A 122031-nucleotide genomic window follows, 5' to 3' on the forward strand; every position below is an offset into this window, starting at 1 on the left:
ATTTGGTAGAGCTGATCCCCACCTGCAGGGGTACATGAGAAAGAAAAATTAAGCCAAATAACAATAATTACTTTTCTCCTTCCCATGGGTGTTGTAAGGATTAGCTCATGTTTAGCAAAACCCCCTGTAAGTGCTAAGCATTATTAATGTCTTGGATTGCTCCAGAAGCAAATGTGGCTTTCCAGGGAGTGATGGGTTTTTTCCCTTCACTGGTGTGGAGATGCAGCAAAGTCATCATAGCCCAAGGTGAGCAACATCCTATTTCTGTTAGGCTCAGGGTGTGAGGCAATGCCTGCAGGACAAAAGCAGCCCTCACCTTGCTTTCCATCAGTGCTGGAGGGGTGAAGCTCATCCCTTCTTGCATCAATGCACAACCAACAGGGCTCTGGAGGAACAGTCACCTCATGGAGGGTCTCAGAGTGCCCTAATAAGGGCTAATCTCTCCAGACATGCAGTGAAGTGGAGCTGAGCCAGGGGTTCTACTAGGAGCAGCAGGGTACACAGCTGCAATATTGCCTGAGGTGCACATGGGAGCTGGGGCCGGGTCACAGCTACGGCATGGCTTGGGGTACAGGTTTGGGTGTCCTGACTTGAGCAGGGGTACATGGGGTGTGTGTGTCAATTTATACCCCTGGGTGCCCTCAGCATCCTGACAAACAGCATCTCTGAGCACCAGGAGTACTTAAACTCCTGCAAAGTGTGGAAAACCAATGCACATCACCTAATGCTGGAAAGCCTGCAGGAGATGATTAATTCTCTGTTCCAGGCTCCAGTGCTGGAAGAAGGTCCTGAGTCCTCCCAGGAGAGGAAACCAGCTTGTGGCTGGCTCAGCCCCTGCCCAACCACGACAGCAAATGTCCCTCCTGGGGACCCCCAGCCTTCTGGGAAGAGGTACAGGGGGCTGAGGCTCCTCTGGCACTGGACCCTGCCTCCCTGGCTTTCCAGCCCTGTGGAGACAGGGCTGACTTGCTTCGACCCCTTCTCCCCGTGCTGACTCAGCCATGCCCCCGCGGTGGGTGGCTGCAGCCTGGGGTGGGACAGTGAGAAGGTAAAGGCAGTACGGACTGGCAAGCTTTCAAAGAGGCTAAAAGCTAAATAAATAGCCAGCAGCCTATTTCAGTGGCTGCTATATTTAGCTCAAGGAACATTTATTTATAGGCTTGGCAGCCATTCTGAGTCAATAAAAGCCAAAGAGCTGGAAAAAGGACGTTCCTGGGTTTCTTGTTGCAGTAATGGTTTCTGCCGCTCAAACCACGAGGAGTGAGAGGAGAGGCAGCCTCGGCACTGGGGCAGGGGAAGGAAGCTGTGCTGGGTGCACACCCAGGGGTGCCTTTGCCAGGGGATAGAGTCTCCGCATACTTGTAGCCCCAGCTAAGAGCAGACACCCTGCAGCATCACCTGGGTCCCCTCCAGTCTACTGGCCCAGAGGGAATTCCCCTCTAAAACACAACGGGATTTAGCTGTGCCCGTGGAAGCAGCGACACGAGATGTCAGCCCTGGGAATTCTGCTGCAGCATCTTCCCCAGGGCAGCAGGTTTGGAAAAATGAAGCCAGGAGCAGGTAGACGGGGAGTGAGATGGGAGCAGTACTCATGTTTCTGTATTAAATAATTTTCCCTTTCCATGTCACCCATGGCAACAAGTGGCTGAGAGAGGAGGGCATGCAAACAGCCCCTCTGAAGCTTCTAGTGGGGTCAGCTGTAGAAGAGGCCAAAGCTTCACACTGGACAGTGTAATTTCTACCCCAGCAGCAGATGATTCCAGTAGTTCTAAGAGGCTCTACAAAAGACACTGCTATTGCAGCTGGATGAGAAGAGTGGATTTATGAAAGACCAGGGTATTTAGCCCAGCCTATGGAACACAGCCATGGGGACAGATGTCCCTTCTGCATTTAAGTCAATAAGTGCTGCGGCTTTCTGGAGCCAGAACTGCAGGGAGCCTGCTTGTGCCTTCTCCTCCCTCCAAAGCAAACCTGCTGCTGGGGAGAGCAGAGAAATGCTTACACCAGCTTCTGCTTGAGCACAGCCAAGCCAAAATGGGGCTGCTTGGTCAGTGACCACCCAAACACAGCACAGTTGCTGCCAAGGGGAAGAGGCAACAACTCAGCTGCAGGGGGACCAGGGGATGTTTATAGGGTTAAGCTGTAGTGCACAGCAAGCATGTGGCTATATATGCTGCCTCCATGGCAGGAGGAAGGTGAGAGCAGACGATAGCTGGGAGGCAAAGAAAACCCAACAAGAAACCCCCCAGAACGAGTTTCAATGCAAACACTCCATGCCTTTGTGCTCTTTAGCTGGCAAGCTGTACCATCTTCTACACTTGGATATACCCATCCGGAGCAGGATGTGGCCAGTCCTTTCCACTAGAAAGGGGCTGCTCAGCTGCCTGCCTACTGCTTCAGAGCCACGAGTTACACACAGGACCATCAGAACCCCCTAGAGTGGCTGTTTGCAGTTCATGGGCCCTTGGATGCCCAAGGGATTTACCCCCTTACTTCCTCAGCCATGAGTCTTATTTCTGCTTTGAACTCATCCAGCTGCAGTTTCAAGCTGTTGGTTCCTATACATAGACATGGGTCTGGCTGTGTGTCCAGCTCTCTACTGGCTTCAGCCTCCACTGAGGCAGCCAGAGGTCCATTGCCCTCCCCCAATGCCCCAGAGAGGACCTTCCAGCCCCACCCTGAGAAGGTCTGGCCCTCAAAAACCAAGGCTGACACCAGCTGTTAAAACACCTATTTGGGTATTTATTACAACACGTTGTTCCAAAATACAAAAGAAAGGAAAAGAAAGTAGAGGGTAGAAAAGCACTGCTGTTTACAGCCTCTGGTAATAAATAAATAAGGACGAGGCAGGGACAGGGTGTCTCCTTGGGTCCAATACTGGCACTGGCCAAACAGCGAGGAAGGGAGGGTGGTAGGGCTAGTGGCCAGAGTCTCTTTTCCTTGCTCAGGAGTCCCCAGGTACACCAGGATGGGTGCAGAGCCACCCCGTGCTGTGCTTGCTGAGGAAAGGCCTGATCCTGCAGGGATGGGGTGGAAGGTGAGGAGACTCAGCCCTGGTGTGGTTGGGATCTGCCTGCTCCCTCCTTGTCCATGGCTGCCCAAAAGGCAGGTGAGGTAGGAAGGGTGATGCCAGACCAGGACCCCAGTGGGGGTCTGCCAAGGTCTCCCAAGAGAGGGTTGAGACCTGAGCTATTTGCTCTCCTGCATGGTCTCAGAGAAATCTCGGAAATGAGTTCAGAACAGCGTGATGAGAAGGACCCGAACCACAGTGAAGCAAAGTCATGACAGAGACAAGAGACCATGCCCAGGCCACTGAGAGAAGGGTGGTGTTAAACCCTGCAAATTAAAATAACTCTTCATGGGGCTGGCGCAGTATGGAGAATATTTCGTACCGCAGTGCAGACAGGGTTCCTTTTCCCTTCCCCTAATGTCTCCTTCACCTTACAATCATCTGGGAACATCCAGGCTGTACAAGGATCCCAGGCGATGGGTGTGACAAAGCATCACTGGACTCTGTTCATTTACAACATCCTGATTTATCAGTGTTAGATAAAGGCCGTATCCAGCCCCATTTTGGGAGCCATTCCCAGCCCCTTTCTGAATCCCTCCAGGTGCTAGAGGCTGCTCACGTATCTCCTTGCTCCTCTGCCACCGATCTTGTTCTAACACTGGCCACATGTCCTCCCTAGGCTGTGCTGTCCCCGGGCAGCGGGAGCTCACCTGACATGAGAAGGACACTCAAGCCAAGAAAGCCCAGGGCACCTGGCTAAAATGGAGTGTCCAGTGCATGGGCTCAGCTGTGTGTGGGGAGCTTTGCAAACCAGCTGCTATAGCAGAGCAAGAAGCTCCTGCAGGTGAAGATGCAGCCTGTAGGTGCAGCCAGCTGAAGAAGGTGAGAGGACTATGACCTGGAGAGAGCTGATTCCATGAGCTGGATTCCTGGCCAATGCTTCTTTTGAAGCTGTTACAAAAGCTTTAAGCTTTTGCCATTTAATCCTCCATTCTTGGTGCCAGTGAGCTCCTGCCTTTTACAAACATAAGTAGGCACCTGTAGAGGGGAGAGGAGCAGCAGGAGGGGAAGGGAAGAGTTAAGAAAATTGATCTGCCCAGGGTTTGGGTGTCTTTATACCCTTAGGAAGCAAAACCCTCCAGCTCCTCTGACAAGGGTTTGCCTCCTGGGGTTTGGGACAGCCGGGAGTGCAGCCCCAGCTGGACTGCGGGGAGCAGAGAGAAGGTGTGGTGGGGCCTTGCATTTATTCACAACAGAGAAACAAATAGCAACATACAAAGAGTAAGAAGCAAAAACGTACAGAATCATAACCATAATAATAATCATAATCATAAATACTCAAATCTATCATTCATAGATTGCAATGACAACACTGATAGCTTATTATCATTAGTATTAAGGATGGGAAGGGGAAGAGGACAGCAGGAGAGGGTTCTGGGGAGCATTGTCTCCTAAGGGGCAGATGTGACAGGGATGGACATCCAAAGAAACAAGAAGACAAAGAGAAGGGCCAGGAAGGCAGCAGGTCATGGGGATGCTGCCGCCAAGGCTGGGGGTGAGCCTGCTCCAACCCAAGCCTCTGGCTCGGTCTTGCCAACCTGATTGCTGCCCTCTTGCCAGCTTCACTCACCCCCCTGATAGGTAGGTGGGAAGGATGTGGCTGGAGGGCTCAGACCCAGGGACAGATGGGCTGGAGATAGGTTGTAATGTCCCTGCTAGCATGAAGGAAAGCTGTGATTTGTTCCATCCTTCACCTAGTGGAAAGCTCAGCCACTGCCACTGCTGTGACCACTGGGCACTCAACAGCTTTGCTGGTTCTTCCCTTGCAAGGAGAGACCTTTCCTCTCCTCTGTTCACACTTCTGCCACTGTGGAACCCTACAGATAAATGCACCTTCATCAGATTAGATTGGAAAGGTGAATTTTGGTTCCAGTGAGGCTTTGGATTGGGTTGTCTGGCTTATGAAAGCCCGTAAAAAGACTTGTCTGACAGATGATGGGAAAAGCTACAAGCCAGCACTTCCATCCTCATGATAACTCACAATCTGATTCATGGACAAAATGGTCTGATTGAAAAAAAAAAAAAAATCAGGGCCTGATTTTAAAAAAATATCATTTCAGTTAACTGTAAGCCACTTGGCGACCCTGATGGCTTTGGGTCAGCACTAGCAGTAGACACTTAGGCAGGGCTGCTCCATCAAAGCGTATTTTCTGGATGTAGCCTTAAAGTCTTGTACATAAGAGTGCCTAAACCCCTCAAACATGGCTGAGAAGCATCCAGGGAATGGCATAGTGGAGATGACAGAAGGCAAACCACTTATCTGCCTCTTTGCAGGCATTTAGAGTCTCATGTACAACGTGTGCCCTCTCCTTCCTGATTTACTCCAGCTGCTTTTTTGCATTCATAATGTGCCATGTCAGCTAATGGAATGAGTTTCAGGAGAGCTTGATAATGCCTCAGATCATCTCCCCACCTGACTGTGCCAACCTGATGTCCTCTTTTTATTAAATTCCTTGGGAAGTCACCTAGCCCCCTTTCCATTGCCCAAAGCTACACCTAACCAGCTCCTGCCAGCAACATGCCTGACCTGAGCTCAGTTGATCCATGCTGGCACCAGCCGTGGAGGACTACAGGATGGGCAGGAACTGAGCAATGCAGAGCAGAAATCAGCAGGTGATGATCCCTGGCATGCTTGGGAAGAGGTGCCACTGCTGAGGGCAGCAGGAAGGGAAGGGAGACCAGTAGCACTCCTTGCGCAGGAAGCAGGCAGCACTAACCCTGGGCTCAGGGGGTTTACTGGAGGGAGAATGAAGACTTTTTCCCTTCCTCCTTGGACTTCACATCAAAGCCTCCTTGAGACCCTGCTGCAAGTGCAGCTCTTGAATAGCTGCCTGGCTCACAGGATGGACCCAAGTGCTTATTGGAAACTGAAAAGGGAGCTTACATAATTGTGACATTGTCCTTTCAGAAAAGAGAAACGTTTGGCTTGGCAAGACTGAGCTGGTTCAAGGTGGTTGGTGGAGGCAATGATGGGTGGTGGTGGTGGGCCTTTGAGGGATGGCTGTGAGATCCCTTGCCACATCAAAAGTGATGTGGGAAGAGAAGTAGGTGATCACTGGCTCTCCAGCCAGCCTTGTCCCTCCCCACCACACCTCAGGGAACTGGACAGGAGCACATGGTGGTCCCCAGCATCTCACCAAATGGCCCCGTGGAAAACCAGAAAAACTAAAGCCAGCCTGCAGAAAGTAAGGAGCCTCTGGGGAGGCCTCAGCCATGGACACAGAGGTGGTTGGGGAAGTAACCAGCTGAAGCGAGCAGCCCCTCCTCGCACGATTGCAACTCCTCATGCCTCTGCTTTGTGTTCAGTTTTAAACCTGAGATCATTTGGTTTTGTCACGTGTAGTTTGATTTAAAGATAGAAATGAACAACAAGAGGAGGAACAAGGGAAAGAGAGAAACCATGTGGACCCAGAAAAGAAAAAGAAACAACACTCCAAGGATGACACAGGACAAAGACATGCACGAACAGAGACCCCTGAGGTATTAGCTTTGCAAACTAGTGCGAGACAAGGGAGAAAGCAAAGACAGCCACAGGGAGAGATGTGCTTTGCAGCAGAGGCAGTTCAGTGCCTACAGCTCCAGAAAGCAGTTTCTCACAAGCCTACACTGAAGTTTAGGAGCAAGAGCCTGGCTCCCCACCAGGATGGGTTAAGCAGCTAAACAGCTCTGAAAGTAAGTCAGTTGTGCCCCCTGTGTACTTGCAGAGCTTCAGGTATGGCTGGCTTATCACCTGCTTAAAGGAGGGGAGCCAGCCTGAAGGGGAACAGGGCTGGGAGAGTCTCAGTACCTGCAAAAACACACCCCATGATTTTCTTGGTTGTGAAGGAAAGGATGGGGGAAGCTTCAAAAACCATGGCCCTCAAATGGAAAATGGTGCCCGTAGCTCCCAAGCAAGGTAGTTGAAGCAAGGGGGAAACAAGGGGCTGGGGCAGGCAGGCAAGACGCCCCCCAACAAGAAATCCCAACTGCCATCAGCCCCCCCTGCCTGCCTCCACTGTGGCAGCCTCTGATGCCTTCCCCTTCCTTGCACAGCTGGAGGTGACACCCAACACCTTTCCCTCCACTTCAGGTGACTCCCTCCTCACTATCTCCAGTGAGGATGAACAGCCCAAGGGAGGGGGACATGACTGGGATGGAGTGGCAGCCAGGATGGCAAGGATGGCTGGGGTGGGAGCAATGGCCAGGACAGGGGTAAGGAGAAGCAAACAGAGACCAAGGGGTGAAGAAGAGGCAGCAGCTTCCAGAAGAGTTTTCTGGCCTCAATTTGTGTTGTAAGAAGGTTTTATGGTTTCCTCGTTTGCTTGTTTGTTTCTAGAAAAAGTGCCCAGAAAAGTCTCCTGTCCCCTTGTTGGTCTGCCCAGAGGGAATGGGGGGGAAAATCTTTGTTGTCGACATGAGCTATAGAAGGAGCCACAGGCCTCAGATATTGCTTAGAAACTCGTATTTCAGATTTAAATACCATACACAGTAAAAATAGAGCTGAAAGTACCGCCCCACATTGTCTGCAAATCATTGCCAGAATGAACAGCTTCAATAAATTAAAATCAAAACAAAAAAGTTGAAATATTATTTACGTCTCAATAAAAATTGCCGTAAAACCATTTACCTTTTCCTTTGTGTGTGTTCTCAGGTTGGTTTTCTTTATATTATATATAATATATATTTATATATGTATAGGGCTGCTCCAGTGCAGCATTTTTAGGATACTTAGCCAGAGAAACACGGGGAGCATGCTTAGTGCACCGGGGTGCAGGGAAGGGGCAGATGTGGTCCCCTCCACAGGTGCTGTGCCCCGTCTCTGCAGCCAGAACTGTGACCCCTGCCCCTTCCCGCTCCAATTTTACGCCCAGATTTTGAGCGTGGGTCTCTGAGGGCGGGGAACTGTGTGGATGGAGGGGAAGGACCAGGGTGGGTGCAGGATGGGGACTAAGCATCCGCCGCTATGTTTCCTGACTCTCCAAAGACTCATCCGCCTTTGTTTCGGTTTCAGCGCGTGCGCTCCCGAAAATGCACACGTGGGTATAAATACTACCCCCTCCCCACCCCCACCCCCCCGACCCCGCCGTCCCTGTCCCCTTCCCTCTCTCCCCAGCTTAAATATCCCCCCATCCCGTCCCCATCCCGCATCTCCAGGCGCCCCCGGTGTGTGTCAGGACACCTCGATGATCTCCATGCTGCCCGAAAAGCTGGACTGTTTGCTGATTTTGCCCAGCTCTTCTCGGGCCCTGCCCTCGGACATGGTCTCCTCGAATTCCATCTGGCAGCTCCTCCGCTTGAACTGCTTCTCAGCACCGGCCTCCTCATGCCAGCTGTGCCGCCCGTCCCGCGGCTCAGCCCGCGCCTTGTCCCTCAACCGGATCTCACAGCCACCCGCCACCCCGCCGCAGCCGAAGGGCGGTGGGTACGGACCGGCGGCGGCAAACAGGCTCCCGCCGCTACTGCTGGTGCTGCCAGGGTCCATGCCGAAAAACCAGCCGGCCTCGCTGGTCGGGGTGCTGGGGGACTCCAGGTGCACCCCACCCCAGGCGCTGGTGGCGGTGCTGGGAGCAGGGGCTGGCTGGCTGAGCCGCGGTGGCAGCCCGTCCTCGGCGCCGGGGCTCTTGTGTGCAGCGCAGGCACCGCCAACGTTGAGGCTGAGCCCGTGCGCTGGTGAGCCGGCGCTGTGCCGGTGTTTTCGCCGCTGCCGCACCTTGGCCTCCAGCAGGAGGTCCGGCCCACTCGGCCGATCGGGGCTGTCTGCCCCCGGGGAGAAGGGGCTGAGGCTGCCAGGGCCAGAGGGGCTGTCCAGCTTGCAGAGTTTGGGGGCATCTCCAGGGCCGGGGGGTCCGGGGGGCTCCTGCCGCAGGCCTGGGGAATAGGCAGACTTGATGTCCAGGGAGAAGGAGCGTTTCAGGCGGTTGGTGTCCTGGATGCGCTCAGAGGAGAGGTGCAAGCCATTGAGCCCCTGCTGCAGGGCAGTGGGCGACAGGACCTTCGTGGTCCCGCCTTGCCGCTCAGGGTCACCATGGGGGGACACCGAGCCAGTGCCTCTCGACACCTCCTCGGCCTTCTCTGAGGTAGGTGGTGGGGGATGCCGGCTGCCTTCAGCCGCCTCTGCTGGGTCCTGCTGCACATCTCCCTCACTCCGGTCACCCTTCGACTTCAGGGCCTTTAGGAGCTTCAGGCTCCTCTCATACTCCAGGAGCTGGCCCAGGAAGTTGAAGTTGGGTGAGATGGATGGGCGACGGTCCTTAACGAACCTGCCAAGAGGCACAGACAGCCCCAGTTGGTGTTTGGTCCTTCAGTAGTTCACCCATACTCTCTCAGCCTCTTTGGGAAGAAGAGGCACCATCCAGGACCTTCTAAGCAGACCCTCCAAAGAAAGGGGTCTTGGGGAACCATGGGGCCTCAGGATGCCCCAGGGTACAGCTGGGACTGCCTCTCCCCTCCTTTTTACCTCTCCCAACCATTCCTCATTGCATGCGTTTTATGAAGGGAGGTTTGGTTTGGTTTCACTGGGACTCAGCCAAGGCAAGACACAGTTTCAAGGAGCCCCCACCCTCTCCTCTGGGCTCAGCCTGCTTTCCTTCCCAGGAGTGAAACATAGCAGCATCACACCCTTCTGCCCCCCAGGGAAAACTCACCTGTAAGCGTCATCTGATGACATACCCATGGTCTTCATGATATAGGCAATGGCAATGGTGGCTGAGCGGGAGATCCCAGCCAAGCAGTGCACAATCACCTGGCAGCTGGACACCTTGGCCTTGTCTGGAGCATGGCAGAGGAAGCAGAGAGAAAAGCATTGATGTGATCAGAGATGGTGAGAGTAAAATGAGTCTAGCCTCCCTCCCTAACCCTCAATCTCTTTGTGTGAAAGGACAAGTGTTGCTGGGAGTAAGACCATGGAGGACAGAAGGAGAATCCAAGTTTTGGAGGCTGACAACTGGAATGTCTGCAACCATTGTAACAAAAGCTCACCAATGAACTCAATGGACTTGTCCAGCCAGGGAAGCAGCTTCTCACAGTAGTTGTCATTGACAGGAATGCGCATGAAGTGACTATCACAGATGAAGTCTGGCTTGGGACAGGAGTTGCTGGCATTGAGGACATAGCTTATCCCATTCTGTGTCATCAAGTCCTGGTGGGAAAGAAGCAATCAAATGATTGGCTGAGTGTAGCCAGCACCGAGTGTGGGAGATCTGCCTTGGCGTGTGCTCCCTGTCTTCTCCCATCCCAATACTTTCCCCTGTGGGTCTCCCATTGCTCATTTGACCTAGTTGATGGTAGTATAGCAGAGACTACCTGAGAACTGTCAGTTTAGATGACACAGGTTTGAACCTCAGCAAATCTTTACTTTGGCCCAAGTAAAGATAAGCAAGACCAAAGACACCTGGAAGGGGATCCCAGAGGGGAAATACCAAGAAACCCAGTATGAAAGGAATAGACAAAAACAGGAAAGAAAATCAGTGAAAATTGTGGCTGAAAGTTTTGAAAGTATCAGCTGAGGGAGAAGAGGCATCTCATCAACAGAGCAGGGTGGTTCATTGGGAGCACCCTATATTAACCAATGCCTGCTCACACACTCCTCAGAAATGCATTGGGGGCTCTCATAGATTTGTTAGGTGTTCACAGTTGTATCACCTGTACAACTGGGGGCAGGTTGCTTATAAATAATGGAGGAATATCTGAGCTGCTGGGTCTCAGTCCCTGGTCACTATTCCAGGGAAGACCCAGAATTAAATGGGAGGAGAAAACATGTAGATAGAAGAGTCCTTCCACACCAGAGTGCATGGATCTGCCATGTGGGATCTCTCCTTTGCAACGTGCTGGAGAAAAGACACATCGCCCATCCATGGCCTCCGCACTTGACACTGTTCTGCTGCCTGTGAATAGAGCATCTTCTGGCCACATAGTGGGGATGGCAGAGAACACAGCTCCAAAAGGTGACCAAAACCCTCTGAGGAGGCAGGAAGGGAAGGAAACCATCAATTTCCCTGCCTGACATTGGCTCCTCGGGAGACTGCACTAGGATTTCAGCCCTGGCTTTCCAGCAGCCGATTTCTGCCCATCCCAGCAGACTCTGCAGAGCCCAACCTCGGCTCAGTGGAGCCAGCCCAGCTCCCGGGCTCACATTCTTGGCATTTTTCTCTTTCATTTCCTTTTACTCCGTGTATATAATTTCTCTCTCCCTCCTTTCTGTCTCTAACCCCCCCCCCCCCCCCGAATCCCAGCATCATGGTCTGTCTCCCCTGTTGCCCGCCCTGGGCGAGGACCCCCAGCCGGCTCCCTCCTGCCTGCAGTAGGCAGACGTCCGGCATCATTTTACCTACAATTCCTCTTTCTTCTCGCTGCTATTTTTCCTTTAAACAAAATTCTTTCCCTGGCATGACATCATAGCACAGCCCTTCCAGTACCTTTAAAAGGGCACTGTCCCTCTTTTCTCCTCTCTCCCCACAGCAAAACTTTGCTTGTTTTGGGGCCTTCTGAACAAGCCCTTGCCCATGGCCTGAGCTTGCCCATCCCCACATTGCTGCGGCTGAAGACTTTGACCACTCAATGTAAAATGACTCATCCTGTGACCACTCTCCCCAGTTCTGCTGGGCTCTGCCTATGCAATGCCTGCCTTCAGCCTCCTGGTAGGTTCAGACCGACCATGCATGGTCCTCCCACTAGGGAGGAGAGGAGTCCTTAATGCTCTAACCCCTCTGCAAGGCTGGCTGCCCTCCCAGATGGGACAGGGCAGATGTGTTCCCTCAACAGGGCCATACCTTGTTCAGGACATCTTTCTGTGAGCCCAAGTAGAGATGTGGCAGGATGCGTGTGGGGCCGACATTGGCCACGGGCAAGCATGGCTGGGAGATGCTCATCGGCAGGATGGCAGCTGGCTTCCCCTCACAGAGCCCCGGGAAGCAGGACGAGAAGGTAGCAAAGCCTCCTGTGGAGAAAATAGGGACATTGAGCTTGTAGTAGTGAGGCTGAGACCAAAAGTACCAACCCAAGGCCTGGGCTGGGGACAGAGCAGTGATAACCCTGCAACACTAAGAACAGAGCCCTGAGGAGTAAAAAACCACAAGCCATTGCTAACCTGTGCAGACATGTTGTGATTACTGTGCCACACATGGAGAAAGGAATGGAGACCCAGCTCTGATTTTTCCTGCTGCAGCTGGATATTAATGCACACATGGGGCATCCATCACCCACCCTGCTCTTCACCCACTTAATTCAGACAACTGACAAGAAGCAAAAGTCCTTTTCTTGGATGCCTATTACTCTCAGGACAACCAGAGTTGCCAGGTCAGGGTGACAACAAGCAAGCTCACTGAGGTGCAAAGCTCCCCGGGTTGGGAGGTCAGCTCAAGCCTTGCCACAACGGCTACATTTACACACTGGGGTTTCTGAGAAATGCTCCCTCTGCGCAGCCCCGCCAAGCCCATGACTTCCACCACATCAGACTGGACCAGCACATCAGAACCTGCAGGCCATTGCCTTTTTTCACACTCTGACCTTACTGAATGTGACAGCAAGCAGTGCCTGATTTACTGCACCAAGCTGCCTGGCAGTCATACTCAGCTTGAGTATCTTAAAGCCCAATATTGAGAGAAAACCCTCAGCTGGGGCTGTAGGAGTTGGCATCTGATAGCCAGAACTATTGCCATGATGTCTGGCACTGTCAAAAACACAGTCTAACTGTGGATGAGTCTGCCTGAAAGCCAGTCCCCAGCTCCATTGGAAAGAGCACTGACTTGAGCAGGTCATCAGGTGTTGTCCTGCCTACAACTGTGGGCAGCTTGTGAAGGTGGAAGGCCCTCGGTGCTGTTGTATGTCCTAGGTGGTTGTGTTAAGGCTACTGGTGATCCTGATTTGCTCTCACTCACTGATCCCATTCTCCAGGGTAGAGCTGGGTCTGTCTAGTGGTGGCCCAGCTCCACTCCCAGCTTGATGCAATGGAGAGGACCTTGGGTTGTATCAGCCCAGTCTCCCTTAGGTTTTCCTACTCATATGAGTGAGCAGATGCAGCTTGACATCACCCAAAAAGCAGAGACTTTGGGTCTTTGACTGTCAGAGGGACCAGGATGCCCCTCTGAGATCCTTCTGAAAGTCCAAGTCCCAGCACCATGGGAATTCCTGGCCCATCTCTATTGCTAACAAGACCTTTTAATGAGCTTTTGGTGACAAACTTTCCATTAAGTCTCTCTCCCCTTTGAAAGCAGGGCATCCTTGGCACATTCTCAAGTTACCTTCTCTAGCAACTTGCCAGCATTTCTGCTGATCCTCCTGGAGCACCTTCCTTGCTACTGGTGTGGCATGACTGGTGCTGCAGATAACCCACCCCACATGTTTGGGAGGTGAAGGTAATAGATAAGCCAGAGCAGTGCACAAAATTGTGCTTACACCGCCTGGAAACATTCAAGGTCCTCCATCTCATCAGCTCCCAGTGTCAGCTCCCACTGGCCCAGGAGGAAGGTGTCCTTCAACCAACCTCTTTCCTCCCCTCTCTTATGTTTTCCTGGCTGGCACCTAACACAGCTCTCAGCTTCCAAACCTGCCCAAGCCAGAAGGGGTACAGTTAAAGCACCTTATCGTCTCCAGCACTTCCTTTTCTCTGGCTCCCTCTGAAATGACATCACCTCCCAACTGGGGCATTATATCAGAGCAAAAGCAGGAGGCCCAGCGCAGGTGCAGCACAGCTCCTGTTACTGCTCATCCCTGCGCTGTGTCCCCATTGCCAAGGAGTGCAAATCTCCAGCCACAGCCCTGCGTGGACATGTGTGACCTCCCTGCTTCGTTCCACACTTGAACACATGCTGCTGATGCCTGAGGGGATGCTCAAGCAGAGCTTCCTTCAGCTTCAGCACACAGCGTCTAGTGGGGCACAGATTTAGCCCCTGGATTCATGCAAAACAAAATGGGAATTTTTCTGAAGGAATACCGTGCATTTTGGGGGAGGAGGGTGCATGTGAGCACAGCTCCAGGGATCAGTGCCTACTCTGGTCCCCAGGTCCCCAGCCTCTCCTCTCGTGCTCGCTGTTCCATTCAAGAGCTGCCTGGGGCCGTGTACAGCTTTGTATCACTCTTTAAAAGCCGGGAGCGTGGGATGATCTCATAGCTAGAGCAGGTCAGGGCACGCCACTCTCTCCCTCTTGCTGGCACTTGCCTGACAGCAGATCCTCTCCCAGCCCTGCCCGGGGAAATCCAGGCAGGGGCTGAGTGGGCTATGAAGCGGGGGGGGGGGGGGGGGGGGGGGGGAGATGTTTGCAGAGAGGGGCAGCAGCATCCTCTGCTGCAGTGCCTGTCCCGGCATGCTGCCAGCAACCAGATGATGCCAGCACCTGAAATGATGCACATTGCTCGCCCCACTTATCCCAAGCAAAGCTTCTAGCCTGTGTCTGGAAGCCCAGGCATGCTCCCATCCTGCCTGTCCTCATTTCCCCCGTGCTTGCAGCTGCTGAGGGCAGCCTGGGCTCGGGGGAAACCTTAGAGATGGGTACCCAACACCATCCCAACCTTGAAGCAACACTTACCCCACCCCTTGCCGGCTGCTCTAGCATGCCTTTCATTTTTAGAAAGCAAAGCAGCTCTTCAAAACAATCCCAAAGGCAGTGAATGTCCCTGGCTGGGCTCCTGCTGATGCCTGGGCATTCCCTCCTCTATACCCTGGGCCATGGATCCCAGCTTTTGCTGGGAGAGAGCAGCAGAGCCTGACAGGGTGAGGAGCCACTGCAGCATGGGTCTTCCTCATCTTTTCTCATTTGTTCACAGTGCTGGTGCCAGAAGCACCATTTCTCTTGGCATGTGGGGAATGAAGCCCAGGAAGGATTTGTATCTGATGTTGGTGGGTGCTTGGGGCTCACTGATTTCTTCTTGATGCTTCTGTCAAGCCTGACAACGGCTGCTCCTATGCAGCACAGCCCAGTGCACTGCTCATGGCTCCAGCACTCCTGAGGGCTCTCAAAGCTATCCCCTTGGTAAACCCAGTGCCTTCCTGTCTCTTACAACTACCTGAGGCAGAGGTGGGTCCCAGGAGAGGGGAAAAGTTTGGGCACAGGGAACCAGGCCAGAAGTGGGGGCACCTTCACTGCTCCTGTTGAAGATGTAGGAAGGAAGAGCCAAGAACCAGCATCATGCAGGTCTCTGGGAGGGCTGGGGTGTGAACTCAGCTTTGGGGCGGTTCATTCATCAGTGCCCCCAGAGACATAAAAACCCTTAGTGGTGTGCAGCTCAAGGTGGGGCTGAAGGCAAACACAGCTTTCAGGAGGGACGGAGAGCTGTCACTCCCCCAGAGGAAACCAAGGCACAGGGTGTTACAACTTAGTGCCAGAAGAGTGTAAGAACTGAAACTTTGAAGTACAGAGATGTGGGACACCTCTGCTGCCTTTGCTTTCACCTTCAGGTGGTCTCTGGGTACATCCAGCTCATGTCTGGGACACTAACAATATCTAGGCATCACCCATCACCTGCAAGATGCCCTGTTCCCTTCTCTGCCAAGGAAAGGCAGCAATGATGGTCCAGGGAGGGTGACACAGAAGGTCCTAGCTAGGGACAGGGATGTGGTGTAGCATCATTTTCCTCCTGGTGTTAATCCCCAGCTTTGGGGATTTACAATCCATTGAGCTGCACAGGATGTTAGAGGAGATGCTGCTGGGGATAAAAGGGAGGTGTAGGGCACATTAAACAGGGCTATCCCAGTTACCTGCTGCTGCCTGCATCCCTCCCTGCACCAAGGCCATCTTCCAAGGCTAGAGGCATAAAGTGGAAACAGGGCATAAATTGGAAACAGGAAAATGATGGGGCTTGAAACCCTTCTCAGGTCTTGTTTTGACAGCTGCAGACTGCCCACTCATCTCCAGCCCCATGGACTCGCCTCCTTCAGAGTCCCTTCAAACGACCCAACAGGTCTTGCCTCTATCCTGCACCCTGACAATTGCAAAAAGCTGCGAAAGGGCTGCCCAAGGCACCTTATTCACCTAAACCATTTTTCCAGGAGAGCCATTGAACACCACCAGCCCCATCAGTCTCCTAAATTCCACCCCACTGCAAATACACTGAGCACTTGGGACATGTCTCATTTGCCAGCCTCTCATGTGCATCATGAAGTAAGTCCAACCAAAAGCCCCCCAGCAGGAAACAGTGAAGAAGTGACATGTCACCCCACTGTGCCATCAGTCTGTGGCAACGAGGAACAAGCACAGCTGGAGCTGCAAACCTTCCCTGGGGCAGCAGCCACTGCAGCCCACCTCCTCACCCCCAGCTCTCACACCAGGAGCTGGCAGAGCTGGTAACTGGGGGGGTATTAGAGCAGTTTATAGCCCACCCTCATTGCTCCTATAAATGAGTGTTGAAGAGCAGCAGCTGGAGCTGCTCAGGGACTGATTCCCCATGTAGGTGCTGGAGCTTTTCCCGCAGCACGTGGCCCCACTGGTGGGTTTTGTGCCTGTGCTGGCGCTGGAGACCCTCAGCCTCTCTAAAGCTCCTGGTAGCCCAGGGGGCTGTGCGGGGCTGAGCTCTGCCCAGCTCTCATTAAAATGCCTGTGGTGGCTGAGAGCGGCTGCCAGGGCGGCACGTGGCGAGGGGCAGTGGGGCATGCAAGCAAGCACGCGCCTCGGCTGCCGCAGGAGCAGCCGCCATGCCAGCACGGCTGCCCCACCGCTGTGCCGGTGAGGATGATGCCTGGGTGCCCCCTCCCCAGCACCCCAGCCCCATGGGGACACATCTGTCCCACACCGGTAAACCACCTTGCTGAATTGAGGCACGGCAGGAGATGATGAAAGCCGGGGGGGGCGGGCCGCTGCAAAACCAAAGCCCTCGCCTGCAGTCTGCTCAGCCCTTGGCAAGGCACGGAGCCCGAGCATTCAGCCAAGCATCTCTGCGGCAGGTTGAATTGAAGGAAAGCAAGCGGAGGGGCCAGGCACGCCACACGTCAACCCACAGAGCCGCTGGGAAAACCCCTCTTTGGGAAACGCGGTCTCCCTGGCTCTGGTACTGGGTGGGAGCTAAGCCGGGCGGCGTGATGCAACACTACTCACTGCACCCCGGGAAGATCCGGGCCTTTGCCAGCACTTCCCGCTGCCTGGGACGTTTCTGAGTTTTCCCCGGCCTCCATCTTCGCTGTTCCCCTCTCGGCGCTGCAGCCTCCTTTGCTTTTCCCAGGTCCCGCCTGCGATGCCTTCCTACCTAGCTAGGTGAAACCCCGGTGCTTCGCAGCCTGGCCAACTGGCCCTCTCCTGGCTGATGCTCTTTTACTTCCACTCGTCTCAGCGCACTGGAGAGAGATGGCCGGTGCTCCCCGAGTCCCTGTTCCCTCCCACTCCGCTGCCCAGCCCCTGTGCTCACCCCCAGGCCGGGTTTCACCCTCCCTTCAGTCGGTACAGAATTTCATCACCCCATTGCTGGTTCCTTTGTGTTGTTTTTTTTTTTTTTCCTTCCCCAAGCAGTGGGGATGAGAAAGCCGATTAATCAGCCCTATTACGGATTCATGTGAATTCCCCGTTTTCCCAGTGCTCACCACAAACAGCCTCTGCCCATCTGCTGCTACATCACCCCGCTGCCTCCCAACCTGCACCAGTCCCTCCAAGCCTCTCAGGCAGGTCCCAACCACCCCCACCCCCCCTCCCCCGTCCCGTTCTTCCAAACGAGAGGAAAACGTCCTTAACAAAAAAAAAAAAAAAAAAAAAGGAAAAGAGGCAGAAAGGAAGCCCTCTACCCACAGAACAACGGACACGCTCCCCGAGCTGCTGGGCTTGATTTTCCTCTGGTGACTGTGCCTGCTTTGGACCAGCCTGACTTGTTCTAAGTAAAGAAAAATGTGTCATTTCCAGGAGTGACTTATTACTAATGACACCATCACTGGGTTATGTGCTTCATGCCACAAAAGCCTGTCAAGCACTTTTAGCAGGCTCCCATTTTAAGTGGTGATGGAAGGGAAGTTTCTTGATTCAACCCTTTGGTAATCTAGGTCATTCCAGGCTCGGCATATTTTTAAATTGCTCCAATTAATATCCTCTTCCTCCGTTTGCCCTTCACCCTAACACTGGCGAGTGGAAACGCTGCAAATCCCTTTTCTTAACGAAATCCCCCGAAGATGGGCAGGCAGCAACCGTGCTAATGAAGTGAAATGGCTTCTTCGGGCAGCTGCCTGGCGCGGGCAGCATCGCAGCGCTCTCCCAGGCCATCGCTCCTGGCATCCTGTCCTCGCTGTCCCCCCTACCCGGGGCGCGGACGCCGTCACCCCTCCAAACCGGCACCCGCGGAAATGGAGATGCTGGCGGCAGAGCCTGCCCCGGCTCCCGCAGCCTTCCTCCTCCCCTGCTCCGTCCGCGCCCTCGCCAAGCTTGCTTGGATGGAGAACGGTTCAGGGGACCCCGGAGTGGTCCCTTCAGCTCCCGGCCAGGCAGCCCCTCCGGACCCCGCACCAGGTGGGAAAGCTGCCTAAAGTCCTGCTGCAGATGCCCCTGCCCGCTGCAGGCAGCCTCTCACCTGCCTGAAGGAGCTGCCCCCTCCGTGCAGCTCCTTTCCTGATGCTGCCTTCAGGACCAGGCTAGCTGCCTCCGCAACCGCTCCCGCACACTGCCCGCGGCTGGGAGCTCGGGATCGCTCCCGCTCCGCTCGCCTCATTCTCCCCGCTCTCCTCCATCTCCCCGCTCGCCAGCTGCCTGCGCTCTTTGTATCGCCAGCCATCGCTCTCCGCTCCCCGCCGGCCGCAGCGATCTCCGTCCTCGGGCAAAGCAGGGATCAGGAGGAGCCGCCCCCTCTTCCCCCTCCGTCCCCATCGGAAGGAAAGGAGCCGTCCCGGCTGACAAACCTCTCATGTCCCTGCTCTCCTTCATCCTCCGCACCCTTATTTTCAGCTTCATCTGCCTCTCACGCATGTCTGTCCAGAACTGGTCCTCGGAGGGAGCGATCATTACATCCACGGGCATCCAGGCAGCTGGGCTGCGGGGGCACCTCTTGCCTCAGCAAAACAGCTGGCGGGCAAACAAAATGCAAAAAAATCCCCAAAATGCCCCCTGCGGCAGAGCACCGCCAGCCCCCGGCTCCAGCCTTCAGCCTCAGCAAGCGAAAAACATTAAAGGAACAAAAATAATAAACCCGAGCGGGGTGGGGGGCCCGGCGCACCCCTTTCCCCGGCCGCCCTTCTCCTCTCCTCTCCTCTCCTCTCCCTCCCTGCGTGCGCGGCTCCCGCTCCAGCCGGAATGAGCTCAGCCCGTGAGCAACAGCTCCGCTGAGCCATCCGTCCCTCCGCCGCCGCGCTCGCAAGCGCGCCCGTAGCGCGCTCATAGCTAACGGGTCAGGCATGCGGCCGCATTCCTTACTCAGCACACAGACACGCAGGAGAGCGCCGGGCCTGACATATGCTTCGCTCCCTGCTTAAAGGCGCAACAGTGATTTTTTCGCCCGGCCAAACCCCCCCTCAACGCCCCCCCACCCGGAGAGAGCAGCCGTTGCAGGAGATGGATGGCTGCGGCACGCCGGATTTGGCCCCGCGGAGTTAATTTGGGGACAGGGCCTTGGAGGAAGGAAGTTAATGTCCACACCTCATTTTAGCACCAGCCAGAGCGATGTGCGACCAAATCCCTATAACAAAGGGGGGATGCAGCACCACTCCCCATCCTTGCCCCGTGTCTGGTGCAGGCACCCCACAGCTGCTCCTGGAAGGACCAATGTGCGCCCCTGGGGCATGTTTAATTCTGAACTCCAGTGCTAGGAAGAGCAATGACATGATCTGTTTCCTAAGGGGGAAACCGAGGCACAAAAATTTAAACAACTTCTCCAGGGTTCTCTGCTGTAGGACAGAGCTGGGGACCAGACAGCAGGTCCTTAACCACTAGTTCATCTTTCCTCTTGTGGCCTCCACTGAGAGCATCACCCAGGGGGGTTGCTCATCCTGGAATGGTTTCACACAGCTGGAGGTGAATGAGCCTCAACAGCTGGTGGGGAAAGGTGCTGGCGCTGGGCTGCTCACACCTGCACGGCCATGTCGGGTGTAATTATCTGCCTGCTCCCAGCAGAGCAGGACCATATTCTGAAGGAATGTGCCCTTCGCCAAAGCCTTCTCATGTGCAAACGTCCGGCAAGAGGGGTTATGTAGTAATGGGCTCTCCCAGTCCTGCTGTGGTCTAACCATCAGTGGGGGCTTCTGAAGCAGGTAGGGGCTCTTGGCTTTTCTTCTGTACATTTGTCCTAGGGGAAAGAATTTCTTGTTCCCTCTCTTCCCACCCGTGGGAATACCTTAATATGTCTTCACACAGCTCCTTACGAGTTTATTGGTTTGAGCCAAGGCCTCCAGAAAATCATTCAGGATTATAGTAAGTGCAGGAGCAGGGGGAGGAGGGGGGGCATGTATTGTGCCTTTGAAAATCTGAAGCTTTATGGGCTGAAAAACCCCAGGCTGAGCCATATGTGAGTGACTTCAGTGTTTTTCCTTTGAATGACATCACATGAGATGAGGTCATTGGCATTAACTAAGTGCTCTACCCTCCCCCTCCCCACCCGAATGGAGCCAGCCTCCTAATGAGCCCTGTTGTTGTAACAAATATGGTTTGATTATTATCAGATGTGGGTCAGAGGTTGGACAAAATTCAAAGAGTGCTCCAACTAGGCTGGAAGAGAGAGGAGCAGCCTTCCCCCAAGAGCCATGCTCGGGAAGTGGCTCCCATGGCACCTTCTTAAGGGGGCTGTGGTCCTCAACATCTACAACCTCTGTCCCTGTGAGGAAGGGTGCACGATGCTGGTGGCCAGTGCCAACAGCTTCTGGCAATGGAGGTGCCTCCATCTCCTGCTCCTGTTCCATCGGTGCTCTCTACCCATGCTGGAGGGCAATTTGACTGTGACTCCCTCTGATGGCTGCAGTTGAGGCAGTGTTGGGTTGTGCAAGGGCAGTGGCTGGCCAGCTGCTCTGTGCCAGCCAAGGGGGATGCTGCAGGAAGCACACAGTGAAGGAGGAGGTGTAATCACCAGTCTGCCCTGACCCAGAAGTGCACAAGCATGCATTTGCCTTCCCTCACTGCCCTACGTTGCCCGACTCCCTCAGGCTTCCAAAAGCCCTCAACACAAGTCATTTTGATATTGGCAGGTTCCTTTAGGATGTCCTTGGACTGAGTTTTCAGTTCAGGGCTACTGGGAGCCCCAGCTAGTGAGCTGGGGACAACACCATCAAGCAGCCCTCATGCAGGAGGCTCACACCATGGTGTTTCACATCCCTCTCACCCTCAGCAAAAGGCAACTGAACACAGGTAGTCAGCAATCCCCTTATACACCAGTGTGAGGTCCATGGAGATGCCGCCTGCAGGCATAATTTCCCAGGCAGCATTCTCCTCCCTTCTCTCTCCACATCTTCACCCTTTTGCCAGGACCGAGGCAGGGGTTGGGAGCTGGTGTTGGGGTGAGCTGGCAAGTAAAGAGATGAAAAGCAATGTCCATAGAGTGGAAATACACCCCACACATCAGCTGCTGCCCCTCGGCCCTTTTTCCCATGTGTTCCTCCTGGTTAGGCTGTCTCCCATCTTGCCTCCAGCCCCTGTTTAGGAGACAGAGGTGCATAACCTAGAGAGAGATCCCAGCCTCACTGGCCCCACTTTGCTCTCATTACCACAGCACTCACTGGAGAAACATCTGCTGCAATGGGTTGGAGAGTCTCATGCAACCCACCTGCAGAGCAGGAGCACAAGAAGCCCCTGTTCAGCACCTACGTACCTACATCATGACAGTACCTATAGCCTGACAAGAGCCTAGGGGGGCAGTGGTCTGCAGTTCCTCTCTCCACCCAGTGCCAGAACCTTGCAATAATTGCCAGCGCTGACCTTTTGCAAGCGTGCAGCATAGACCCAGGGAAAGGGGGAGGCAGATGAGTGGAGGCAGGTTTTTCAAAAGGAAGGAAACCATAACTGGGCAGCAGCTCCTGCCCATTGGGATCTCTTACTGGGGAAGTTGCCTTCCTCCTGTTGGCTATCCAGAAATGAGAAACAAAATTATATGGTGGTTTTGTAAGTCTTGGGAACCAGAGCGCTGCTGTTCCCCGAACCCCTTCTCTTCCGTCCCTCCCTGCCTTTGCCCCTTTTGCTCGCCTTTTCTGGGTCCGAAGGTAAAAAACGCAACTGGAGGGGGAGGGGAAGCTCCTTGAGGTAATTATAGAATAGGGAAAACAAGTTGTCTGACGACAGTGTTGCTAAACAGGGAGGTTTAGAGCATAGGTCTGGAATACAATCAGCTCGCACATACATGACCTAGCTTAACCCCTGCCAGAGATGCAGCGGCTGGTCCCACTGGGGCCAAAATCCTCCCAGGCATCTCCTGGTCATGGCAGAGGGTGGGAAGAGGGCACCTTACTCTGACAGCATGCCTCAAGCCATGGAGACGGGGAGCACTCCCTAGGGCCACTGCTGGGCTGGGTGGCCAGGGTTGGATGCCAGCACGCACTGGACGGGGGCTGGAGGGTTAGAAAACACAGTCCTGCCCTGGCCAAAGTGGTCCCAGATGGCTTTGCTGCAGGAAAGAAAGCAAGTGCTCAGTGCCACAGGCCCAGGGATGCTTTGTGTCAGTGGGAAGGAGGTTTGGAGAGTTACCTAATCCTCCAGGACTGTAAAAATCACAAATCTTGGCATTACCATTTGGTGCTTAAAGAAGTGCCTCTCTCATTAGGCTGGCCATAGTGCCCTACCTCCAGCCCTCCAGACAGTCAAAAGGAAAGCAACACCACAGGTAATTCCCCCTGTGCCCCACAACCTGCAGCCTGAGAAAAGCCAGGCATAACCCTCTCCACAGCACTTCTTACCCTTCTGCCCTTCCTGAGCATCATGCAGGATGAAGAGCAACCAGGATCCCCATTCACATTATTTGCACAGCTTGTTCTTCTAAACTCCCAAATCTGGGATAAGCAAGAACTTGAGAGTCTCATGTGAACACTCTGTCCCATCTCCTTCCACCCCTGTGCCTTCCTTACTCATACCCACACTCCTACCAGCCAAGGATGTGTTTGTTTCAGTTCATCATAGTACACTATGGGATGGAGATGTCCATGAGTGGGCAGGGGTTTTTGTGGGAGGTTCAGAGGCAGTAATTAGACTTTAGAGAAAAACTTGCAGGTACATCTGATGGATTCATGCCAGTAAGTCCACAAGTGGTCTTCAACCTCAGCACAATGAGGGTACCTGAATTAGCCCTAACGCTTGATTTATGTGTGCATATTCAGATCTGTGCACCAAGTTCAGGGTCTGCTGGAGGCAGAGGACAAAGTCCACCAGCTCGTGCATCCTACATGTGCTATGTCCCCAGGAGACATACTCACATATGGAAGTTGTCAGGTGAAATCATGATGCTGTCCAGACAGGGAGATGAGGAAGGTGACCATCAAATAACCAGATGCAGTGGCGTCCTACTTCCCCACTCCCATCAGGCAGCTTCTGACTGATGACCAAAGTGTGGGTGCTCAGGGTATTTTCTTTCTTAGGTTTTAGATTATTTTTTTCTTACATCAAGTTTGTAAAGATTCCTTGAGCCTGATTCTGGGTCCTGCTAAGCTTTGAGCTTCAGCATCAGCCAGGACAAGCTTTGCAAATTAATTTGTACTTTTGTTGCCTTTCAGATGCACACAGAGTCTCCAGCCCCTGGGATTCTGACTAAAAGCAAGCCTCCTCTGCTCTGCTCTGCCCTGCCCTGCCTGTGTGCTACTTTTGCACCTACCTAGCTTGGCTTTTTCATATATCTTCTGTTTTCCTCTAAACCAGCTCCAGCCCAACATGTTTCAAGCAGAGCAGGCAGCAAGGGTGATGTGATGCTGGCATGTGGCTTCCCACTGACATGACAAGCAAAAGCATCACTGTATTTTCAATCAAGGATGAGCAAAGTGACATTCATCTGCCCTAATGATTAACCTCTTTTTAGGACTGTCCCTCTGCAAAAAAAAAAAAAAAAGTGCTTTTCCTTTTATTTTTTTTATTAAAATCATTTCTCCCCGAGTCCTCATTTCTAAAATAATTCCAGCCAGTGCTGAACCCACTCATGCTTGGCAGAACAAGTGTCAGCTCCTGCAATGGAAATCCCCTTTCTTTTTTCACTACTTTATTTTGTCTGCTCTCAAGTCACCTCCCTTTGGCAGATTCCCTTGAAATCTCCCAAATCTCAGCCCTCTCCAGATCACCACTGCCATACAATTACAGCTCTCCCTGGCTGGGCTGGATGGCCGGGCTGGAGAGAGCCTGGGTGATGGCCAGCACTGCTGAGGACGATGGCGAGTGGAGGGCTGGGAGGGATTTCTCGCTGATGATATTGTCACATTCTTTCCGAATCCTGGGAGTAAACAGACACTCCAAATTTAGAAAGAACAGGATTGGAAAATTTAAACATTCCTTGAAGAATTGGTACGGGGGGGGGGGGTGATGGGGGGGGGTGGGGGTGGGTACAAGGGGGGTGAATATCATATCACACGTGCTCCCAAGCCAGATGAAAAGCTCATGACTCGAGTTCAGAAAGCAAGTGAGGGGCCTGTTTCAGGTCAGAGAATGATATTGCAATGATAAATCTCCCCTGGCTCATGAAACCACAATGTAAAGAGCCTCTGCTGTGCAAGGAGAATCCCAAACCCAGCAGTCCAGGCTGCTGGTCACACTGCCACCCTGCTGTCCTCTCCAGGGGGCATATGGCTTTGGGCACAGGAGAGGAGAGACCAGCGCTCAGCCCAAGGACACCATGGAGGATGGATGCCTGAGCATCATCTGGGTGAGCATCCCAAGCCCTCAGCTGTCGCTTTTAACTGTTGAATGAGAGTAAAGGAGAATCTCCCCACCCTCCACTGCAGCTGGGCAAATGGAGAGGAGCTGGTGAAACTCAGCACCCAGCAGCTCAGCACCATGCTTTGGCTCTGGCCAGGCTCCAATACAAGAGCTGGCATGCGGGAGCCGTCAGGGAACATTGGAGCCAGACCGCTGCTGTTGCTGCTGCTTCATAAACAGATAATAGCTGTTAATAAAATCCAAGTGGGTGTTTGCAAAGGGGAAGAAGGGGGCAAAAAAGCAAAGCGAAAAAAAAAAAGAAAAAAGGGCAAAAAATAGCAGGGAAAGAAAAAAAAAAAAGAAAGGCAAAAAAGCAAGGGTTTGTGCTGAAGTAAACAAAGGTTAAAGAACAGTCAGGCTCCTGCAGGAATAGCAGAGCTGGGCTGGGAGGGAGGGGGCATTACGTAATGCAGGAAAAATGTTGGCTCCATTCAGTTTTCCACCACTTCATGTGATGTCAGGAAAACCATATAAATCAACAGTCTTTCTGCTCCCACGGATGGAGGGCAGCAAGCAGCACTATTTATACTTACACAATTAAAAAAAAAAAAAGGGGGGAAAAAAGAAGAGAAGCTGATGATTTCCAAGACTGGGAATAATTGACTCAGGTTCCTCCTTCCCAGCCTGCTGGAATCGCTGCTTCTGAGCTGTTAACCCTTGAGGGGTCCCTGCCATTGCTCCTCATGCCTAGCTCTTCTGTCCTCACCCACCAGACTCCATCAGCTGCTTCAAGGGTCTCATGGATGATGGGCTGCAGTTGAGCAGGAATGGCCGAGCAAGGCATTTGCACGAGATGGGGACAGCAAAGACTGGATGTGTGTCACTTTGCCTGGGTTGATGAGAGCTGGGGATCACGGAGCGGCTGCATATGGCTGCCACACCAGACTGGGAACACTCAGGATGGGGTTCCCTGAGGTGCTGACATCCATTTAGGGGCAGGCTGAGATTTCAGGATAGAACCCTGAAATTTCAGCAGCCCTTGCCAAGCTAACTCCCCACTGGGGTCACAAGCCACCTCCAGGGAGGATCCAGGCACTCCTTTTGGGACACAGGATGGGTTGGGGTGGGACAAGGTGACTGAGCCTGGAGTGGGTAGACCAAGGGGTTAAACCCCACCAGGGAGAGGGGTCAGAATCAGGCCCAGCCCAAATATCCTGCCCCAGAGCTCTCAAGTGCTGCAGAGCTGCCTCTGAAACAACACGTCTGCTGCCCACAGCACAGGCAGGAGGAAGCTGTGCCTGTCCGACAGTGTGCCCAGCCTTCCCCAGATGCTCTCTGCAGCCACTTCCAGTCACCATTTCCATGTAAAACGTCGCCGCCATGACCCAGTGTTCTACACTTCGGTTCCCGTTTTTTCAACCCGCTGGTGGTCCATGTTCCACAGCAGGCTGTGGTCCTGCAGCACTTTGACTTAGGGTGGTTTAAGGTTTTGCTCAGCACCCAGCACAGCCACACTCCTGCTTGGGCATCTGGGCTTCTGCAGCCCAGAGGGATGGAAATGGCTGCCCTGAAGACGGAGTATGTATGTGCCCAAGGAAGGTGCAGGTTTGCCTATGGAGGCTTGGTGGTGGTGATGCTGATGGCAAGGAGGTGGCACCCTGCTGATGCTCACCCAGCATGGGGCATGCCATGCATGCTGCTGGGGTGTGCCAGTACTATGGGGGGCCCCCAAGCCTCCCCTTGCTTTTCCAGGGAGCAGAAAGCTTCCAGGCTTTCAGGGCCACCTTACCCAGCTCCATCCCTGCCTCAGGAGGACGCGGGGATGGGGGTTTGCAGCCAGCACACAGTGCTGCCCCTTGCCCAACCCTGGGAAAGTGGCAGCAGGTTGTGGGGTGCTGGGGTCATGCAAAGGCTGTTTCCTGACCTGTCCTGGTGACTAAGCAGATTCCTTTCCAGATGTGACTGAATCCAACTTCTTCTCCTGCAGCATGCACCCAGCCATACCCTTGTTTATGCCACAACAACCTTGGAGCCACAGGCACTGCTGTTGGGCCAGGCCAAGGGCTGCCATAGCAAGCTCATGGTGGCATCTTCCAGTGCAGGTCCCAGCCAAGCACCTGCAGCCTGGGCCATGTTAATCAGCTTTACTGTGATTTCATGTAGTCCCTGCTTGCTTTCAAAACCCTCAAACTGGGAGGTTTATGCCACTATTTCTCTTCTCTGTTCTCCCCATCACAATGCAGCTGCTCCAGTCCAGCAGCACTGACCTGTGCCTTGCACAGGCAGGGTCCCTTGAATGCCACTTGCTTGTGCCACCTTCCCCATCACAACTACCCCTTCCAAGGGTCTGTTACACTGCGGGATTGGCAGGAACAGCAGCTCCCTCCATCCCTGTGATGCCTTGGGAACACGGAGGTCAGTACCCTCCATGTGAGCCCCAAAGCAATACCCAATCACCATAGGATGAGGATGGGCTTGGGGAACAGAGGTGATCCCCATCTCTGCTTTTGGCAGTATCTAGGAGCTTGGCTGAGCTCAGCAGGGCCAAGGGGCAGCACCTGCCCACCCCTCCACAAGCAGCAAGCTCAGAGGTGAGCAGCCAGCCACAAAGATGTCCCAGCCACGGGGAATTAAAAGCAGCTTTAACTCCCCCTTCAGCAGCTCTCTGCCTCTTTCTCCTCCTCTCTGCTGAGTTGGAGTATTTCATTCATCGGTTGCCTGCGTTATGCAGAAGGGCTGTAATTAGGGTAGCATTGTGCCTCCTCCTGCCTGTGTGCTCACGCCTGGAAAGCACCATCTCCAGCAGACCTTGACTCACTCAGTGATGACCCTCTGCCCCTGCTCTCCTTCCTCTTCCCTCTCCCAGCACATCCATGGATTTCCTCTCCAGCCTTCCCTTTAACAGCAGCGAGAGGGAACAGAAGAGCTGAACCAGGTCTGGCTTTTGGCGCTTTGACCAGGGATGAAGCAGTGTAACAATGGCCGAATGAAGGTGTCTGGATCTATGCCGTTGTGACCACCACATAGCCTCTTCCCTCACTGCACCCTGGCTGGTGGGTGCAGTGGTGGGGTGCTAGACAGCGCAAGGAATGAACGCACAGGGAGGACCCAACAATGCCAGTGTGGGTTGGGCCTCCTTGGTCTTCGTGCAGGGCTGCCCTCCACCACCACAGCCACCGGTGGCCAGGGCAGCAGACGTACATGGACACGTGTGACCACAGCTCCGTAACTCCGGACTTAGGGCATGAGTGCCAGGTGGAGTGGTAGCCCAGGGCTCCTACCTGTAAGGATGGAGACGCTGTGGAAACAGCTGTCCAGCTTGCCCAGGAGGATGGAGAGGAAGCTGTCAGCAGCCAAGCCGGTCACGTCCCGTGTGCTCTGGTCATAGACCACCACGTCCTGGTGCTCCTCTGCCTCCACCTGCAGGGGAACAGCGAAAACTGGGAGTCACAGAAATAGGCTGAATGCTGGGGGTGCTGCTGCCCACACAGCCATGGGAAGCAAAGCTGAATTTAGCAGTCATACAAGCAGAAGATCACAGCTCTACACCATCCCCACAAGCTGGCTTTTAATCATCACATGAAGGGTCCAGGCAGGCTGGGACTCTGCTTCACGGCTACAAGCATGTCAGTGCAGTTGCCTGCTAGAGTAGCTCCACTGATGGCAAGAACTGAGCATCCTAACCTGAAATAGTGTCACTCCTCCCCATTGCCCACCTTCAGTTTACCATTACTTAAGTGCATCCCAGAAGTCACTGTGACTTCTTCCACCACCTCCTCCCCACCCAGCCTTTGCCCTCAGATACTCCTCTGTGTCCTGGCTGGTGTCACAAGGACTGGGGGGTGGTTCTGCAGACAGTGGTGCTCCCAGCACAGCCCTCATACTGTGGCTAGAGCAAATGGTGCTCTTCAGGCCTCAGCCTGGAGACACTCTCCAGCACAGTGACACCTCTGTAGGCACTACCCCTCTGAAAGCTCAACCCAAACCTGCAGATCACCCTTGAGGGATGAAGGAGCTTTTCTTTAGCTCAGTGGATGTTCAGGGGATGCTCTTTCTTCCTTTTCTAATGCATGGCAGTGCTTGTACACTGTAGAGATATGCTGGGGAGCGGGAAAGGAGCTCCTGGGCTGCTCTCATGTGACTTTACACACCACAAACAGCACCCAGCCCTACTGCCCGATGCTGCAGTCTCTGGGGTATGTGAGATGGTGGGGTACCCTGAAGGCACGCAGCTGTCTGCAGGCAGGAGTCCTCCCATGCCTGGTGATGGCTACATTGCAGCAAGAGCACTCAAAGTGCAGCCAACCATTCCTACACCTACAGGAAGGTCCATGCATTAAAAGAAGGTAAAAATGCTCACATAGGCATGGCTCAATGCATCTGCTGAATGCGGATGGCATATGCCTGCCTTCTGAGCACCTGCCCTCCCAGCCAGCGGGGTAAGGCACATCCATCACACTGTGGGAGGAGGAGGCAGCAGCAGGCAGGGAAGCAGGGTCTACACACCCAAGCCGATCTCTCCTCCAGCTTGTGTTGGAGCTGCCCAGTGCCCACCCCCTGCTTGGCCCTCTCCAAAATCTCCTTAGGAGACCACTCAAACTAGGAACCACTCACAGGTACCCACCTCCTTTTGCTGTCTCACTGCCATGCCCTGTCTTACCACCACAGCAGATTCACTCGGGATTGCTGTCAGTATTAATGCTGCTTTCACACCCTGCTGCAGGTGCTTCCCTGCTCATAACATGAGCGCCATCCAAATTAAAACTCCAGGGCGCACTGATTTAGCTGAGCTCATCATGTCTCCTCGCTGCAGCAGAAGGACAGTCCTGCATTGGCAGAAATCCCTGCCAGGGCACCATGCGCAGCTCTGCATTAGGAAGGGGGAAGCTCAAAGGAGCCGCGTGTCTCCATCCCAGCACCAGGAACTGGAGAGCAAAACTGGCCCTGCAGGTCAGCAGGAAGATGGGAGGGTTGAAAAGGCAGCAGCAGGATGAGCGGGAAGGGAAAAGGACATGTGAATTTTAAAATAAGACACTGAAAAACTACTGAATCCACCTGGGGGCAAGCCAGCTGAGGATCTACACCAGCATCTCTGCCTCCCCCATCCCTGAAGCAGGACTTTCACAGGAGGGCAACCAAGCACAGCTGGAGGGAAACACAGTAGCTGCTGAGCCAACTCTGAGCTGGAAGACTGCCAGTCCTTAACAGGGCCACTATCCCTTCAAGCCCCCCTAGCACACTGTTAGCATATCCCAAAAATCCAGTCCTCTTCCTGAAGCCTCAGGTTAACAAAAGCATCTCCCCCAAAAGCACAGTGAGCTGGGGACTGAGCGGCGGTAGGGGAGGGACTCATCCTGGCTGCATGGTCCAGACCAGGGTGGCTGCAGGGGAGATAGCAGCTCTGGCCAAGCAGAATTATCCCACAATAGGATTTAGTGTTCCCTCCACATGGGGAGGCTTTGTTTGGGCCATTACTGCAGGGTTGCTGAGCAACGGCAGAGATGTGTGACACGGTTTACATCTTATTAAAGTTATAAGGTTTCACTCAATGTAAATGCCAAACAAGTGCTGGCCTCGCATGGCCTGGCTGCAGAAAATAAATACCCCACTTACTGGGGCGAGAATGCCTGCAAGATGGTCCTGAGGAACTGCCATGGAGCACACAGGCAGCCCACGCTGTTGTCACGGCTCCTTGCCACAAAGAGAAATGAGAGGGAGATATTTAATCAGGTCCCCATGGTCTCTCATTAACTTCACACACTCCTGATATCAGGGGAATGTTCAGCCCCATTTCTGGCCTTAAATATTCAGAGGTTAAAAGCTAAGTGGGGCAGAGGAGGAGGGTAAACCTGAAGAGATGCTCAGGGCCAGATTCCTGATTCTTCCAGGTGTTAACATACGGCAAAAGCACAGCTGACAACAGAGGAGTCCTTCTGAGGAGCAGCACCTTGGTGGTGGGAGCTCTTCCATGGGGGTTCAAGACTGCCCATGTATTGAACTCCCATCACCCATCACTCAAAGACTGCTGAAGTAACCAAGCCCCCAGGAATCACCCTCCAGAAAGGGTTTCTGCATTCAGACAGCAAGTGGCTAGGGCGCAGAATGTCTTTTGGCCCCAAGATGTTGACTAGGCCTTGCAAGCACTTGAATGCCTTTGAAAAGCTGCTAGCCCACCCACTGCTGGATATACCCCACAGCACCTCCCCAGGGACAAGCCTCCTGCCTGCCAGCGTCTCAGCTGGGGGCTATGGCCAGCCTGGAGCCAACAGCCCCAACCAAACACCAGCTGAAACCATTCATTGCCTTTGCGCCAAGCCCAGTGCTCCCTATCACCCTCACCAGCCCTGGCTGGACATGTGGTGCCGGGCACTGGGTGCTTAAACACAGTCCTTGTCCCTGCTCCACCTTTTCCTGGCTGCCAAGCAGGGATCATGATGCTCTTCAGGTGATCTAGGCTAAGATAAGAGCAAGCTATCCTGATTATCCCAATTGCTACCAACATCTCAGTCACATATTGTTTCAAAACACAGTGAATCACCCCACTGAAATAACAGGGCTTCTATCAACATAAAGAGAAGTCAGGCACACGGCTCAAAAATAAGCCCCAGCTTCCCCTCAAGCAAAACAGCTGCTTGCAGACCCATGCTCCTAATGCAAATACATAAATATTCCAATTGCCCAAAGAGACCCTTGTCATGCCTCAAACTGTGACTGTAGCTGCTCTGGAGATAGCTACGTTTCAGGAAGCAAGAGGTCGAGAGGTAGAAAGACTTTCCAGGGGGATCTTGAAGAAGTGAAAATTTCAACATCTCCCTCAAGAAATGCTAGTGAAAAACCCAAGCAGGAATTTCCCATAACCTCTGCCCCTGAAACTGTACTGAGGAGTTGAATTATTCCAGTTGTTACTGGAATTTATTATTGGGAGCATTTATTATTGTTAGTATTGAAAGAAGGGTTCCAAACCAAAACCAGAATATTATGTTGGTACCATCTTTGTGTGGAGGGACGCTATTGCTAATTGGGAAATGAATTGCTGCTGTGGTATTTCCCAGCTAAGGCACCATGGGAAGAAGGGGTTCGGGGAGGGGTGGTTTAGCTATGCCCACAATGGTAGGCATATTTCATTGGAAAAAGAAAGGGATTTTTATTTTCCCTATTTCTTCTTTCCTACCAAACGGCCCTTTCCTTTCCTTGCACCAAAAAAGCCAGGAGCTGCTGTCATCCCACAGCATCGCTTCAAACCGCAGCATCCAGAAGCATCATTAATGGAACCTTTCCTTAATAGCAGTATGGAAAAGAGGGGTGTGAACACTGGGAAAGGCAAATTAGACAAATGCTCTCATCCCCCCTGCCTGCAAGCAGGTGGGAGCAGTGGAGGGGAGAGCTGGGTGGGGTTGTCCAAAAGCTCTCTTTTCTCCGGGCAGATGAGGAGGAGCAAGGCAAGGTGGGGGCTCAGGACTGCCCTTTCCCTGCCCGGGCAGGCCCATGTCGCTGCCAGCAGCCTTTGTCTCGGCAGCCCCGGCTGGCCGGGAGCAGGAAACAGGAGGAGGGCGGGAGGCCCGTCAGAAGGAATAATGGAGCTGGACAATCGCACCACTGATGTCACCCTTCCTGCCATCTGCTCCCAACACCAGCCGTGCCCCCCGCCCCTCCGACTTTGCCCCACCGCCTTCCCTAGCCCTGGTGTGGGGAGCCAGGGGTAGAGCAGGCCAGAGATGGCAGGTGAAGACAGGGTATGATACAGGGTAATGGAGATCTAAACCAGCTTTCAGCATCTCCCTCTGAGGGTCTATGCCCCTCGAGCAGCATACCTTATTGATTACTGGGGGCCCCAAAATACATCTACAACCCAAGTGTCTGAAATCAGAGGCATGGGGGAAAGAGAAAGGTGGAGAGGAGAGTTCATGACATGAAAATACAAACTTGCAGGTGTGTAATGAAAAGCCTTGGGCATCTCAAGCCATGGCCACCACACCTGCTTTATGCCAGATGAGGACATGGCTGTAACCCCTCTGGATCCCACTTCAGCTTTCCAGGGCAAGCGGCTTAACCTCACAGGGGTGTCCTGAGGCTTAATTAATTCCCAGGCTGCATGCACTGGGAGAGCCAGCGTATGAGCAGCAGCAGCAGGGGCAGGTGGCCTCCTGCCTGCGGATGTGCCAGGAGAGATTTCAGCCGTACCAAAAAGAACAGAAAAGGAAAAAGGCAAGAACTAAAGACGGAGGCAACACCTCTCCTCCGCTCCCCCTAGCATCCCTGGTTATAATCACATCCACAGCCGGTACCTGGACCATTATGCAACGATCCAGGAGCAGGAAGGAGGCGATTGCTGCTTCTATGAGGACAGAACAGGGACCACCAGGACAGACCAGTCAACTCCTCTGGGAGCCACTGCTCCTCTGCAGCTCATAGGCTGCAGGGTTGAAGGTGGACAGCATCAGCTGATGTTAACTCTTCCATGCTTTCCCCTTCCCCATTATCCTCCTCTTCTTCCTCCCCTTGCACATTGCCTTTGCTGCTGATGCTGCTCCACGTGACATGACAGCGGCCACTGCAGAGGTGACCCTCGCTGGGAGGAAGGCATCCGTATTGCTCTCCTCCTACCTCACGCAAAACTGATTATTCTGCTTTATTCCCCTGGGGATTTAAGAGCAGCTAAAGCCGTTCAGGAATCAGTCTCTGCAATCCCCTCCAAATCGCCCAGTGCAGAGCATCACCGCAGCAGATTGGTGCGAGCCTGGCCCCCCCGTGCTGCGAGTCCCCTTGATCCCAGCGGGGTGATGTCACTGGCAGCCAATGCGGGCAGCAATGGCTCTGTGGGGCGGCGGGGGGGGGGACACACACCACAGATGGCTCCAGCTGGGCCCAGCATTTGATTAATCGCCTGAATTACCCTCGCTTTGCCATAAAATCGCAAGGCAGGAGGGGGGAATGGTAAAAGCGAACTAGTAGGAGGGTGGGCTATGATAGAAAACCAACCTCCGGCACCCACCGGCACAGGCCTCCAGCAGCATCTCAGTGGAGGGCAGGGCCCAGGCTATGGCACCGCGGGGGCACCCTGGCCAGGGCTCCAGCCCAGCTCTGTGGCTCAGAGCCACCTCTATTATTCAACTAGGAGCTATAGAGAGAGGAGCCTGTGAGAGATAATATGCCATGACACCGGATAAGAGCTTCTGGTGTCACAGGGGAGGAGGATTACATGTCGTGAATGGAGTTAGAGATGACAGAGGGGCGGGGAAGAGTTTTTAGCAGGGGATTAAGTTTACAGCTCCAGGAAGGCTTTGGGGAGTTATTTGCTGGCGTAGGACAGCTCTGAAGGCTGATATACCTGTTAGACTTGCCCAGGAAGGACTCCTGGAGCAGGGAACCACGTCACCGGGGTGGGAGCAATGAGCTGGTCCTGAAGGACAGCCCTGTGGCTGCATGAGCTCACACTCCAACTCCCCAAAGAGTGCCAGAGAGATGCCAGCAGATACTGGTGTCAAGGGATGGAAGAGGATGATGTATATACCAGGCATAGCCAGCGCGTACCATGTACCCAGCCCTTAAGCCAGTCTGCATCCCACCCCCACCCTTCCATTTTCTACTAGGAAGAGGGGTACAAGCATCCACCTGGAAAGGTGAGGAACAGACCCCCTACCTTCATCTTGGAGGCAGGCTGGATGAGTTCTGTGATGGAAACCTTGTCCTGCTGAAGCCTCCTCTTGACGAGCTTGGAGCAGCAGATGTTGACAGAGCTGAGGACGTGCCAGGAGTTGTACTCCACAAAGGAGCGGCTGTCAATGACCAGGGTGCCCTCTGCTCCGTTCCGCAGGAGGCTGGCCAGCTTCTTCGGGTCCATCACCTTGCGTGGGAGCCTGTCCCCAGCCATAACGGGCCTGTCCCCTCTATGGTGAGTTGGGGGCAAGGGGCAGAAGGATGCCAACACCCGTCTCCCTGGGGGAAACGAGCAAGGGGGTAAGGGGTGAGCAGGGCAGCACCTGTCCTGGTCTCCTCACACTGCTAACACCCAGGATGCCAACTCATTGTGCTGAACCTGGAAAGAGAGGAAAGGAGAAGACAACTGGTCAGCTGGGCAGGATGTGACATTCACCTTGGGCCAAATCCCCAAGGGTTTGGCCTTCAGAAGATGCCCTTAGAAGAATGTAAGAGTGCAACAAGCCGCACTTTCTAGGTATGTTCTCAAAGCCTGAGGGCATCTGTGGCTTCAGAGCTGCCCAAGCAAGAGGTTTTCTCTTTGTATTTAACAGCCCTCAGTGGAACTTTCTTCCATGAATTTGTTTAATAGCTTTCTGAAGCCATGTCAACTTTAACAGGCCCAGTGGCCAGTGGCAGGTAGCGGAATGGTTTGCCAGCTATGATGAAGATGTCCTTCACCCGGTTTGCTCCAAATCTGCTAACCCATGGTTTCTCTGGGTGACCCTTACTACTTACACTGGAAGAGGCCCCACATGCCCATTCCCTAATCACCTTCCCCACGGTTCTCACCACATTTAGATCTCGTTTAGGACCCTTTCAGGTCAGAGCATCTACAGAGCCTCCTGCTGCACAGATACCTTTGACCACCTTGGCCAGCCCTGACATGCCATGTTTGAAAGGCAGGCATGAGGCACCTCCACAGGGCAAGACATCTCCTCCTTTCCCTGCTCCCAGCCCAACAGCTCCTTGCACTCAATTTTGTTTTCCTGACCTCTGCCAAGCACAGACCTAATGGTTTCACAGAAGTAGTTTAGCTCAGCTGTAAGGTTTTGCTGCTGCATGGCAATAGCTAGTTCAGGGCCCATCAGACACACCACCAAATCAGGTTTGCTCACTCACATCCATCATTTTACAGTGGATTTCGATCTGCCTTTTAATCAGAGCCTGCTCATGGGTATCTTGCCAGCTTGCCTCCTGGCAAGTCAAGAGAAAATGACTTCTCTCAGAAGCCAAGAAGTTGAGCTGAGCTTCACTCCTGACTTCAAGAAACAGGACAGGCATTAGGGCAGAGGCCGTGGGAAGCTGTACTTGGATCAAGATGGCCCCGAAGTGACTGCCGCTTTCCAGCATCAAACTTGCACATACTTTGAAAGCGGGTTTGTTTACAGGGGTACATATCAGGGCTCCGTTTAGGAGCTGAGGAGGGTCAAGCCTGGTTCTCTCTAAAGTGCCACCAGAAGAACAAGGTTCCTTCATGTCCAACCCATGGGGTCTGCAGGAGAAATAGGCAGGTGGGGGGCATTCAGCTCAGGATGTCTTCTAAGGTTTTAACGGCATACATCATTGTAGTCATGTTTTAATGGCATTAGGTTTTAATGCTGCTGCAGTCATTCAGAAAATAAGCCCTGGCTACTACCAGGCTCCTCTTGTTCCTGCCAGACGGTGTTTTAGAGAGAACCCACAAGCTGTTGTGAGAAGCTTTAATGCATCTGAATTAGAAGGACTATGAATGCCATGTCTGGAAAGGCCATTGTAAAGATTTTCATTGACTTCTGCAGGACCAGGATTTAGCCCATGGACTAAAGGAGGCTTATGCATGCTGATCCCAGTGAACCAGCAGTTCTTGGAAGCTCCCACAGTCAAAGCCCCTGTGGTGTGGGCACCTACTGCAATGATAGCTCAAGACACATGAGAGGAATGGGTCCCTGTCATTTCACTACTGGGTGAAACGACAGGGATCTCAGTCACCAGCCACCAAACCTGACGGACACAGCCAGCTCACAGGAAAGGCATGGAAAGCCACAGAATATGAGGATGGGGTTCCAGCATTTGCTCTGGCTCATGACTCCAGTATTAACAGCCCCAACTTCCCTGGGCTACCAGACCTGCCTCCCAAAGCAGAGGGTATATATCCCAAGCTTCTAGATCTAAGCTCCCAGTATGAGGCCACATTAGGATGTGTAATCCTCCCCTGCCCCTATATTACATGCAGGCTGCCTCTGCCAATGCATTCATTCAAATTGCGGGGGGGGGGGATGGGACGGACGGGACGGGACGGACGACAGGTGCATCTCCTAAAAGCCGCACTAGTGATGGTCCCTCCTGACACAAAGGATTCTGGCAGCCCCCCAGCTCCGTGGCATTGCTGTCCCCAGCCCCACGGCAAGCTTGTATGGCTCTGCGGCTCCTTGCAGTGACTCCAATTAGAGCTGCCCCCCGGCGGGCAGCCGGCGGTCCCCCCGCCACAGGGACCCCGCTCCTCCCGCCTCCCCCGGCACTTCTCCGGGGGGCTTAAAAACTGAAACAGTTCTAATTAGGGGGTCTGAGGGGGAGCGAGGCGGGCTCCCTCTGCGATGTGACACCTCATTACATCGCTACCGCCCTGCCAGAAGACCCCCTGCTGTACCTTGGCTATAGAGCCAGGGCACTCAGAAAGGATGCAGATTAGCCAGCTTTTCCCCTTCCTCTTCCTTTCACACCCCACTCCCCAAATCACTTTCTGCCTCCCTTCCCCATCAGGACACCAGGCTGCAAATTCTTCTCTGCTCTTCCAATTACATCCAAGAAATAAAAAAGGAATGGAGAGTCAATAGACAAAAAGGATGGGGATAATACAACAGCAGAGGGATGAGAGTGAAAGACTGAAGTGGGAGGAAGGAGTGATCCAACACAGGGGGCACACTGAGTACCTCCAGAGATAATGTGGTATCTACTCTCCAGATAACAAGCAAGGGGAAAACTTTGGAGGTCTCAGATACAAATAGACGAGTCTGGGCAAGATAACAGATCCTTGATCACTTAACTGCTCTGAGAGGATTAAGCCAGCAGAAGAGGCCTTCCATGCATGAAGTTCTAATAGATGACCAGGAGTTTGGGTGGAAGAGGTTGGAGAAGACAGACAAAGAGGCTTCCTGGCTTATCTAATAGCCACCCTTCTGCAGAACAACCAGATAAAAGTCTTCTCCTGGTGGTAGACACATGTGATTTATCAACCAGGTCCCACTCCCAGCTCTACCTGAAAGACATGGGGGAAGGCAGAACAAGTCCATTCTGCCTCTCTTTCTGGTGGCCTTTATGGGAGATGGAGATGTCTGAGTGCGGTTGTAGGGAACAGTAACCTTGGCATCAGACCCAAGACACAAGGACTTCTCAAAGAGCATGCCTAGCCAGGTCAAAAGCAGATAAGCCGCTTCTCTGCCAGCAACCACAGGACATTTTGAAGCCAGGCTGAGGGGTGGTGGGTTCATCCCCAGCTAACAGACACCCCAGGTGCAGGCAGAGGCTATGGGACCTTCACAGTACCTTGCAGGCTGTGTGTGAGATGGTCTCTGAGAAGAATGAGCTCTAATGCCTCTATACCTGGGAAGGTTACCAGAGGAGGAAGATGTCTTTCTGCTTCTGCTCAGATGGGTCAAAAGGAAAAGTGAAGGAACAGGCATAGCCATGAAGCACTGCTGACATAAGGGCTCTTCTCACTATAGTGACATGAGACCAGGGGAAAAGGTTAACCTGGAACCTAAATTAGGATTTCAGAAATATAACTGTGTCCCTCTCTTATCAGTTTATTATAAACATCCTAATCTTCTTGAGTGTTCCTGAAGAACATTACCATAATCCTTTAATCCCACCTCTCCCTGGAGTGCCTGTAATGAGAAGATGGGCACGTGGCTTAGCTGAATGGGGACACCCACACAGGAGAGGCCACACTGCAGCCAAGGGACAGAAAGATGGGCATAGCTTAGCACACAGGCTGGGCCAACTGCCTTCTCATTGGGGCTGTGTCCCTGGTGTCACTTTCATGGACATTTATGTCAGGTGAGGCGTGGTGGCCACGTGAGTCACAAGCATGACAGAGATGTGTGTGGCAAGTGATCAACCTGGCTGTGACCCTCTTCTGGTCAGGCCAGGAAAGAGAGCAGGAAAACCTGAAACACACCCAGCCTGAGTCTATTTGTGTGTCATGGCAGACCACGGGAACTCATCCCTGTGCAGGCTCAACACTGGTCAACAAGGTGGAGGCCGCTTCCCTCAATTTCATGTCTTGCACAAGGTCCTCACCTAAGAGATGTGGTATGGCAAAGGTGCAGATCTGGTTTCTCTTGTATCAGAGACACCAACTGGAAGCCCTGCATGTCTGCAGCAACTATAAACCTCACTAACTGGCATGTCTACTCTTTGCACCAAGCTAGTAATTGTATTGAGGAGAATCTCCCCTCACTGCCTTGGGCAGGCCAGCTTTGCTGCAAGGAAGCAGCTCTGACCCCATGAAAATATTTCCATCATGTAAGTGAGACTGGATCTACAGCACACTCCCTGTGGTGATCATCCCAGAAGAATGCTCTCTGATGGCATCTCCACCTTGAGTTTGCCAAGGCATAAGAGAACCACAGAGAAATGCCTGCTCATTTGTCCCCAGTAACTCACAAAAGCAGCCATTCCTGAAGAGCTGCCATCTCTATCTCCACCCAGCAGCACTGAGCTAAGGGAGCTGGCTTTTCCCTCTGCAGCCTTCCTGGGGAAACATCCATGTCCTCTGAAGCCTGCAGCAGGGCTCCTCTATCCATCCATCCATCCATCCATCCATCCATCCATCCATCCATCCATCCATCCATCCATCCAGGTCAGCCTTGCCACAGCCCTAGGCTTACCAGTGAGATGCTGGCAGGACCCCATTGGCCCCCAGCTCTCCAGACAGTTATTAGGATGTAAAACATGGCACTTTTTCCAATCCCTCCACCCTTCTTTTCCTCCCCATCCCCTCATTTTTTTCGAGTGCTTTGGCACTTAGCGAACTCCCCTCGGCAGGCTCATGCTGTTTGAGGGATTCCTAAATCACGGGCCTATTACTAATTATTATTATTTTGCAGCAGCAATCAGGGACGTGGGACTCATTAACAAGTTAGCACCTCTGGTTTCCCTGGAAACCCTCAGCTGCCAGGCAACGGCTGCGCCTCCAGCCCGAGGCGATGCTACTGCAGTGCCTTCAGCTCTCTCCCCAGAAAGATTCTTGGGTTCTCCATGGGCTGACAAACCCAGATTAGCAAATGGGATGGGGCTAGGAAACTCCAGGATGTGTCCTCCTGCTGCACCCCATCTGCTGTGAACTGCAGCCCATCTACTGATCCCCTTCTGCCACTCGCAACATCACAAAATGTGTAGAAGCTTCTCCCTCCCAGAGATAGATGCAGGCTTCCTCCAAGGGCAAGGAATTTGGAGCATTATTGATCCCCCAAAGTGGCAGTGGGACAAAGCTGTCAGGTGCCTGCAATAGCCGCTTTGGAGGTGATGTAACTGTTGCTGATTTTTTAGCAGCTACTCAAGGTTCCTTTAAAAGGCAGCACAAAAGATTTCTCTGCTTGACAATGAGAAAAATGGAGTGTCTTTTTTCTTCTGCTCCATAAAATGAGGCTGGGAAACACCATTAACAACATCCACTAACCCAGACACAAACTCTGCTTGTCCACCTTTCCCCAGTGAATCTAAAGGATGGGAGGAATGACACCTCCCAAGCCACAGCAGTGTGAAGATTTGGGGAGATGGCAATGTGGTAAGCAGCCCAGCTCTAACTCGCCAAGACCCACAGAGGGTTTTCCCATGGCAGATAGAGGACTCCCCCAGCAGCCTCCCCTTCTTCCCACAGCACACCATCAGGAGGCAGCTGCTGCACCTTTGCCAGGGTTTCATGCTCAGCTGCTTGCTGATCTCATGATTTTCCCTTAATTTCTCTTCCCCTCCTCCTTTCTCTGCAGCAGCCTCCTTTCGATTCCCGTAGGCTGGAAGCAGCATGGTGGGGAGCCCTGCAAGGAGCTGCACGCCTGCAAGCAGTGCCCGCTTCCCACCCCGCACCTCCCATTTCCCCTCTGCACCTGCAGCCCTCAGTCCAGAAGATGTTTTCCAACAGAGGACATTGCTGAAGGACCAGGATGTCCTTCAGAAGGGTGTCAGACAGTGCATTCACACCAGACAAGGGATGCAGTGCTGAGGCATGTGGCACAGGGATGGTCACCGTTGGTACATGGCTGCTAGGGGGCTGCTCATGCTCAAGCCACAGACAGGAACACAGGGATGAAAGGAAAGAGGACAGAATGTACCCATCTGCAAGGGAGCCTTTCCCATGCACCCCTTATGCTGCAAGGCAGACCAGGTCTTCTGAAGGCCAGTTGAGCCAAGCAAAGGGTCCCTCATCCCCTCCCACCACCTGATGTTGTGCCAGCAGCTTTGGATGGGCTATGCCTACAAATGCAATTGTCTCCTAGCCTGCTTCCACCAAAGCAACCCAGGTGCATTTAAGGATTTGCATACTGGACATTCACAGAAAACTTTCACTGCAGTCATGGTGGTCAGTCTGGAGATTTGGTCAGGAAAAGCCAATGAGGACAGCAGGGAAGGGAATTTAGCCAGAGTCTTGATGACAAGGCCAGTATCTGCTTGTCTTAGACTTGTGTTTTTAAGATGATTTATACATTTTCCCCTTCAGCATAAACACAAGCTTTCATTTTAAAGCCTACACAAGCTAAGCCCAAAGGTTACCCACAATCAGCCAGCCATTTAATCACTACTACCACACTGAGGATGGAGCTCCCAAGCATCCTGCTTTCTAATACCAATGCTATCCCATTTCTGTCCTCATCCTGTCAAGCCAAGAGCTGGCCAGGCTCTCATCTCAGAGCAAAAACCACCTTCAGCTTTGAGCAGCTTGGCACATATCACAGAGGACACATCACACTGGAGAAGGGAAGTCTAGCCCTACTGATGCTTCAATGGCCCTTGCTGCCCACTGCCTGATCTTCCCATCATTTGCTGCATGACCCCATGAGCCCAGAAGCATATCTTGGGAATCTCCAGTAGCTTGTTTGCCTTTTTGCAACAAGAGCAGACAGAGGCAGCTGAGAAAGGTATGCAGTTAGATACTGCTGTAGGGCTGGTCCCGCTCTCTTGTCCTAGGATACCAGACACCATAAATACCTGCTGGGTATTTACGAAAGGGTCTCCAGAATCTGCACACTCTTTTCTCACAACACCTACATGCTAAATGAAAGAAAGCACAGGATTAAGCTGTGGTTCCTCGAGGCTGCAGATAAATATGCCAGCATTTCACTGCTTAAGGACAATCCTGAGAGACATGAGCTTGTCCATGTCAGTACAGTGCCAGGGACAGTCACAGATGAGGCCAAAGCTGGTGGAGCAAGTACCTAGCAAACACAGTGGCAGTCTGCTGCCACCCACCCAGCACAGTGTCATTAGTGTCCCATATTTAAATGACAAATAGGACCCCTGGCCTCTCTGAAGAACAGCGTTGCTGTGTCCTGGCAGGATTTACACAGTTTTTGATGATAAGTGGCACAAACTAAGGTGCAAGTGAAAATCCCGGCACAGGTTTCCAGTCAGCAGAGGCCAATGCCCACCACGGTTATGCCACCCTGAAACCTCTTGATGAAACTCTGGCCTTCCTTCAGAGACCCAGAATTCAACTCAGATGCAAGGGGCTACATTGACTTTCCATGGGATGAGACACTCCCCAGGGCAGCAAACACATTTTGCAAGGCTCTTCTGACCTGGTTCAAGGCTTGCTGAATTTCCAATACACACACAATAGCCAAATTGCTCACAGGATTGGGATGAATTAGCACTAGTCAGCTCAGGCTTTACCTCTTACCACAGCCCCAGTGAGGATGCACCAACTCCTGGTTTTGGAGGATTACCTTTATCTAGAAAAAACTCACAAGACAAAGCAAAACCCAAGCTGATGTTCCCGTCCCACTCTTTCCTTTTCCCTTGGGGGCTGTGATTCATAACCGGATGGTTTTGTTCTGTTAACCTGAGATCACATGGAGGTCAAACAAAGCATTTTGGAGGTCTTCCTCTGTCCTCACAGTGTCTGGACAAGCAGGTGCCCATTGACCATGTCGAGCTACAGGTTGCTGGTCAGATGCCATAGCTCTTCATGTATGAAATCCTACAGCCTAGCCTCTTTACTGAGAGCATTTTGTAATCTTCTCTCTTAATCCATATTATCATTGCTATTGTTGGTGGGAAGCAAGATGAACTCATTCACAGGGGGAAATGAGCAGCAATATTCCTCTCACCAACTCCAGGCAGACATTGAAGAAGTATGTGTATATAGATATATACACATATATATATTAACCCTAGTTTTAAAAAAAAAAACAGAGAAAATATCATGATATCCATCCAGAGTTTTAACATCCTCCAGCTCATTTCCACACCAGCAGGCCTGATTCATCCCTTCTTCTGATCATGCAACAGAAAGCATTGGGTCATCACACCAAGCCGTGCCCCTTTAGGGTTGCTGGCTGACCCCCAGCTAAGATCAGTTCAGTCCTCCTGACCTTCCTGCCCATCCTGCTATACTCCAGCAGAGCTCATGCTAGTCTTTATATCAGGTACTGCTGAATGAACCTTGCTCAGGTGCCAGACAAAGAGCCTGCCAAGCTCAAAGCAGAAGGGATTGAGAGGACGACACAGAATTACCAGGCATCAGCACTCGGCAAGCAAGCAGAGAACACGCCGATCTATTTTTAATGGCACAATGCAAGTGCTTTACAAAAGGATGTGTCTGGGGAGATTCTGCCCAGTCAGAGATTTGCATTGGGGTATTTTGCAGCAGCAGTCAACTCCTCTTGGTGCACAGGAGGCATTTTGTCCCTTCACCACCCCACAGGATCATTCAGAGCACTCCAGCTCAGTTTCAGCTGGAGGCTCAACCCTCTGGGTCACCTTTCTGTCCTGCTGCATCCTTTTGACTTTCCACCAGAAGAACTGCTCCTGAGGTGGGCAGCCAGTAAGGTGTAAAGGGGAGCTCCAAGCTTGCTTGACTGTCCCCACTGAGCCAGCAGAGCTGGCAGGGACACCCCTGCAAGGTCCACTGACAGCAGCAAAGCAGTTAATATGGTTTTTCAGAGGCTAGCTCACAAGTCAGCAGTGCTGGCACCCTCTGCACCACCCCTCTACTCAACAGCTTCAAGTGCCAAAAGAAGCTCAGGCTGTGCCTGCCCGTTCCCCATGCAGGGCTGCCGGCCAAGGCAGATGAAGATGGCATGAATAACTCCACTCAAGCTACAGTTCAAGGAGGACCGGGCTGCCATCACAAGCTTAGAAACAACGGTTGTTAGAGGCAACGCAAAAACAATCAGATGCTGTAGATACTTCTTGGTTGCTTCTTTTCAACAGCATGCCCCAGAGACTGATGGACCCTCTTTGTCTGCAGCAAATATTGCCTGGCATTACCCAGGAGGGGCTGGATTTCAATGGGAGATGTGTGATTTAAGCAGAAGCAGGTTTCATGTGTGGGAAGGGCTTGACTTGCTTGACAAAAAAAAAACAAACACCCTGCAACCACCTAATAAACAGACTGAAATTTCTACCAGAGCTTCTGCTGCATCAGCTGAATATGCTTTAGACAGCAGTGCTCCTCAAAGGACTAAATCCTTTATTAAAAGGAAGAAAAAAGGTGAGATGAAAAGAGGTGGATGTGGGCACACCACGCACCTATGTTCTGGATGAGTAACTTGGGTCGGCAGAGACAAACCGGGAAGACGCACTGCATCATTAGCAGCGCTGGAGGACACATGCTGTGGAGGGGAGGATGCCAGGGTCATGCTGTCATTGGAATCTCCATACAGGATCAAAGCTGTGGTCCACCTTGTTTCATGTCCCCTCACCACCACTGCCTAATAACAGGTATTTTACAAAAGCCTGGGAGAAGCAGGATGGTGGGTATTCATGGAGTAGTCATGGAATAATTTAGGTTGAATAGGATCTCAGGAGCTCATCTGGTCCAGCCCTCTCTCCCTTAAAGCAGAGCTAATGCCAACACCAGAACAGGTTGCTTTGTCATTCTGGTCACCAAATGACTTGTTGCCAGTCATCAGGAGGCTCAGAAATTATGTTCCCCATAACTCAGCATAAAGAAATGCTGCACAGAGAGCCCCTTTTGCAAAATGATATAGCACCATAAAGCGCTCTAGAGACACTCCTGAAGAACACAAGGTCTCTGCCCCAAGAGACCTGAAGGCTTGGTTTAAAAAAAAAATGATAAAATGAAGGCAGACAAGTCATGCATGCACACATTGGGGTGGGCGAACAGGAACCACGAGGGCTTTCCACACACAGTAAACAACGTGGGAAAATGCGTAAGAGGAGTGGGAAAGAAAGAAGGAATCATGGAAGGATTTCTAGCCCCAGATAGGTTGCTGGGATGCTCTTAATTTAATTCAATGCAAAATGCATCATTTATTTCACCTTCATGCCACACAGTCCCTGCATTTCTGTGCTGTTAGCACTCCCTGCTTGCACTATGAGACTCTTCATGTGCTGGACCAAAGTCCAGTGAGCACCTCCAGGTTCTCCTCCAATCCCATCCTGGCTACTATAGCACCCACCTTCTGAAATACTGATCCTTCCAAGGCATCACACAAACAAGTATGACCTGTCAGTTTTGGAAACTGGAGATCTAAAGAAGCACAAAACCCTACAGAAGCTCTGGGCAAAGGAAAGGAAGAAGCTCCCTTCACACCAAGCTGGATTACCATGTCCAGCTGTGTTTACAAAACCTCAGAGGAAAAGCCAAATAGCAGAGAGGTGGAGCAAGCTATCCTACAGGAGCCATTGGCACTCTATTGGCATAGGCTGCACGGGGCTCTGTCCCCAGTGTCCCATGGTCCCCCATCATGGCTCTCCCTTACTCTCACTCTCCTTGAAGTTTCTGAGAGCCAAAGGAGATTCTCAGACAGCACTGATCCAAAGGATAGGGGTAGAAAGTCTATAAACACCTTTGGTAAGAAGAAGGGATGAGACCGTTTTCCTTTCCATGACCTCATGCTAAAGAGGAGACAGTTCAGCCAGGCCAGAGCTTTGTATGTTCCACCGTGGTCTCAACTGCTGGTCTGCTTCTGTCAGAACATCTCTCCCATGGGGATGTGACACATGACACGGTCTTCCCCTCCATCAGAGGAGCAAGCAAAGCCACTGGGACATCACTAAGGTTCAATACACCACCCACTGTCCCTGTGGGAACCTGCACTGCCACTAATCACACCACAAGCTCTGCCTGGCTTTGAGGGCAGCCCCTGATACCACTAGTGTAGAGTATCTTGCAAGGTCAGTTTTTACCCCCTTACATTCCCCTGGCTGTATCATAATCCTGCACACAAATTACACCCAGGTCTCCTGAGCAAGCCTGAGAAAATCTTGAGCAGAGAGCTTGTTTAGTTTCTTATCTGATGAATGCTCCCAGGCCACTCACCTCCCTTCCCCAAGCTTGTCCATAATTACATCAGGTGCCTCCTTCCCAGTCGGCATCAGGCGGGACAGGTGTATCTTCAGAGAAGAAACGTAAAGCTTGAAAAACAGGTTTTAAAACCCAGAGGGCATGGGGATGCAGAGGAGCCCGTTGGATCTTTCCCCACGGAATGACGGCATTGCTGCTCCAGCTGCAGGAGCTCCTCTGCATAGCAGCAGGGAAAAGAGCAGGGTGAGACCCAGCTACTGTGCTTGGAGGACAGGGAGCACTTGTCTGTTTCTGCAGCCATCTCGCTCTTGTCACTGCCATTAAACCAACAGCAGAGGGCAAAAAGGTCTACAAACTCTGACAGTGCAACCTCCCCACTGTCCTACCAGGCAGGGAGGATGCAGCAGCCTCAAGCTCCTTCTCTTTGTCACCTCCTTCGCTACAAGACTCAGTCTGCTGGAATTGTTTCAATATGATGGCAGCATCCTACAATCCTGCGCCATAAATCAAGACTGCCAAGTGCCGGAGCACCTCTTTTTCCCCCTTCCATTCCTGATAGTGTTAACATGCTTTGCACCTGCCTGTACCCAGGGCTTTGGGAGCTAAGCTGTGCATGGGAGAAACTAACCTCTGATCCCTAAGAACAGCCTCACTTACAGATGGAGAAATACAAAGAGGAAAAGCACCTACATAACACACTTCTTATCTCTTACATAGATTAAAGCAGCTGGTGCAGAGGTAAGAGGTAGGAATGGAGTGGGGACTCACTCATACTGATGCTAAGAGAAGTCATTTCAGAAATCCAGAGCCACAACAGGTTTCCAGTCTTTAGTGAGGTCTTTTTGGGGGGGATGTGGCTGCAGGGGTAAAGCTAGTTTTCTCCCACCTCCCAGGATCCAATTTGGCAGTATGGGACAGGGAGTATGCAACGTCTTACCCAGCCTTTGGGGGTATTTTGGTAGTAATCGTGGCATTGCATTTAATTTTAGATGAATTTAAGGTCTCTAAAGGCAGACATCTCAGTGGCTTTCTCATCAAGGTGTGTGTCACCCAGCAAAAACATGTTCTGCAGACAAAGATGGTGCCATATTTGCAGGGATAATCTCCATGCAGAGCCCCCAGTGAATGTTCCTAAGGACTCTGGCCACTTTGCTCCGCTCTCCCAAGCATAGATGCAGCTAGATTTAAACAGCAGTGCTAGATCTAGGTTTTCCTTCCCTACACCCTGCGTTGACACAAGGCAGGGACAACTGGAAGCCATGGGGGTTATACCTGTTAGGTTAAAAGCCTTTTGGTGTGAGGTGCTGCTGTCTCAGCTTGGAGACCCTTTAGCCCAAGCTCTGTGCTGCTCAAGCATGTTGCTGACGGGCTGAGGGCAGGAATCTCTGCCTACTGCCATTGCAAAGAGGTATTTGGGCATTCATCTGCTGCTCATGCACCCAACTGTCCTCTCTGGTGTCAAGTGTTTGAACAGTCCTACATATCCAGTTCTGCCACCATGGCTGTGACAGGCAAAATTGGGGACAAGACACCTGCAAAGCCCTGGCAGGCATTTTAAATTCCAAAATACCTCTAGCTATGGCCAGGAAGGTTTTCTCGGTGCTGCAGCTTATTTCATTTTGGGAACCGTTACAGGCAAAGCCAAAGTGAGCACAGGAACCCCCAACCAGACCCTGACAAACCCTGACAAACCTCTTCTGCAGAGAGAGTCCTTCAGGCACGGACACCCTCCGACAGCACGAGCAAACCCCATCTGACAGAGGCAAGGCCAAACCCATAAGCACCAATTCCCATGCATCTAATCCTTCCGAAAACAAAGCTCTCCGCAGCCACATTTAGGCGCGTAGGCAGCTGTGCCCCTATCCTTTCGCCTCAACGCAAGAGGATGAGAGAGACAATGCAAGCAAACATTAAACACCGCTCCACGGGCAAGCTGCTTTCAAGGTTAACATGGCCCCTGGACTGCCAGGCGCAATCTTCAGTGCTACCTGTTCAGGGTTTCTTGGGTACCCTGACCATCTCCCGTGAGGGCTCTGCCTTTATACCCCAAATCAGAGGGAGATTGAAACCTCTGTCAACTATTCCCAATGCATTTGTCATCACTAACTGCTTGGGATGGTCTCCTCCACACATGCTGCTGCAGCGCCCAGCTCCCACCAGAGAGCTGCTCATAACTACCACAATACGAAGGATAAATGCATCTGTGCCTAGAAAAATCCAAATATCCTTAACAGAACAGCACTGCACCGCGTCCTTCCTTCTAACGAAACCGCAAATTACTGACCTGTGCACAGAGCTCCCCCAATGCAAGCTGAAGCACTGACATCAGCTTTTGCTGTTGCTCAGGAATTTAATTCTGGGGGAGGAGAAAAGGGAGGGGGGAGCAGGAAGAAGAGGGAACTTATTTATCAATAAGGGAAATAACCAGGAATATTTAAAAACAACCAACACTCAGCACAGAAAACGACATTTATCACTCGTAATAATTGCGAGGGGGGGATCAATCGGTCCATGCACATTAGGAGTGGTGGAGAGGATTATTTTAAACGGGCATCTTAACTCATTAATCGCTAGCAGTGCCTTTGGAGCTTCAGCAGTGAAGTGTTGCATGAAAACCCCCGCTGCTGAACACATGCCGGCTTCGTTTAAACGCCAAGGACACAGGGCGACACTCCAACCTCTTTCATCATCAGAAAAACCACAGCGCTGTTAACACCGACTCCTCAAACACCAGCCCTCAGCCCCCGAGAGAAAACCCCTCAGCCCGCGACCCCTGGCCTGGAAGGACAGCGCGCATTCCCCGCAGTTCCCCAAACCCCCTCCTCACCTGCATCACCGCAGCCAGGCAAGCGCACACCGCGAACGCAGGGTGGGATTTTCAACACCACCACCCCCCGAAAACAAGCGCAGCGCGCCGACATGCGCGGCCGCGGAGAGCCAGCCCCCCCCTTCCCAATCCCCGCGGCGCAGCCCGCTGCAGGGCTGCTCCCTCCCCATCCCCAGCACCCCCCTTCATTTTTTTCCTTGCACCAGAATAATTCCACCCCCCCCTAAAACACCCAAACCCCTCTATCTATATACATTCTATGCACATCTATACGCGTACATGTGTAGGTGTATGTTTTCGCGCTATCCACGGACGCCGGGCGCGATGCCGGCTCCGCTCCGCACATGCGGACGCGCTGCACCGCGCCCCCCCCGCTCCCTGCCCGTCCCCGTCCTCCCCCCTCTCCCCTCCCCGCGATCGCAAGGACATCGATAGGGGCTGCACTGACCCGGCGCGGCGGGCGCGGACGGCCGCGCCGCTCCGCGGGCTGTCCGCTGGCGCGGCGGCTGCCGGCGCCGCAGGGCCCGCATGCCGCGGCGGGCGGGGAAGGGATGGGGAGCGGGGGTGGGGGGGGGGGGTGGGGGGGCCGCTCCGCGCTGCTCCGCGCTGCTCCGCGCCGCTCCGCCGGGAATGGGCCGGCGATGAGGTCATGCCTCGGGAACGGGGGAAGGGAAAAAAAAAGAAGGGGAAAAAAGACAGCGTTGACGTCACCCGCAGCCAATCAGCGCGGGCGGCGCAGGGGCAGGGTGACGTCAGCCCCGCGGGCGCGGAGCGGCGCGCAGGGAGCGGGGATTGCGCATCCCCCCACACCGGCAGTGCGGAGCCCCTCGGGACTCGCTGCTGCTCGCCCCCCGCCGCGGACGGGCTGCGCGGTTGGCTCCCATGCCTGGAGGTTTTGTAGCTGCTGGAGAGTGTCCAGGGGAGGACCACAGAGATGAGCAGTAGTCTGGAGCATCTCTCTCATGAGGAGGGATTGCAGGAGCTGGGCCTGTTTAGTCTAGAGAAGAGGAGACTGAGGGGGGATCGCATTAGTGCATATAAATATCTCAAAGGTGGTTGCCAGGAGGATGATGCCAGGCTCTTCTCAGTGGTTCCCAGTGACAAGGCAAGGTGCAATGGCCATAAACCAAAGAAGTTTCTCCTCAACGTGAAGAACTTCTTTACATTGAGGGTGGCAGAGCACTGGAACAGACTGCCCAAGGAGGTTGTGGATTCTCCCTTTCTGGAGATATTCAAAACCCATCTGGATGTGTTCCTGTGTAACCTGCTCTAGGCGGCCCTGCCTCGGCAGAGTGGTGGGACTAGGTGATCTCCAGAGGTCCCTTCCAACCCTAATGACTGATTCTGGGTGATGCTCTCTTGCAAGGAGACAGATTACTCCACGGAAAGAGTGGCCTGGGCAGCAAAGGTTTTTTTTGGGGGTGACCCTCCTGGCTGCTGAGATTCCCAGGAGACACCTCCAGTGCCACACTGCTCCTGGCAGAAAATGCACTTTTGTGTATTTTTGGTTCATCACTGGTTCCCAGGCTGCCCTTCTAGCCTTCTGCCCCCTGGAGATGCGGGCAGTGCTCAGCTTGGAGCTCTCCCGCAGGCAAGGCCACCCCTCCTGCCTGCAGTTCACCTGCCCTCTCTGCCCACCTAAAACACCCCACTGCTGAGCTCGGGCTGTAGGGTGGCTTCCAGGACTGCATTGCAGGACCCACTCTCTCTGAAGTGCCCAAGCAGGTGAAAGACAGAGGTAAACATCTTGGAGGACTACATGGCAAAGAGTGGCCCAAAGGTTGGGAGCTGGGGAAGCCTGGCCCAAGGGTCAGCTCCTGGCTGGATAGAGTGAGCTCACCTCTATTCCTCTGCAGTGCCACAGAATAGCCAAGCGGCTGGTCTGGCTAATGCAGCAGGGTTTTTCTGTCCTTGGCCCTAGCCTGGCAGCTCCAGTTTAGAGAGGGATTAGGGTTTAGAAGCTTAGGTTTTGCTGGTGCTTAGGAAATCAAGGGAACCTTCCTCCCTGCCGACACAGATGCCGGATGTTTTAAAATTAACTCTCATCTCCCCGGACACGCAGCCAGCAACTTGCTCAAGAAGGGCGTTGAGCTCCCACAGTTACTGGCAGCAAAATCTCTCCCAGAAAGGTCATTTCTCGTGGAGCACCAGAGGTATAAAACCCTGGGATGCTAAAAAATCTCACTCTCCCTACTGCATAAGCAGAAAATCAGCTCACCCAAAGATGTCAGCAGGGAAAACTTTGCAAAATCAGGGCCACTGTACCAAAATGGCATGGATTTTCTACCCAGTTACCATAACTAGTGGCAAGATGTTGGGGTAGCGCAGGCGCTTGCTCCTTTAGCAGCTCTGGAGCACTTGGTCCTGGTGGGAGCAGGAACATTCCCAGCATGGCTGGAATGAAGCTGGAGTCTTTCCTCCGTTCTGCCTTTCCTGCTGGTTTTCCTGCCCAGCTCCCTCCTCACAGCTGTGCGAAGTGCCCCAGCTGGGATAAAACTGAGAAGGACTCCTCTTGCCTCAGCTTAGGGCTGTTTCCTTCCCTGCTCAACACCTTTTCAGGGGTAAAATATTGAAAAAGAAGGGCAAAGGAATGAGTTTCAAAATCCCAAAGCTTCCTCGTAAAAGCTGTTATCTAGGCAGAGAGCCACGAGCTCTTGAAGCCTGCTGAAGGGAGAGGATTTAAACAGTTTCTTTCCAAACCCCAGTTAAAATCAATGTTTCCAACCATGGGCCTGGCATGCTGCTGCCAGATGAGCATCCCAGACTGGCTCTTAGGAAGATTGCTCCCTGGCTGGACGGTGGCATAGTGCAAGGGAGGAGTGTGAGGAAGGAGATGGGAGCAGGATCCTGGGCTGGCTATAGGCAAGGGATGGGGAAGTGGTGAGGAAGAGGCAGAGGATGAGGTGTCTTGAGGGACTGCCAGACACCTGCCTTGGACTGTTCATTCCAGAAACAGGCCAAGCTGAGCTGCCTCTTGAACCTTCATCTCCAGCAACGTCTCCTCAGCCACCCATACAGTTCCCCTGGTGCATCACTCTGTGATGGGGACACAGGAGCGTCAATCCATACAAAATCCCTAATGGCAGCGAACAGGAGGAGATGTTCCATCAGGACTGGGGATCAGTGTGATGCGGTTCTCATGGCTGGCGGTAGCAACTCCAGCCCACGATCCCGGCATCTCTCCCATGCCTGGTGCATCTGCACAAGGACTCACTGCAGCCAAGTGCCTGGTGGGGAGAAACCAAAACAAATGATTCACTGCAGTTAAACTGCTCCCAGGATTGCAGGGGATGGGAGCAGGTGGTGAGGGAGGCTTGCAAAACCTCACCTGCCTCCCAGCGCTGGGAGCTAACCCTATTTAGATCCCAATCCTGCTCAACCTGAAATTCTGGCATCTGGGTGTGGACCTGTGGCTACACGGAAGAGGGCAGCCAGCCTGAGCACGGGCAGAGCGGGGAGGACACGCGCTTGGCTCTGGGTGGCTCGGGCACACTGACTGGGCGAGCAACATCTCTGTTTTCCCCAAGGGAAATTAAGCAGGGACAGCCAGGGTGATGCTGTTACGGTCAGGCAGGCAGAACAAAGCAGCCTCATGCTCTAAGCTCCTATCTACCAGATGTGAATCTATTGTCTCAGCCCCAGGGCCAGCATCCTCCCCCTCCCCATTACAACCATCATGAACCGACCAAAAAATTATGCAGCAAGTGGCTTACTGCTACAGGAAAGTGCTTTATTTCAGGTAAAGCACTTAAAAAATAATTTGCCCTACTCTGTTTTTTCCTTTCCCAGATTTTAGGCACATCCAAAGATGGATTGCATCCCAGCTACATGTTTCAAACGCAAGTTACGCTTGTACACGTAATAGTTCTTTTTAAAACGTTTTCCAGACCCTTAATTGCCGTGGCAGGCCAAGTGCAGAAGAGCACAGTGGAGCCTCCTGCATCCTACAGGGATTAAAATCGGAGCCTAATCATGAAGGAAACTGAAACTAGGAAAAAGGAATTGCTGTCAAACCAACTTTCTTACCCGTCACAAAGGACAAACTTTTTGCTAAACTGCAATTACTTTAAATGGCCAAATAATTTTGATATTTAACCCTGCCTGATGTTCAGATGCAGTTGCTTGAGCTACCAGCTGAGCCAGTCTCCTGTCAGCCTTGAGCTGGCAGCACTGGCTGTGGCACAGGGCACTATATTCTCACTGAAGAGGATGCTGGCACCTTGAAACTGTGCTGATGGCTGATCCCAGCATCGAGACTTGGGCTGACATGGCTCCACTTCCACCAAGTGCAGTTGTTTCTGCCATGCATGTGTCTGTCACCCTTGTAGTAGCATCCTGGAGTGGGGCATGGTGAGGATGGTGTTTACCAGTCTCTATATCACCCTGTTTGTAAAGAAACCTATTGACTATGGTGAACTGTGCATCCCACCGAAGGAAGGGATCACTTCCCTCTTTGGCTCCTGTCCATGCACTCTCTGGGAGGCAGGTTTCCAGCTGTCCCACCCCAATGGCTGGGATGGAGCCCAGCAGATTCCCAGTGAATCCCAGCATGCCACCTTCCCCCTGCAAAGCCCAAAATGATGTCAGTCCATTAGTGAAGAGAGCTGACGTGCTTGAGCAGGCAAAAGGCACTTGCAGCATCATCAGGCAGCTGTGTTTTCCACAGAAGGGGCTGCCCTGGATCTGTCTCCATTTTCTCAACAGAAATACCTGCCTGTGCACAGTGTGGCTCAGCACTCACACAGAGCTGCAGGGCACAGAGCTGCGCGTGCACGTCGCAAAAGCAGCTACCATGCAATTAATTGCAGAAGTAGCAGGCTGGAGGGCTGCGTGCTGTGCCATTCAGCTCAGCACATGCTGCAGAAGCATTCATTCTGGGGCTCTGACTGTGCCATGAAGAGCTCCTGCCAAAGGGAAAAAGGGAAGAAAAAACCCTGTCATACACTGAATAAAATCCCTCTGATTCCCTCTGCCCAGGGCAAGTCTGAAAAAAGCTAGGCAGGAGTATGGAGATGTGCCAGATGTGAGGCATGGCTGCTGAGTACCAACATGATGGGTCAAAGTCAGGGGACGGGAGGGGTGGAGGAGCAGGACCTTTGCACCAGCACGAAGTGATCACGCTGGAGGAGCTGAGGTCAACGGTAGCAGCTAAGCTGCGCAGAGGCTTTGCAGTAACACCCCTCAGGTGCAGGGAGTGTGCCTGCTCCTTCACCCCAGTGCTGAAACAGCATGTCATGTTGGCACATATGCCGGTTTGCCCTGGGCAGTGAGGGTGGGCAAGTGGCTTTGCTGTGCTTAGAAGCCATCTGGGGTCACATTCACTCCTTTGAAGGCAGTGGGAGGGGAACGAGAGAAAGGACAGGGGCAGGGGAAAGGGAGAGACACCAAAGGGTTTTGTTTCAGTGCATCCAAGTCTTCAGAAATAATCACTGCCCAGTGCTCTAGGATGAGGCACGGTCTTTCTTCTCCATATGTGAATTGAGGATGGGAAAACATTATCCTGGGCCAGAAGGCAGCACAGAGTTAGGCTCCATGCAAGGGTCCTTTCAGTCTAGACCCCTTTTCTCTACCCCTGTGCTGTTTTTTGTTAGGCTGCTCACCAGTTGCTAGGATTTTTTTTTGTTTTGTTTTGTTTTGGTTTGGTTTGTGTTTTGCTTCAATCATTTCCACTGATGAGAGCATCTGCTGCCATCTGTGCCTCCCTCTCCTCCCCCTGGCAGGGCTGCGCACTGCCGTGGTTTGCCTGCAGAGCCGGGCTCTCTTCTCTGCCCAACCTGCGGCACGTATCCTGTACAGTCCTGACAGTGTGCAAGGATGGAGAGTAGGGGAGAAGCAGCTCCAGCAGTGCCCTGCTCTTCTCCTGTATCCACTGATTGTATCTGTGCACTGCTGCAATTGCACCACTTGCAGGACCCCCATGGTGCCAAGGTCCCAAGCAAGCCCAAGACCTGGTGTCACTGAGCAAGACTGCAGTTCCTCCTCTGACAACCGATGAGACCGTTTTTGAGGGGAAAATATAGAGGAGAAAGGACTTTGGTAAGGTCACCCAGGACATCAGCACATGGCTGGGAAGAGGCCAAAGCTGCCACTTGCTGGCAGCGTGACTCTGCCTCCTGCTCCACGAAGTGCCTGGGAAGAAGGGTTTTGAGGCTACGTGTTGGATTTTGCTGGTGGCTCACACGGCCCACAGAAGGATAGAGGTTGCCATTTACATCCCTAATTGTTAGTTTGGGTATCCAGGCTGAGTGCTGCTCCAGCCCTGACTCACCGTGCTTTGCCTGCAAGCCCTGCAGCTCACCCATGGCATGGGAACTGGTGAATACTGGTGCTGGGCTGGAAGGTTGTTACCTGAATTAACTCCAGCTCTCCATTACTCTTCCCCTAGACTAGGAAAGCTGCGGGGTTGCATTTACCGACCGAACAGAACCAGCCCACCCCCGCTGGGATTTCGTGCCCTGCTGTCTGAGAACTGGCTCGGCGGCGTCCCTGAGAGCTGCGTGGCAGCGGGTTTGCTCTCAAGCACGCCGACACCCGGCCCGCAGCCACCTCTCCCGGCCAGTGTGGAGGGTAAATGTGTAGCGGCGCCAGGCCCTTGCGTGATGCACGCATACCGGCTGGCATAAGGGGCACGTCCCTGCAGGAGGCTATGGCTGTCAGCTTGCCCCCACCTGCCTCTGGATGGTTTTAGGGTGCCGGAGCCAGCCTCACCCCACGCTGCCTCTTGCCCCGGGTAGGGGCTCGCATCTCCTCTGCGGTCGGGTTTGGTGGGGGGAGAGTGCCTGCTGCTCGGGATGGGCGGGGATGGACCACCGCTCCCGGCAAGGGACCAGAAGCCTTCTGGTGTGCCCAGAGGCCGCGGAGATGGGCTGGCGGCGTGGCGGCGAGCTGCTGGCTGCACTGGAGCAGTGTAAGGGGGCCCTCTGCCTGCCTCCCGCAGCAGGGCAGCTCAAGCGCGGAGCGGGCATCCGACTCCTTCCTTTCCTCCCTAACCTTCTCCGAGGTGCTGGCGCTGCCGTGAAGGAACTCCGAAGCTCTTTCCTCGCTGGACTGAACGAACCCCGCTCCCACCCCATCTCCTTCCCAGGCACGCGTGCCCCTCATCAAGCTCGGTGGCCTTTCACCGCGCCCACCCCGAACATCTTCCTTTACCAGGGGCACAAAACCAGCAGCAGTATTTTAGGCACAATCTCGTAATGTCGACTAAAAGGGAACAATCACTTCCCCCTTCTCCATTTTTCCCATCTACCTAAAGAAAAAGCAAACCGAAATCCTCGTCAAGCTGTCAAGATCAGTTTCCTGAAGGAATACAATTAAATCTCTATATGGCAACGTGACCGTCAGTTCTTCCCCATCAAAAGATGCTTCTCAAGCAGCGTTTGGCTGTTCCTCTCTTCCACCCCCTCCTCTCAGTTTTCCTTCCCGCCGTCGAGTGCAACAGAGGCTGTGGCTTCGCAGCCAAAAAAAGGTGTGATTTGGAGAGCGCTGCGTGACGTGAGTGGCAGAAGTGAAAAGGCAGAGAAGCAACCTTTGAAAGCCTGCCTTCTGCTGCATCGGGTGTCAGCCTTGGCAAAACCTGAGCTTCTGGAACCTTCTTGCAAAATTAAAAAAAAAAAAAAAAGAAAAAAAGAGAAAAGGCAAAAAGCACAAAGCAGTCACAGGACCTGTCAGATTCGGCTGCTGCTTTTCTTTCCATCGTTTCTTCAGAATGAACAAAAGTTCATTTTTCACGTAACAGCAAGGTTGGTGCAATCTGGGATGTACCTGCCTGACAGTATATGGAGATGCAGTTTTGCCATCTTAATTTGGGGTTATCAAACAATGGCAAGACTAAATGAATATTTGGAAATCTATCTTTCCCCCTCCCTTTTCCCCATTTGGGGGTGCTTTCCTACTGCATGATTTTGGAGGGACTCCATTAAAATGAAAGGGAGAGGAGGGGAGAGCACAGGGGCTTTGCTGCTCCTGGCCCAGAGCTGCAGGTGGAGCTGAGGTGAGGGCTGTGGTGAAGCTGAGCAGCTGCCTGGAATCAATCATCCCATCCTCCAGCCAAGGGGTTACTGCATGCTCCTCTGCTACCCTCTTTGTGTCTAAGGCAGGTTTGGGTGGGCCTCTGACCTGCTACAACACAGCAATTTCAACATTCACACCTCCTATAATGTGTGCAACAAATAATAAATGTGATTGTTACTAATAATAGCCCACCCTCTCCATCCCTGATGGTTTATGCATGCAAAAATGATGCAGAGTCAGTTCAGAATTCCCCCTGGTTCATTTACACAGCATCCATTTTCCTTGCAGATAAAGACAGTCCATCGGGGGAAGGGATGATGGTAACTCATTTGTCACACTTGTTAAATGTAGGAAAGGCTGGCTTTGGGGTACTTCCAATTTTGTGTCAGCTCTGCCTTTAGCTGAGCAGACCTGTGCCTGCATGCCAAGCAGGGTGGCTCTCTCCTGTGTGGCACCATCCCTTCCAGATTTCATAGATTCAGAGGGTCTCTGAGAACAAAAGTACTTGCTCATCCTACCAGGCTTGTGTTTGGGCTGCAAAGCTTGAGAGGTACAGTGGGCGTCTGGATGGTAAAGGACATTGAGAACAAGATTTTGGGAACTGCCAGTGTGAGCTCAGTGCAGGTACAGGGAAAAGGTGATGCAACCTCTCCGTGCTCCTCCTAACCCTTGGAGGATTTCGGGGTGACTAGTCTGGATCTTGCCTAAACTAGCACTGTCCCAGCAGGCTTTAATTTGCTCCAATCATCAGGTGTCAGCACAGGGTGGCAAGTCATTTTGGCTGCACCCTCTTTGGAGGCATTGCCATCGAGAGGCCACTTCCTTCCTCTGCTGTGGACAAGGACTGGATACATCCCCTAGAGGTGTTAAGATGGAAAAATGCTGATGGCTATGACCCTTCAGATCTTGTTTCAGGGAAGGGAACAAGAAATAACCAAGAGAAGTTGGGAAGAGTCTTGACCTCCGGATGGGTGATCATAGAGCAGTTCATGGTCGAGATACTTCGCAGAGCACCACGCACTGCACTGACGGAGGACTCTTAAGTGCAAAACAGCCCCCTGATCTGGACTGGTATGGAAATGCCCTCCAGTGAGTGGGGAGTAGGTAGGACTGCAAGTCCTTCTGCCCATAACTTCCCCCATAAATTAAGCCCGGATGGGGTTAAGGTGTAGAGAGCTGGGCAGGAAGGGTGCTTTTAGGGAAGCATCCTTATGGTCTGTCCCCACAGCTTGCTGTGGCAGAGCCCAGACACAACACATTGATTTAACCTCACACCCAGCAGGGCATGAAGTGTCCTATGATGGCCTGTCTGCATTCTGTATCTCTTGCTGCACCTCTGCTTTAGTGGTGGGCACAAAGGTGGGCCCAGTTCTATGGCTGGTCTGCAGCAACTGGTCTCCATTGGCACAAGGTCATCATAGAGCTGGAAAAAGATGAGATAGCTGTTGCTATCAGGAAGGGCTCTGAACTCCTGCCTTGTTTAGCAGCAAATGCGTGGTGCCTCTGAAACATGGCTTTCAGTAAAGACCCTGGGAGGTGCTGCAGTAGCAGCAGCTTCAGGCTGCAGCAATTCATTTCTATCTTCAGCGCTGGTCCTAGCAGGGGAGGGGGACCTGCCTGTTCAACTGCCTTTGACTCCTTGCCATTGATCAACCATTGCAGGAGTCGCTGAGGTCTCTGCTCTTAAATCTGGATCTGCACTGTCCTTCACGGCTGCATGCTGCCCTGACCTGCAGCAGCATCCCTCACTCCTGCTTCAAATCTCTTCCAAGCAGGCACTGGTGACATTAGCATTTTCTCTTGTCAGCCTGTAGGGACCTGGAGCACAGCCCTCCTAAGGAAGAAATTAACTCAGCAGCGCCAGTTAGCAGAGGTATCTTTTATTGACTGTTTACAGAATACTGTAATACAGAATCTGTTTAGGGGACTTAGGTGAGTTCTCCAGAAGGTGCCTTCCTTCTCAGCATTGCCAGGAGATCCTGAGGAGAAGCCTGCTCTGTAACATATTGGGGCTCCCTAGCATGAACTTCCTAGCACCCTCAGCTCTCCAGGGGTTGGGGGTTGTTTGAACATTGGATGAAATCCAAGAGAGGAAAAGGAAAAGAACCCCCCATACATCAGGAGGTGGTGGGGCAGTCTGAACACACCTGATATGTTGTGAGCCAGCCCTGCTGTGGAACCCATCCATCGCTGCACATGCCTCCTGCTTGACAAGACCCCCACTGCTCCCCAGAGCTCAGCTCTCTGCTGCTAGGCATGCGTGGCTCTGGGCTTTGCACACTCTTGTCACATGGCTTGTTGACCATAAAATAAATATTTCTTGGTCTATTTTTCTTCCTGTACATGTGTTAGAGACCCTTTCCTATAGCAGTTCACGTACTGTTTTTGGGAGCAGGAAGGGTACGCTCACCTGGGCTGATAAACTCTTTTCACTTTTATTTATGTATTTATTTGGCTCTTCTCTAATTTTTTGCAATCAAGGTGGAGTATTGTTTTTATTCTTTTGCGCCCTTACTACAAGAAACAACTGCAGACACTTCTGGCATAGAGGCATTTTGGCGGTGGCCACTGCTGTTGGCCTCACTCTAGTAATCAGTGAGGGGGTATCGCAGGAAGATGAAGATAAGGATTATACAGAAAGTGGCAAGGGCTGAGCTGGTGATGTTAAAAAGACGGGCTGTCTTGGCATCTTCAACAGCTCCATTTAAGTCATTGAGGAGTTTCTTGTCCCGGGCCTGAGATACACACACAAAAAGTAATTAAATAAAAGAATTGGAAGACATACAAAAGACAAAGCGTTTCAAACAACACTCACAAAAAATCAATTCATTTGTAGGGCACCTGTATAGCAGATGAGGACTGAGCAGTGCCTCTTTTCATTTGGAAATGTTCAAAATGTTCAAAGCATTCAAGGATAAACACTTTAAAAGTGTTCAAAAACCATGTAGATTATGTGGATGAGGCCCTTAGTAACATGGTTTAGTGGTGCACTTGGCAGTCCTGAGGTAAAGGTTGGACCTGATGATCTTAAAGTTCTTTTCCAACCTTGCTTATTCTATGATTTGAATGCGTGGGGTGTCATAAAACACACCAAGGTGTGGTTTGCATTCCAGCTCTGCTATGGGTTGAGCCTGTGAAGCCAAGGATTGTAACACCTGTGGGCTGGAAATCTCTGGAAGCAGAGAAGACCCATTGCTGTTACCAACCAGGCAAACGAGGTCCCTATGGCCTCTGGGGTGGGGCAGTGTCTTTTGAGCCTGAAGATGCATAAAGGAACTGAGATGCCATCATGCACCCCATGCACATGGGCACTCAAGCATCCTTCCCACCATGTCATAGCTCTCTGGCCCTGCAGCCCCAGAATTCACCTCACCCAGGCCACGAGCAAGAGGGCTGGCTGCAGTTCTGGTGTGCATCCCCATGCCTCTGTCTGCACTGAGGGGCTGAGTGGGTGAGCGCTGGCAGAGTATCCTACTACAGCTCCAGGGCTGTGCACGAGCCTCCAGCATATTAAGCAGTCCTGGGTTAATGAGTTCCTTTTGCAGGTCTGATGCAGCTCGTGCAGCGCCTCTGCCACTGGCAGTTTTCAATCCTGACAGCGCATTCTGCTCTCTTCATTACCCTGAAGGCTGGGACATTCATGGGCTTGCTTTGGGGCAGCTCTGCAGTGGGTAAGGACTGTGCATGCCTGTGTCACTGGCCTGTCCCCACCTCCTCCAGGCAGCCATGGCACCAGCAGGCAGTGGATGGCACAGCTAGGCAGTGATGCCACTAGAAGGCAGCAATGGCATTGCCAGCAGTGGATGGCACTGCAACTCAGCGGATGGCAGAGCTGGGCAGTGCTTGGCATGGCAAGGCAGCAGATGGCACAGCTAGGCAGTGATGCCGCTAGGAGGCAGTGGATAGCACAGCTGGACAGTGGATGGCACTCGCAGGCAGTGATGGCATCAGCAGGCAGCAATAGCATCAGCAGGCAGCAGATGGCACACCCAGGCAACTGATGGCACTGCCCACCAGCAGCACTTCATCTGCTTTTTGCTCAGGCTCCATCTCTTCCTAGTAGATATGTGTCCTTGTCCCCAAATTGCCCCTTCAGCCAGCACTCAGCAGACCCAGGCAGCTGGAGCCACAAGGGTTTTGGACAAAGGGACAGGGAGATTCGACCCCTCTTCCCTTTCCTGTATCCGAGTGGGGTACCCAGGGACCATATGGCATGGCACGGCAGCTCCTGCTATGCTGCCTGCTTTGTGGCCAGAGGGTCAAGGCTGCGGGCCCTGTCCTTTGGTGCACTGCCGGCAGTGCGAGTGCCACCAGAAGCTGCCGACCTAACACTAGATGTCGGTGTCAGGCTGGGAGAACCAGCCCCGCTGTCCTACCTAGAAATACTGAAAGGCTGTTATGGACCAGGAAGCTTTCCAAAAAGACTGTGATGGATTCAGACCACGTCCTAATGACTTTTTCTCTCTCCCTTCTGCAGTGCTTACCCACGGGGCTGTCCTGAAAGCCTTCTGCTTGCTAGGTATTGGGAAGGGCTGATGAACCCCTTCATTTCCACTGAGCCATGCTGGTTCATGGGGCCTCCAAAACCAGATCTCAGACCCTCAGGCAATGTCCTCTCCTCTCACACCAGTGAGGACCTCTGCACAAGCACCCTCTGCTCTTCACTAATCCTGGACTGTGGGTATGGATGCTGCATCTGGCACGAGGCCTGCAGGAGCTGTCACTGGCAGGCACATAGGCAAGAATGAGAGCTCTGTTCTTCTCCTTGTATTAAATCCTGCAGTGCCATGTCCTTGGCCTCTGTTACATCCCGCTCCTGGGAGCCTACAGCTGGAGCCAGGGCCATCCATATAGCTCCATGGCAGGCTTGGCTGTTGCTGCTAGCAGTGGGGATGACCCCTGGGAAGGCAGCAAGCTGTCAGCCTGGGAGCCTGCATGCCTTTCGGTGTCAGCTGTGTGTCCAGGGTGACGCACCTTTGAAATTATCCATTGGTTTAGCATCCTCCCAAAACCCCCGGGGCACAGGAGTGCCAGGCAGCTAGCACATCCTCACCCACTGAGAAGCACAGAGGTCCCTGCAGCCAGAGACCCACAGGCACTGGATTTGGGACAGAAATCCCAGCCGCTTCTCACAGAAGGCTCTTTAAAGCTCTCTCATGTGCTTTCCTCTTCTCGGTGGCTGCCAGAGGCAACTATGCAGAGCAAATGCCTTTTGACCCTTCCTCCACTGTAAGCCACCCTGGAAGAGGTTGCTCTCTGCTGCAGGCAAGCCAGTGTTTGCCATCAAGTGTTTGCCAGGCAGCACAGGTTTCTCCAGCAGAGCAGCATAGCCAGAACACCAAGCTCTGCAGCTCTTCCTGCAGTGAACTGCTTACTTTGCCTTTGCGGGGCCAGTTCCTCTTGGCCTCAGGAGCTCTCCTACTCCTCACCTCCTGCTCCTCCTGACCCCAGGGCACCCTGCCACCCTAATTTCCATGCCCTACCTTCTCCCAGCAGCCTCTTCCACCTGACAGTGGCTCACACTCGTGACATGGGTCTTTCCCATGGCATGCTTCAGCAGCACCTGACCTACCCTTGGCCCCACTCCAGTCCTGCTGCTGATAAGCATCCCTAGCGAGGGGTGCCTGGGGCTGCCCCCTCCCCAGTGCCCCAGTTTTCTTCCCAGTTCCTTTTTTTTGTCCTTCCCATCTCTCCTTTTCCCTCCTGTTTGGGCCCAAATGATGGTTCAGACAGCCACCTTCCACTCCCACCAAAGGGCATCTAGCTGCCTCCTCTCTCTGTGCTACCAGCTGGTTCCACCTACCCCTGCCCAACCCTGCATTACACGGAACTCTGTCTCTATCTCTTGTCTCCGGCAGCCCCCTGTCCATTACCTTTCCTAGCTCTCCTCTGTCTGCTCTGGCCTTGGCCACCAATTCCTTGGTCCCTTTCTTCTCCTCCCTTGCTATTTCCCCATACACATATAGCTTCAGAAGTCACCATCATGCAAATCATGTTATTGTCCATTATCATTTATGTTGCAATGGGGCCTCTAAGCACCAGATAAGTGCCAGGGTCTCTGCAGCACACAAGAGCAACATAAAGGCGTTTCTCCTTCCAAACTACTAGCAACCCCAGCCTCCCACATCTCTCCAGTGCATCCTCTCAAACTCTTGCCTCTCCTTGCACCCCCAGGTGCTTTCAGACGTCTCCCTTTAATGTCCCACTGCAGCATCTGAGCCAGATTCTGGAGGAGGAGCTCTTCTGGAGAGCAGGTAAGTTTTCAATCTCTTTTCCTGCTTTGACCTAAAGGAGGTGCCACTGTCTCTCTCATAGCCCAGGCTCAGCTTTTCCTATATTCATGATTCCGTGGCCACCATTACCATAATGTGCTAGCAGCTGGTGCGCAATCCCAGGGAGCTGCTTCCTTCCACAGGTCTCCAAGGTCACCCCCTTACCCCAGACCCAGGTGTGGTGTTCCTTAGTTACAGACTCTGTTCCCATCATCACTTTGACCCTTCTCACCTTTCCTACAACTACATGGGGGCTTTTGGCCCTGCTTTGCACTGAGATACCTGGTGTAAGGATAATTACATCTGCTGGCTGCGGGGCTTCCCACGCACCCCAAAGCCTTGTGTGGTGGACCCTTTGGCAATTCCACCTTGGGCAGTGCAGAGCTTACCTCTGATCCAGCTTGGCAACTTCTACAGTTCCTTTCCTCTTCTGTGTCTGGCCTTCCATGAAACAGCCTGCTTTTGTGCTTTAATGTGCAAATCTTTCTTCCTTCCTGCACCAGCAATGGCCTTTCCTCCCTCCCTGCTTGCCTGTCATCTCCTGGCTGCTCACCTTGTCCTCCACCATCTCCAGCATGCTGATACCAAAGAATTCTTTCTCTCCTCCCTCTCACCACCATCACCTGTCCTTCCTCCCTTTGGGATTTTGCCTTCAGCTTTCCCTCCAAGCCTTCCCTACTGCCTGCTCCTTCACAGCTCCTTCCTCAGCAGCCACCTCCCCTCTCTCTGCTCTGGGGCTCAACCCCTCTCATTTTTAGGAATAGGGAACTTGTGTGAATAAAAAGTGCTGCCTCAGCTTGCAAGAGAAGACAAATGGTTTGTTGATAACGATCCTAATGAGGCTGTATTTAAGGCAGCCTGGCTTTTAGCATGCAGTCGACAGCTGCTTGTCTGTAAACTGATTTCTGTGCAGAGCTCAGTGTCCCTAACATAAGGAGCTCTGGAAGGCATCCTTGGGTTTATTTGCTCTGTGAATCGGTCAAGAGCTCTCCACCCTGCCTGCGCCCTTGTCATGGCGCTGTCACCCCTGCTTTTCACCCACCTCCATAAGCCATCGCTCCTCCTGAAAAGCAGGCTGAGAGCTTGCCTGAGAGGCCAGGTGCCACAGATTCTCTGCTTCTCAGGGTTAATAAATAGCTATGGATCTGTGCCCGTCTGCTTCCTCTTGAAACAGGGAAGATCAACAAGTGGCAAGAGGGGAAGGCAGACAACCGTGCCCACAGCTGTGTGCTAAGGGCCAGGCAGAGAACAGGCAGGAGAGCTCATGTCTCCTGGGGTGCTATCACACTGCGTATTTCTGTGGCTTTGAGGGCCAGGAAAACTGGAAGCAGCCCTGCAAGCTGCTGGTGGGGCTTAAAAAGCCAGTGGAGCTTCGTGACATCTTTGTCTTCACACAGCTGCAGCAAGGCATCTATACCACTGCTCGTCTCAGATCCCAGCTCCTCTGGCATAATGGATACTGAAAAAGACTGGACCTCGTAACGACTGAAGTGAAATCTCCTGCCACCAAGCACTGATGCATCATTTGTTACTGCTTGGAGCTGGGAAAGAGAGAGGCAGAGAGCTGCCAAATATCAGGCCATGGCATTTACTCCTGATCAAAAGCAACCAAATCCAAAGCATTGCCATTGGAGCAATCATCGCACCTGTATTGGGCTGGGTTTAAGGTAACTTTAGGGTTTCTAACTCCCCTGGTCCTGCTATTTATCTCTTCTCCACCAGCACCAACACACTGTTATGGCTGGTTACATGTCTGTGCTCAGGCTGACCTTGAGAAGCCTGAGATGCCAGAAATCACCCCTGGGGGATATGTGAGTCAGTGTGACTCTGCTGCAGTCCCACAAGCTGCGTCTGCTGAGGACCTGGTTTAACTACGAGTGTAAATGGAGATGCAGTGTGCCATTGCATTCTTACTCAGAGCACTTGGCTGGGATGTCTGTCACACAGAGTACCTGGCTTGGGTGTCACAGTCTCTGACTTCGTGTGTTTCTTTGAATAAGTGCATATAAATTCTTTGACTCTGGGGTGGGTTTTTGGTATTTTTTTAGTAAATGTTGGTCACCATGAAATAGCATTTCCTTGCAGAAGAGATCTAGAAGGCTGCAGCTCGTGCAAAAGGCCAGGCAGACATGGAGGCACTGAAGGATCTAAAACCAATAAAAGTGAGCATGGGGAATGAGACAGCTTTACCGTAACATTCAAGTGTACCGAGGCATACATCTGTCTTCCAGTGTGGGCTTTATGCTGCCGAAACTGGTGGAGGTACTACAGTGTGCTAAGATACTTAATGAAACCTCTCACGGACTTGGGGGACGAAGGATCTACTGTTTTATTAACAGCATGAATCTGGCAAAAGCAGATGACATTTATGGCGGGGTATTGAAAAAGCTATCTCTGATAATGAAATGATTCCTGAGGTTGCTAGATGTTTCAGTTATTTAAAGGAAATGTGAACACCATAACCCAGGAACCTTTTGGTGCCATCAGCACACTGATGGCCCTTCAGCCAGGAACCCTGTGCTAAACCAGTCAAGGACTCTGCAGTCAGACATCCCAGAACAGGCTCAGGGAAGGGAAGAGGCTGCTCCCCTCCTCTCCCTCCCACAGCACCTTACTCGGCCTCTGCAGAGCACAGGCATCTTTGGAAGGCTGCAACTTAAGTATCTGCTGCTCAATTGTCCTTTCATTTAATTACAGAAGAACAAGAAAAGTCTGTTTAAAGGGACATTTGTCCCAGGATGTTTCTTGCTTCTGCTTTCTCCGAAGCTCTGGGAGAAACCTCACTGACTATAGAAGAGATGAAAACAACAGGCTCCTGGAGGAATAACTCCAACATCCAGCCTAGCCAGGATGTTGTGAAGGTTTTTGCAGTAGCTATGAGTGAGGAAGGATCCTGTCTTTCTCAGCATCCCAGTGGTTTTCCCCAGGGCAGATCTGCTGCTTCCCCAGCATCCCTGTTGCTTCCCACCACCCGTCCTGATAGCAGCCCATGAAGGCACCTGCCATCCTTTCAGTCACTTGCTAGCTCTGCCCTGTGCCTCTGTGAGACATTTTGTTTCCATTTCCTCCACTGCCACAGGGTCACAGATACTGGGGAGCTCCAAGACCAGAGCAGGGTTATTTCTACCCGCTCAGCATTACATCTGTTTGGGTACCACCATTATATCCAATCAGCTGCCACCTCTGCAGTCCAAAAGCCAAGGCTGGGTTTTGACAGCCATCTTATATTTTCCTTTCTTGATTTGGAGCAAATTTGACCATTTGCCTTCCCTCACCACTGCTTCTTTTTTCACAGTGGAGTTTATATCCTCTAGACCTTTGCAGCCAGATGCTGAGTTCACACCTCTGCCCTGGCGATCCCAGATTACTTCTGGGCTTTGTTCTTCCTTTGTTCTTCCTTCCACCTCGTGTCAAGGGTAGTGAAGGGTCCAGCCTCTAAAAGCTTTGTAGGTGGTAGGGCCTACTTCATCCTGTCCCCTGGGTATTGGATAAGTTTGGTCCTCAGGCTGTCCTGCCCCCATGCTAGCTGCAACTAAGGGACCACGTCTACCCAGATAATAGATATCTGCTGTAGCTACCGCCATGTCCTGGTGACATAACACTATTTCTTAGCCTGCTGCAACCATGCCTCTTGCACAGGAAAGATACTGACTGTATCTCAAAGGCAAATTCAGATGAGCAAAGACATGAAAAATATGGAGGAAGCCAGTTTCTTCCATAAAGGGCTGGAAGAGTGGGGGGGGTGTTAAGGGATTCTCCCTCCACTTGTGTTAGTCTGTCGCTGCCTGGATTTGCCCCTGGGTCAGTCCTGTTTGTGGTGATGCTCAATCCCAGCATGACTTAAGCTATTAAGGGACTTGCCCAGGCAGCAAGGTCCAGTGAAGCCTGCTACATGGGTGAATGTGTGCTCACCTCCCATCTTGGGGAGGGGGAAACTGAGGCAGACACCATAGTGCCAGTGCTGGGTTTGCCTAGCTCATGGGTCTGCAGACTTGTCCCTGAGCCTTTCTACCAGAAACCGTGATGGGCTCAGGAGCAGCCTCCTTGCAGCACTGGGCACTGGCTGTCCAGCTTGTGGGAGCTGGATGGGGTTAATCGATCTTCTGTGATGAAGCCCGTCTGCGCCCTTGCCTTCCTCTAAATGCTGCCTGCCAAAACAAATCAGCTCGCTCCTGTCGGGGCCACCCAACCGCCCCGGGCTCTCTGCACATCCATTCAGTCAGTTTTGCTTCTGTCAGGCCGGGAAGGGAAGGGCAGCCCTGGCCCTTCTCTCTGTCAGCCACCCAGCCTGTTTGCTGGGTGCCATCCCTACCGGGCTGCTCTGCCCTGCAGCTACCAGGAGTAACCTGTTCCTATTCCCATCATGGGCTGTGCTCCATGCACCGCCATCAACACAGCTCTATTTCCCTCTAGATCTGATGCTCTGTGAAGACCCCCTGCACCCTCTTCCACCTCCTTGGCAACCTGAGGCTTGTTCTGATAATGCTGGCAGGTCTCCAGGGCTTGCTTTGGGATTTATAGGCGTCAGAAGTGGTGGGGGGAAAGGAGCTGGCTGGTGTTTTAGTTAGGAAGAGGGCAAGAATTGAACAGGCAGGATTGCCCTGCACCCTGGCAGCTTCTCCCTTGCTGCAACTTGCCAGGCACCAGCTGATCACTGCCCTCTGCTTCTTACTGCTTCTGCCCAACCGTTTGATGCTGCTGGGTCCTACCCTGATGATCTCTAACTGACAAGGAAGGGACCGAGTTCTGGGATACCTGCGGGAGCAGCACGAGCCAAGCCAGCCCATCGACCTGCTATTGCAGTACAGAGGAAACTCCGAGGGTACCCAAGCAACTCAAAGCACCTCTTCCCCACTCGAAGCAGCATCCCTACCTCCAAAACACACCTCTGCTCTTCCCATCCCCAGCGAATGGGACCTCTCATTTGTGTGGCAAAAATGTGATTTACATCAGGCATGACCACCAAACACTCCCCCGCTCCTCCAGCCACCCATTACCCTGTGCTGCATGCTCAGTACTCACTTTCAGTGAATAGGCCAAGGCGATGAAGCCGAGGCAGCAGAAGTTGAGGTATACAAAGTTGAAGATGGACCAGAGATAGTAGTCGTTCACCTCGGTGGTGTCAGGGTAGATTTCAATGACAGTGGTGGGGTTGGTCATCGTCTTTTTCTCCACCGAGTGCTTGCACGGGACCGCCGGTCGCAGGCTGTCCCCTTTGCAGCTCTTGCTCTCCATGAGATAAACGGCAGAAGAAGGAGACAGGACCGGCGAAGCTTGCCGGAGAGCCGGGGGCTTGGCGATGCAGGCAAAGCAGCCCTGGGGGGGGTCCTGGGGGTGGCGCGGGGTCCAGGCCACCCCTTCGAAAGGGCACGGCGGGCCCAAGGGGGGATCCTGTGTCCTCTCCGTGGTGGCTGCCGCGGAGTCACCGCGCTCTGCCCTGGCAAAGCAAACCCCCTCCGTAAAAAATGGGGTTGAGGGGATGGAGAGGCGCGGGGGAGTGGGGGTGAGGAGAGAAAGAGGGGGTAAGAAATGGAAAACGAAAGACGCAGGGGGAAGGCAGGAGAGAGCGGGACAGGGAGACAGAGGAGAAAGCAGGGAGAGGAGCGAGGGAGTGGGGAGAGGAGGGGCGGAAGGAGCACCGCTGAGTCCGGGGACCACGGAGCCGCCGCCACGGAGCGGAGCTGCCGCGGGCCCCGCGGCGGGGGCTGAGGAGCGGGCAGCATCCCTCCGCCTCTCCTGCGGCCTCCCTCCTCCGCTGCCCGCTGTCCTGCGTGACCCGCGGCCGAGCCATGAGTGAGGAAATAAATAAAAACAACATAACGGAAAGAAATACAAGCAGAAGGAAACACTTGGGAAGAGCCGGGGGGGCTCCGCGGGAGTTGCCGGCTGAAACCGGGCTGCACCCCCAGCAAGCCCTCCGTGTCCGCCTGTCTGTCGGTCGGTCTGTCTGCCGGGGCCTCCGGCTTTCTGTCCCATGTCGGGATAGGAGCGGGTCTCCCGGTGCGGCAGAGCAGCCCGGCCCCTCGCTCTCCCTCCTTCCCTCCCTTCTAGGGGGATTTTTTTTTTTTTTTGAGGGATTTCCCCTCCTTTTTGTTTTTTCCTTTTGGCCGAGTCTCTGCGGGATTCCAGGTGGGATTGCGTTTCCCGAGTCCTTCCACCTGCCAGCAGGTTTCATTCCCGCCACCCCGTCCCCTTATTTTTGAAGGGGAGAATATCGTGCCCGGAGAGGAGGAGAAGGAGGGGTAAGAGGAGATGAAGACAGAGGATGGGGAAGGGGATGTGGGAAGATGTCGTGTGCCCCCCCCCCCCCCCCCCTTCCCGCCAGCTTTGCAAATAGGAAAGACTAGTCCACCTCTGGCTGCTCGTCCGTCCGTCCATCCGTCTCCTCCGAAGGCATCAGGAGGAGCGAGGGATACTCACAAGGAGGGATGCGGGAAGTCGCTGCGTATCCGGCTCAGCACTGCCTCCGGCTCGGCTTCCTCGGCGCTGGAGTTGCGGAAGGAGGGGGGAGGGAGGGCACCCATGGACTAGCGGTGGGCAGTGGGGGTGTTAGGGAATGGGAAGATCAGCCTGCAGCCCCTTTCTTCCCCCCCGAACATGCTCCACGCAGGAGAGCTCCTCCGTGTCTCAGCCCCACCGGGACGTCACCTCCTGCTTGGAGCATCCTGGTAATGCCTTACTGGAGAAGGGCATCTTCTGGGCCCCGGCCGAGCGGCTTCCCTGGTCTTCTGGAGGGGATGCTCTGCCCGACTGTCCCCTGCGTCACTCACAGAGACCTTTGCAGTGGGGACTCGCTGCGTGTTTGTTCCCATAGGCTCGGTGAAAACCTAAAGGAAGAGTGGCACGGGCGTGTGGGGACGATTGGGACTGCGCGACAAGGGGAGGTGACAGCAGCACAGCGGTCGTGGGGGATGAATGGAAAGGGGATAAATCCTGCGTGTGGTGTGATAAATCCTGTCTGCACTGAACAAATCCCAGTGTGGGCAGGGGCGGGAGCACCCTGGAAGCAGGATGCAGGGCATGCGGCTGCTTTAGGGGAGGGAGGTTGGGATGTCATGAAGGATGGACAAGCGCAGGAGGATTTGGCCGTGCCTGGGCTTGGCACAGAATCAGGGAAGTGCTTGCTGCCTCCCTTTGCCAGCTACTCTGGGAGCTGCATGGAAATCCAATTCTGGGGTGCTGTGGTAGCATCCCCCATGGGATGTGATGCTGGAGAGCAGCTGGTGCCACGCAGGGAGAGCTTGCAGGTCATTCAGGAGGATGCAGCTGTGGCACCGGGAGGGTGAGGATGTGAGGACACGCTGTGTCATGCAAGTGGCAGAGCCCGGCCCAGCTCAGGTGGCCTTGAGGCAGCAGCTGGTTCTGCTGTGGCTCTAAGGAAGGGGAGCAGGGGAGTCCCAGAGCACTGGAAGCAGGCTGGGTCAAACAGAAGTTTGTGCAAGCAGTACCTGCAGGGGAAGGGAAATCCTCTGGCATTGCCTTAAGCCTACCCACAAAGTGCTGACCTAAGAAATAAAGATGGTAATTTATTCAGCTGTTCACAGGCAGGTTTGGCTCCTGTGTAGGTGCACACACCCTGTGTTCATCCCCATGGGTTGGTGTGATGCGAGGGGACTTCTTGCACATCCGCAGGATGCCCAGACTGGAGAGGGTCCAGTCTCTACAAAGCCGGTTTAATCCCGCTGTCCTTTAACCAACCTGTGCTGGTTAGAAAAGGACAAATTGCATCTGGTTCAGGATTTATCACTGCTGAAGTGCTGCTGGGTTCTGCCAAAGTAAAGAGGGTTTTATTATCTGCCTGTGACAAGACCCAGGTTTCTCTCCAAGAAGCTTCTAAGAAGCAGAAGCAGTGCTGGGGTGAGAATGATGCTCCTGTGGGATAAAGAGGTTTGCAGGAGAGGCAGAACTGCAGCCACCTGCCACCAGCTTTTCTGAAGGGCTTGGACAATCCCAGGCAACTCGCACCTGTGCAGAGCTGGTTCAGGAGGAGCAACGAAACTCCTTGGATGCAGATTGGTGCCTATCATAGGAGCTGCTGATGAGCCTGCTGTTCATTTGCCTGGGGAAAGTTGTGTAGGTAGGGCTCCTCCTCTTCTTAACATCAGGCAGGGATGGAGAGTGAGCAGAGGAAAAGGTCAAAGAGGGCTTCTGGAGGAGGCAAGAGGAGGCAGCAGGGTGGTGTAGGGGAATGTCAGATCAACAGAGGTGGACACATTCCCTGCTGTGCGGCAGACAAAGTTCAGGGAGGCTGCATGGCTGCTTTTTCTCTTCTCCACGTACCAGGTCAGCCCTATAGTTTGCAGAGTGCTTTTGGGTCTTTGGGTTGGTAATTCATCATCTTTCTTGATGTGAAGTGTGAGCAATGAGAGATTTATTACTGTGTATCACAATAGCATATATACAGCATCACCAGTTCTAAAACCATTCATATGAATCTTCAAAATCAGGCAATAGGCTTAAAAAAAATGGCTCAATGAATAAAACCCCTCAATATTCTGTGTTGTTTTAACACTCCTCCAATTTTCTGGGAGTCCTTCAAGGTCATGCATGCAAGCCCTCAACCATAAGGTTTAGGACCACTTTCCTTTCAAATAAAAGCTGGAGTGACTATGAATAGTCATCTGTATTACTGTGGTGTCAAGGCCCACGTCCCTTTGTGCTAAGCATGAGACAAATAGAACATAAGGGTGTTTCCTGCCCCAAAGCAATTCCCCTGTAATCTTGTTAGAGACATGTGGGCTGTAGCATAACCAAGTGCTGTAAGACCCGTGAGAAAGTCTTCCATATGAAAGCCTGCTCCAGCTCTCTGGGAAACCATTACTAGGACTTGACCCTGCGTTTTTCTGATGGAGAAAGCCCACAGCCTCCTGAATGTTCTTTCCTATACCACCTATAAAATTCCTCAGTGTGTTGCTAAGCCCTATAAGCAGTAAGGTAGCCTGAGGCTTGCAGGGGAAAAACCCATCTCCCCGCTCTCCCTTGATCTCTGTCTCCTGTCCTCTAAGCTTCCAGTCTGCGCTCCACTTCTTTTCCTTCCCAAAGGAACCTAAAAATAAATAAATCCAAGAAAGAGCGGAAAAAGAAAAAAGCCACCAGCACCCAAACCAATGTGCTTAGTCATTCATGGTGAGTAAAAATAGTTTTCCAAATGAACGTACTGCTGAGGCAACCAAATGAGCAAGTCATCTCCATAAGAGAGGGGTCTCATTCTCCCTCTCCCTGGGCAGGTCCTTGTCTAGATGGGCTTTTAGCAAAGTAGAGCTGGTTGGAGAAGGATCAGACCCATGAAGACAGACCTGAGGGTCAGGGCCAGGTGCCCTACTATTCAAGGGGACATGTCATGAAAATCTTCTTTCCATCAGTGGAGACATTTAGCAGAGTGACTTACCGAACTGTCTTGTGCATGGGGTTCTGCAGAGATTGTGCAATAAATGGTGTCAACCTGAGGATCTGCTTGGTAAGATAATGTGGGGCTGTCTGCAGGCTGCTCATGGGGTGGGTTGTGCCTTGCTCCCTGCTGGAAAAGCATGGATGGACAATCCTGGCTCTTGGCTTCTCCAGCTCTTGGCCAAGACCAAGCCTGTGGCTGTTCTCACTGAGACATAAAGTTCAGTACTCATGGCATGATTAAGGGTTTAAGTACAATCCCCCCACATTCCCCCCAGCAGAAACAACACTCTCATATTCCGGTAGATAAATATTTGGCAGTGGATGACTTGTTCTACCCTTGGGCTATTGAGGAACAGTGGGCTGCATGACTGGTTTCCAGGACCCAGCCAGCCCTTTTGGGTTAAGTAATTTCCTTAACCTTGGAGAACAGCTGATTGTGGTATTAAGGCATCCTGGGGGAGCAGAAGCTTGGGACATGCCCGTGTGCATAGATGTAGGCTCAGAAGACTGGATGGGACTTGCCTGCATCTGCCTTGCTTATGCAGATGATGCTTTTTTCAAAGAAGGGATTAGCTCTTATCTTATACCTGGCACATGGGGCCTTCATTCTGCACTGGAGTCTCCAGCTCCCGTACAGCAGCACTAGGGCTAAAAAAATCACACAGCAAGGCAAAAGGGATGGATTTTTCTTACATTTAAAAAAAAATCCAAACCCTGTGTTCCTCATCACCAGGATGGATCCACCATCCACCATCTGGGAGCATGAACTCCACATCCTAGTTGGTTTTAGGCTGGACTTAGAAACTGGAGTCCCACTTTGGCTGTTGCAGGACCACTCTATAGCTCAAGTCAAGTAGGAGCTAGTTTTGGCTGGCCCAGAGGAGCCCCTGTTGGAGGACTAGCCTTCACAATACTCAGCCAGGAGATGTGGCCCCAGGAGAAGGCTGTAGGCTAGGACAGATGCTGGGAGTGCCTGCTGCACCAGTAGCACTGGGTCAGGCTGATAACACTGCTATGTCACCCTGCAGAGGCTGGGTTATGTTTTAATACATTGAAAAAGACAAACCCAACAAGCTCCCAGCACAGTTCCTTAGCAGAGGGAACGGAAGGATGGCCTTCTGAAGCACATACGAGTCTACATGAGTGGGGGACTAGACATACTGGAACATCAGGTTGAGGAGACAGTCTCTGGCCACTGAGGAGGAGTTTGGCATCCCAAGCTGCTTAAGAAAAGACGACTGGCAGAGTTAAGGGGGGAAATACTGTATTTTCTTTTCAATTTTCTACAATGAGACAGTAATTCTGACAGCAAATTAGATTTAAAAAATACAGTCATGTGGTTAGAGTTTGGTTTAAAAATGCAAATAAAAGAACAAGGGGAGGAGGCCCATTCAGGGAAGACTACGATGAACTGCTCCTCCAGCCTATCTGAAGGTATGTCACTCAGGAAATCACTCTGGGCTATGCTCATTCTCCAGGCAGCAGCCTCCTGCCTGCCCTACAACAGACATAGCTCAGCCTTGGGTTACTGTGGAGGCTATGACTCAGACAACATAAGGCATTGCAGTGCACCAGAGCTGCAGCCCAATGGCTTGTTCTGGGGCTGTGCTGCACGTCCTGCTTGGATGTGATGCTGAAGACATTCAAAACCCACTGCCAGCTCCATGTCAGACTTCCCTGCCCCACATTAGGTCTTGATTAGCGGGTACCCAAGAGGCTATCTCTTGTCTCGCCATGCTGAAGAAATCCTGCAGCTGGGAAATGATGCAGCAGGTCTTGGAGGAGCTCTGGGCACTTTAATTGGTGTGGAGCTGGGGCTCTCTGGAGAGGTGCTGAATATCGGCTGATTTTCAAGTACCATTGATGATTTCTTTTTTTGGTAACATGCCACTGTTCTCTAGCCTGTCTGCAACAGATGTCCTTCGGCACCCAGATGCAGGTGAAGATTACAAGCCAACAGAAGCAAGGTTTGGGAGCAGCATTTGTCACATCCAAGGTCGCAGGGGACAATGCATGTGTCCCAGGTGCGCCCAGGCCTGACTGCATTGCTCACTCCAGACCTCTCCAAGGTGTGTGGCACGGTTATACAGCCAAGCTGCAGTGTGTGGGGACAGGGGATCCATAAGCTACATACGCACTGTTCAACCACAGTGCATACGTACCTCAGGACTTCTTCCCCAGTGGTGCCTCTGATGCTTGTGGAGAATTCAATATTGGGGATGATGTACATCCATTTCACCAGGCATAACCTATACACCCACTGTCAAAGACCTTTCCTGGGAACTTCCTTGACCCCACTGGTACTGCTGGCAGGATTATCAGTGAATTCTGGGAAGCCAGGATTTTACTATCACTTTTGGCTAGTCTGGGGTCACAGCCATGGCTGATCTGGTCCCCTTGCCACTCCCAGATTTACCCCTCACCTGCTGCCACTCCCTAACTTCAGGACCTTATCCAACACACTAGGAAAGCTAAATCAGCTACAACCTCTCTGAAGCAGGACTGTGCCTCACTTCATGTGCAACATAGGGTGGACATGAACAGGGCTCTCACCAGCACTAGTAAGGTGGAAAACAGGTTAAAGGCAGTTGGATTTCACAATGGGGTGGCAGGAACAGTGAATGCAAGCCCAGCAGCTGCCACAGCACCCTCCTGCCCAGGAGGCTTGCTGGCTCTGCCAACTGTCTGGTTTTGGGCAGTTCAAAAATGCTGAGAATAATGTTTCCAAAAGGTCCTATGTGGCTGACAAACACCTACAGAGTTTATCCATGTGATTTAGGCTTGTAGATCACTTAACTGCTTTAGGAAACATTATTCTCAGCTCACTGGCTGCAGATGAGGCTGGGGAGATCTGCAGTTTGCAGAAGCTGGCAGAAGTTCACCAAACTAGAGAGAACCTTTGTCAAGTGACTTTGCTCAGCAGAAAGCCAGGCCTTTGTGGCTATGAATTCAAGTGACCTCTATTAGATCCTATCTTGACCCCCTTTATATTTGTACTCCCTAAAGATTCCCACTGGCTGGAGCTCCCCTTCAAATTCCTGTCCTGCAAGGTCAGGCATGGGGACGTCACATCTCCAGCTCTCTCACTACTGTCATCACTACACAAAAGCACACAGCCAGAGCCCTTGGGCATGGTACCACAATCCCCCATTGCTCCAGCACGGGACACGTTCTTTTAGGACCAAGCCAGTACAAACCCATTGAGAAATGACCTTGCTGTCGCTGCCTGAATCTGTCATGGAGGCGTGATGAAGCCATCCACTCCCCCACTTCAACAGTGGTAAAGCACAAAGTAGTAAATCACTTGCCAGCAGCCTGCCCTGTCCCTCTCCCCCAGCTCAGAAGCCCAAACCCAAGAGCAGCTGCACAGCCTCTCTGCAGGAACAGAGGTGTCAGGGGCTGGCTCCAGCCAGCTGCCCCCCAGGAAGGAGACCAGGGCTGGGAGACATGAGAGGGCCTTGTTCAGCTCTGAGAATCAGTCTTAAAAACAGATACTGAAAGACCTAGCAGTAAAGCAAGGGGCTACTCCAGCTGGAGTCATCAACTAGAGACCTCCCAGCACCACCTACTCAACAGAGGGGAAAACATAGCCAGCAGGACACTAATGACTATTTTCCATGTAATTTTAAACCTAGTTCAATTTCTTTTTTTTTTTCTTTCCACTCCCTGGATTTCTAATCCTGGTAATCTTTCTCCATGGCTCCTGTGCATGTGTGGAAGTGTGTGTGTGGCAGAGGCAGTGGGAGGCGGGTCAGGCGTTTAGGCACATTTGGCAAAGCCAACAGAGTCATTATCACGGTCAAATACAGTGTAGTAGGGACCGATGAAGACATCTCCCAGGATCCAGAGTGGGCCCCCAGGGGGTGGGACGTCCAGGCCTGAAAAGCCGCTCAGGCAGATGGTCTCTCCTTGTACAGAAACCTAGACAGAAGGTTGAAAGCTTCAGTCTCCCTTGGTCCTCCATTTCCCTTGCCCTCGCAGTCTTAGCAGTAACACCTGACAACGCTGGCTGTGCTTCAGCCTCTCCCAGCTTGAGATAGAGTGCTTGTTGTGAAAGTAACTCCCAAACCACTGTTCTCTTGGCTCCAAACCCAGCTCCCCCTCCCACAGTGCTTATTGCAGCAAAGCATCAGATAAACCTGCATGTGCCCATAAACTTCCCAGCCTATGCAATGCTGAATTAGAGCCATCACTGAAATTCTGCACAAGTTGATTCTGATGGCTTAAATGCCAGGCTGGTGGCCTCTGCTACGATAAGCTTCATGGCACCAGAATCCAACAAGAAAGAGCAAAATATTTATAGAAAGTGATGCAACAGTTTGCCTACCCTCCCTCTCCCATCCTCCCATCCCTCATGAGCATCACGCAGGGATCTCATTCCTGCAGGACTTTGGTGAGGTTGCCTGGCTCCATCAGCAGTGCCACCACCCCAACATTTCAGACTTTTTCCACAAGTCGCTGCTCTTGTGTTTTAGATTTCATGGTTGATGATTGAGTGGAGGCAAAAGTTAGGCCTTAGAGGAGAAGCACAGGGCTGGAAAAAGCTGCCTGGACATACCTTGAAGACATACTGCTCTCCAGTGAGCTGGTAGGGCTTCCCTCCTAGCGTTAGTGTGATGACAGGCAGAGATGACACTTTATCACAGGGAATCACATACTGAAATAGTAACAGTAAAGGCTTTAGATGGCAGCTCCCACACCCTCAGGAAAGGTCTTCCTCAGACACAATCACATCTTTGCTGTAGGTTTCCCCCAAAACCAGCTCATCATGCAGAAGAGGCTTGAGATGGGGTAAGCAGGCTGCTCCCTGCCCAGGGCTGCAAGCTGAGGGGTCAGAAGGTTTTAGGGACAGAGATGGAGCCAAAGGTTCAGCTTTTGGCTCTGCTGAGCACCAGGGCTTAGCATCCGATGCGGCAAGGCTGGGGGTCTTGCCACAGAAGGCAGAGACACGGCTCAATACAGCCTAGAGACATAGACAGGGTGTGATAAACAGACAAAGCCAGTTTAATTAACACTGGCAAATCTTGCAGGTCTAACTTGCTGCAGCATGAAGCAACACTGCAGAAAAGACCTACAAGTGCTCATGGCTCTGTGATTTGGGAAGGGTTTTGGAGAACAGAATCTTTCCTAGAGGCACCCTGAATCCCTGTTTCAAGGAGGAGAGATGACCTTGTGAGATTAGCTGCGATGGTTAAAAACTTGGCAGGGAAGGGTTGTCATTTGCATTAAATAAAGTGCCTTTGGACTCACATTAACAGAAATCCTTCACCTCAGCTGCAACTTAGACCCATTGTCCCCTGCCTGCCAGGGATGGGTGGCAGAGGTGACCCAAAGCCTTCCAAAGTTCATGGAACCTGGCACTCTGACAGCATGGGCAGGAAGGTGAACACTACATGGGCTCAAAAGACAGAGGGGTTCCTGCTATGCCAGGGGCTTTTGTATGAGCACAGGCTGGGAACGGCAAGCAGAGGGAGTAGAAGACCAGGGTCTGTAGAAGGATCTGGGTGCAAAGCAGTGTGGATGACATAATGACCATGGACTCCCACTTTCCCAGCCTGACCTCACCTGGCCTTTGATGAGTGGTTTTGCACCAATGGCTGTCTGCAGCTCCTTCACTTCCTTAGTGGGGCCAGTGATGAGTGAAGTTCCTGTGTCCACGATGGCCTCGCAGCCCCCTTTGCACAGGGTCAGCCCATTGGCAACATCCACCCTGGGGAGAGGTGCCCAGACAGAAGACAACTGTTAAGAGTCATCCCAAAAAAGGCTGTGGGAAGCAGAAGGCAAAGAGTTGAAGATGATTGAATCTAGGCAGTATGTAGGCATGGAGTGGAGGGCTGCCACAGATGCCCAGGAAGGACAGATGCTCAGAAATACTGATGCAGCACCAACTTAGTGCACAGAACCCCTAGCTTCCCCCTGCCTGCTCCCAACTGAGCAGGTGCCTTAAGGTGTTACTGCACTTCTGCAGAGAGCCTGGACTGCTGCCTCTGTATCCTGCCTGCCACCTCCGCTCCAGAGCGAGCATCACAGATAATGGGCACATGAGTGAGCTCAGGGCAATGCATTAGGGAATTGTATTACCTGTGCTACTGCAAAAAGCAAAGGGTTAAAGGGGTGGTGTGACAGCTGAGTGGGTCACAGGCAAGGGAAGGGTTCCTGTATGTCAAAGAGGCAAGACAGGAGCTACTTGGCTTCCTCTCCTGCATCGTGTTTCGCAGCAGTGCAGATGGATAAAACCTTCCAGCCAAATGTCTGCCAGGCTTTGCCAACGAGGCAGGGCTGGGGGAAGATGAGAACTCAAACCCCGTGCTGGGGTGGGATGCAGTCCCTGGGAGAAAGACACACTCTGATCACAGGCTGCTTTTAAGTTCCTATCACGTGAGAGAGCTCAGAATAGACCGTGGGGCTGCTGGCCAGCAGATCAGCCCGCTCTCCTCCCCTCTGCCTCCAACAATGCACACTGATTGCCGCGCCATGCCCTTCAGTCAAGGGCTGGCTTCCTGAGGCCTCATCCTGCTTCTCCAGAGCGTGCAAGTGAGCCTATAGATCAGGCCTTGCTGAAAGCTAAGGAAAACTGGGATTTAATCCGTGGGGCTCATCCTGACTGCAAGGATGACATGCCAGTGTTTTATTCCTGCTTTGCAAGGATGCAGCAGGCATTTTCAAGGGTCAAAGATCAACAAGAGGGAAAGATTTTGCAGAACATCTCCTGGTGTTTTCTGCCTCTTCTCCCCTTCCAGCAACAGCTTTAGGGTGGGATTTTAATCTGTTTTTTGGTGTGGATGTGTTTCAGGGATAGAGATGATTCCTTTTTGGGGAGGGCCTCAGCCCAACCCCAAGTGTGAGCTTTCTGCACATGTCCTCACGCATGTAGCCAGGTGGAGGAGGGACTTACGCATCCATGTGGACCTGCCAGTAAGCCTTGCGTGTGACATTGACCCAGCTGAAGTCGCCACTGTAATACTTGGGGTCGGTGCCCCCCAGGAGCAGCTCGCCACCAGGCTGAGCAGCAGGATCTCTGAAAAATAAAACAACCAAACCTGTGAACATGAGGGTCAGGGTGGGAACAACCCCCTCTGCATGCCCCCAGACTACATGCCCAGGTGCTTAGTGGCGAAGCACAGTGTTAGCAGCATTGGAGACAGATGATTTACATTGCATTATTATACGTCAATATAAGGACGGATACTGTGAGATAGGCTGGGGTGAGGAAATGGGATTTTTTTTACCCAAAGCATCCTGCAGCTTTTTGCCTAATGCTTTCTCACAGACACCTGCAGAAACTTGCTGTAGAGAAGTAGGACAGAGAAGGGGAATGGCAAATGGGAACTGAGCACTGACACAAGGGACCCCTCAAATAATCAGCTTGTAACAAGCACCCGTGCCAGGGCTGGACATGGCTGATACAGCATTAGGTTATCTTCACTCAACTCCGTGCCAGCCAGGAGCCTCAGAAATGAATCCTCAAGGTTACTGTCAGATAAAAGCTCACTGCCAAGCAGATGGGAAGAAATATGGTGATGGGGGAGGGCTGGCTTTGAACAGGTCAGAGCAGCCTCTCTGCTGTCCCTGCTCCTGGTGTGCTACTTTTTGGGCTGAAGTACTTCAGAGCCCCCCTGTGGTGCCAGGAGGGTTATGTGGTGTCCTGGGGGAGCAGCAGTGGGCGGGAAGGCACTGGGAGGCACAAAGGATGATCTCCCTGTAGGTGAGAGAGTGTTAGCCCCATCATTAGTGATGACTGGTGTGGGGCATGCTTGCCTGGGAGGTGACACTGCGGTGGCCATGTGTGTCATGGATTTTGACAACAGACTGGGGCTAACGGGGACTGCACTAGCAGCATGCAATCTCTTGATCACAACCCTGCTTATTTTCATTTCCCTTTCCTCTGAAAACAGCCCCTGTCTCTTCATCAGTTAAGAGATCCAGTAGCAGATCTACCCAGCTTTTTATCAGTAAACTTCTACTTCCCTTTTTGTTTCAAAGCAGACAGCAGAAGAGATTTTGGCCTGACTGCTCTAGCATGGAGACCTTACTGGAATCTCCCCTGTGGTGCTGGCCAGGGTGTGAATTGGCACATGGCAAGAGGTGCTACCAGGAGACACAGAAAAATGCCCATCTTGGCTTGCCCTCGAAATGATAGGTCTGCCACCAAACCAAACACTACCTGTTTAGGTAGAAAGAGAAGATGTTTTTCTCAATCAGCTTCTGTTCCATGATGTTATCGAAGAAAGGGGTGACCTTGTCCACAGAGATCCTTGGGAATGCCATGCCCAGGATTCCGTCAAACTTGGCTGCAATGAATGTGATGCCTGGCTGTTTCACAGCTTCTCCAAAGATCTGGTTCTTGATTTTCAAGTTGCCAAGCTGAGGGGAGATAGGGAAGGAAGGGAAAAGCAGATTATAAAGAAAACTGACTCGGGGGACCAGGGCGGAAATGGGATCTCACTGAACGCAGGCTATAGTGTGTCCCTCAATGCACTGCCACACTCCTGCCTGCTTTTACCCTTCCATTTGTAGGCAGCTGCAGAAATCAGATACCCTGGTGGCACTCTCCTTGCGGGGAGAGGTGGGAGGGGTGTGGAGGGCAGGACACAGGCCACTCTGGCTGCACAATGGCACCTTCTGCATTCCTGCAAAGCCCAGCATACCCCCTAAGGACTGGAGCCTCCCTCTCCTCTGCCTGCTTCACTCAGCCCTTTCAGCCTTTAGCTGGGTTCAGGCACTAGCCATGCCATCTTTCAGCTCCTCCTCTTTGCACAGAGGGACCTATATCATTTTGTCCCCCCTACATCCTCTTGTGCTGTGCCTTTAATCCTCAACATTTTCAAAGTCATCTCTGCGCCCTACCTCCTCGGGTGTTGCACCCATTCCCAGCTGGGAGTGCAAATCCTTCTCATCTCTGCCAACAACCCCTGTGATCTCCCCTACATAAGAAACATCCCCAGGATATTGCTGCATCTCCCAGAAGAGCCACCAGCCTGCAGAGACCTCCTATAGGAGGGGAGAAGACCCAGCTGGGAAAGCAAGGTTGAGCCGAGAGCACTAAAATAGCAAGTGGAGTACTGTGGATGCAAAGGTCACCTCTCTTGCCAGCCATGAGAGGGACTGGTGTTCCATGCTGAAAGCTGAAATGCCTCAGAAGGGCAGATCCCCAGAAAGGAGATCGCAGAAAGCAGGATAGCTGGGCTGACAGGGAGCAGGAGCTGGGTCCTGGCTATAGCAGTTCAGAAGGTTTCTGAGCTTCTGGCTGACCACAGGCAGTGTTATCATCTGCACAATTTCAGTCTCCCAGCCTGCAGCTAGCAGCACTGTAGCGAACAGGGCTGGATTGAAAAGCTGGTGTCTCCTACCTGATGGCAGATAATGATCACTGTAAATTACTAATATCCCCCCAGGGTTAGACAGTGCAAGGCTGGGATGCTGGCTTTAATGGTATCTGGAGGCTTGTGCTAGGAAAAGATGATCGAGCCTTGCAAAAGCTAAAAGCCACAGAGCAGGATGTGGGGTAAAACAGCTTAGAGCAATGTATCTGCTCAACACTGTGCATGTGGCAAGTACCCCACTTGTATGCCACAGGTTTACAAAAGCCACAACTCCACCATGCAGCACCACTGGTCCTGCTGCAGCTCAGGAAGTCCAATAAAGCTTCCACTTAAAAAAATTAAAGTGCAATGGACTGATAAAACTGAGCACCAGGTTTGTCTGAGTATTACCCTGGTTGCACATCCCAAGAGGAAGGCAGGTACCTGCCCAGTGGTTGGGGTGCCACTCTGCAGATGCCACCACTGCAGACTCTGCCCACGCTTGGACCTCAGCAGGACCAAACCCCAAGAGCACCTCTAGCAGAGTGCTAGTGCAAGCAGACAGATCCTTTGTGTTTGCCCCTCACTAGACAAAGAGCAAACAAAAATCATGACCAGTGGATGGCTGTGTAGCGGCCACTCCTCTGCTCTCTGCAGGCAGGAGTCAGCACGCTGCAGTTCACCTGGCCTCCTTGTTAGCACTCTCAGCCAAGCAGGCAAGCACTGGATGGTAAAAGCAGACTAAAGGCGAGAGCCTCCACGGCACAGTTTGGTAGCAGGGCTTGAGGGTCCCCTCTGCAGAGGCACAGGGGAGAGGTGAAGAGGGCCACTTCCTGTCGGGTGTATCTGCACTGCAGCCCTGGAAGAGACCTTGGCCCCATGGCCAGTGACCTTTCCTCTACTGACCTTGAAGGACATCCCAAGATCAGGCTGTGCTAAAGGGAAGAGATACTCTAGCAGCAGAGGGCTGGTTGAACCTGCTGGTCTTTGAAGAATGAGCAGCAGCAGGGAGCGTAGTGCTGCAGGGCATCATTCCTCTACAGAAGGAGAAAGGATGCTTGAGCTTGTCACCCTCTCCAAAAAAATTTCAGGGCTGAGGGACTCTGGACCACCTGGCAAACAGCATCTTTTGGTCAGATGTCACTGCTACCACAGGCTGCTGTGGCTGCTTCCACTCTTTGGGATGGCTGGAGCCAAGAGGGTCACCCTGAAGGCTGTTTCAATGTCTGTATTTCCAGACTACAACCAACTGGGAGGTTGCCTATAGGATAATGTACAGCAGAGGAAACATCCTGGTGTCCAAGCTGAAGGTCCCTGATCCTCTGAGTCATCCCTGCTCTGTGTCCTGCACAGGCTCCATGCAAGAGGTTTCTCTTGCTTCTGCCCAGGCAGAAACCAAATGCTACAAGCTGTGCTGGCTACCAAGAGCCATCCCTGCTTCCTGAACAAGCTCAGGCACAAACTCCTTTCTCTGAGCCATGGGGAAGTGGAGAGCCAGCTAGCAAGCAGGCATTAGGGTGATAATTACAAACAAACAAAAAAAAAGCTGTGATTTTCCTTCTGACTCACTTTCAGCCCCTGCATTAAGCCAGAAAGTGCCTAAACCAGCCCACACTTTCACAGCACAATCAAGTTCACTGTTTGAGTTGCTGTCCTGCTCCATTACTGGGATGAATACAGATGCCTCCACCTGCTCTGCATTTTGCCTACCTAATGTAAGAGAATCCATTAATGCTACATACATGGTGCCTTCATGCAGTGAGAGCTGTGGGAAGGCTCAGTTGGGTGGCCTTTTTGCGGTGGGGTGTTTATAAGCAAGCTGAGGGACGCAGGAAATAAATGGCATGAAACAAACCTGAAAATCCAAAGCTTCATAGGCTGCAGAAGGCAAAACCAGAGGTGCAAAGCTGCTGGGGGAGACCTGTTGCTCTCCCCCACAGCCTTGTCTGCACCCATTTTCAGGGTATACTAAGCCCATCAAAACTCCTCTCCCCCAAAACAGGGTCCCGCACCCAGAATGAGCTGCCGGCCTCTTTGCAGTGCAGAGGCAATGGCTGGTGCTTCCAGGCTAGCCTGAAATTTTCATGCTATAAGGACAGGCAGAAGAGTGCTCCTTGCGTGAGCCACCCAATTTGGGCTCCTCTTGGATATTTTTCTTCTGATCCCAATATAATTGATAATCCAGTACTTTTCAGCTGAACCTAACACAGAAAACCACAAATCCCTAGATTTATGCGCTTATTCAAAACTTTTGCTTTGTTTCCCTGCCACAAAGCAAACACATGCTCTTATCCCTGCCAGGAGACCAAGTGATCTGGGAGCACATGTCACTGATGCTTGGCAGCTGGCAAGCTCTCATGAGCAACTGTACCTGTGAAGCAGTCATGAAAGGTGCCTGCCCTTCGCAGGAAACTCAGCCTTTGCTTGCTGAATAGGAAGCGATGAGAAGCAACCACCAGCAACATGACTACCCCAAAGCTGCATCCTGAATGCTGCTGGTGACCCATCCTCCAAGGTATTACACAGCCTTTGCAAACATAAGCACCAGTTCTGGACATGAGACCAGGATGGGATTGAAAAGAGCCCATTTGTGGCCAGTGTTTCGGCAGCTGCCTGAGTGGATGCCCACTACCGCATTGATATTGGCCAAGAACAAGCTGTGCGCCACCAGCCACCTGTGGTGGTGCTGGTGTGCATTTGGGCTGGGAAATTTCCAGGGTAAGGAGGAAGAGGGTTGGAGAGATGGCCAGAGACAGTGTTTGCAGGCAACAATGCATGTGGTCCACACTCTGCTGACCTGCTGATTAATACCTTCCCCCTTCTCTGCTTGCTTTAGTCATTGTCACTTCCTCAGTCATCATCACCACCTTGTTTGCATCACGACCTCTCTTCAAAGCGCTTGGAAACACTGTGCTAAAGCACACTCTATATGAGTAGGACACTCAAGAAGGGAGGCCCATTTAAATCAAACAGCTTCTAGTGGTCTTACAAAAGTAGGATTGGGCAGCTCAGGGCAAAGGCAGTTGTTACTCACCGTGACAGTGTCCTGGCTGAGGAACCCAGAGAGGCTCCCTGTCCCATAGTGGATGGCAAACTCGGTGCCGTTCTCCACATAGGTGCTGGATTTAGAGGCATCGTACTTGTGGTGCAGCACTGCAACCAGGGAGGAGAACACGGGGACATAAAACGTTAGTGCTCCTTGATACCTAGGGTTTGCCAACACCTAACCCCACACCACCCAGCTGATCTGGACAGACACTCAATGATGTGAAGACAGGACTGAACCCAGCATTTGCCAAGGCCAGATTCCTTAACAAAGCGTTTCCAACGTCTGGGGAATTACGTGAGCAGATCCAATTTGGCTGTTAAATCGGATTTTGCCACTGGGTATTAAAAGCCTAGAGACTACATGGCTGGTGTTTCAGGGTGTGTTAAGACAGCAGAGCAAAATGCATCCCCCTGTGCCATAGAGAACCAGAATGGCTTTAAACATAGCCTGCTCTGGGCATGAACATTTTCACTTGTGGATTTCTATGTTTCTTTTACTAAGACTGGCTGGATTTTTTTTTATATGGTCATTGTTTTTTGCACAGAGAGGCCTCAAAATATTTTTTTTATTTGCAAAGGAAAAGGACTTTCCCTCAATGTAGGCTGCTTTCCCCTTGGAAAGGTTGGGAACTGTAAGATACCCCTGTTTTTACAGCTAGGTAGATTCCTCCTCCACAGATTCCTCCTGAGTCAGGAGTTGGGCAGTGGTGTGTAGCAAGCTTGGCCAGCCCAGCTCCATGGCTGCTTGCTGAGTGGGGCAGACAGCAGATGGGGACAGACCAGCTGAGCCCTGCAGAAACCAACACGCTATACAGGGACTTCCATGGCTGGGCTGTCTGGATGCCAGCCTGGCAGGAGGCTGGGCTCATTGCATACTTGTGATTGCATACCCTTTGATCCCAGCACCTCCTGCGCCACTGCCTTGAGAAACCCGCCCCCTGCTACAGATCAGGAACATCCAAGAGAGACCAAGTCTGGACCTCACCACCCTACCAATGTCCTAAATCTCATTCACATATGCAAAAAGAAGGTCTGCCTTCTCTCTGGGCAACACAGGACCATACAAGAAGCCCAAATTTCCTCCTACTCCCAATGAGCACTTTGGGCCACCTCCCATGGTTGCATTTGTTGGCTCCACAGGTTTCTCTGCTCTGCTTAAGCAGCACAGCCAGTACTTTTAAATGGCATTTTGCCATCACTGGGTTTGACACCTTTGGCTGTGGAAGTGTATTACATAGGAATGCCACGAGCAAAAAACCTTGTAGTCCCCAAGACATTCTCATCTCACTGTGCCTACCTGGCTCTCATTAATTATAAAACCATAAACATGCACGCACATGCTCCTTGCAGTAACAGACCAGAAACTAGGGTGGTTTGTATCAGATCTGGCAAGTGGCTGATTTTTTTCACCAGCCTTGCACAATGGGGCGACAGCAGCATCAGTCTGTAATTTGGGGAGAAACATCACAACCTACGATGCTGCTCCCCAGCTGCAGGGCTGAGGCTGTTAGGGAATGTCTGAAGCTGTGTGTGGGCGACTTGGAGTGGAAAAAACAGGAAGGGAGTAATGAAGGATGGATGCAATTCTAATTCCAACTCTGACCCTAAAGAGTCCGTCGGCTTTTGGCAAGCCCTTTCACACTACTGCCTGAGTTTCTGCGCTTGCAATGCCAGGATCTGCATTTTGTAGGGAAGGGGAAGATACTGAGCTGTGGCTGGCACCGGTGACACTTACAACAGGCGATGTCCAGCAGGTGACAGTGCACAGATGGCACCCAGAGGTTGGAGGAGCCAGTGTCAAAGACCACAGTGAACTTTTGTGGTGGGGTTCCGATGCCGATCTCACCATAATACTGGGCCTGCAGAGGAGGAGAAGGGAGCCATGAGTGGAGGCAGCTGGTAAAAGAAGGGATTAAAGACTAAAAAATCTCTTGGGATTGACATCAGCTTCTTATCTGGACACTGCCTTCCTCTTGTTTTAGACTGTGGTGGGCACCCAGTCTTTGTTTTTTGGAAGGGATGATCCCCTTCAGTGTTCATACCACATTACAGCAGGTGTGAAAAGGATAAACTGGGGAGGAGAAGTGGGATGGGTGTTTGCGGAGGAGGACTTTTGGGGCAGGGACACAGGGCAGAAAAGAACTGGAAAGGTCTGCAGGCTTGCATGTGGCTCAGTATACGGAAGAAAAAAAAAGATGGGAAGAAGCCAAGCAAAACACCTGTGTTACTGAAAAGCTGAAACTGTCTGGGAAGCTGCTTCACTAGTAAGTTTGCAGAGGAACTGCAGCCTTGCAGCAGCTCTGCTGCCATGGGTGGAGGTACAGCTGCCAAAGCTTTTGGTACATGTTGGCAAGTCCCTGGGATGGGAAGGAATAAACAAATGCTCAGTTGCAGGTTTTGGTAGACTTAGGAGGAACTGGATGGAGCACTGCCAGAGAGGGATTTAAGGCTGTTGGGTGAGAGTTTGGGAGGATGACTGGGGAATGCTCAGCAGGTCCTGGATGGACCCATTTTTCCCCAGCCCTCCCAAAAGGTCAGAGGGCTGTGAAATGCCCAGTGAGCAGCCAGATCAGGGTCTGGAGAGAAGGCTGTAGCAAAGGAAGTCAGACTGTAGCCTTTCAAAGCCTCCACATGTACTTAATTAGGGGAAGGGAAGTTGGGAGAAAACAGGATTATCAAAGCTCCTGCGCGCTTAGTTTGCAAGGGCTGCTCACTGAGTAATTACTAATCCATTACAATTAGCCATAATGGGGAGGCAGCACTTGCTTCCAGTGATTCTGTAGTTGTTGCTGGGCCTTGAAAATTAACCCCCAGTCTGTATACATCACATATACAGACCCATGAGGGGTCCCAGGGGCTGGTTGGACCGTGTGGGACAGACTAAGGGAGGTGGCACCTTTCATCCCAACAGCCCCTCAGGCAGCTAGAGTTTTCAGCCAGGCCAGGAGGGATGCAGCAGTCCCTTATCTCCCACCACAGGCTGGGCTGTTCCCCCCTGCGCCAATGGAGCAGAGTCCTTCCCTGAGGGCAGCCTGAGCTGTGGTCGCAAGAGACAAGGCCATGGTGCAACTGCTGGCACCCTGGCTTTCGACACCACCGATTAAAACACCGGCAGCCCTTCCCTGCCCAGCCCTGGCAGGGCCGTGTTGGCTGGGTATCAAGAGCCCCTGGGAAAAAGGGAGGAGGGGGAAACTTTCTGAATTAATGTCCAAATAGGCAGCGGCAGCTTTATTCTGCTGGCCAGTGTGCACTTCCCCACCATCCCAAGAGCTGTGAGGGTACCCAGTGGAGAGCCCAGAAACAAGAAACACCACATGTATCTGGCAGCTGGGGAAGGGCAAACCTCATGTCCTTTATGTGGCTTCTCCTTTCATCTCCATTTCCACCACGAAGGTCCCTTTGCTCCCTAAGCTGCTAAGAAGAAGGTGGAGGTGCAGGGTGGGTTTTCCCAAGGCCATGCAGAAGATGAAGGATAGCAGGAGGAAGGGTCAGACTCACAGACTCACAAGCAATCTGATGCCCTTTCTGAGCTATCTTTTCCTGCCCCATGCTTGCTCTTTTATATTCAACTCCTCAATGAGTGGAGCATGATCTTTATGCCCCCCAACTTGCAGAAAGTGGAGCCTAAACAGGCCAGAAGATGCTAGGAAGGACAGCAAGCAATCAGACCCCTATTTACAATAATTAAATAGTGACAAAAGGGAAAAGAAATAGGTCACAGAAGCTGCAAAACTCCCACTTGGGTGGCAGTAGATTGTTTGTTATTATTATAATTATCAGTATTAGAATTTTTAGTTTAGCAATTACGGAAGCAACTTTCTGCAACCACCCACTGAGCCGTGGGGGTGCATGAATCTGTCCTATGGGATTAACACCTCTCTCTCCTTCACTTTCCCAGCTGTGGTGGGATGCCACGGCTGGCATTCCCCACCATCCCCTTGGGATGGGTACCCCCAGAAGTGACAGCCTCCTGGCTGCCATCATGCTGGGGTCTGCTGCAGTGGAGGGGTGGTGGGCAGAGGAGTGCTACTCACATCCATGTAGTTCTTCAGGATCTCTGGAGTGGGCTCAGCCACCTCACTGAAGCCAAGCTTGAACTTGAGGAGCTGGGTCAGAGCATTCATGTCCGGGATCTCACTGTTCACCTCGTTCAGGACCCGCCGCATGGAAGGGAACTTGGTCAGAGGGATCCTGTGAGGGGAGGGCATTATTAATGGGGGTGGGGGGCTTCTGGAGAGGGGAGCAGCACAGCTCCACCAAAACCAGGGGGACTACCAGCATGGGCTAGATCACGTGTGGGCTCCTGTCGGCACTCCATGTTGGATCCTCCTTGCTGTGCTCCGTGCTTTTCCCAAAGCCAGAGGTTGGGGGGGTTCGGGGAGGGGGGGGGGGGGGGGTGGGGGTAGTAAAGGGGAGAGGGAAAGGAAGGGCAGCAGGTGACTACCAAGGTTCACCGGGAATAGGAAAAATTGGGGCAAGCCCCTTCCATCAGCCCTGAATCCTCATCTGTGGGGGGTTCCAGCGCTTCTCTCCTCTGCTTTGATGGTGGCGGAGCAGCCCTGCGTGGGGGTGCCTGCGAGAGGAGCCCAGAGGCCACCACTGCATCAGCACTTGGGCTGCATGCCCCATGTCCCCACCCGGTCCCTATGGGACCCCCCCGGCTCACCTGATGAGGGCCGCGCAGGGCCCGGCCAGCGTGAGCAGCAGCAGGAGGAGGAGGCTGCGGGGCGCCATGCTGGCGCTGCGGTGTCTGTGGGACGCAGAGGGAGCCGCGGACGAGAGGCCACACGCGGCCCTTGCCGCCCGCCTTCCCTGTTTTTGTAGGAGCGGCGGCCCCTCTCCGGGGATCGCTCCCAGTCAGCTGACGGGATAAAATTGCAACCGGCAGCGTCACGTGAGGGCGGGCCGGGGCGGGGGTACCCGCCTCACGGCGTGTGTGCCCTTCCCCCTTTTCCCGGTCCCCAGGCCTGACCCCCGGCACTGGGCCCGTGACTCAGCCTCCGGGAAAAGGGGAATAAACAGCTACAAACGCATCACGAGGTGCCGTGTGCTACCCTCTGTCGCGTCTTTAACTTCTTTTTTTGCCGGCACATTTCGTTAGGATTATTTTGTTATCTTCTTTACGTGTTTTATGGCTTTTCTCCTCTTCCCTGGAGGTGGGGGGCACCCGCAGCCAGGATTCCCCCGCCAGCCTGGCATGGTGGTGGCTCAGCCCCATAGAAGCCCGTGGACTTCAGGCACCTTTCCTGTGGTCACCAGTGGTGACATGCCGCCAGGCTCACAAGGATGTCTGTACCCCTTGGCCAAGGGGCTGTGTCAGCTCCCCATGTCCATGCTTTGCCCTGACCCCCAGTTTGGTGGGAATCATCCCTTTAGTCTGGGGTACTTTGAAGGAAATGGGTATAACCTTGTTTGGGAGGTGCCAGACAGGTGCCAGGCCAGATTCCAGCATCAGGGAGCACCAGGGTGGGCTCTTTGCCATCACTGGGGTGTCAAGGCAGGGCTCAAAGGTACCACCCTGCTGGCTTGGGAGGCAGCGGACAGAGCTAATCTTTGCCCAGTTCTTCCTGACCAAGCTCTTGCAGAGCCACAAGACCAGCTAGAGAAAAAGAAAAATGAAATAAAATCAGATTCACGGGCACTTTGGCTTCCAAGTCCTGAGAGGCAGGGGTGTTGGTTTGCTGCTGCTGGTGCTTCAGGATGAGAGAGCAGCAGCCCCTGGGATGAGATGGGCACTGCTGAAGTGGAGTACCCATGGCTTCATGGTAGGATCCCTGTCCCTTGCCTGCCTCCTTCATAAAAGTTCTGGAAAATTGCTGGGTCATGTCACTGGCACCTAGCTTGTGCCCTCCTTCCCTGAGCCTCTTCCATCCTCCTGTGGCCTCATGCAGCATCCCGCTGCCCCAGGTCTGTGCCAGCCACCCCCTGACTGCAGTCTGTGCTGAGTGTTTGTAGGGGGTACTTCTGACCTAGGCTGCATCTCCTCTCACTAGCTCACCAAATGCCTTGGTCAAGCCAGGGATATCAGGAAACACGCAGCTTCCCCATGGGACATGGCACGTAACGGAATGAGGTTTTCAGAAGCGAAGGCTGGAGGCATTGAGTGAGCCTGACGGGTCCTGTTACTTCGGCCAGCCCCCGCTTCCCTCCTGCCCCTGCGGGCACGTGGTCAGCTCAAATGCCACTGACCCTGAGTCAGCAAAACCCTGGCCCCACGGCGCTGCGTGACTCAGCAAAACCCTGTGTGGTTCTTCTTGGGCTAGAGGCCAAGCAGTGACTGCTCCCCAGCATCTGTAGCCTGACCCCAGAGGCTTCACTGCTGCCACAGGCTTCAGCTCAGGTGTATCCTCCTCTTGTTCCCCTGGGTACAGGCAGCCCCAGTGCTGAGTGTTGGCAGGCAGGAGTGGGTCAGGCATAAACTAACCCAACTGTGGTCCCACCCAAGCAAACCCATCCTTCGCAAGGGCTCGGAACCCCCTTGCAAATGTGCTTTGCAGACGAAAAGGATAGCCCTGACGCCAGGCTTGGGGCTCCTCTGCACCTTTTCAGGCTCTTCTGGAGCCCATGAGGTACCAGCCCTCCTCCCTTCTCATTGATGTGGTCAGGAAACAGCAGCTGGCTGGGCAACAAACACCTGGCCTCTGGGCTGAGGCACCTGTGGCAGCTCCTCCAGGAGTGTTTCCAGTCCAGCCAGTCTCCCCCAGCATTCCGTGGCTACGGAGCAGGCTCCAGCATGCAGGGATGGGCTGGTGAAAACAGCACACCATGCTAGCCCCATACCACCATGTAGTGCGGAGAAAAGCTTTTCGGCAGGGTCAAGCAGACTGGACCCAGTCTGTGCCTGGCTTTTAAGCTCCAAGGGATTAAGGGCAAGCCTTTGCTTGGGCTTCATGGTAACAGGTCTTGTGCCTGCATCCAGAGCTGCTCTCATATCAATGCAAGAGGTTTGCTGCTTTTAGACATGCTGCTCTGACTTACATGTCCATTGCACTGGTGAGCCCAGACACCAGTGAAAAGGAGGACAGGATTGCATCAGGGAATGTTACAATACTGATCCTCTTCTGGGTGCTCGCAAGATGGGAAGGGACCAGGAGGCTTATCCCCATAGTGTTTAATTTGGTACCAGCCCTTGGCACCAGTGGTTTCGGAGCTGACACCGATGTGCCTGTGTGCAGGACCATGGAGCAGTGGCTCCAGCAAGGAGCTAGGATTCAGGCTCCCTCAGCACCTCTGTGGGATGTTTGCCCTGATGTCAAGGTCTTGAGAGGCACAGCAGGGGTGTTTGACCAGGAGCTAAGTGCACATCTGGGTATTTATAGGCTGGGACTGTGAGAGTTGCACTGTTTATCGTCAAAAGATAGACTGGCATGAGCCTGGGCTTGGAGGTTTTACACATTTTCCCTTGTTTGCGGAGCAGGACCCAGAGTGCCGTGCTGGGGTGCCTGGAGCAGGCAGAGATCTGCGAGAGGTGGCCAAGGGGTCTGTCCCTCCTTGCTCCTATTTTCTGATTTGTGGATGAACCCCTTTACTTGCTGGTTTGGCTGCCCGGCTCCCCTCATCCCCCCGGCTCCGCGAGGTGAGCTGGAGTGCTGTTCCGGGCAGTCATGGCAGTAGGCGTGGGGTGACGCACCCCTGGGAGCGGGCCACACTTTTGCAACCTCTGTCCCTGCTGGAGAGGATTCCCAAGGGGAGGTCGAATGACTCAGCCCCAGTGGCTCCCATAGGGAGGAGCAACCCAGCCCCAACCCTGGGAGACTGGAGTCCCACCTGCCCTTTGCCACTGGGGCAGGGACCTGATGCTGCTTGGTTTCAAAGCTCTCGCTGCTCCCCTGTCTGCAGTCTGGCAGCACTCTGGCAAGCCTCTTTCTCCTTACATATGGCCATGTGTTTGCCTTCACGTTTTCCATGATTTTTTAAAAATTTATTATTTATCACAGTGGTAGCCAATGCCCCGAACCGCAATGACAAAAGGGCAAAGAAAGCTTCAGTTCAGAAATGTCTGGTATTTTATGTCCAAGAGGCGTCAAACACAAAGCTGTGTGAGTTTTTCAAATACAGAAAGGTTTGGGATTTTGCATCTCATTACTAAAGGACAGAAAAAGACTATTCTGCTTGGTCTGAGCCAAGCAGAGCCTACAGGTGCACAAGCCTGGGCAGGTCTGGTTGCAAACACCATGACTCCAACTCAAGGTCTCATCCCCATGCAGCATAAAGCTGCTGAATGCACCTAACTGGCAGAATTAGAGCCTGATTCACCAGACTGGAGCCCTCGAGCAAAGCAGTGGTAAATTTTTCCCAGCACAGTGCCAGGACCTCACCCACTCCCAATGTCGTTTCCTAAAGTGATGTACAATTCACAAGGTGAGAACATTTTCCAGTGGCACTGGCATGTCCCAAATTACACCCTTTTAGTGGGTGATACCTGCAAAACCCAACCTGAGGGTGCTTTAGAAGCAGTTCCAGCTGATGGGACACCTAGGAGCAGGAGAGGAGTTACACTGAGCATGCAAAGGGACTCATCCAGGCCCTGGCCACCATGTTGCAGTGCTGTGGGCACTGTGCGAGATGTCCTGGGCATCATGGGCAGTGGAAATTCCCCATCCATCAGTGCCAGCTGGATTGAACTAGGACTGTCTGAGCTGGTTTGGAGGCAGGGCTGGCCAGCTGCCTGCTTAAACATTTTTCGCATGCTAGCATGGGCTGAAGCGATCTTGGGGAGACACTAAGTGGAGTTGCAAAAGGCTTAGACTGGGTGGTAATTGTTCCCTTGGTACCTCTCATGCTGCAAACCCTGATCCCAGTGGTGGGTGATGGTGACTTTTCAGCGGTTGGGTGGCATGGCTGGGTGGCATGATGGTCAGGAGCCCTGAATATGGCTCCATCTCCATCAAAGCTGTTTGCAGCAGCTTTTGAGCATGGGGTGCTTTCACCCCAATGGACCTTCTCTATCAGATCTTGCTCTTCCCCACTTTGCCCTAGCTATTACATAAAAAAAAGCCTTTATGTAGCGAAATGCTTATGGTCTTCAAGCCTGCAAGCTGCCCTGGTGTCTTCACTAGATTTTACTTATACACCATCTTGCCTTACTGGGCTGCTGCCAAACTCGTCATCACCCATCCCCATGTCCCACGCATTCTGTGGCCCTGCCCAAATTCCTGCCACCCCTGTGCCACCTATCCGCGCCTGGCCCTGCTCAGCATTGGACATCCTTCCACATCCCCTTGCCTGTCTTCCCCTGCAGCTGGATGTGGACATGCTTGCACCCACCCTGGGGAGGAGGGTATCTGTCTCACCCTGTCTGCTGGCCCTGTTTGCCCCTCGGGGCAGGGATCTCATGATGTCTGCCTCACCCAAGTTATTTTGCAGTAGTCTGAAATTGCTGGGGATGGACAACAACAACCCTGGCAGGCACCGGCAGCAGGCAGTGTGACTGGCAGATGACAGGATGGGGTGGTAAGTGGCAACAATGGCATCAAATCATTGCCTCCCACGCCAGGATGTGATAGGGAACACCGGGACCCAACTCACCTTGTCGCCTGACTTGAGCAATCCCTGCTGTGGCCCCCAGGGCCATGCCAGCTGGTTTGGGGCAGAAAGGTATCGGCTCACCGGTGGGGTTTCCATGTACAAAGCAGAGATGTGCCTCAGCCACATCCAAGCACATCATCCACCTCATTTTCTTCACCAGCACTAGATGCCATTTAATTATTTCCTTTTCACTTTCAGCTGAAGCTGCCCCGAGGAGACCATCATTTATGCAATCACGACTACAATGTAACAAAACAACGGAGGCAATTGAGCCTTCTGGTCCTGACAGCAGTGTGGGCTTAGAAAGAGGACGCTCAGCACCCCATGGTGACCCAAGGATTGGCTTAAAATTGCAATGTTCCTTGGAGTGGGAGCAACCACCCAACTTCCACTGGTGATTTGGTGAATCAGTCCCAACCCCTGGATCAGCTGCTGCTGTGTGAATATATAAGGCTCTAAATTCCTACCTCTTTACTGTCGCCTTACTCCTAAACTCCAGCTTCACTTGCTGCCGCAGCCAGCACTTTCCAACATGCCTGCCTGGAGTTAAGATCTTGAACCCACATTTAAGCACCTTGGCAAACACAGTCTGAGGGTTTGCACACCCTCTATCTGAGCTTTTGCATGCAAAACACCCTGTTAATAATTATCTGCAGCATGGGAGTTGGCATCTCTGTCTCTCTGGATGTGAACCCCTGAGTGTTTTCCAAGGAGCTCTGCAACCAGGGTGGCTTAGGGTCAGGGTTATGGTCAAAAATGTGAAGATGCTTTGCCCTGTGCTGGCAGCCAAAGGTGCTCATAGATTATGCATGGAGGTAGATGTGGGAGCACTCCAGGCAGACACTGCAGCTGCACCCGGGTCCTGCAGCCTCCAGCACCTTCTGCTACAGCCAGGAATCAATAATCCAAACTGCTTGGACACTGCCAATGCAGATGTCTTAGCAGCTAAATACCTTCCAGTCATCCCTCCCTGCAGCGCCACCACTGAAGGAAAAATTCCTTTCTCATAGTGCTAAATATCCTTATTTCTTAGCATTGCAGCTCTAAATTGACAGGTGCTGGGGGGGGTGGGGGGTGGGGTGGGATTAAGGGCACGCTCCTGGGCAAAGGTCTCCTGCAAACTCCTTAGGGCCAGCTGGCTACAGGCTCTGATCCCTGGGGTCACGCGCTCCCCTCCAAAACAAGGGCCACTTGTTCGGCACCACAGTTAGGGCTGGGTTCGGTGCAGGAGGCAGCCGGCTGCCTTCAGCCGAGTGGAGCTCCCTGCACTGGGAGGGTGTTCTGGGGGTGTCCCAAGCAGTCAGTGCCAGAGGGGACCCCAACACCAGGCAGCTCTGGCTGGTGTGACACGTGGTTTCTGGACAGCAATGGCCAAAATCAAGTGCAGGTCCTCGAAACCCCCTTTGCATTTCTGAATTTATTTTCACAGACTGAAAAGGCAGGGCTCAAAGGGAGCCTGTCTTTGTGAGTGGCATGGTGGTATGACCTGTTCCTGCCTTGCCCTAACCCCCAAAACCTGAGATCAAAGGTTATCAAAGAAGCATCCTACAACCAGCCCCAGTAGCTAAACCCCCTTCAAGCTGTAGCAGCAGTGGAAAACTGCTGGGTACCAGCAACCCCTTGAAGGAGGGAAGATTAAAATCCCTCAGAAAGCCAAGAGCTGAGGGGCACCCCAAGCATTAAAGAGCTTATTGCAGATGCCCCTAAGACAGAAACAAGTTTACCCTTACAATAGGAGGTGAAACTGCAGCAGTACTTGCTGAAAGGTGTTTTTGATGCTCCACCTTTGGAGCAGGGCAGAAGAGAGCAGTTTTTTGATGACACATCTTTGGAGCAAAGCAGTAAGTCAGTTTTGATGCTACATGTTCGAGCCACGGCTGGAAGAAGCTGCACTTGGCCCGATATGATGCAATCCCGTGAACCCTGAGTTTCCTTCCTTTTTCCCATTTTGGGCACATTTTGCTTTGTCATCTCCTGCTGTGCTGACAGTGCTGGAGGAAGGCACGTGGCACCTACCCCCTGCCTCAGCAGCTTGCACCCTGCAATGGCTCACGTGGGCCTTTCCCCACTACCCCTGACTTAGATAATTTCCTCTCACTCAAGGCATCTGACCAAGTTCCTGCTGGCACTGTCCAGGCAATGGCCAAGGTGATGGGTTGGAGTGGCAGAGTGTCTAGAACCACCAACACAACCATCACCACATCCTTGTCCCCGCCACCAGCTGCCACCGAAGCAGCCAGCTGTGCACAGTGAGCGGGGCTGGAGATGGGTGCTTGGATCCCCGCACCAAGCTGGGTGGTATCTGGCCTGCATAAAAGTGGGATGAACAGCTGTACCTGCTTACCAGATGTGTTGAGCATCCCATAATTAATGTTTCCTCAGCAATTGTGGCTAATGGGTGCTTAGTGTTATTAGCCAATGACGAGTAGCTGATGTTGTTGATGTTGCTACCTCAAAACATTTAATTTCAGCATCTGGATTAAGCAAAAGGGCCAGGGGCCAGACTGGCAGTGCCAAGACCCTGCTGAGCATTGTCTTTGGAGGTGGCTTCCTACCAAAGCCCTTCATACAGGCACCCCTGCCATGCCGCAGCATTTCCTGAGTTGGGACCCGCATGGTCCTTATGGTGGCAGAGTGGGGCCAGCAGCTCCCCTTGCTAGGACGAGATGTGCAGAGCCCCCAAGCCTGGGGAAGCAGGAGTGGGCTTGGGGACATGGATGCAAGAAGATATTCAGGGGTCTAATCCAAAGCCCACTGAAGATTTCTCATGTACTTAACCCATTTTGACGCATGCGTATAAGACCAGATAAAAGAACTGAATGTCTGCAGAGGAGCAGTGAGTTATCCCAGCCCTCCTCCCACACTGCTGAACATGGGGTGTGACAGACAAGTGCTTGCACAGAGGTGCCTATTTGGTTTTTTTTGGGGGGAGGGAAAGCATTGGTGAGAGTGACACTTGTGAAGCCATACTGCCCCCCTCTTTGTGATTAAGCTGAGATTTAAAAAACTAAGCTATTGTCATTTATCTGCCCTGCCCATAATTCTGTTGCCACCCAGGAGGCACACTGCCCTGAGTTTATGTGTTTTTACCAGGCTGTTCTGGGGAGCTCACAGGGATTTGGGGTGCCATGCACCCACGCAGCACAGTGGCCTCTAGTGGCAACCGCTCACATCTAGCACTGGAGAAAGAAACCTGCCAACGAATCCTGAGGGGCTGCTAGCTCCCCAGGACAATTAGGAGCATGGTCTGCGTTGCCAGAGGAGAGGCATCCCTGCACGAGGGCAGCGCTTTGGTGCCAGGCAGGGTCCTGAGCACACCCAGGGCCCCCCTCTACCCTAAGAAACCACATCTGAGCCCCCCAACCATGGCCCTGGAGATCCATTTAAGCTCAGGCTCAGGACCTAGTTCTGCTTTGGCCCCTGCAGCCCTGGCCCTGCATGGCTTGTGCTGTAGGCAGCTCAACTCCAGTGCCCTCTCCTGGTGGAGCATCAGAGCTATATGGCAGCTGTGTCTCTTGGATGTACCTCAGAGCTGGGTTGCAGCCTTGTCCCATTCTCCTGCAGCTCTGTAACCTGCGTGTCCTGCAGGTGTGGGTCTCCTAAGGGCACTCTGTGAGGAGCCTGCATGCCGAAGGAAAGGTGACTTATGCTGTAATCTTTTTTATAAGGGGGAATAGCTGGGCTTTCTTCAACCTGGTCACCCGTTTCTAAAAAGCTTATAGGTCCTTTAGAGCTTTGGAGCCTTTTCCCCTCTGCTGAGTTTGGCTGGAGCTGCCTGAACTTACTAGCTTATCAGCTTCTTCAGTAAAACAAGTTGAGCGCGTCTGGGAAGGTAGGGTCTCGAAGGCTTCCTTTGGGCAGAGGTCCTGGAAATAAATCTTTAAGACCATCTGAACACACCCAAAGCTAATGTTTTTATGGCTTGGTTTTATGCTTCTTTTAGCTCATGTGTGTGGCAATAGGTTCATTTATTTCTTTGCAGAAAGGTCCCCAGATCCTACAGGGCAGGTAGGTGGTAGTTCTCAGTCTCACGGTAAAAGTGTCCTTCCTTTGTGGAGTAGTTGCATCTTTTGGCTTTATCCTAAGACTTCAAGGACCTCATATGAAGAGCAGAAATGAGCACCAAGTCTTGCCTGGTAGTCCATGCTCTCATGCAATGCTCTTGCCCCTTTCCCTGAGGTTTGCTTGGTGCAGGTTAGGAAATTCTCCCCTCTCCATCCCAGAAGGTGTGTCTTCAATTGGCCCAGTTCCCTGTGCTGCTAGGAAGGAGGGCAGCTGGCCTGCAGCCCATCAGCAGCAGGAGGGGACCCAGGCAGAGGGTACACCCACATTCTGAGCTCCCTGGATGTTATGAAGCCCATCGTCAAAGAAAATGGGCTGGATCTGGGCAAGGATAGGGCCCTTGGGAGCCCTGTCCATAAAGAAAGCCTCGTCAATTTCCAGACTCCATTCCTGCAGTGTCTTGATGGCTCGGATGCCCATGTCCCGGCCACTGCGGGCAGTCACCAGGTAGGTGCGGATGGGGAATTTTTCCTGGCTGAATTTCTTGCACATCTTCCCAAGGTGCATGGCAAAAGCCTTCAGGGGACCCTGGCAGCACAGCAAGGCATTTAAGAGTGGCTGAGAAATAAGGAGATATCTACTCTGCCTTTACAAGCCATTTGTCCCTCTTCCTGGGGCTCTGCAGAGCACAGGATGACTGCAGGGTGCAGGTTTAGGCAATGCTGGGACTGGTCCTGTCCACTGGGGTGCTTGGGAGGAAGGTGGGTGTTGTGATGTTCCTAATCCCAAATTGATCAGGAAGGTACATCCTAGGGAGCAGTGCCTCTGGGTCTGAGTCCTGCAGGGACTTGCATAGCAAGAGGTCCCACCCTACAAAAGGTGATGTTCGGGGTCACTACAACCCTGGATACTGCGGAGCTGGTGCTCACTTCTAGGAGACATGAGGCCAGATCCATCTCCAGTGGGACACCAGATCGGGCCCACACCAGGCACCAAGTGGTAGATGCAAAGGGAACCTGGAAGGTTTATCTGGCTACTCATAACAAAGCCCTAGCAGGGGAGATGCTCGTGGTGGGCACAGAGCCTGTGGGCGTCCATGAAAGTGAGGTGGCTTGCTCACCTCTCCCATGGGCACATCCTCCATTGCTTGCTCATACTGCACTGCCTCTTCCAGCCCCTGCTCTTGGAAGATCTGGTCTGTCTTGTTGGAGACGAGCACGGCATCCCCGTCAAACACCACACAGAGCGGGATGCTGGGGACCTGCACCTCCTGCTGGAAGACGAGCGCTGCTGAGACGCCTGCGGGACAGGGCAAGGTGGGCTCAGGAGGGACACCCCTCCTGGGGGCAGCTCTCATGCATGGACAGATTATCCCTGCACCTCTGCCATGACCCCATCCCACATTGCGATACTGAGATCTCCAAGGCTTTCTGTGGAGGTCAGCCCAGACTTTCTAGGGCTTTGTTATTCCCTAATAGGCATGGGTGAGAAAGCGCTGTTGATCAGACTGATGAGATACCGAGATCTGCTAAGAGGTGATGAGTGGCTGTGTAGGCATGAGGAGTCGTCCTACTGGTGCTTGTTCACCCTGCCAAACCTGACTTTAATGCCCAGATTTAGCACTCTGTGCTGTGAGTAATAGGCACTGGCACCTCCACTTGATTGGGGTAATTGGCTTAATTACAGGTCTCTTCCTACATCTGTTCCCTGTCTGCCCTCTTTGTGGACCCAGACCCCTCAATGAGAGATACTTGTCAGAGCAATGATCCTGTTCAGTGAAGCTTCAGGAATGTGCTGCTCAGAGTAGGGAGGCCCAGGCTGCAGATGGCTTTCTCCTGACCTTGAAGGAACTTAGCCAGCTGATGTGCTTATACCCAAGCAAAGTGCCAAGGAGGTGATCTGCTGTGTACTAGAGTGCACTCCCTCTGATCCAGGTCAAGCATGTGTTTACATCTATCACTGAGCACATGATAACTCTGCATGTACCAAGAAAGCAAAATTCTATAGCATACTCACAAGCCCTGGGAGTTGCCAATGCACTCTCACTGATGCAGAGAGCAGCCATGGACAGCATCTTTGGTTAGAAGGGCATAAATGCCAGGCAGGGAATGACTAGACCGTGGCCAGAATTGTGCATAAAGCTCCTGGTGACTTGTGAAGGCATCTTAAGAAAGCCTGGTGTGTTTGCAGGCTACTGGTAGGGACAGAGGGGGAGACTGAACTATTCAGGACCAGACAGGTAATCAATGTGCCATTCAATCCCTTGCCCCCGTGAGAGCATGGGATCTGGCATTACCTCTTGGTACTGAGCTGCTTGGGAGAAATGTGGTGGGTTTGAAGGGGAGAACACACCTCTCTGGAGGGCATTGCAGACATCTGTCCTGTCAGCTGAGAGAAAGAGCTTGACCCCATGGGACTTCAGGCATTGTGTAGAGTCTTCATTGCTGACAAAGCAGAACTTGGAGATTTCCAGGCCTTTGGGTCAAGGGATATAAGCAAAGTCTGTTATGGAGCAACATTCTCCTCACAGATGCCCCTTCCCCAAGACTCTGTGTGCTTTACTGCAGAGCTTGGGGCAACTAACATTTCAGTGCTGTGTGAGGAGCCTGCCCATTCTGTATCTTCTTGCCCTGTTGCTTCTATGAAACTGCAGAGTGCAGTTAAATATTCCCTTCATCCCCTACCCCTCTTAAATGAGCCTTCCTGACAGCATGCTGGGATTTAGGGTTTTTAAGAACTCTTGATTCTTCAGTAGCTGCCAAAGGATGCCTTGGCTATGCAAAAGGCTGCCATATCCCCTGGTGTGAAGGATGCGGTTGAAGGGAGCCAGGAGCCTGTACCTTGAGTGTTTTCCAGCACCCTGGGCAAGCTGCAGGAGTTGGGCTTGTTTCCAAAATAACCCCTTCCCCTTGTACTCCCTGGCTCTGCATTTGCCACTGATGCTCCACAGTGGTACCTTCTCTGCTTTGCATCCTCCCTGGGAGGAAGCAGGCACCACCGAGGACAGGATCCCCCTTACCATAGTGCTTGGCACTGTTGATGATGCGCACACCACTCTCAGGGCTGTTGTTCGAGAGCACCAGGATATCAAAGAGGTCCTTCTCTGCTGGGTTGCTCTCCAGGATCTTCTTGTTCACATGCTGCACTGCCTGCGAGGAGATGATGAGGCTGCTTGGAGGGGCACGACTGCAATGGCTTTGCTGGGACTCTTTTTTGCAGTTAGTGAGTTTTGCTACATCTGTCAGCTAGGGCAAGGCAGGCATGTTATAGAGAACCAGACAGAGCAACCATCCTGCAAAAGCCATTGCCAGGAGAGTAGGGAGCAGGATATTCCACCAGGGGGGAGGTGGACATGTGGGGCTGGTGAAGAGCATAGGTCTCAATGCACTGCAATAGGGCCAAGAGGCCAGAGCAGGCATATCTGTGCCCTGCGATGGGAGCTGAGACCCAAGGCCAGGAAAGCTGAGCTTTCACCCCATCCTGTGAGTGTCTGCATGTGTCCCTGGCCAGCTGGGGGGGCTCACCTGGATGAAGGCAAAGGCTGTGCCTGGTGGCAGGGGCTTGTCCTGGTTGGCCTGCTGGTGCCTTGTGTACTCCTCCTTGCCCTTCTCTAGGTAGAGCCTGTGCTCCTCCTCCAGGCTGAAGATGGCCCTGGTGGTCACTGCAATGACGAGTGCCTCACTGAGATCTTTCTGCAGGATGTGGAGGAAAGACTGGTTAGGGGACAGCCAAGAAGGAGCTTGTGGAGGTGGGGCTGTGAGAGAAACAACCCTGTTTTCGCATAGTTAGGGATGAGGGGGGTGGGGAGAGGGGTCTCCTTACCAGGGTGGTGGGGTTGGATGTGGGAGGCATCACAGTTCCTGATGCCAGACTGACTTTGAAGAAGAGGTGCCACCAGGCCTCTTCCAGGGGCAGGCAGTTGTGAAACCCTAACCTGTCTGGTAAGTGCCACATGCTCTGAGGACAACTTACACCAGAGGGGATTGCTTCATGATTTTGCTGTTTGTGGGCACAGTACAGCCATGATCATGTTTGTGCTGAGCTGGGCACTGCTAGGTGTCTTTGTGCATACTGCTGGTTTTACCCTTTATTTGTGTCTTCTGAAGAGTCTAATAAAATCTCTGTGTATGTAGAGGGTCTTCCAACATTCAAGTGTGAGCAAATGTCCATGCAACTAGAGGATCAGCCCTACAACCTCTTCCCATGTGGAAATCACATAGACCTCACTGGGACCAGGTGCCCAGCAGGCCTGGAATAAGCCACTTCTGCTGAAACCTAGGCACAAGCAATTCAGGCCACCACATCTTTGGGTTGTGGTGTGTCTTCTCCTGCAGTGGCTTTTCAAAACTTGCTTTAGAAATACAGGATGTGTTTTGTAATGAACACCTTCTTACCTGTTTCACATCAGTGTTTATGACTGTGCTTTCAGGATCTGCCGTCTTTGACTTTCAGCCTTAGAGAGAAAATATGCAATTAAGCTGATATACTATAACCCCTAGAGAGGGGGGAGAGGGAGATAGGGGACATCCTACTTGCCAAGTGGAGCAGCCCAAATAAACCTGCTTATGCTGACAACAGCTCTGCTCCGGGAAAACCCTGTCGAATAGTTCCAATTAAATATGATGGAAAAGTAGCTTTTCACCCACAGATTCCCCCCTGCCTCCCCAAAAGTATTTTCCTCTGGGGGAACTGCTGAAGGCAGTTGTGGAACTCTTTTCAAGCAAAGTAAGTCTGGTTTTAAAAGCCAAAATTAGTCAGATTTTATGGATAGCCTTCTAGTTCACATACTTCTTGCTACTTTTGCTTGAATGGTGAATCTGTAGCCACAAATAAGCAAGTTCACTGTGTGTGCAGCTGTAAAAGGAAAAGGTCTGAGTAAGTAGAGATGTATGGTGTGGGCTTGGGTGCAGGATGGGATGCCCCTTGATGGGGCTGGTCTGCTCCTGCACAGGCCTGTGAGCCAACTAGCCCCTGCACTGAAGGCCTCTGTGCAGGCTGTGCTAACCCAGCTCTGGCAGACAAAAGGCTTGTGGTGGTTACGTGGTCTGCCTATGCCTAGCAGCTGAATCATAAACCCCATTATTTTTGTACACCCAGGTCCTGTGGTTTCTGTAACAACTATGCTGTACACTGCATTTATATGTACTAGACTTTTAGGATTCAGCCTGTGGGACGGGAACTGTTCCCATTCCCACCAAGTGGGATCCCATGGTGATTATTTCCACTCAGTGGCTCCTACAAGTACACTGCAGGGTTTATCTGGGGAGCAAAGGCACCGAAGACTGTTCTACACTGATGTGCTGGGAATGCCAATGGGGTTAAAATCTCATTTACCAGTTCATGTCCCACCTGATTACTGGGTAATCAGTACTGATCTGTGCAAGCACAGACCAAAGCCAGTGTAAAGGGCAAGTTAGGGTCTTCAGGGAGACCTTCAATTTTGCCCAGTTTTCTTAATTAATTATTATTCAGGGATTGCAAACTGTTGCCTAGGCTGATAGGAAATACACTTGGCTCATATGAGTCCCGAGAACCAGAGTCTTGCCACGGGGGCTGAATGCTTGAGTGTGCACTCCCTGACTGCCCCTAGGGTGGAAAGCTGTGCTGGCAGGACTGCTCCACCAGACAGGGGGCCCTGGAAAGCCAGGAGATGCTGAATATCTGTCTGTTCCTCCACCCATATTCCATGCTGGGAAGGGGTCTCCTCCCAGAGAGCTGGGCACAGGGTGGGAGAAACCATCCCCTGACAGAATTTCAGCCAAGTACTTTTCCAAAAGTGACAACCAAAGGAGATGAGGCAGTGGAACTGAGCAGCCGCTCCCGGAGAGAGAACACCTACCTCTCACATCTGCCCTGTTCTTCCAAGCGCTGCAAGCCGAGCCTGACTTCTCCATTCCATCTCCCTGCCCCTAATAACGGCAGCATTGTCTGCATACAGACACGCATATGTGCGCACATTCCCGTTGCGAGCAACCCCTATATATGCGATGCCAGACACACAGAAAGGCATTCCCTTGGGTGCTCGCTGGTCCCGCCGCTCACCCTAGAGCCGCGCAGCACGGAGCAGACAGCACCCCACCGCACACAGCCGGGATTCGGCTAGAGAGGAAAGCACGGACTCACCGTGAGCGTTGCCGCTGCTCCCAGAGCAGCCTGTCCCGAGACAACACCCCACTTCTGCCCAAGACGCTGCTGTTTATATTTCCCCCCCTCCCCGTGCTGGCCGGAAGCAGACAGGGGCTAGGCTGGGACGCAGCTCCGTTCCCTGGCGTGCTGGGATTTGTAGGCAGTAGGACCAGACTGCATTTCCCATCCGGCACTGCACAGGCCGCTCAAGGCTGCCGAGGCTTCGCCATGGCCGCAGCGGGGCAGCGCTGGCAGCGGTGATCCTGTTTTTTGGCTCCCTTGGAACTTGAGCTCAGTCGCCACTCGCTGCCCACAGGCACTGCAGCGATGTCTGTTTCTGTAGGGAGGTATTTACAGTGTGCCTCCAGACCTCTCATTTCCCAGCCCTTGAACACGTGATGGTTGTGGTTTTCACTGGAAAATACGGGTGCGTGTTGAAGGTCGGCTTGCAGCGTATGCAGTCAGGTGTAGGGAGCTGGGCCTGGGAGAAAGGCTGGTGCGGTGCGGTTGTGGGGCTCACCACATACACATTTTTGCTGTAATGTTTTATGCCCTTTTCCCTTCTTTTCTGAAAGCTGCCTCTTACATACTGCTCTCTGCAGGAGTGATTTTTGGGCTGGGATCTTGCTTTTCCAGGTTGGCTGTGCACCACCCAGCCCTGTGAGGCTCATGATGCCAAGGTATTTCAACACCCCCTTTCTGCCCAAGAGTGAGATTTGGGGCAGGGGGATAGGGGCTGCACAGAGGAGATGCTGCTGTACTGCAGCTTTTCCCTCCCCCAGCCGGGGCATGTCCCTGCCCTGCCAGTGGAAGTTGATCCAGCAACAGCCTCCCCAGCCTGGGTCCTGCCAAGGAGACCAAACTCACCTGCGTTAAGGCCAAGCAGCCGTCTCCCTGCATAGCACCAAGTTATCACTAGCATTACCAAAGTGTGAGCTGCAGTCAGAGTCCTGTGCAGCTTGACTTCACCAAGATGCTTCTCTCTAACAGCCCGTTGAAAAGACTGCTGATAATGCTCAGCTTTTAGCATGCATAGACAAACTCCCTTTCCCCAAGTGATTTTACTGGGCATCTTCCCTCTTACCGCTGCTCCCCTTATGCATTTCTCCCGTGCATTCTTTGCGACTGCCAAATTAGAGCAAAAAGTGTTTCGACGTCTGTGTGCCCCCCCCCCCCCCCTCCCCTCCCCCCGAGCTTTGCTGCAGCATTCTCACAGCATGTCCTGCTCCTGAAGATGATGCTTTTCTGAGCAGCAGTAGTGGAGGGCACTTGTGAGCAGGGCTGTATTTTGGGTGGCTGAGGTGAAGCCTCAGCACTTCTCCTGCTGTGGCAATGCCCTGGTGGTCATGTGAAAATCTGGCAGGACTGGTCAGCTGGGCTGGCCAGGCAGTGCTGGGAAGGGTCTGGTTTCTGGGGCCTCTCCCCTGTGTCAGCCATCAGGCACCAGTGGTACTTCTCCTTGCTTACAGCACCGCCCCAAATATCTGTGGTGAGAAGGTGGGTTTTGGGCTAGCATGGCTGAACCGGCAGCAAGGGAAGGAGTTTGCAAGCATAAATTTAATACGACAGGGATGCTGGTGAAGTTACTCCTGGCCATGTGCCTGGTGCTGCTCCTGTTGGTGCTGGGGAATGGAGCCACCCAATCAGTATCCCCTTGCTCTGTCCTGTGTTGGAGTGGAACATCCTTGTTCATCCCTGCTGCCACATGCATTTCACAGACCCTCGCATGGTGTGCCATGTGTGCCCCTATGGGCCAAAGAGCTGGGCTCCCCAAGTGCAGAGCTCACCAGGGATGGATGCAGCATGTCTCTCATCCCCTTGCAGGTATCTGTCCCCTTGTGCTAAGTGCCTGCAGCCACGTGAGCCGGCGTAGCATTGCTGCAGGGATAACTTGGAGAAGCAAATCTGCTGTGGCACAGAGCCGGGCAGTGATGCCCACAGGCTTCTTACAGGCAGGAGGGCAGCTTTTACTTCCTGGTCTGTCAGGGAGTTCCCCTCTGGCTTTTCACCTGCGTGAGCAGTGCTCGGGTCAGCAGTGAGGTGGGGCTGATGGTGCTGCTGGGGCCGCCTGTTTCCTGGGCTGGCAAAGCAGACTTTCCAGTTTCGTCCGTGCCGTGCAGCCACCATCCTCGCTGCACACTCTGCTTTGCACCCAGTGGGGACCCATCTCACCTGCAGCATGCCCCTGCTGCACGCATTGGCTGTGCCCAGAGCCTGCACATCAGGGAAGAGAGACTGAGGCTGGGAAGGAGACTTGTTGGTAAGTCTGGTTTCAGGAATCGAGTCAGCACCAGGTGGGAGGGAGAAGCAAGGCTCCTCAAACCCGTTTTCCAGGGATGCTCGATGCTCCCTGCAAGGCCCACTGAGGCTGCACTGCCTCTTCTGGTCCACAGCAGCCCTGTCCCCATCGCCCTGAAATTGACGTGGCTCAATTCACGCCATGGGGCTGGGATGAGCTTGTTTTAAACCAGGGCCAATGTCACACCAATGTGACACAGTCCATGGGGGGGCCTGGCAGGGAGAATGTGCTGAGACACCTAATTCTGTGCTGGGTGGGTGCCTGCTTGCCTGCGCTGTTGTGTCCACCCACATCCACAGCCTGAAGCCACAGCCTGCCACCTCCTAAATACCACAGGCACGTCACCAGCCACCGCTTTCCACATGCAGGGACAGGAGAAACTGATCATTAAAGCTGCTGGTGGTGAAGCTGTAAGTAGAGCTTGGGTGTCCAATGGCACAGACCTCCCCGGTGGCCCTGGGCAAGTCACTTAACATGCCCTTTATTGCCCCAGTGATGATGCTGCAGGGATGACAGCAATTCTTGTGTCCTTCCAACCCTATGCCTGCATGTGGCAAAGCCCATTGTTGGAAAAATTAAAGGCTTTGGCTGGCTTCACGGACTCAGTGGAGGGAAGTGCAGAAATGGTTTCTTCCTATACGATCCCTCTGCAAGGGAGGGATCCATGTCCCCGTGGGGTGGGCAGAGCACAGGCAGAGCAAGCTGGTGTTGGCTGCTTGGGCAGGGACCCACGGGGATGTGGGGCAGGCAGCTGGGACAGCCAGGGCAAACAGGCACATACCTGCCAGCCTCAGTCATGGCACTGGGACCAGGTGCCACCAGTGCCATGATAGCTGCAGACCTGCTGGCTGCTCCTGGCACACCTCTCCTGCTGCGGCTCCTCACATGAAAGGAGGCAAGAAGGAAGTCTTGGCTATGAGGAAGTGTTCATGCTAGAGTAAGAGCCTTGCTGTGCAGAGAGCAGTAGTGGAAAACCATTCTGCTTTAAATTTGAAGCCTCCCTTAAGCTGCGTCAGTGTTGCCATGTGCACAGGTCAAGCTTACGCAGTTTTCCAGCCAGCATGACCCCAGCCTGGAGGCATCACTGTCACCTGCAGTGAAGGCACGAGCCCTGCTGCAAGCCCAGGAGCAAATCCTCCCATTCCTCAGCCCTGTGAGAGGGTGGGAAATAGTGGGAAAAGGGTGTTAGCTAATGGTGGGGCTGAGCAAACCCTTCACGTGCCTGGCCAGGGAGGAGCTGACATAAAACAGCTACTTTTTTTTTCCCTACAGCCTGGTGATCCCTTTTCTGAAGACCAAAGGAAAACTCCATTATCCAGTTACCCGCTCCCTTCCCTTTCTGAAGGCAGGTTTACAAGGATATAAATAAGGCTGTGGGCAAGGGGCTGTCTGGCCCAGAACCCTCCCTGCCCATGGCTCCCTCTGGCTCCATTTCACACCTCATTGCCAAAGTGGCCAAGCCCTAAATGCTTACACTGGCCTCTTATGTTTTAATTGTGTTTCCTCTCATTAGAGCTCTGGGCCACTGGTACCAGAAGGGAAATCCCCACCCTGTTAATTTTGCTTGTGTCCCCAGGTCACCCCAGCTTAGCCATGGCACTGGCAGCCAGCAAAAGCAGAGCGACAGCCTCCACACTCACTGGCAGCCCCGTGGCCACCACCACCATGGTCCAGCGAGGCTTCCTGAGTGGCTGGCTTAGCCGCATCCCACGTGAGTATGATGGTGCTTGCCCTGCTCTCTCAGGCAGTGTTGTCTGGCAGGGCTCCTGCGCTCTGAGGCTGTGTATCTACTTCTTCCTCCCTCCAAATCTCTTTTTCCAGAGGGGTCCGTCAGGGAGGGGATGCTGCAGAGTGGTGCTGCAGTGCACCTGAAGATTACAGGGCATCCTTGATGCCCATTTGGGGAATGGTCTCCAGCCACAGCCTCCCTGCATGGGCCCTGTCCAGGATTATAGGGGCAGTTTTCAAGGTGTAGGTCCTTAATGCTGGAGCACCAGGAAGGGATTTAAATGCACTTGTTACGTTTTTGCTCGGTTTTAACTCTTCTGTCCCTCTCTGCTCCCTAAATCTCACACCAGTACCCAAATGGGCACTCATCGCTGTGGCTGTGGCAGCGGCCATTCTCCTCCTCCTCTTCCTCATCTGCATCATCAGGTGCTGCTGTGGCAAGAAGAAGCCCAAGAAGAAGGAGAGAGTCAGCTTGCATGCTGTCAGCAGCTCCACCACGGCCAGCCTTGTGTGTCCTGCTTTCCCCTCTCCCCCACCTCCCTCCTCCCTGAGGGGTTTGCTGCCATGCTGCCTGGTCCCGGGGATGATGGGAGCATGGCGTGGCCAAGGATGTAGCTGAGCACATCATAAGGGTAGTCTTGCTCTCTGCCACAGGTCCAGCCTGAGATGGAGGACCTGGAGCGGGGTGTGGAGCAGACTGGGCGAGGAAAGCTGCAGTACTCCCTGGAGTACATCTTCCGTGCACAGGAGGTGGGGATGCTCATGGCCACAGCTCAACAGTGAAAAGGCTTTATTCTCGCATGGTCCCTCTTTGCTGCCTACTGAGGTGCACTCTACCCTCTTGCACCCCTTCCCCTGCCTGTAGCCTGCTGGCTCTCACACCTGTGTGGCATGTAGGCATCCTCCCTTCTGCATTCACTTGCTTTCACCAAGCCCCCAGTCATCTGGCCCCATCCTCCTCCACCTGGTGACCTCATGCATCACTCCTTTTAAGTTGAAGGTTGGCGTGAAGCAGGCAGCTGAGCTGAAGGCCATGGACAGTGGAGGCACATCCGATCCATATGTGATCGTCTACCTGACATCCAATACGAAGAAGAGGTATGAGACCAAGGTTTACCGCAAGACTCTCAACCCTGTCTTCAACGAGAGCTTCACTTTCCAGGTAGGAAACTACAGCTGAGCATGTGTTTTTGTCACATTAAGAGTGTTGCATGAGCACTGCTCCCTGGGCAAAAACCTCTCCAGGCAGGGAGGTGCCTTTGAAATCAGGATTGGGAAGCATCAGAGAGAAAGACCTTTTATTGCATCTGCTGCTTTGTCCCATGGGGCAGGGCTGCCACCAAGGAGTGAGTCCAGGCTTTCGGGTCTTCCCGTCAGGTACCCCAGGCAGAGGTGCCCGAATCTACGCTGGTGATGCAGATCTATGACTTCAACCGTTTTACCAAGCACAACATCATTGGTGAGGTCCGGCTGCCCCTGGCCACTGTCAGCCTGCAGCATGTCATTGAGCAGTGGAGTGACCTGGTGGCAGCCAGTAAAGTGGAGGTTGGTCCTGGTGGGTAGGAAACCGCCACTGTTGCTTCTCTTGCTACCACCCTGAGAAACAGGCTCTTAAGAGCAAATATGAGGGTGAGGGAGACCCAGGAAACCTGGGGCCAGCCTGGTGCTGCAGCCTCAGGTGAGCTGGCTCCTCTGCTGGGTTCACATCACTGCCATCTCTCCATCAGGAAGAACAGCTGGGCGAGATCTGCTTCTCTCTGCGCTATGTCCCCAGCACTGGCAAGCTGACAGTGCTCATCCTGGAAGCCAAGAACCTGAAGCGGATGGATTCTCACGGGCTCTCAGGTCAGTAGGGGCTGCTCATGCTCAGACCTACCTACTCCTTAACGCTGGCGCCCAGAGCTGCAAAGCCTTCAAAGCTTTTTGTGCCAAGACGCTTCCTGCTGCCACGACCATGCTCAGCTCTTGCCCAGCTCCGATGCTCCAGCTTCTGGCAGAGCTGGAGGTATCTGCCAGGAGGAGATGTCATGACTGGATGGTATTGTGGCAGGAGGAAATGAGCTCTGGGGTGGCTGGCAAGGGAAAGAGGGGTGGATGGTCAGCGTGAGGAGTGACAAATGGGATGCCATGCTCTTTCTGGGAATAGCCCAAGGAAGCTGTTTCATGGCTGAGCTCCTCAGTCAAAAATTGTCACTTGTGCCAGCTGTGTCCTCTCTCTTCTCAGATCCTTTTGTGAAGGTGCATCTCATCCTGAACAGGAAGAAATGGAAGAAGAAGACCACAAGTGTGAAGAAAAACACTTTAAGCCCTTACTTCAATGAGGTGTTTGTTTTTGAGGTGCCTTTCAATCAGATCCAGGTGGGTTTCCCTACTGTGCCCAGTGCTGAGCGGGTCTCCACTGTGGTGAGACCCGTCCCACTGACTCTCTTTCTTGTGCCCCCCCTACAGAACGTGGATGTGGTCATCTCCGTCTGGGATCACGACAAAGTGAGCAGGAATGAGCCCATTGGCAAGCTCTTCCTGGGCTGCCGAGCCACGGGCAACCAGCTGCGGCACTGGTCCGACATGCTGTCCAACCCCCGCCAGCCCCTCGCCCAGTGGCACAGCCTGCAGCCCCCCGATGTGGTCGACAAAGCCCTGGGGCTGAAGTCCCACCTCAAGCTGCCCCTGCCCCCCAGATAGTGTGGGTCCCCTCCTCCACCTGGGGGGCAGGGCACAGGGCTTGCAGGCAGGTGGGAGGCTTCTGTTCTGCAACATCTGGATAAGTTTTCCCTGTTCAGTATCAGCAAAGAGGACTGGAGGCTCTTTTTTGGCCAAGAGGTGATCTTGGTGCTGGTACCCTGTGTGATGCCCGGAGCAGGGCTTGGCACCCAGGGCAAGGCTGAAGTGGAGCAGAGGATACTGGAAGAGACTGTGTGGGTGCAGGAGCCAGCCAGGGGGATAAATACACAGAGCTTCAAGCACATGCAAAATCAGAGTCCATTGATATTTTTCAAGTGGAGGATTAATATGCCAGCAGCCTGTGGTGGGCAGTTTCTTTGGTTGTGAATAACTTGGCAAGAGGTGAGTGTTTGGGAAGGCTTTATGTGTCCTATGAAGGCTTTTAAGCAAGACTAAGGTCCTGAAGCTCCCTAAGAGGCTAAAAGGATAGAAAGAGGACAGGCTAATGAAGAAGATGTTGGAGATACAGGACTAGTTCTTTAATGCCTCTGCAATATGTGTGCTCTGTGTTCTGGCTAAAAGCTGAATGAGACAGCAGAGTCAGCCGTTGTTTGTCCACATCGCTTCACTCTTAGTCCATTTCCAGCCCATGCTAACCTCTGCTGGCAAGGTGTGACTCAGGGTATGGGATTCATCAGCAAGCATCTCCATGGACCATGCAGATGAGGATACCCAGCCTCAGCTCCATCCACCTTACATGGTCCCACAGTACTAGTGCAGCAAGGTTTGCTGGAGCTGCTGCCAGGGTGGAGGGGCTGAGGCTCTCACTTTCATGTCATGATCACACTACCCTGATGAGGGCTTGGTTGCAGACCTTGTGTCACTTCTGAGCAGGTTGCATGTAATCTGGGAGGTTTTTGTGGCCACATGTCCTGCCCTGACCTGCTTTATGGGACCTTGGGGTGAGACCTGTGTAGTAAAGAGCCCTCCTAGAAGGATGGGGGCGTTGGAGAGGTGCCACCTTCTCTATCTGTCCTTGAGTACACTCTAGTTTGGTGTGGCTTGAGAGCAGCTCCCCTGAGCCACCTGCAGGAGGAAGCTCACTGCATTGGGCTGGACGAAGGAATCACCCTTGCTCTGAAATACTTCAGCTACAAAGCAGCCACAGCACCAGAAGATTTGGGTTCATATCATGTAATTGCAACCCAAAAGACAAAAGTAATTTGCACCATGGGAAGCTGTGGGCACAACTCTAATAGCTGTTGCCTGAGCTCTGGAGGAGACCGAGTGCCTGGTGCATTAATGAAGAGCTATTAATATTGGAAAGCAGTTAATCTGCAATTACCCGGAGCTCCATGGAGCGACCATCTGAGAGTTAAACAAACATAGTGAAGCTGAGGAAGATTATGAAAACTCTTGATAGAGATTAATGGCCTGAGCTTAACCATAAAAAGCTGCTGTGTCTGCTTCTTGATAAATATTGTCCAGGCTTCTCCATGGCCATGATGAGAGAAGAAATGACAGGGTGGTTTTGAGTCGGCTATAACAAGTGGAGTATGCCTTCTGCTGGAGAAATAGCATCTGCTGGCAGCTGCTAATGAGATGCAGGAGGAAATCAGTCACCTGAGAAAGATGTGTAAATGGATGCTTTAAAGCCTCAACCCTCAGCCTCAGCCTTAAATCAGGCTGGAAAAGGCTGTGCAGAAGGGAGCATTTCTGAATTGGGTTTGGGGTCCCAAATCCATTGCCAGGTTGTTTTTTGGTGATGCTGTGTGATGATTTAGGGCCATGCAGGACCCAGAAGGGCTTTAGGAACAGGCATTTTTTATTTGTGTGTGTTTTTTTCAGCTCCTTTTTCTGAAGTCATGGCCTTGAGGTTCACTGCATAATTTATGCGGCCAGGCATAAAAGCACATGGTTATTAGTCCCAAAATGGACATGGCTGAAGAAGGTGCAGGGATGTCCCCTCCTTGAGAAATGTTACCCCCAGTACCAATGCCCATCGCTCCTCTCTGCAGCTTTGGCTCTGCTTGGAGGCCAAATCATCAGTGCAGTCCCATGGATGAGGGAAGCCCATGGTACATTTAGGAGGGAAGCCAGGGAAACTAGGGCTGAGGACCTCCCTGGTCTGGCTCTGGACAGCCTGGAGCAAGCCTTCATGTGGTAAAACTCAGCAGACCCATTAGTTTGCTGAAGAGGGAGGGGTGAGCGAATGGGCCCAGCTCCAGTTTCTAATGCACTGCCAAGGCTGCTTTCTTCCCCCCTCATTGCTTTTTCTTCTCAATCTGCTTTGTGTTCTTGTAACAGGGCTTTAAGCACTCTCCTCCTCTGGCAGGATCCTCTTAGCATCTGGTGGTAGCTGTTTGAAGCAGCGGTGGTAGAGCTGGGCTTTGTTTGGGTGAAATAAGCCATGGCCTTTCAGTTCTTAAAAGGGGCCTATATGAAAGATGGGGAGAGACTTTTTAGCAGGGGCTGTTGTGATAGGTGAAGGGTAATAGCTTTAAACTAAAAGAGGGGAGATTTAGGCTGGATGTGAGGAGAAAATTCTTTATAATGAGGGTGGTAAAACACTGGCACAGGTTGCTCAGAGAGGCTGTATAAGCCCCATCCCTGGAGACATTCAAGGCCAGGCTGGATGTGGCTCTGGGCAACATGTTCTAGTTCAAGATGTCGCTGCTCATTGCACGGGGTTGAACTAGGTGACATTTGAAAGTCCTTTCCAACCTGAACTATTCTGTGATTCTATTCTATGGTTCTTCTATGATTCTATGAAAGTGAGCACAGCTGGCTCGTGAGCCTATTCACAGGGAGGGGTACAGCTGTGTCTTGCGTGCAAGCGTCTCCTTTTCACCTCCTTTTGCCTTGGTAAGGTTAGTTGTCCGTCATCTGCCAAGCACCTTTTGCCTGACCAATGCTCCTCGTGTACTTGGAGGGTCCTGCAGCAGGAGGATTCCCTGGTGGAAGGTGCGACAAGAGAAATTAAAAGGAGGGGAAAATCAACTCCTCAGCTTATGTCTGTGCTGGATTCCCACGTCTGCGTCTAGAGGGCAGGGCAGGTACATGCTGTAGCTGGGTCTCGATGTCATCTGGTCTGTGGCCTCGTTAGAGCCTCCCCAGCAAGGATTTCTTCTGTAGATGGGAGTGTGGGGGAGAGGGAGAGCAAGCTGCGATGCTGTGGTGCAAGAACGTTCCCATTGCCACAGAGCCATTGGCAGCCGTTCAGTGATGCTGAGGGAGTCCAAGGTAGGCTTTTCCAGGAGGCAGGAGCCAGCCCTTGCCTGATCCTGCACTGCCAGGGTAAAGGAGGTTTTGCTGGTGGGTTAATGGGGTCAAAAGCAAATATCCAAAGCCAGTCTGCACCGTGCAAGGTACCTGAGTGCTGGGTGAGGTGTTTGTTCCTCTGCTTCACACAAGGGACAGTCCCTCTGCATTTAATTAGCAGCTTTGCAGTGCAGTAGCAAGAGGAAAAGCAGTGCTTGGGCCAGGCAGAGGTCTGTTAAAGGAAGCAAGAAGTACTGACAATTGAGATGTTTTTTATTAAGATTTATAATCTCCATTATTTACATCCAGATCCAAGACTCCTGACCTCCTGAAGTCCCTCCCAAAGCAAATTATTCCCCTGTTCAGTGATTTTTATGATATTTGTCCCTGCACTTCAGGAAGTCAAGTGAGAGTGCTGCACCAGGAGAAGGCTGACCCTTATACCTGCTTGTCACCAGTCGCCTGCCGTGAGACAGAAACGATTATGGGCTGTCATCTTTCAGCCTGGGTATGGGCTGGCTGTCCTCCAGCCACAGGTTTTTTGGCTAGTCTCATAGTTTTTGAGAGCTGGAGAGTATCTAAGCTCTACTCACCAGCAGCACGTGTGCCTGTTTTGTAAATATTCATAGCTAGCATCATTACATCTTGCCATTTAATAGGCAAAACGTGTACTTTGCCATACATGGGTTTCTCTTTTAAAATCTCCAGCTTCTGGATTTGTCATGTGCAGGTTTGCACCTCTTTCTTTGAAAGAACACTTTTATCCTTTGTGGGTGAGAAGGTACCTGAAGGTCTCTTCCAGCTCAAAACCCAGAAGAAAAGTGAGAGGATGGTGGATGCTGGATCCAGCATCCTGCTGTTACCTACAGTAAAGCACTGTGGTGGTGGGGGGAAAGCTTGCTGAGGGTCCTGTGCAGTGCAGGGCCAGAGGGATGGCTGCTCTCAGCCAATTGGCCTTTGGGAAACTCCAGTGGGAAAGAGGGGTGGTGGGAAAGCCACCCTACTGGGTGCCAATGGTAGAGGGTGGACTGGAGAGGTTGTGCCTGGGTGCTGGAGTCTCCAAGGGGGGTGCATGGGTAAGAGTGGAGGGGGGAATGGGAGGTGGGCTGTGGGTTGGTGCTGACCTTGGAAGAGAAGAGATCTGTGATTTATCACTCTGTTTCTAGAGCTCTTGGCCCCTTTTTGGTTTTGTTTTTAACTGACACCATGTTCTCACTGCTGCTTTGTTTTGGCACTGAGAGCCTGAAGAATCCTTTGAGAGCAGAGACATGTTGCAATAGTACTCTTTTGAGCACTCAGAGGTCTCAGCCTGTTCTCCAGACATGTTCTGGGTCATGTCCTGGTCTTTAGCAGGTTTTGAGGATGTGCAGACACATGGAGGATTGTGATCAGGTGTCAGGTCACTGTGGTAATACTACCCAGGGCAGGCTTGGTGTGAATGCCAGGGGGATCACCTCCTGGATGCATCAGCTGCTGGGCACAGAACAGCATTGGGCAGAAGTTCTGGCTTTTCAAATGGCCTTCCGGGTCAGCCTGCAGCCATGGAGACAGGGCCATGCTGTTTTAGGGTCTGAGGCACCTTCTGTGTCAAGTGTACTGCGTTGAGGTGTGAAAAGCTCTTCCGAGGAGTGAGGTGTGTACCCAGGGCTGAACTGGGAAACGAGAGATCATAACCCTGGCTATGAACACAGCCTCCCCATTGCTGGAGACTGAAGCTCCCAGTGGCTACTTTGGTCAGAAGGGGCTTCATCCAGAGGGGTTTTCTGTTACTTGCCCTCCCCCTGCAGTTGCTCTTCACCCCTTTGTGTTTTCAGTCTAAAATGCTGCTCTTCCTCCTGGCTCTGGTTTGCAATGAATTGCAAACCCCTCCAGCAGCCCACACTTGTTTCTCTTCAAGGACAGTGTTTATATCAAAAGCGTAGGGCAGAACCTCCTATGTGCATGAGGTTGTCATGGTTTAAACCCTGTCGTCAAGTTAGCCACACAGACCACTCCACCCCCCGCCTTTTCTCTCCCCCCTCCCGCTCCCAGAGGGATGGGGGGAGAATTGAAAGAATGTAACTCCCACGGGTTGAGATAAGAGCAGTTTGGTAATTAAGGTATAACACAAATCACTGCTGCTACCACCAATAATAATAATGATAAGGAAAATAACAAGGGAAGGGAATACGATACCACCCACTGACAGAGCCCGACCGAGCAGTGAGTGCCCTTCTGGGTAACCCTCAGTTACATCCCAAGCATGACGTGCTGTGGTATGGAATACCTCTTTGGTCAGTTTGGGTCAGGTGTCCTGTCTCTGCTTCCTCCTGGCTTCCCCTCCTCTCTGGCAGAGCATGAGGCTCACAAAGTCCTTGGTCAGAGTAAATATTTGAGCAGTAACTAAAAACATGGGTGTTATCAGCGCTGTTCCCAGGTCGAAAGTCAAAACACAAAGCTGCACCAGCTACTAAGAAGGAGAAAAAATGACTGCTACTGCTGAACCCAGGACAGTATCCACCCCTTATTCCATACCATTCATGTCATGCTCAGATCCCACATTTTCAGTATACCATCGCTCTTACATATATACATCCACATACACAAACAGAGAGAAAGAGATAATTTTCTTAGTGCATGGACCAATCCCTATAATGCTGCTGAGTCCATTTGGTCCATGATGTCAGGTTCCATCTCTTGTAAAAGTATTTCGGGGCAGGAGAGGCTGTGTGCAGTGTTGGATCATTGCCTTTACTGCAGAACTTGTCTGGTTCTATCAAAGTTCATTCTCTGTTGGGATGATGGTTGGAGGGAAGTCAGGGCCAGTCGCTGATGACCTGAAGACATCTAGTTGATGGGCTATAAAAGTATTACATAGCAGGCAGCACCATACAATTGAGTTCATTGGCTGTTTTCCCCTAAAATCAAATCCCCTTGAGGTATACATCAGACTTCCCCATCTTCCCTCATTACCCACCAAGTATATTCGGGTCCCTGAGTAAAAGCAATCCCACGAGGAATAACCCAGACTGTCTTGCTCAGCAGATTCTTTATGTGCACCATGGGAACTTTGTCCCCCTCTACAATATGTAAAAGTTCTGACTGGGCTGGGCCAGCCCTGTTGGCAGATCCTCTGGTGTTGACCAACCAGGTGGCCTTTGGTAAGTGTGTATCCCAATGCTTGAAAGTTCCCCCACCCATTGCTCTCAGTGTAGTTTTTAACAGCCCATTGTACCGTTCGATTTTCCCAGAGGCTGGTGCATGGTAGGGGATGTGATATACCCACTCAATGCCATGCTCTTTGGCCCAAATATCTATAAGGTTATTCCAGAAATGAGTCCCACTGTCTGACTCAATTCTCTCTGGGGTGCCGTGTCGCCACAAAATCTGTTTCTCAAGGCCCAGGATAGTGTTCCGAGCAGTGGCGTGGGGCACAGCGTATGTTTCCAGCCACCCGGTGGTTGCTTCCACCATGGTAAGCACATGGCGCTTGCCTTGGCAGGTTGGTGGCAGTGTGATATAGTCAATCTGCCAGGCCTCCCCATATTTATACTTCAACCATCGTCCTCCATATCAGAGGCTTTAACCGCTTGGCTTGTTTAATGGCAGCACATGTGTCACAGTCATGAATAACCTGGGCAATAGTGTCCATTGTTAAATCCACCCGTCTAGCACGAGCCCAACTACATGTTGCATTTCTGCCCTGATGGCCTGAAGTGTCATGGGCCCACAGGGCCAAAAATAATTCACCTTTATGTTGCCAATCTAAGTCCATCAGAGCCACTTCAATCTTAGCCGCTTTATCCACTTGTTGGTTGTTCTGGTGTTCCTCAGTGGCCCGACTCTTGGGTACATGGGCATCTACATGGTGTACCTTCACCACCAGGTTCTGCACCCGGGCAGCAGTATCTTTCCACAGTGCAGCAGCCCAGATGGGTTTACCTCTGCGTTGCCAGTTGCTCTGCTTCCACTGCTGCAACCACCCCCACAGGGCATTTGCCACCACCCATGAGTCAGTATAGAGATAAAGTACTGGCCACTTTTCTCATTCAGCAGTGTCCAGGGCCAGCTGGATGGCTTTCACCTCGGCAAACTGACGCGATTCACCCTCTCCTTCAGCAGTTTCTGCAACTTGTCGTCCAGGACTCCATACAGCTGCCTTCCATCTCTGAGGCTTTCCCACAGTACAGCAAGACCCATCAGTAAACAAGGCATACTGCTTTTCACTTTCTGACAGTTTATTATATGGTGGGGCCTCTTCAGCACGCATCACCTCCTCCTCTGGGGACATTCCGAAATCTTTGCCCTCTGGCCAGTCCATGATGACTTCTAGAATGCCTGGATGACTGAGATTTCCTATTCGAGTTCGTTGTGTAATTAGTGCAGCCCACTTACTCCATGTAGCATCGGTTGCATGATGTGTAGAGGAGACCCTGCCTTTGAACATCCAGCCCAGCACGGGCAACCGGGGTGCCAGGAGGAGCTGTGCTTCAGTGCCAATCACTTCCGAAGCAGCTCGAACCCCTTCATAGGCTGCCAGTATCTCTTTCTCAGTTGGGGTATAGCTGGCCTCAGATCCTTTGTATCCCCGACTCCAAAAGCCGAGGGGTCGACCTGGAGTCTCCCCTGGAGCTTTCTGCCAGAGGCTCCAGGTAGGACCGTTCTCCCCAGCTGCAGTGTACAGTACATTTTTTACATCTGGTCCGGTCCGGACAGGTCCAAGGGCTACTGCATGAACTATCTCGTGTTTAATTTGCTCAAAGGCTTGTTGCTGCTCAGGGCCCCATTTAAAATCATTCTTCTTCCGGGTCACATGATAGAGAGGGCTTACAATCGAACTGTAATTTGGGATGTGCATTCTCCAGAACCCCACAGCACCCAAGAAAGCTTGCGTTTCTTTCTTATTAGTTGGTGGAAACATTGCTGTTATCTTGTTGATCACATCTGTGGGGATCTGGTGACGTCCATCTTGCCATTTTATTCCCAAAAATTGAATCTCCTGTGCAGGTCCCTTGACCTTACTCCGTTTTATGGCAAAACCAGCTTTCAGCAGGATTTGGATTATTTTCCTCCCTTTCTCAAAGACTTCTTCCGCTGTATCGCCCCACACAATAATGTCATCAATGTATTGCAGGTGTTCTGGAGCTTGCCCCTGTTCCAGTGCAGTCTGGATCAGTCCATGGCAAATGGTAGGGCTGTGTTTCCACCCCTGGGGCGATCAGTTCCAAGTGAACTGGACACCCCTTCAAGTAAAAGCAAACTGTGGCCTGCACTCTGCTGCCAAAGGAATTAAGAAAAATGTATTGGCAATATCAATCGTGGCATACCTCTTGGCTGCCTTTGACTCCAGTTCATACTGAAGTTCTAGCATGTCCTGTATGGCAGCACTCAAGGGTGGTGTGACTTCATTCAGGCCACGACAGTCTACTGTTAGTCTCCATTCTCCATTAGACTTTCGCACTGGCCATATGGGGCTATTAAAGGGCGAGCAGGTCCTACTGATCACTCCCTGACTCTCCAGTCTACAGATCAGCTGATGGATGGGAATCAGGGAGTCTCGGTTGGTGCGATATTGCCGCCGGTGCACTGTTGTGGTCGCAATTGGCACTTGTTGTTCTTCGACTTTCAGCAACCACACAACAGAAGGGTCCTCTGAGAGACTAGGCAAGGTGGACAGCTGCTCAATTTCCTTTGTCTCCAAATCAGCAATACCAAAAGCCCATCGGTACCCTTTTGGGTCTTTGAAGTACCCTCTCCTGAGGTAATCTATGCCAAAGATGCATGGAGCCTCTGGACCAATCACAATGGGGTGCTTTTGCCATTTCCTCCCAGTCAGGCTGATTTCAGCCTCCAGCACAGTCAATTCTTGGGATCCTCCTGTCACTCCAGAAATATAGATGGGTTCCACCCCTTGACAGCTTGATGGCATCAGGGTACACTGTGCACCGGTATCTACTAGAGCCTTATACTTCTGTGAGACTGATGTGCCAGGCCATCTGATCCACACAGTCCAGTAAATCCGATTGTCCCCTACCTCCACCTCAGTCTTCCCTCAGTCTGGCCTTGCAGGAGAGCTGAAGTTCTCTGGGAATAGTGGACAGTACCCGTGGCACATTCCTCTAGCACGAGTGGAGAGGAATGAGGGAAGGGGACAAGGTATGAGAAGTGCAATACCCTCAGTCATACTTGATATTCACAGAGCAAAGCGCCTCTCTGAAGGACTTGCCTGGAGCTTCCTTATGTGTTCCTTGAGGTTTTCTGCAAAGAACTTGTTAATTCATAACTCACACCACTTCTCTGTCTTTCTTAATGCTAACCATAGCTCTTATTTTTGGGATGGTTTTGGGCTTCTGTCCTTCATGGTCCTCACTGGGTTTCTTCCTCATGACATTCTAGGTCTGGAGCCTCTTTTTTCTGTGTGAGCTTCTCTACAACTTAAACTCTGTGCAGATCAGCTCCATGGAAAATGTTATGCAGACTCGGAGGCTCAACCTTCTGCTCATCCTATTATCACACTTCACCCTCCACTCCTTCCATATCCAAAACCACATCTGTTAGCTAAAATTTTACGCTTTCTTTGAACTTCTTTATGCAACTATTTCAAGCCAACACTTCTCTATCCCAGGGTGATAACCAAACCCCTGAACTTTGAGCAAATCTCGTGCTGTGCTGCGTGCTTGGACTCTTCAGGAAGTCTTCATTTCATGGGGCTGAAGGAAACTCCTTGGCTGTGTGGAATTTGTGAATGGAGAACTCCCCCAGTTCTGATCCCTCTGCCGAGAGCTGAGCTGCTCTCCAGAGGACTGGTGAGCTAGCAGTGGCCAGAATGTGTGTAGCTGTGTAGGGAGCTAAAGAAAATGGCTGTAGAGACTTTGGAAAGAATAAGGAGTCAGTTTAGAGTCAAACATGGCCAATGGAGTTTGCACTGAGAGAAGTGAGCAACTAAGCTGTTCCTGCATAGGTGATTTCGACTGGTGGCTGTTGAGGGTGGCCGCTGTTGCCTGCAAATGCACTTGCTTTGGTCTGTGGTTTTCATTTTCTGAGAAATTGGCTTTAGCTGTGACAAGCAGACGTTCCTCCTGTCAAACTGTTTTTTGCTGAAGTCCACATGGGAGGTGGGTGCTGGGTGCAGTGATACCACTACCAATGACTCTTCCTCAGTGGCTGCAATGAGGGATGCTTCTGAGGACCAAAGCTGCTGGATTTTAACCTCTGTGTTTTCTAGGTCTGTCTCCAGTAGAGATCACCATCAGGGGGACATGGATGTGCATGAGGTGGGTAGGGAAAAGGGTTGAATCTGGCTGATCCTCATTACAGCTCTTCCCAACCCAGCTCCCTCAACAAGGTGCTGACCAACAGATGTTGCAAGGGAACAAATGATGATGAGGGCAAAAGCAGCCAAAACCTCTGCTGAACTGCACCTTCACTGTGCATTTCCAGGAATCTCATGGTGGAGAGGGTAGCAAGGGGGCTCAAGGGGGTTAGCTCAGATCTACAGGCCAGCATACATCGACACCAGATGTTCACTACCCAAACCATCTACCTCTTGACACTCCAGAGGAACAAAGTGTGAGTAGACACACCCTTGCCCACGCTTGGGACTTCTCCATCCTCCACTTACTATGGGGGCAAACTCCTGTGAGACTCCAGCCCAGTCTCAAGGACTTGCTCTTCCT

At 52.5% G+C, this 122031-nt stretch overlaps 5 protein-coding genes and 1 long non-coding RNA gene across 10 annotated transcripts; 2 read left to right on the forward strand and 4 right to left on the reverse strand.

The window, feature by feature from the left end:
* Positions 1-2721: 2721 nt before the first annotated feature.
* DUSP8 (dual specificity phosphatase 8) lies at positions 2722-49305 on the reverse strand. Of its 4 annotated transcripts, none has more exons than XM_062609348.1 (7): positions 49198-49305; positions 34394-34789; positions 28035-28173; positions 11818-11984; positions 10028-10187; positions 9694-9817; positions 2722-9309 (listed from the first exon to the last, which is right to left on the reverse strand). In XM_062609348.1, exons 2-7 carry the CDS (start codon positions 34622-34624, stop codon positions 8220-8222), a joined length of 1911 nt encoding a protein of 636 aa, XP_062465332.1. In that variant the 5' UTR covers positions 34625-34789; positions 49198-49305; the 3' UTR covers positions 2722-8219. The 4 variants fall into 4 exon arrangements, with proteins under 4 accessions (XP_062465332.1, XP_062465333.1, XP_062465330.1 ...); XM_062609349.1 differs by lacking the exon at positions 49198-49305 and adding an exon at positions 48750-48878; XM_062609346.1 differs by lacking the exon at positions 49198-49305 and adding an exon at positions 48207-48306.
* A 9920-nt stretch (positions 49306-59225) lies between these two features.
* On the reverse strand, positions 59226-72899 carry IFITM10 (interferon induced transmembrane protein 10). Of its 2 annotated transcripts, none has more exons than XM_062609381.1 (3): positions 69452-72899; positions 68054-68468; positions 59226-59494 (listed from the first exon to the last, which is right to left on the reverse strand). In XM_062609381.1, exons 1-3 carry the CDS (start codon positions 69553-69555, stop codon positions 59345-59347), a joined length of 669 nt encoding a protein of 222 aa, XP_062465365.1. In that variant the 5' UTR covers positions 69556-72899; the 3' UTR covers positions 59226-59344. The 2 variants fall into 2 exon arrangements, with proteins under 2 accessions (XP_062465365.1, XP_062465367.1); XM_062609383.1 differs by having other exon boundaries at positions 69384-72899.
* A 3163-nt stretch (positions 72900-76062) lies between these two features.
* CTSD (cathepsin D) lies at positions 76063-89674 on the reverse strand. Its single transcript, XM_062609372.1, has 9 exons — positions 89438-89674; positions 88806-88962; positions 86507-86630; positions 84758-84876; positions 80586-80785; positions 79317-79439; positions 77987-78131; positions 76980-77078; positions 76063-76342 (listed from the first exon to the last, which is right to left on the reverse strand). Exons 1-9 carry the CDS (start codon positions 89503-89505, stop codon positions 76181-76183), a joined length of 1197 nt encoding a protein of 398 aa, XP_062465356.1. The 5' UTR covers positions 89506-89674; the 3' UTR covers positions 76063-76180.
* Positions 89675-89692: 18 nt separating this feature from the next.
* Positions 89693-96809, forward strand: LOC134158935 (uncharacterized). The gene is made up of 3 exons (XR_009962957.1): positions 89693-89811; positions 94138-94224; positions 94498-96809. It is a non-coding gene; the product is annotated as an uncharacterized LOC134158935 (long non-coding RNA).
* Positions 96810-97943: 1134 nt separating this feature from the next.
* LOC134158957 (cytosolic 5'-nucleotidase 1A-like) lies at positions 97944-102749 on the reverse strand (the record flags this gene model as incomplete). Its single annotated transcript, XM_062609416.1, has 6 exons — positions 97944-98889; positions 99422-99600; positions 100654-100776; positions 101321-101450; positions 101826-101993; positions 102696-102749. Coding segments are annotated over 6 exons (954 nt in total), but the record flags the coding sequence as incomplete, so codon positions are not given.
* A 3712-nt stretch (positions 102750-106461) lies between these two features.
* On the forward strand, positions 106462-111426 carry SYT8 (synaptotagmin 8). Its single transcript, XM_062609351.1, has 9 exons — positions 106462-106687; positions 108303-108437; positions 108805-108962; positions 109109-109204; positions 109449-109616; positions 109832-109999; positions 110182-110299; positions 110679-110812; positions 110903-111426. Exons 1-9 carry the CDS (start codon positions 106477-106479, stop codon positions 111134-111136), a joined length of 1422 nt encoding a protein of 473 aa, XP_062465335.1. The 5' UTR covers positions 106462-106476; the 3' UTR covers positions 111137-111426.
* Positions 111427-122031: the final 10605 nt, after the last annotated feature.

Source organism: Pezoporus occidentalis, unplaced genomic scaffold (assembly GCF_034315485.1).
Source record: "Pezoporus occidentalis ecotype Australia unplaced genomic scaffold, CSIRO_AGI_Poc_V1 ctg137, whole genome shotgun sequence".
NCBI lineage: Eukaryota > Metazoa > Chordata > Aves > Psittaciformes > Psittacidae > Pezoporus > Pezoporus occidentalis.

Coding starts and splice junctions, on each gene's coding strand:
- SYT8 (XM_062609351.1), top strand. CDS start 106,477: ATGGTGCTGCTGGGGCCGCCTGTTTCCTGGGCTGGCAAAGCAGACTTT. Junction 110,300..110,678: donor GGATTCTCACGGGCTCTCAG/GTCAGTAGGGGC, acceptor CTCTCTTCTCAG/ATCCTTTTGTGAAGGTGCAT. Junction 110,813..110,902: donor TGCCTTTCAATCAGATCCAG/GTGGGTTTCCCT, acceptor CCCCCCCTACAG/AACGTGGATGTGGTCATCTC.
- DUSP8 (XM_062609348.1), bottom strand. CDS start 34,624: ATGGCTGGGGACAGGCTCCCACGCAAGGTGATGGACCCGAAGAAGCTG. Junction 28,174..34,393: donor AGCCTGCCTCCAAGATGAAG/GTAGGGGGTCTG, acceptor GTTCCCCTGCAG/GTGGAGGCAGAGGAGCACCA. Junction 9,310..9,693: donor TCATCAGATGACGCTTACAG/GTGAGTTTTCCC, acceptor GCCTCTTGGCAG/GTTCGTTAAGGACCGTCGCC.
- CTSD (XM_062609372.1), bottom strand. CDS start 89,505: ATGGCGCCCCGCAGCCTCCTCCTCCTGCTGCTGCTCACGCTGGCCGGG. Junction 80,786..84,757: donor TCAGCCAGGACACTGTCACG/GTGAGTAACAAC, acceptor ATCTCCCCTCAG/CTTGGCAACTTGAAAATCAA. Junction 77,079..77,986: donor AACCACTCATCAAAGGCCAG/GTGAGGTCAGGC, acceptor TTACTATTTCAG/TATGTGATTCCCTGTGATAA.
- IFITM10 (XM_062609381.1), bottom strand. CDS start 69,555: ATGGGTGCCCTCCCTCCCCCCTCCTTCCGCAACTCCAGCGCCGAGGAA. Junction 68,469..69,451: donor GACTTCCCGCATCCCTCCTT/GTGAGTATCCCT, acceptor TTGCTTTGCCAG/GGCAGAGCGCGGTGACTCCG. Junction 59,495..68,053: donor CCTTGGCCTATTCACTGAAA/GTGAGTACTGAG, acceptor TGTGTATCTCAG/GCCCGGGACAAGAAACTCCT.